The sequence below is a fragment of the Mastacembelus armatus genome, chromosome 20 (assembly GCF_900324485.2).
Source record: "Mastacembelus armatus chromosome 20, fMasArm1.2, whole genome shotgun sequence".
NCBI lineage: Eukaryota > Metazoa > Chordata > Actinopteri > Synbranchiformes > Mastacembelidae > Mastacembelus > Mastacembelus armatus.
Window position 1 is genome coordinate 6868067 of NC_046652.1, and position 122173 is coordinate 6990239.

A 122173-nucleotide genomic window follows, 5' to 3' on the forward strand; every position below is an offset into this window, starting at 1 on the left:
GAAAAGGTAAAACTTCTCAGTGTTTTAAATCAAACTTGATAATCATCTGATGACCCCTAAGATTTATCTTGTGACACACAACTGATACATGCAATTCTATTCCAAGCTGTCATATTGTGATGTGACCACACACACTGTGATTACATAAACCAATAAACTCTAAAACACAAACAAACCAATATTGTATGAGTAATAGGAGAAATTTTTGAAAAAAGGTCTTTTTCTCTTACAAAAACCACCAAGTGTTGTGTTCGTATTATACTGCGAGCTGAACTCTGCCTCGGTCAGGACTTCTCTTTCTCTGAGCAGTACAAGAAGGTCAAACACTCTGGTAGGATCAGCCAAAATGACCTTTTCACTCCTGGCTTTCCTCTGCCTCCTTCCCTCACCCCTTTCCACCCTGGCACTGTTGATGCTGGGTGGCACCCAAGAGCCACTCAGCTGGTGGGTAGGGTTGCAACAATCAGGCTCTCAGCTCATATGTTTCAGCTCTTTCCTTGGTTCTCTATAAAATTGTGCAAATATTTTTGTCCAGGTTTCTTAAATCTGGAACAACAATTTAAAGTGTATTTTTGGTTTTCATGACAGTTGTTGAGTAGTCTTGCAAACAGACTGGCCTTGCACTAGAGGGGGAGGGCTCCCAGCAAGCAGGCCTGAACGCAGATATTACAGTGTGGCAATAAATTAAAGAGCCTGTAAAGATGCTTGTGGGTGATGCTGACACGGGAAGAAGATAAAACCTTCTGATAACAACAGAAAACAGCAAGAGAACAGAGGTTTATCAATCTGCCTCGATGAAGTTACAGCATTGCTCTTCTGTCAGCAGGTAAGGTCATAATCTGCGATTACAGCCATGTAAAATATTTGTCTTTGAATTGAACCTGGCCACCATTACAAATATGGGTCTGTCCTGTATTCCTGATACGTCCCACTCTAATGCTCTGTGTGACTTATTTGTTTTTCTTCATCTTTCATCTTCAATGATCTCTGTAAATACTCACTACTGTTCATGTTCAGCACGGAAGAGCATGACATCTTAAAGACTATGGAGTCCGTTCTACCTCACTAGAAATCGATCATAGCTTTAAAGGCTCACTGGCTCCAGAAATTTTTCATCACGCTGAAGAATTTGATCCAGGGGATTGGGCTGTCTGGAAAAAAGTTCCCTGAGGTCTATGAGGGGAATGGATTGAGGTCATGGCACTAAAGCATCTCTTTGGGTATGAACGTGAGTCTTGAATAGAGATTAATCTTGGTCAGGACAAAACCTCTTAAAAGGAGGGCATGTAATTGTAATATGGAGCATGACAGACCATATCGTTATTAAATGGTTGTGTTAAAGGAAACTGGAGTGAGAGGTCAAACTTAATGTAAACTGCCTCACGTTGACATTTGAAATGTATACTTCATTGATGTTGGAGACAGATAAATGCTTAGCTTTGATGAGCTTATCTACCTCTATAAATAATGCCTTGGAAGTCAATTTCATTTATGGCTATAAAAAAAATAATTTCTAAAATGTCCTTTTAAACTTGAGGCAATAGTTCAAGAGTTTGGCTTGAACATCCCCTGAATGATCAGGTGTCAGCATCCCATAATTACTGTATGTGTCAGATGAGACAATCATTTTCCAAAGGCAAAAAAGTTGCATATTTTAGATACTGCCCACCCCTGGAAAATCTCTAGCAACTGTTTTAATTATGATGAGAGCAAATGTCAAATGATGTAGGTGGTGTTGGTATATGGACATATTGGTGACGGTGAACTGCTGACCATGAATGCACATAAACACATGCAGATGCTTTAATTCTCAACAATGATCCAATCACATAGACACAACAGTTGTTTGCATATACATGAACAGGGAACAATAAAGAAAATAGTGCGCTCTTATTCACGCTCTTCATCGTTCTTACTGCAAGATGGCCTGTCAAAGATAGAAGAGAGCTGCTATATACATACACAACAAATTCCACAGTGTTAAATAAACTGAGAGTGTTAATTAACACTAAAAAGTGTTTAGATGTTTCTACTGTTCACATTTTAGTGTTGATTTAACACTGGCAAACGTGCTGTGTATCTCCAGCCTTCCAGCCCCACTTCCTTTGGCATCATGCTACATTTGGCTAATTTGCCAATTTAGATAGTGCCAATTAGCAAAATGTTGTGTATGATATATATGATAGATAAACTGTTAATGATCTGTTAAACTGGGTAGAACACTTTGGTGACAAAGTTATTGTATTAGAAAGTTAAATGAAACCAAACTGTAACTGATAGTGGCCCATAGCTACTATTTTGTAGACAAAAAATTTAATACACTAATTGTCATTTGGCAATGTTTGAATAATATTTAAGGTCAATACATGATTATTGCAAGTACTGTAATGTAAGTGTAACTAAAATAATGTCAGTTCAGTTAAGATGCACACAGATAAAGCAGCTTCACGAGTAATTTATAATTACAATGAAGAAGCCAGGTATTTCCATGGTACTGTAAAAGTGCTCCACGAGAAAGGGGCGACAGGCAGTCTAACATTTATAACATCCAAACATGATTTCATAGACTTCAATATTCAGTAACTAACTGTGCTCTGTAATAGTTTAAATTGAGTTATTTTATTATGATTCAGTGTTATTGTTGTAATAGTGGATTAACAGCAGCAGTTGTTGGACATGGGTGCTGCATGGTATCAGTTGAAATCTAATGTGATGAGGTAAAATGAAGATTGATTAGAAAAACTGAAAAAAAAAACAAACATGGAATCATGGAAAAGTGGCACGTATCAGGTCAAAGGGCAAAAGGACAGGTTGTTAACACAACCTGTGACTTGGCTATGCCTGTGCCTGGACAAATGCCTATGACAGATGCGCAAAACATTGCTTCTAGCCAAAAAATTGTCCAGGACCACAAATTTTTCTGTTTTGTACAGATAAAACAAGCAACATATAGTAATATATAAATAAATAGCTAAGAAATGAGCTTTAAAGGTGCTTGTATGCAGATTTTGTTTTCCTGTTTGCAGACTGTGTGCTAAACTAAGATACCTAGCTTCTGGCTGTAGCTTCATATTGACGACACAAACGTGAGAGTGTTATTGTTCTTACTTAACTGTCAGCAAATGCAAATAAGTGCATTTATTTCAGTATTTCTTTAAAGTGACCCAAGAAAATCCAAGAAGTTACAAAAAAATTCCTCAATTTTGTTTTAAAATTCTTTCTGTTCCTTTTAATTTATTCAGTACTTTATTTTCTATCACTTGTGTGTCTGTTTCCTTGTCCTACTCTGTCTCTGTCTCCCCCTCACTCCCTTCGTAATTTTCATCTTCCCCCTGTTTGGAAACTCACCTCTCTGTGGTGACTCCCAGAGGTCTTAGTGTGACCGGGCTTTTCTGCTCCAGGTGGTCTCCCGCCAGCCACCTGTGTTGTCTTTGTGGCACTGTCATCTGTCTCCGGCCAGGCTTTGTGAGGTTGCCAGTGTGAGGACAGGTCTGGTGAGCACTGATGATGGAGATAGTACTTTCTGCTGCTGCTTCTCCAAGACTCTCACAGGACTCCACTGTTGCACGAGACAAGGAGAAATGTTTACACCCCCGACTAGTCCCAAAGAGAAATCTCTAATATTCATGGTGGATTGTGATTCTGTATATTATATTAGTTTCTGTTGTGGTGTTCTGTTAGAATGACTTCATAAGGATGTATTTTTTAAAAACTTAATGATCATTGATATTGTCTTGTGCTGTATTTTCCCATAATTTTTGTGTGGCATTGTCAATATTTTGGGTAATTCACAATATTGGGATAAAAATCCGCACTAATCTCAAACCGAAGCTTAGAGTCCATGATGATGAGTCTGATCTAAGACGTTAATTTCTGTTTGTCGTTTTGTTTAACGTTATTTAAGGTTGTTTAAAATTTCTTGGACTAAAACCCTGTTCATTATTCCTTATCTAATAAACATCAGTACACTAGATCTATTGAAATGCTCTGAGCTAACCACTTTTTTCTATGATCACATTCATCCATACACTATCAGTTAACAGGAGAGATGGTTCTCATTACCAAACTGTATCAAAATAATGCATTTTTCTTCATCTCCACCTAAGGGAAACATTATGCAGCTCTGGCACCGACTTGTTTCTCCACAGAACAACTTGGATTAAAGACACTTCTGATGTAAAAAAAAAAAAAAAAGCCACTGCAACTTTTAAAGTGAAATAATTTTCAGTTTCCATCCATCCATTTTCTATACCCGCTTTTTCCTGAACCAGGGTCACAGGGATCTGCTGGAGCCTATCCCAACTCTCTCTTGGGTGGAAGGCAGGGGTACACCCTGGACAGGTCACCAGTAATTTTCAGTTTGTTAATTATTTTAGTTTTATTAAGTATCAGAAAAATGTGATGTAATCACAAGTTTTGACAGGAACAGTTTCCTCCAGCTTAAGGTTACATCTCTAAAACTTTCTAACATTGTTTCAGTTACACTAAAAGCCACACACCATCAGGTCACTGATCAAATAATTAAACTGCAAACTTCATTATTGATCAAATCATCTATAGATTCCTAATTGATTCAAGCTTATGAATATTTAAGTAAACCTTTAATAGAGTTACTATTGGCTAAAATATTACACACAGAAGATGTTTTATGAGCCTACATTCAAATAGGCTCCAGAAAGCTGTTGAAGGTGGCACAGTCTAATTTCTTTGTCAAGCATAAAAAAAAACAAAAAACTGTGAAGTGTAAAAATATTCAAAGTAAACATTCAAAAAATAAACAAAATAAATGGATGTGTGGTGGAGGTCAGAGTTTAGGCATTTCTTTATTTACCATTTCACCATTGTATATGCTCAACATCCCAGCACACCCTTCCTCTCCTGCCCGTTACATACTCACGAGTTTTATTTAGTCCTCATCCGGACGAGAGAGTGTTGATAAATGACGGCGCTGCGCCCTGGGGCTCTCCTGTTTAAGGAGCGCACAGGCGATTTATGAGCTGGCTCTCGCAGGCTTCACTGTGATTAATTGACGCCGTTCTCCGCGGGCACAGCCGGAGCAGGGGCAGCCGGCCCTCCAATGTTTGGATAGGGAGATAACATCAAAGCTGCCTGCTGCTTGTGTTAAGAAAATACTGCATTCTGGGTCAGCGCAAATGAATCCGGGAGGAGTTTGAAACTGTTTCTAATGATATTCCCATCGATATATTATCACTGCGCAGAGTTTGAGTGTAGAGGTCACAAACGACATTTGCAAATGTCTTTGTTCCTTCACCCCCTGAGCTTCCTTGAGGCTATAGTTGACATTGATAATCTATCTGTTTATGGGAGGCTACATTAATGGATGGCAGGGATCACAAGGTGAGTGTATTGTCAGTGAGAGTTAACATTAATAACTGTCTTAGCCCTAAAACTATTCATTACTGAATAAGGTGTGTGCTTCTGTGTGTGTGTTTACCTTTTGTATGTGTTTTCCAGATCTAAATTCCCTACAGTGAAGATTTTTGGACTAGTATGAAGTTTCATTTATAATAATACTATCGGTAAAGGTTAAAGTTAAAGGTGTTAGCCTCAAAGATATTTACCTGCCCTGTTGGTCTCCCCCACACCTGCACCATTGATCACAGGTCACACTGGAGAGCTAGATGCTCCAGGGCGACTGCTCTTTTGATCTCAAAATTACCTGCTTACCACAAAGCCCCAAATCCTTCTAGTCTCATTTCAGATTTCTGCTTCAAAAAAAAAAAAAAAAAAACTACTCAGGAGTTGACACTCACTGTTTCCTATTTATATTCTTATACTGTATATTCTTACAGATTTTTTCTCATGAAATCCTAAAAACAGAAAAATGCGATGTGATTTATTAGAATGCACTGAATCCATCTGGTCTATTAAAGCACACAGCAAAATAACACAGTTCAACCTAAAGCTCCTTTTTCTTATCTCATTTACACATCAAAATAGTTTCCCTCGTTTCCCATTGTGAGAACACCATATTGCTAAAGCCAATTGGGAATCAATGGGAGAATTTCCGCTCTTTATTCTCTACATCGAAAGGATGCCAATTTAGCTGAATTCAGGCTGAGTTGAAAGGCGCACTGTTACCTGTCCGCTGGGGTAGAACCTCTGTGGTGGCTGCCCTTTCCCATGCTTCCACTACGGGACATCGACCACAGGCAGACAGAGGGGACACCTGTTCCCTCAGAGAGGTTGGCCAGCATCTGAAATCTTAGCATCATTCCTGCCTATTCAGAGCAGGCAGCACGATAAGGCCCCTGAACTGTGATGGGGCAGAGGAAACCTGAGGAGAGATCAGGAAAGGGGATGCCAATAGCCAGATGAATCTGGTGCAATTTGCCAAAACACAGTGCGGCTCTCCACAAGACGATTACCCACACTTGCAATAGAAAAGCCATTGTCTGGTACGAGTCTCCACTTAGCTGTGTATTCTTTATTGTAATGCAGAGATATAATGGTGTGTCTGTACTGTGGTAAAGGACAAAGTTTAGTGCTGAAAGAAGTAGTGAATTTAACTGTTTCTTGGTGTAAATCAGCACAGTTTTCATCTAGTAGGAAAAACACTGGCTTTCTTCTAAAAATACCTTTGACAGAAAATCACAAAATATATATACTCTGAATGTTTTTTTGTGTTTTTGGCTTCACTCTGCAAATGCTCATCAGCACAAAAGTTGATCTGGGACCCAAGAAGTCATGCATGTCTCACTGTGGAAAACAGTTGACGCCTGAAACATGAATATGATCCATGTCTAATGTTTTCTATCCTTCATGCTTACACTATAAACCAAGCCTGTTGCCAATGACTGACCTTCTTTTCACTTTAGCTTCTGAGTTTCTCCTGTAAAGACCAAGCAGCAATATTTCATGCATGTGAAAAGGTGACACAATAACAAACATGGAGCAGTTAGAATGTATCCAACAGGTTTATGCATCATCCCATCAATGAGACTCGTACTGAGTCCTACTGCCTTCTCCTCATACCATATATCAGCCTTCCCTGCTGAAAAGTCACCTTCTCAATACCGTCTTTGATGTCCTGAAAATCCTGGAACACAGTTTGTAATCACCATTGGACCTAGCTATAGTGCAACCACATGCAAGCTCCAGTTGACTGTGATCTATATGATTGTTTTAATCCTTCCAACTTTTTATGGTTCTCTGCTCACTTCCGCTTTAGTAACATCCTGTAAGTGCACCCTTGCTGATGTGTTTAAGTTGCATAAGTTACTGCATAAAAATGTCATGTACCTCAACACTCAACTATGCTGACAATTGAAAGGATGGCCACCAAGGGGCCATTACTGGGGCCTAGGTCAGTGTCTTTGTGGTGCCTTTAGAAGCCATGGGGATATAAGCAGCAGCTCAGGTTGAAGGAGACAACAGTTTGTGAGAAGCCCAGATGCAATATTCAATATTCCTTCCTCTGACTCACAGAGGACTTGTCTCACTATCAAACATATGTGCAATAGGAATACTTTATATACTGGTCAAATAGGCAAAGGAGGAAGACTGGGAGACAGTGTGATTTACACAAGAGCAGGGAAAAGATTAAAACAGGATGTCATTTCTTGATTGTGACTCTTTGGAATAACCAGAGGAGATTTTAAAAGAGGGTGTTTTTGTTTTTTTCCTGTGGTTCTGTCTGTCCCTGTGAGCAAAGATATTTGAACAATATAGAACTGGGCAATGAAAAATATGAGATCAAGTAAAACATTTTCTCGGGCTGTTGATGTAATGTCATCTAAAAATGAATAACACACCCTAACAAGAAAAACCTCTGGAAAATAGTCCTAAAAAAATCTTTATTGTTTGACTCAGTGCTTTATATTTATGGATATGGACTCAATCTGGACCAGTTGCTCAGTGTGAGTTTTGAAAAGCACAATAACATGTGAAAAGTCTGTCTGTGTTGTTCAAAGTCTTGGGTGACAGCTTAATGTGGCTTCCTAATTTATTCCCCCACCAATCTTTTTACTCGGGACTAGAGAAAAACCCCTCTTTTGTAGAGGCAATAGAAGAGGGCATGTTATGGGGACAGCCCCTTAAGCTGTCTTCACCTTTCTGCCTGACCTGCGCTTTCTTGAGATGTTTTCTAGCTGAGGCATCCTTCCTGCCAGAGAAGCAGGAGGATGATTTATGGCTCAACATGTTGAGAGGGAAATGTAAAGGCACCCACTGAGAATTATTGATCCTGAGAATCAGCAGCGAGAAGCAGTGGAAAGACATAGGAAGAGTGGAGTGAGAATGTAATAGAGACAGAGACAGCCAGTCAGACAGGAGACTGATATAGAAAAAGAGAGGACTGCATCGTGTGCACCAGAGGCCATTAGCCTCTTTCCTTTGCAGGAGAGACCCGGCAATGATGGGTGCTCTCCTGTAGAAAGAGGAGGAGTGAAGCAGAGGACGTGCTCTAATAGAATAACACCCCCCCTTTCAACCCAAGGGAGCTGTCTTTCAGAGATGCTATCAGTCTGAGCAGACGTCTCCATCATGCCTGCCACGCTATGACCGTGCAACTACAATACACAAACTTTAGGAAAAGCAACATCTATCATCTAACTAGACAAAATGCAAATGCAATCTGGTGGAGAGGACACAGTGTGGTGTAGTAAAATTAGCTTAAATATTAATCTTAAAGATTATAAAAAAGAGACAGTAGTAGAGGTGGTAATAGAGTTTTAGTTTACTTTATCAGTACAGCAAAGTGTTGAGGAAATATACCCTTGACAGATTATCAACAAAATGATATGCTGTATAATGATATATCTTTTACATTTTACTGAGGTACATAAGATCCATGCTTTTCCAATGTAGCACCCACTTTCAAGGGCTAAGAATCTTACCCTATTTTTTATTGGAAATGTATGAAGAACGGGTGTCTCTGGACACCTTAAGTGGATAACCATATGCTGTCACAGTAGACCAGACGCGCCTCATATTGAGAGCTTTGTTGACTTGGGAATTGTGTGGGAGGTGGAGAGTGTGGGTGGAGGGCCACCGGGGGCTTGTGAGAGTTTCAAGAAGTACAAATCAAGGATTTAACTACTCCAACCCTTTCTCCCACTCAAAATGTATAGGCCAGTGTTTGATTGCATTTGCGATTGTCTGTGCTGGGCTGTTGTCTGTATTTACATTACGCAAAACAAGAAAGCAATCACAAAGTACTGAACTGTGTGATAATGACAATTATTTTTGAATTGTGCATAAGAAGAAAATTCAGAAATATTGTGAGACAGACAGATCTAACAACAGATGGAGACAAAGACGGATATTGCACCACTACCATAGGTCTTTATTGGGCCCAAATTAAATCAAAGGCAGATGTTCATTCTCTTTGACCAAACCACATCAGCTGTCGCTCCCCTTGTTTCCTACAGCCTCCTCAATTATTTCTAAAAGAGACAAACCAAAACCAACAGTCAGTAAACATACAGACCCCTCAAATTCCATAAATGTCAAGCTATACAGACAACAAGCCAGCCAGCCTCTGTTTGTGTATCTGGGAAACCCCTCTGTGATTCTGACACAGCTAGCACGCTAGTTTGGGGGACGTGTTATTATGGTTTAACATGCCAGCAGTTCTCCCTCATCATGAAACAAACCCACCAGTCTGTCAAACAACTGTTGCCTTCGTAGGGAAACACGTTGTTATTTGCTCTGTTGAAGTCTTACTTGTGGTCAAATGTTGGTACCACAGAAAGAGTCAGTTTGTGAATCTGCAGTGCAAACTGCACAATTTACAAATGTCCCTTTGTGAGTCAAAGTGAACTGACAATACACAGCACTGACAGTCTGGGAGATTTTGCATAATTTTCTAATGCAGTGCTCAGAAATGTTTAACTTGTGTTTGCATTAATGGAAACTAAGGCAAGTGTGCACTGACATGGCTCATATATTTGGCAGCAGACTGAAGCTGTTACATTAGAGGCAAACATAAAATCATACAGCAAATACTTTCAAAAATGCATGTCTATTTACATTTTCATGGAAGATATGATTTGTTCTCTTCCATTATTCTGATTGTATGAAAACATTTTGAGTGAGCTGCATATTTAGCTCTTGCTTGCCCTAATGGTGCCCAATCAGTTCCACCAGGTCCATTCCATTGGGGTAGGCAGCCTCTACACTGATTACACTGAATTGTGGGTATTTCCTGCCTCTAAGTCTCGCATATGGATTGAGTAAGGCAGTGGCTGAGGGACTACTGTTTCTCTCCACTACATCTTCATTTCTTTCTCTCTCATTTTTTTAACGGAAAAGCAAAACACTTTTGTTTTTTCTGGCTCTGCTGTCAAAATACTGAGCTGGGCTTTGGCTCAGTGTCTGCTTGCATGAAGCCAAGGAAAATCCCATGAGACAAGTGTGGCTAAATGCAGTTTAATCCATATGATCACTATCCGTCTGTGGACACAACCACACCTATTGCTGACCTATTGCTATGAGGCAAAGCATGTTTTTATTCAGTGTGTGTTTCCTGCTTTAGGATATAGATATTTTCAGTGCATTCAAAAGTACTGGTGAAGGTGTATGTGTTATGATTAAGACAGTTACACCATATGGGCTGTGGCCTGTTTTTATGGCAGAAGTCATTTTTATGTTCATCATAAAACAGCAGGGTGGATGCTTTACAAATCCAATAAGTCTCTTTCTCCTAAAAAGAAAATTATAACATCATCATGAAATACAACCTTTTGGCCAAAAATGTCACAAATGTACTTGTGACAATGTGCACACAAAACAGCACAGGATGTAGGCACTCTTAGCTCAAACATATACCCAATATTGTATTGTTATATAAAATGTAAGGCCAGTCTGGCAGAAAATTGGTAGTATAGGAACGGAGTAAGATTAAAGAAGGCGGTTGCAGATGGCACATTTATGTGATCATTTTATATCCAGGAAAAGCCTATAATTTATTGCCTTTCAGGTATTCCTTATGACATTTTTAACTTTGATACATATTATTTCTTCCAAGCGATTTTTCTTTTAGCAGTGATAAAACATTTTAGTCGTGATGAGAATTTGGAAAGGTAACATAGAAGCATAGATTTTCTAGAGTACATTAACACCAGTGAGCGAGTGAAAAGGAAAGAAGTCTTGCAGTCAATGTCAGCTTTCTTCATGGCATATTAAAAGAATCCACACATACCGAGTTATTGTACAGAGCAGTTTTGGAGGCCTTCTCCCGACTACAAATTTCCCATACTTTATGTTATCCCACTGGACTGGGGCTGCATGCTATAAGAAGTGGAAGATTTCAGCATTTGATGCTGGTACTTGTATGTTTGTATTAAACATTTTTTGGAATGGGCAGCTCATTATTTTGTGCTCCACTTTCAAACACTGGCCAAACTTCCTCTCCAAAATAACCGCTGATAGAGGACAGATTGAATTTTTCATGGTTTTACATACCTGCAGGGATATTTGATTTGGCAGCCTACACCTCAAGGCCATATACTGTTGGAGCAATGAATCAAAGTATTTTGGTTGGTATTGTATTTGTATATTTGGATGTCTTGCAAGTTAAACACATGAATCCCCACAGATGGTAATTAATTACCAAAGAACACAAAAGAATTTATTGTGTAGCAATGTGTAGTTTATCAAGCTCTCATAACTGGATCTACATTGCTAATGTGCTTTTATATATACTATAATCATATTTGAATATTTACACTCAAATATGATTATAGTATATATCTCACAGCTTGTGAGAACAAGTTTGTTTAACCCTTTGGAGCCGAACATAGACCACTGTTCACATCATTCGCCAGCGGGCCCACAAGTATATAGTTGAAACAAATTCCAGTTTTTATTTTTAACACATAAACATATGTTAGTGTCTTAACCTGTTCATGATTGGAGTTCATTGATTAATGTAAACCACATGAAATGTTGCATAACCTGCTTTTTTTTAGGTGGGGGCAGAGGGGTGGGGGTGGCTTTTTCTGTGTCCTCAGCTGCTTGAAAATTATTTTAAAGTCTTGCTTCCCTCTCTGCCTTGCAATACTATCTTGTGGCTAACAAAAGAGATAGTATGACACCTACTAAATTACTGGCGCACAGCATATGATTGATTGACTTGTTGTTGGCCTGCTGGACCATTGGAATGCACCTTGTGTGAAAGGTGCCTCCAACAAGCGTACTCTGGTGCATACCTACTCAGGTTACTTCCATGGGTAGCACACAGGTTATTATAAATCTTAATGTGTGATAAACATGAGGACTAAGAAGGAAAAATGTAATATTTGAATAAAAACATTACATCCTCCCTTTTATGTAAAGAAAATATGTACTTTTGTCCAGGTGTGGGTTACCTCACTTTGCTTGTAATGTGATAGGAGACTAATACAAAACACCTGGCTCAAGATGAAATGCAGCATATAATGTAATAAAGTGCATTGTCTGATTGGTTATGGTAATACTTCATTTAGCCACAATAACCTAAAGCTCAGCCGACTCAAATTGAGTGAAATCACTTAAAACAGATGTGGTTCAAGTTAGTTCTATGAAAAATTTGTCTCACAGCAGAGGTACCCCCAAATCTGGTCCTCAAATGCAGAAGACTAGACTAGAGAAAGCAGTGGTGCATTGTTGTATTTTACTGCATGGCATAAATCAAAAATTATAGAGGTGCTGAGAATAAAAAGCATCTGACATTTTTAGCGTGACAGTTCTGCCATTCCTGTGTTTAAGTGGCAGTGGGAGCTTTGCGGTGCTAAGCCAAGATCTCCTCCTGTTAAGCACATATCCTGTAGGCTTTGTCCTGTGGCAGTGACCTGATCCAGCAGGAGGAAGCAACCAATCAGGAAGATATTAGATCAGCGCCGGGAAAAATTAATAAAATTTTCTCAAGTCTGCCTCACCTACTGTACTGAACCATGAGATTCATACACAAGGGTATAGGCGTGGACTTTATATGCTTTCATCAGAGTGACTCCATTAAACTCCCCACTCTCCAGGTTCAAATGATCTATGGGCATCATGATACGCTTGTGGAAGTTGTTGTGTTCCTTACTGCCAATGTCCAGACAAGGGTGGTCCGTGCAACCGGATCCTTTGACATCACAGAGAACATGAAAACATGAAACATAGTTATTGATCACAGAGTCCACACTAATCAAATCGCACCCTGGTTTGTTTGAAGTTAAAAATGGTTACAGTGGGTGTTTACCGTTGCACTTCAGGACCCTCCAGCCTCACCCCTCTTAAACATACACAGACAGAAGTGTTATTTGTATTGTTAAATTTACATTAAGTCCATTTTAATTGCATCAACCCACTAAATAGATCTTACAATAATGGGCCTGACAGAGAAAATTGCAATCATCTGTGAAGAGCCTGTGGCAGTATAATGGACAAACCTGATTAATTTAATCTTGTTGCACTCCATTATGGCTGCACTTTATCATTTCAACAGATGGAGCACCAAGAAATTAAAAAATGCTCTCAAGGATATGTGCCACTCTCCATCCACTCGCATCCCTTTATCTGAAGGTGTGTGGGCTGCTGTGTTGAAATGAAGGCTTGGACTGGAACCATCCGTATGAGTGCATTTTCAAACCCAAATGAGATTATGTGAACAGTCAATTGATGCAACAAATCATCAGAATTGTCTTGTGATGTATTGCTGAAGGCTGTTGAGGGCTGTCCATCCAATCATCTAGTCCAATGAGTTGATATTATCAAAGGAGTAGAATGACAATTGCTTTACTATATGAAGTCTATTCACATTAGCATGAATGTTGCTTTCATTCAGCTGTCATCTATATCTATTTTCACAAAGAAACTGTATCCCTGTGTGCTCCAAAGTGTTCTCTAATTGCATAACAAAGACATCTACATTTTTCCAGGTACACTTATAGAATAAATAACATTATAAAGTGGTTGTGGTGTTCAGACTCCGTTAGACTTTCTCCATGTACTCTGGATGGAAGTGAAGTTGGGCGTCAATTTATATGATATTTAAAGCAACAGTTAAACATTTTTGTGGTAGCTTGATAGAAATCAATATGTGATTCTGCACCTTAGTTCACATGTTTATAAATTACAACTTGAGAAATAAAACTAATTTTGTGCATCTGTTTAGTTTAACCCTCACATATACCATTTAGCATCATCTGTGGATATACAGGGAGCAATAGGTGGCGCTATAGTTCATACCCAGAGAGAGATGGAGAGATGTACTGTATGATAATCATGATCTGATTTTGCACAGCACAGGCTGTTTATATATATATATATTACATATATATATATATATATGTAATATATATAAATAAAAATGTATATCATTAACATGATCAAAGACTTATTAGTGGTATTTATGGGAACTATAAAAATCTATTGTAGAACAAATCACTGCTGTGTGTAAACTTACTGGTATTAGTTGCACTAAAGATATTCTAAGACTATAATGCTAAACACGTTTGAGGCACCACTACGTTTGAGACCAGAGGACAGCGCGCACAAGCAGATTTATCACGTCAATTCACTGTAACCTCCTGACTCCGCTTCCCGACACTTTGTAGCTTTTATGGCAGATAATAATTAACGTTACTACGACTTTTTCCGACTCACGTTTCGGGTCTTCCACCGCCACACTGGCCCAGCCACCGGCGAGAGAAGCGACTGACGGGTCAGAAGAAGTCAGACTGATGTGTATGGACAGGGAGACTTGTTGCATGTGGTGCTACTCAGTAAAAAGGTAAGCGGCTATGGGACGTCCGTGGTTGTGTTTCAGGTCTGAGGTCTCTGTGAGTGAGTTGTTTCTTCACAGTCAACACGTGTTGTTTCGCTTGCGAGGAGAATTTCAGACGTGCTGAGCCGTTTTCAGTCTGGGCGGGGACAGCAGAGGAGCACAGCTTACAGCTCAGTTCATCACAGCTCTGTGATATGTGGCTGTGCAACAGGCAGCTGGACGGACTCATTTATCTTTTTATACACATTTTATTTGTGGCCTAATGTAGTTCTGAAAGATTTTAATTGTATACAGCTTAATTCAGTGTCTTTAGACTTATCAAGGCATTTGCATTGTGCGGGACTTTAGTATATGCTACTTGTATCTTCCTTCTGCAGTAACATTTACAATATTGTGAGAATATCATGCTTTGACTCCCAGTAATAGATCAATGCAGGTAGTATAAGTTGCATGCAGAACATTTATCAAAATATAATTTGCCTAAAGGTAACAGCAGTAGTACCAAGGCTTTTGGCTCATTCATTCTGCCCCTGACTGCAGTCATTTTTCTGGCTAATTATTTACTTTTTTACTGCACACCACATTTGACAGTGATGGATAACAGTTTCTTTTATATATTTTCTCCTCAGTTAGTGTATGTTGGATTGAATCAAGCACATGGTATTCTTCCCTCAGACCAAAGGTTCTTGGAAAGATTGTGTTGCGCTCTCCTTTTTCCATTCCAATATGATACAGTTTGTCTTCGTTTTCTACTGACCTGGACTCATTTTCGTGATGTATGGTTGAAGCACATCATCCGGGCAGAAGTGTTACTTATGTCAAAGTTATGCCATCATGATTGCAGCCTAGGTTGCAGGAGCAGGAACTCTACTGGTCCAGGAGTACTGAACAAGCATCTCACTGTATTAGCCCTATGGTGTCTCTGATTGGATATTTTTCTTCGTCGCACAGAACAAACCTGTTAAAAAATCTGTAGTCTTTCAGTGTCTAAATGTGAATTCAAGAAGTTGCACCTAGTAATATGTCATGATGAGGTTACCACTGACTATTGGCTCACTTTTGACTAGAGGTCATGCTGGAAGTTCATGGCTTGATATTTGCACAAACCACGTGGTGCCAAAAATACAATGTTAGTAACGCACAACAGGGTCCACACATATTTGTGTAATGTCGGTCTCATCTGATCTACGTGTTTTTTAATCTCCCTAAAGTATTATTGCTCACAGTTAATAATTAATTTATAATTGTAATTTATATTGTTTATTATATTTTAGCTTTCAGTGTACACTCATGCATCATGCATGACTGAGGAACAGGATTAGTTGAAATGACTACTGATATTATAAAATTGTTTATTTTCAGTGGCAGCTAATCTATTGATGTCGTTGCTATATAAAATCTCAGAAAATAATCAAAAAATCACCTGTTTCCACTTCCAGATGATGCTTTCTCAAACTCTTTGGTGCCTCAGAGGTACATGCAAGGTATTTCTAGATATTTCTGATATTTTTACTGATGAAAGCCATTCAAAGAGGATCATGAAACTATTGTATGAACATGGCAGTAATGTTTCAAGTCAGTTAGAAGCCAAAATGTTGAACATTCCCTAGTTTCACGCTTATTTGCTTTTCTTTCTTTGGTGTTTGCATACCGATGTACGTGGTTTTCAATTAATGTTACCTCACTTGTGGCAATATTAGATGGTTTGTACTGTGATGTTCCCATTGGAGAGCCAAGGCATGATGCAGAGTTTATGCTGAAATAAGATAGTCAGTGGGAGGACTCATGTCTCCACTATAAATTCCATGTTCTGAAATGTCCCTCAACAGAAAAACACAAGTCTCTTTGATAATTTAACTACACAATGGGTTTAAGTGAAGGACAGTTTTAACTTTATTTCTGAGAAATTGTGTTTTTGTGTCACTTTTGGATGGCGTAATACATTGCATACTACAGTACACAACATGGCGCCATGGCAATGAACGCATAGATCAGACAGGTTTAAAATATTAACCCCTGTACTCGATCACTGAAATGTAAATTGTGTATTTACAAATTGAATTGCCATGACAACGTTTAATCTAAAGTCCCAGCTTCATATGTTATACAGTCAGCTATGAAAAGTGTAGATGGTCAGTGATTATGAAAGCTGAATCCCCCTCCCATTGATTCAGTCCTTTGAACTCATGAACTAACCACTTTCCCAGTGACAGCAACATGCTGGGCCTACTGTCCTTTTAGCAGGTACAGTTGGAGACACAGAAAATGCTTCACTGTTTTGTTAACAGTTTTAGCGATGACATTTTATTTCTTGCTTTCACTCTAATTTTGCACATTAACTTTAAAAGGGTAAAAGTGTTGAGTTTCACCAGTGAAACTCAACACTTTTAAAAATGTGGCTCACCAACTGTGTACTGCATAGCTACTTACAGTAAAAGTGTCTGTGTACTTTGTGTTACTAAAGCTACTGCTAAGGTATCTTGTACCTGACAAGCAGAGCCAAGAGATATTTGTCATATTTGTTATATTATTCTTTTAGGCTTTTTCTTTTTACACATATATACTATGCTGATTATAGACATCTAAGCAGAGCAATACCGGAGTAAAGATAATCATATGGACTTTACAGTTCTTCTGGATGGAAGGTCCTTCTACTGAATCCTTCTATTTGGGCAGAAAATATATCATGCTTCAGCTCTCCAGTGGTGATTTCAAAATAAAGTGTTGAATACTGCTTCAGGTCAGTTTATATTGGAGGCAGCAGACATTTGGAGAGGTAGCTCTGGGTGTCTTTTATTGCAGCTGATAGGTTAACTGAAAATCCTGTGCATCAGGACACAGATGTCAAAGAAAGAAAAGCTGCAAATCCTCACTGAAACTAGGGAATGTTTGGCAGTTGTACTAAAAATGACTTAAAACATTACTGTTATGACTACTACTGTAATACTCCTCTCATATTGTGATTGAATCATCATTTGACAAGGCCACAGTTTCACAGTCCCATCCTTGGATTGCCTTGGAGAAATATCCATTTAATGAAAGACAGGGAGTACAGTCAAAAGCCAAAGTTTAAATGACACATTTATTGTGATTTAAGGCCATTGCGTCTTAAACCTTTTTCTTTTTCTTACAGTGATCTCACATCCTCTAAATTATATGTTTTATGGACATTTTTATTTACTCTGTGGAATATCTTGTTTGGTTTTGACCCACTTTCTTTTTGGTGGTTATTGTATTTTCTAGTCATTGACCTGAGATCTAACAGCTGTGACCTAAAGATTGGAGTTCAGAATTCATTCACTTTTAAGTGTGGTAGCTTGGCAAGATTAATTCAGTGCATCATGTCTGTTGCAATGAATAGAAAATTTTCATTCACACGCTTTCTAGATTCCCTACTGTACTATACATGTGCTTCACGTTTTCTTAAAGACTTGACTTCAGAGGAAAGTTCTCCGGTCTGTTCTACTTACTTTTGAAGTTACATGCTCCTCCAATTACTGGGGCCATGCAGTCTCCCCTATGGTGTCCTTGGACAGCTCTCTGAGTGCCTGAAAATGTTGCAGACCATTAATTCTGGATTGTCTTCATCTGTTTGTATAACTTTCCTTCCTAAACCATTTTCTCCCCCGTTTTCTTATTTGTCTGTATTTTGCGGTTTATATATTTTTTTTATCATGTATAAATGTTTAAGTCTTCAAGTGATTTCAATTTTATATCATTTTTTTAATCCTAGAGACAGTTGTTAAACTTTTACATCAGCCTGTTTTATGGCATACAACCTTTCGGCTGTGTATGTTACAATGTCTGTACGTTTTACGGTTTGTGTGCTGTGTTGCCTGCTGAAACTCTTCACCTGCCAGCAGATAGGTTTCCAGATCTATTCCAAAATATATTTTATCCACTTACTGAACTTTCCAAAAAATATATATATAATCTTCAACACAGCTGCGTAGCAGTAAACAGAAAATTAATTTTGTGTTTAAAAAGAGCAATGTTTTCTTTAACCTTATGCATTTTTTAGGTTTTTTAGTTAGACTAATTTGCTGTCAGGCAGGAGGTTGTTTTTGCAACTCAGGCAGACTCCAGAAATTAATTTATCCAAATAACCAAATCCTCCTGGGCCATGAAGGTTAGGACACTGAAATGGCCCTGGTAGGCAAAGCCGTCTTTTGAAGTCTGGAATGTTTTGGCTGACTTAGAGCAGGCGACTGGAGTGGAGGGATCATTTTCACTGACCCATGGGATTTTTAACCATTTTCATATTCTGAGAACAAAACAAAGTGAGGAAAAATGCCTGAGTTCATTTGCATCGACTTCAGTATGAAAAAACAAAGGGGAAAATGATTTAGGGGAGTTGTAGTTTTTTGTGTTTGTTTGGTTGTTTTTTGCTGATTTGTGGAATATGCTTGTGATGACGACATACAATCCTTATCTGCTCATAAAATCTGAACTATTAGTAAACCCAGAGACTGACATGAAGTCATTATTAAGCCTTTCCAAACAAGACATTTAATAAAATTACTTTTATAAATTTCTTTTATAAATGTGCTAATTAGATGCTAATTAAATGGTCATTTGGACTGCATGCAAAGCAAATATAGGGCCCATTATAGTAATATAAACACTGCATGTACACTTTCATTGTATTAATGTCCTCATTAGCTACACACAATGTACATAATTTGTTACACCTACTATGTAAAATATCAGCACAATAGTTAAATGAATAAAAATGAATTTCCCTTTATATATTGGATCCTCTTAAGACTTTTAATCACAACAACTAAATTCTGTGCATTTTATTAAACAAGCCCAGTCAAATGAAAGTGCAGGACACCAGGCAGTCTTGAGTAACGGGGCACTTGAGTTTCCAGCATAATAAATAATTCACAGGATCTGTGTGATGAGTTGCTAAGGACAGAAATCCCTAATGACAGCTTTTTATAACCTATGACTCAGCTGGCCATTATGTTACTGACATCCCTACACAGACCACATCCCCTCATGCTCAGTGCTCACTCTTCTCTTACTCCATACTGCTTCACCTACCGCATTGACAAAAGGAAAGTGCTATATGCACTTAGTTAATGAAAGAAATTGAAATGTGAAGCATATTTGAAATATTGTGTATAAAATGATCATATTTTCAGTATTGTCAATTTCTGAAAATACAGTTAACTACCAGTTAAGAAATAAACTACTGTATCTTGTTTTGCAACTTTTTCAAATGTGATGTCTTAAAATACTTAACAGAAAAAGGACCCCACTTGTCCTTACATATTACCCTGTTGTTTCATACTACAAATGTTGTTTAACTGAATTCTTTTACAACGTGTCTTTATTCTTACATCTGAGGTAGCTTGTCAAATGTGAAAAATACTGAAAATAGCCCTGAAAACAGTATGTTTTTTTTTTCTCAGAAGAATGTGAAGAGTACTTTCTCAAAATGTGTGTTATAACAACCCTGTCTTAAGTTTAACTTCGGTTATTAATTTTACTTTTTTTCATTTCCTGTGTTAGATCCATGCAGGAGGGATTGAGCTAACCTTAACGCCTATTGCTTCTGCTGTGCATGTGTGAGGTAAGGGACTGAATAATTGAGTTTCTCCAGTCTGCTTTAGGCCTGTGACTGATCAAGTGTTACAGTGTTTGATTGGCATAATGGCACCATACCCCCCCAGGTAAGGTCAGTGCGAGCAACATCTGCGTCTATTATACGTTATGCAACTCCCAGTATGAAAGGCAAGGCCTCATATGGTATTAGTTGATATCATTATTGTTATCATTTCCAAACCCCAGCTCTCACTAAGAATAGGTAGTTAATTTTAGATGCAAAATAGATCCAATTACTCAGTGCTCTGCTTGTGGTTGTCCCCAGAGTTAGTGCAGGGAAATAAATCTGGTGGCCTTGATTAAGTACCTGACAATAGAGTTAGCACAGCACTAGTGGTTTATAGTAATACAGCGGACATGAGCAATTAGACCCACCGAGTAATTTACAGTACTGCTTGCAGGTGGTGACCTGGTACGAGCTGGGGACCACCTCAGTAACAAATTAGATCATATAGGCAAGCAGAGCAGCAGCTCTGTAGCACTTCCAAATAAAGCAAAGCAATCAAAGATTCAAAAAAGCTTGACGCATATTTCAAATTTGTTGTAGTTTTGTTTTGTGAAAGGAATAACATATGGCTCCGAGTTTTCATCTGTATTTTTCTGCAGAATGAATGATTAGTTTTATATGTTGTTGATCTTTTTACGTCATTGTGGCCCATTCTCCTCTCAGTGCTACCTATTAATTATGAAATACTGTAGGTCTTGCCCATTTCATTTTTACTACCTCTTCCTGCTGAACTAGGTGTGAAAGGCTGCTGTTCTTAAATAGATGTATAAAAAGTGGGGAAAGTTCCCTCAGCATTATGTCATCAGAGTCAAAAAGCCATGGCTGAAGAAATATAGCTTGTTTCACACATGATAGACACCTTAGCATTTGGAGCAAATGGAGTGGGTTATGTGGCTACTTCTCTTACTGTAGCAGGGCAAATAGTGGCTGCCTTGATATTAAATTCTTACAGTAGGAGTGTTAACATCCTTGTACGCAGCCAATGTATAGTATTTCACATTGTAGAGGGCATAAATTTGTCTAATATCCTGCAAATTTATTTTGTCAGTTTTCTTGGTACATGGAAGATTGGCACTGTAGTAATTGTTCTCATGCTAGACTGCCCTCTTGTTTTTGTCTTATACGCAGCTTGTGGGCTTTCTAAGGCCTATTTAATTGTACTGTACTATATGTAATTGAAGAAAAACAGTGCCCTCTTCTGTCTGCCTGTCCATCTTGTTGCCCACAGATTGAAACATTACTTTAGGTTTTGCTGTAGTTTACAGTGTGGAGACTGGCATTCTGTGTATGTGGCTTATCAGACAGGTCAGCCATTGAGTGTTAGAATGGCAGGACCCCTGGAATAACACTGACCGACTTAATCCTGACTGTCAGCACATTGGTCTTAGTGTGAGCTGATTTCATCAAGGCCACCACAGTATGGTGGTTGCCCTGCTCCCCATGACAGACCACTACTACTGGGCTGGTTTCCTCAGCAAGCCTGTTTCATTTAACAGCGACATGTCTTGTGAAGCCATTGCACTTTCTTTCTATGGAGCTCCTGATATGTGAGGCCCAGCCTCTTGGTTGTGTTTGTGGTAAGACAAGGAGCTGCATAATTAAAACTGTTTCAAATTGAAAAAAAAAAAGTAAATCTTTAAACAGAAATTGAATAACTTGATACCCTACTATTCTTAATGTTTTTTAAACATCTGTTGTTATGTTTATGCTTTTATGACCACTCAGTGCAAGCACACTGGCAGCCATTTCTATCTATTTTCATCCATGACAAGCACTCTACAAATAGGGAGAAAAGCTAATTGGCATAAACGCCAATGATGTAAGTTGCACCACTTCAGTAACAGCTGTGTGTGGTCCATCAGTGCTTGCACAGCTATTTTAGAGATGCAATTCAGAAGAAATACAGCATACTGTATATTTGTGCCACACCTGCAATGCAGCTTGGTCTTGAAGACAGATGGCATAAGCAGCAGCATTTAGGTTTTTTCCATCGTCAAAGAAAGGATTAGTTTTGTTGAGCTATTATTTGTCACAACTCACATGTGAGCGATTATTAATATATAAATCAATGCTGAAGTGATTGCATTTTTATTTTTGAAATATCATGTACTGTAGTACTCATTATCACATGTCATTCCTGTATTTTAATTTGTACTGATTTGTTAAATACAACAGGAAAGAAAATTCATAAAATAAGGAAATGTCCCAAAGATTATTTCCACATATGCAACTGTGTGCTTCTTGCTGCACTACCAGAGCAATATTTAGCATTTCTGCTACTGATGTTTAATTTCTTATTTGCCTTTAGGTGACATGAAACAACATCAGCCTAAATCTTCCATTTGCCAATCAGAGACAGGTTGAGTGACAGGCACAGAACAGCATATCCCTTATGTAAACCCTTCCTCTACCACCACGAAATTAGAGTGGCTGTTGCTACATGCAGCCGCCTCCTGCTTCTACACAAATGAGAAAGTAAGCACTCTGGTTCAGAAGTTCACATTTTGGATGCGTGCCGGAACTACTTAAAGCCAGGGATGTTTTTCAGAGGAACAGGTGGCCAGAGTGACATAATTCTGGCTCACTGTTAAGATCTTTAGAAATTAGGCCCTGTTGCACTGCCAGGGGGGTTATTGGTCTGTCAATATGTATAAGCATGAATTTATCTAGCTTGTTAATGTAAACCTATAAAAATGGAAAGAAAAAAATTAAATACTAGCACAAACACTCCATTATAGCAACTTATATACTTAGAAAATATGTCCACAACCAAACAAATCACATACATGTGCCCCCGTCATTGGCTTTTCTCAAGGCTTGGCTGAGAAAGCTATTTATTCTCATGCACTGTTAACTACTGGCACATATGCGTTCGAGTGGAATGCCATTCAGAATGTAGAAAATATATTTAGTTCTCACCAACAGACAGCAAATGGCACCAGTGGGTCTAGGCTCTTGGTGAGAACAGTTATTTCTGTCACAGTATGGACTTTCAATTACTGTAATCCACTGTTTGACTCCTTCAAGAACATCAGAACATAACTATTTAGACACATCTGATGTGACATGCACAGTACACGTCATAAACGAACACAACCTTGTTTTTGACATAAAAACTATTTTCTGTACGAGTGTCAAAAGAGGATTTTACCTCGGGAATATATTTAAAATGAAAACACTTCTCCTGCTATGTTTTCGTCTAATGCCCTTTGTCTATAGCCCAGTCGTTAACGTTACATTATATTGTTTAGTGAAGCAAGGAAACAGGAAATATGCACAGTATGTGACTGCATCTGTATTTATAATGCATTATTACATCTAAAAGTTACTAAGAATTAAATACTGTTTGGTAACTGTTTAACTGACAGATTTGAGTTATTATGAGTTTAAGCCCATTAATAGGTAGGTGGTTTTGGACAGTGGAAATACCCCACAGCTGCTGTCTGGCTGTTGCTATATCCTCTTGTCAGACCCTCTGAAAACACTCACTTCAATTGCAGCCAAATGGACATATGTCCAACAAACATAGTGGGCGCATAGTGAATCTACAGATGTTCTGCTTTTATTCACATTGAGATTCATATAAAACATTCTTGGCAACCTTGCAGTGCTTACCACGCAGTTATGGAATGATGCATTGTGTGGACAAAGCATTTCTTTCTAATCGGTTTAAATCATTGTTATTGACATTTAGGGTCGTATGTAACTCCCTGGTAACAATAATCATTCTGCATGGTTTTATTTGGAGAAACCATGTGAGGTCTGTGCTTATATTTAGTGGAGGTTTTATCTAAAGCTGGGCAGGTCTAATGGCTAAGCCATGTGATTCAAAAGGGATGAAGTGAGAACAATGCTGAGATAAGTGAATTACCTACCTGGTAGAAACACACAAGGGCTGTGTCCTGAAGCTAGGCAACTGGCAAGTCCTCTGTTTGTATTAGGAAACAGTGGAACGGCTCCGGCAAACACAACTTATCCGGTTTAATTGGTGCATAATTCCTGCAAAGTTGTCATATATGTGTGTTTTTCCTGCCCTATGCAAACAATGAAGGGCAGTGTGAATGGTCATTGAGTGGATAAGTGGAGGCTTTTCCAGAAGAGCTAATGTGTGCCAGGAATTGTGTAAACACTTCAAAACCTCTAGTTGATAAATTTTTATTCTTGAATCTATTTTATTGACAGAGGTAGACTATAGCATGTAGGGTATTTGCTTTAGTCTACTAAATTTTATTGTATAATGCCAGATTATTCTACTTTATTGTAAAATTGCCACTCGGCTCGTTGAATTGGCCAGCTTGATCAGTGTTATAGTGACACTTCACCAGCTATTAAAACAACTCATTATCAACTCGGCCAATTTAACAGCATCAAAACCAGGGACCTATCAATTTGATATTTGACCAGGCTATTTTATTTGAACATTGATGACCAGTCAAATTAATACAACCTTTTTATTTAGTAGTCACTCCTTTACAGTGTCCCCACTAACAGACCTTAATCATTATGATTGCAATACTAAACTGCTTGTGTAAGATTTATGCTATTTGTGCCTAATAGAGGAATAATAAAACTCCTACTCAATCCCAACATTTTTGATTTTTGTTGAAGACAGTGTGATGCCCAATCTTATTGTTTCTCAGGTTGCTATAAAGGAATTTGTCAATGATGTCAATATGGTGGCCCAAACTGTACCATTTAAAGACAGAGCACATCTTCTGTTATATATACAGAACCTTTGCCCTTTTGCTAATTTATCTTCACTCTCATTTGTCCATTCGCTTCCTCTTAATTTTTTGTTTGGCACTCTTTCACAAGAACTTACAAGAAGTGGATAAAACAGTGAAGAACCAGTTTCTCTGTTATATTATTGTTTTATCTTAACTTCTTTTAACTATCCAATGTCAAGGCTCCAAATCTAATTAATCTAATTGATCAGCATCAGCATATATATATATATATATATATATATATATATATATATATATATACCAGTGCATTTTGTGTATACAACACTTTTTTTTCTAAGTTATTGGTTGGGAAAAGTGAATTGGATGCAGCTGGACAGCACTAATCAAACCTCTGATATTATTCACAGTTTAAGTTGTCTTACCAGTTTCGGATGTTAAAAGCTTAAAATAAAAATTATTTTATGCATTTAATGCTTAGAATGACCAGTGTAACATATCACAGTTTTCATTCATAGCTATTCTGTTTGTAATGAATAACTTTCACTGACACACTATATTGCTGTATGTGGCACTGAATTTTTGAACTGATTCACTGAACATTTTGGAAATGAACGTGCTATTTTTAGATAAATTATTGACTTGGCTGAAAGCTATTGAGAACATATTTGAATTTCTAATTAAATACAAATATGGAAGAAACCAATGAAATTTTGCACATGTAGTATTTCTTTGTCATCACAGATATCAATGCCCTGAGCTTTGGAACAAAATCTATCTGGTTTAACTAAAATAATCAAAAATGGATCTTAGTCATATCTCTGATTTACTGCCATGAGTGAACAATACCTTTACCTTCTCTCAGTACTCAAACTTTTTAAATGTCCTGGAGGAGTTCTTGTTGGAGTCCCAAACCTACCGAGATCTCTAATCAAGGCTTTACCTTCCAGGCAAGCATATTTCTCCAAATGACAGTAATTTACATATGATGTATTTAGAGAAGAAGAGGGCAGACTAATTCTATTTAGAGATTTTCCTTTGTTTTAGGAGTCATTAGCAGCTAGCTCAAATCTAATTTTTACAATTTCATCAGGCCATCTTGGAAAGCCTCTGTGAGCTCATCAGAGAGGAGCATTTATTGCTAAGTGTTCTCTATTGCATTAGCACACAATAAAGTGGCCAGGGACTGCTACAGACGTTTATGTGGAATCCAGTTAACACTCCGCCAATTCGTTTTTTATTGGGACACAATCAATTTTTATTCATTTTAAAGCCAGAATGCTTTCTTTCATTGTGTGCCTGCCTCAGCTTATTACACCCTAAACTAATTACTCAGTTGTTTTCACAAAATGCTAATGTTTATGTTAAAGATTTCCTCTTTGAGACACAGGACTGACATGCATATACATAATGTGAGATTTTGTACATTTTAAAGTAAGTCTGTAACATATGTTTTTCATTACTGAACACTTCCCACTATGGTTTAAGCATAATAATTGCATTCATTTAATTTGTAGACATCTGGCAATAACACTGAAGTCTGAGTAGTAACACATAGTGTAGTGCATTGATTTTGAATTACAATGTAATTGTAAGATCTTGGTTTCAAACTATTATAGCCTTTTGAAATTTGAATTTTATACTCAGGAAATGTTTTTTTAATCTACTGTAGAAATAGAAAAAAAGTTTATTTCATCTTAAGGTAACTGTTGAAATCAAAATGAGTCTCATTTTGTATTATACACAAAGCTATGTAATAGTTCAGAACGTGGACAGACCATGGTGTTGCAACAACAAACTGAACAGAATATCTTTAATTCCAATATGAAATAAATAAATAGCTTTGGGAAAATAAAAATAAATAGCTTTTGAGTGTTTGTAACATTTTTTCTTATATCATTATATTTTACATATTATTGTAATATATAAAAACCTAAAGTAATTATTTCAGTGCTGTGTGAAAAGCCAAGAACTCAATCTGTGTGGCAGCAAGGTAGCTTAAGTTATTTCAGTGTGAGCTATAGATGTGTGCGGTGTGATAATTACAGAGTTTAAGTGCTCCAGGAGACAGACTCAGATCCCTTCTTCCTCTTTAGCCCTTCCTCACATTCACCGTGACAGTCTTTAATGGCTCTCATTTGACTCTGATATCATTTATTGTTTGGTATCAGATGAACACCTTGTACCCATCAGCATTTGCACTGAAGCACATTCGACCTGTATTGTAATGTAGGTAACAGGCATCGAGTCTCCCTTCAGCCTCTGACCTCTGGCCTGCTGCTGCTTTCCCATCAGTCAAATGCAAAAGCATATTCTGTCTGGTATTGCATTTCAATATGTCCAAACAAAGAATATCATAGGTGAAACTTAAAGGAAAGTTGGTGGTATTGCTTGGCTTTTGTGTGTGTGTGGGTTTTCTGGATGTGCGGGCAGATATTTCTCTATCATACTATTTTTCTATAGATAGTTTTTGGGGGAGTCCTGCAGTGGGCTCTGGGTTGCTTTCAACACAATGACGAGATGACAAGTTATCATTGATCTGTCCTTACTTAGTGGGATCCATTAAATAATGTATGGGCTCCTGTGCATTACAAGTGCACTCTTCTGTCCTCGACCCATTAGAGGAACAGGGCATGGGGCCCAAGTGGCTCCAGGCCCTCAGAGGTCCTTGAGCTTTCATTTAATTAAATTATCCTATAATGAAAACTCCCATAATGAGATTAATTTTAATTATTTATCAACAGCCGATTTGAGGGAGACTCTGCATTAATGATTCATGAAGGGGCTAAACATTTTTCAATTCATCACCTTTTCCTTTTGTTAAAGGTGCAATTTATTAAGTGATGTGCATCTGCTAGGAGATGGTGGTAAAGATATGGACAACCAGGACCAGAGGTCAGTCAGTAGGGCTGTTGAAATATTTCACTGTCATTGATAATGTGCACTACGTTGATAAATACATTTACCCACAGTGCCTATGTGGTAATATGCATTTAGTGCATAATTTACCTATTCATTTTTTGTGGAAAATGTATTCACACCGTTAAAAAGGACTTGTCACTTCTTTCCACTAATGTTTTTTGAAACTATTATCAGCTGGCATGGAACTGTGCTTCAGAAGGTACAAGAAATAGGTTTACATTTGAGAAATATAAGTTGATATTTTGATGAAAACAAACAACTTTTATGATTTAAAAGAGCATTTTTCACATTTTGTAATTTTTGTATAAACAGAGAGAAACATGTAGGGAGCAGCAGTGGCTCAGGGCAGAAGACAAGAATGTCATTGGGATGGTGAGCTAAGTGCATTTATCAGGCTTTCATCAATAGTTGATTAATAATTCAGGTAGAGTCTAGGGCTTCTTTAGGGCAGAGTTTCAGCTAGCTTGTAATTTTGTAAATTGCATAGTCATCATGCAATGGATGGGCCAGGCTTCTCTGAGAGTCAGCTGTGAATGTAGGCTGGCCTACAGTACTTTAGTAACAGGTACACAAAGAGTTTAACGAAGAGCTCTTACATGAAGGGCAACACATTTTGAGTCTAGGTCTCTGGACACAGTTGTAGCAAGAGCAGAGATATTACTTTATGCTTTAGCTGGGCTAGAGCTTAAACAATACTACCCAATAAAAAAAAAAATCAATACTGAGATACCGAGTTTTCTTTAAGCACCAGTTTTCACAAATTCCAACCAGATACATGTCTGGCTTAAAAAAAAAACAAACAAACAGGCATTGTGACCTGTTCAAGGTGCCTTGGCCCAGGTGCAGCATTAACAGAACAGTACACAGCCAATGAATAAGAAAACCCCTCAATTACCCCTAGCAGCACTCCTATAAGTCCCATTCAATAAAATGGGCCCTTCAGTTCCCCCGACCAGTCTTACCTGTTTTGCTTCACTGTTCTGCCGCATTGTTTCCTAGGCAACTGGAAGCTTTTGTGACCTATAAAAAGTTGCTACTCCTGTAACTGATCCGAGGATAGGCAGTAGTTTGTTTCCATGGTAGGGCCCTGAGCTATTTATAGGGCGATCTAGCTACTGGTAGACACAGACAGCATTACTAACAACTTTATACATTAATTTAGGAAGAAGGAAATTCTCTGGTGCTTTTCACAGGCTGAAAGTCAACTAGAGAGTTAACTGGGTGTTTTGAGAACAAAAACACCTGGGGCTTCAGAAACTGAGTCACAAAGTCGAGAGGAAGAAAGCTTCACACTCCTCTCCCCTGTTTTCCCACTGTCTGTTTTTCCCCCTCAATGCAGAAGGAGATTCTTGTAACAAAACATGTTTATTTTGGAGTCGACGGTGGTTTGATGTGTGTTTTTAGAAAAGACGTGCAGAGCTGCTGGTATTGATGAATCATATGTTCGTCATCAGAGGTCCCTGGCAGTTCACCATCTTCCTTCATTGTGTGTGTCTTTATCAAAAGGTTAATCAGGGAACCCTCCAGATTAAAGTGATAATTTACTCTGATTCACAGGATTGAAATGATATATTAATAATCAAAGGTGTCAAGTACAGAGTTCAAAAAGAGATCTCCCTAAAGGCAATTGGCAGCCGCAGCATATTTAACTCCAATTTCAAAATCTTTTTCAAACTTTTAGTTCTGTTCACTGTCTACACTGCACAGACAGTTCATTGTAATATAATTCCCCTGAACTGTGCTGTCTACAGTTATATACAGTATATATACTACATGTTGCTGCAGTGGGTTCATATTGTTCCTAAAACATTTTCGGTTCAGTGCAAGATCTGTATGGTGTACATTGCCAAAAAAAAAAAAAAACACACACACACTCATACTGAAAACATTTTTTAATTGTTGATACCTCAAAGAAGATACACTAGGGAGTCCACAAAGAAAATTTAAAGAGGCTGCAGAATAGATGGAATGGGATGGACTTTTAAAAGAGGTGATATATCAATAGGAATCCATTTAGTTTATGGACTTGATACATTAACTTAACTAACAATCAATGATTCCTGTCTTTAAAGCTTTTTAATGCACGTAAATCTGACTTGTCAATACATTTCCAGCTTCATGCTCACTATTAACAGCACTGTTGTGGTTACCCCTCTGTAATAGTTTTTTACTTCCCTCTTGAAATGCAACTTTTACTGCACAGTTTCATGATCACTGTTGGAAAGCAGTCATGCTATCTTTACAAGTACACTCCTACAGTAGAAGAAAAGTTGATAGGAAAAGCCTTTAGCAGTGGATACATTTGAAAGAACAGGCATACAACAAAATGAAGCGTCATTAAGTGTCCTTATTTAGATAAGATGTAGAATATGTTGCTCTCTTAAATTTTGCCTTTAATTGATTTTTTGTTGTTTGTTGAGCACCAAGCATGAGGTCATATACACTGAAGCAGAGAAATGCTCTATGAATACAGTGTTATGACAGGATCTTTTCTCAGTTCACTTGTAGGCAGTGTTAGGTAGATGAGATAGAACATATTTTCACACTAGTACAAAGGGAGAGTGTGCTGTGAGGAACGCATTGCAAATTCCATTTCCTCATGGAGGAAGTCACCTTTTAACTGGTCCACTGCTGTTCTGAACACATCAAGAGGAAGCAAACACGGAAAGTTGGCATAGCATTGGGTCTGCTTGGTTCTATTGATGTATTTCACAATGTTAGGTTTGTCCAAATGAGCTGCATTAGACATTTTGAGATTTCAAGTGGACCAGCATTACAACTGGATTGGTTTGGAACTAAAAAGTTGATATTTGGTTTCGATGAATTACTGTACATATTTGTTATTTCTTCTTGGTTTCCATACCATTTCTAGTCATCTCTTTACTGGGATGAAGCAGTTTTTGTTTTTTTCATATGTTAAGTAACCCGGACAGCTCTTCCTGTTCACTTGACACTGACAGTCCAATAGTAGTGCTCTTGTGAAAACAATAAGTGAAAGGCTGTCTCCCTTACTCTTGGTGACTGCACCGACAAGTACCAGACACATGCACGCTGGTCAGCATGAAGTACTTTAGGGTAAGCTATACCATATACATCAGTACTACTCTTGCATACTCTTAAACTGTTATTTTGGTTATATTGGAACATCTCGTCATGCTTCAGTTCCCTCTGAGACGGGACAAGTGGAGGTGCCTAATAGTCTGGCAAGATGGTACCAGTCCACCCTGTCCTCAAGTCTGTGAAAGTTTGTGCAGCTCAGCATGTTTTCTGCTGTTGTATCAAATGAGTGACAGGGGCAATGCCCATTTATCACTGCAAATACTTTGCACTTACTTCTTAGAGAACAGGTGTGGCTGTAGGTTAAATATAAGCTATTGTCAGGTCTATAATATTTCTGTTTTATTTATGTAGGATAGAAAGCTGATTGTTAATACCCCAAGGACAAATATTCTTTTTTGTGCCCTTGTATTGTCCTTTGGTAAACAGTGTGCCACATCTTAAATGTGGAAGTGTGCTCTCTCAGTGAGACAAACCATTGGCTTGCAGAGGACTGCCTCTTTTGATACTGTATTTAGTCTCTAAGCAGAATGGCACAAACCCAGTCTAAGTGGCTTTCATCTGGCCAATTCAAACAGACGTTTGACCCCAGACATTTGCCTAATGTGTTTTTGTTATGTGGACTCCTGACTTCACAAATGTCACAGTGACTGGACTAGTGGGGGTTTGGTGAGTGACTCAGGGGGTTGGGAGGTGGGGTGGGTTGAGGAACTGGGAGTCAGCCTGAGGGGGTGGGTTTGCAAGGCAGCAGTTATGTCTATAACCTCTGCATTTTGTGATCTAACCCAGTGGGACTTAGTGGTGTGGTGAACTTAAGTTTCCAGTGATGACCACCCCCGCTCCCCTTCTCATGGGCCAGACCTACTGCAAGCCTGCTGATCAGTGGCGCAGGCCCCAAAGCTCTGCTGACCTGGGCTCAACTGGGCAAGCAGCTGTGTAGGAGATGGGGAGTGCCACATTTCTGGCTGCTCAGGATGCACAAGTCTGAAGCCAGTGCCAGACAGTTGGGGCAGTCCTGACAAATGCTGCCATTACAGGGGCACTGAAAATTTATTACCTAACATATTGGTATTTTAGGGTGCAGCTGATTTAGATTTAGTGGTGTTGCTGGCCATCTTTAAACTCAATACCAGATTAATAACAGCTAAAAGAAATTATAATGTTGCACCATTCACTTGCTGCCCTTCTACTACCTATTTTATTTACCATCACTAAAATCTGCTCAGCGTGACAAATTAGAGTGTGGGTCTGATGCCACAGATGCTGCATTTATTATCAAAGTAAACTTCAAATTTGCAAATGTGAAATCAGGGCAAGGAATGCATGATGTAATTTATAATTGCATGAATGAATTGCAGCTGTTTTGTAAATCAGGTTGCTATATCTTCTTGATAAATCTTGCTAATTTTGAAATTGTGGGATAACCAAAAAGGGAAAAGTGTTCTCTCTAGTAGTGTTATACTATGTTAGCATTTGCAAAGTTAAAAATTCCTGCTTAAAAGACAAAGAAAGACAAAAATGTGACACATAAAACTTGCATTTAGGAGAAATGTCCATGAGAGCAGTTATATGTGTCTGTAACACAAGGCAGCTGAGACATATGAAAGCTTTATTGTTTTGATAAAATTGGTGGAGGCTGAGGACCATCCAGCATTCAACTAGATTACACACTTCTGAAGGCTGGCTCAATACAGGAAGACTGTGCAGAGAGAAACTGTTTCTGACATTTTTCCTGCTTTCCAAACGAAGTAAATTTAAAGTGTTGAAATCTTCAGCAGCACTATTTGATAACAGACAGTCTGAGATCATTTGTGACCATTTTTATGTCACAAACCCAAGCCAAATGAATATGTGCATTAAGTCCATATGGACATATATCTGATATAAACTGAAAAGTTTGCATATAGTACAATAATGATGATAGAGTCAAATGTGCATCTCTGTCCTGTACTACACCCAATCTTCTCGTGTTGTTAACTCCTTCACACTGACAATGCAAGGAGCAAGCAGATTACCGTAAACAGGGCAGAGGACGTGCAGCTGCAGCTGACACGACAGAGACATGTCATCCAGGCAGCAGTGTGGCTCACTGGTGTGTTTTTAATAGTTTCTGACAACAATGGAGGCACACAGCACAGGTTAATTATGTAAACCAAGTTCTGTATTCATAGACATTAATGTGAAGTAATGAATTAATCATTGTTGGTTTAAGGCTCTGTATGGGATTTGTGGAAAATAAAGAGAAAATAGAAAGTAACTGGCCATATCGTTTAACTTATTAAGGCTATAATTTACTCCTTGTTTGCTTTATCTATTAACAGGATATATATTCTAAGCATCCCTTGGTAATACCTCCAGCCATAGTGATGTCTCATTCTGAGTAATAGGTCTCTAATGTGTGCTTATTTGGTATTTTTTCTGCTGGAAGATTTTTAGAGTCCTCATAGACTTTCCTCAGGTGCACCACACTGGTCATAAAGAACAACTTGTCTCTCATGTTATATTGATGGATGAATGTGTCCACAGTGTTTTTACTTTCTATCTAGCGTGTGTTGTGATTTTTTTTTTTTAACTAAATAAATACAAATGAATTATTTTTAGATTTTTTTTAGAAAACATTTTGTAAGAGAATGTCTGAACTAAAGTGTACTTGCTTTATTTCAAATCATTTAAAAAAAAAAAAAAAAAACCTGGCTAATTCAAAACATGTTCTCCTTGTTTTGTTTGGACTGCAAGAGTAAGGTCACTGTTCGTTTAAGTTTGTGACATCCACTGAGGGTAACCATTTCCTTTGTTTCTCTCTCTGTATTTTCATGGTGAGGTATGCTGTGTTTACTTTTATCACTGCTGCTCAGTGAGGCAGGCGAACCTGATGTTTGTTTATAAAGAATTCCAGCTTCATTCAGAACTTTCATTCACCACTTGAAAGCACTTGACTTGCTACTAATTTACTTTGATGGACTTCAAAATTATCTGTCTGCACCGTCACAGTCTTTTTTGTGGTGGCTTTTTATCATCAAAGATTTTCTTTTGAGTGTAATGAAAGCCTGGTAGATAGATGGGTTAATGTTATATTGTACAAACTTGAATACTCTCTGCAGATAAAACATCCCAAACTTAAGGTAACATATTTTTGTGCCTAAAAATTATGTTGTTTCCTTTTTGTTTTTGTTTTGATTGATTTAGCTGTCATTACATCTACTCAGGTTGGTTTCAAGTTAGTATTTAGAGAGTTCACATGAAAACACATGCAATGAGAAAATTATCTACCAAGCCTATGTCACTCTGTAACGCATGCACACTGAATAACTGAATATCCAGTACCAAGCACTTTCAGAGCTCTGACAAATTGCCATGTGGCAAACTTTACGTCCCTCTTGTGTAGGAGCAAGGCTGAAGGGTGGGAGGTTTGTGTTGTTAAGAGCTTTTTTTATTTTCTTCTTAGTTAATAGGTGAACACTTCACCTGGTAATGCCTGTATAAATATATAAAAACTGTTATTTTATCCAAAGTTATCCCAAGTTCAGATTTCCCTTCTTGGCGGAAAGTTTTGAGTGTAATGCTCTGCTGAGACTTATGTCAAAAAAGGAACTTGATCCCCCCCCAATGTGTGACATTGTATAAACACTGTAGTAGCTCTACCCAAACAAATTTGAAAATATTGCAACTGTGTCATCAGGGTGTTAGCATTTTGTTTCATCTATACCATTTGATCCCTTGTCACACCATTTCTGCCCCTTTCACACTGTTTATATATACTTTGTCAAGATAAGTAAACCCACTTTACCATGATGCTGTCCTATGTGAGACAACAGGGAAAAAAATCACTACAAGATTGGATCTAAAACTTTCCAAGTACTAGGATCCCAGTTATATGTACATTAACGCCTCAGACCTTATCCAGAAAATGGAATCAGCCATTTGGAAGTGAGTCTATTCTCATGTGTGTGAGAAGCTGAGTGGATAACCTGTTGGCAGTGGTGGACAGTGCAGATCTCTCTTCACTCTAAATTGCAGGCAGCTATCCCTGTAACCCCACATGAAGACCATTGAGTCCCATCAAGATAATCCTTAATAAAGAACAGCTTCACATTTAATCTTAGCTCACTTCTCAAATTGCTTACTTGATATAGTTTTTGGCAAGTGGCATTTTGATGCTGATCTCGGTTGGGACAGTATCAGTGTATCTTTTGTTAAGCTTCCATTTGGCAGATGTAGAAGGTTTTACATTTTTATAGTTGCAGAAAAGATTATGTTTTAATTTATACATCTAAAGACTGGACTTCATTTACAAAATATATCTTAGTGCCTCTTACATTAATATTTAATAAACCGATCTGATACATACCAGAGGTTTTATCCTCTTCACAATTTAAATTCAAAGTTTAACCTGCCCTTTACAGAAGATTTTTTTTATATCCTTGCATTTAATACGATGGAACATGAAAATAATAAAATAATCATCCTCAGTAAAACCTCTAGGTTGAGTGGAGCCTTGATTCAAAACATACCAAACAGCTCTGCATGCAGGAGAGAACAAGGAAAATCTGAGTTTAGTCGTTGAGACATAAACAACTCTGGGTAATGATACTGTGCAATTTGAAAATAACTCACTTGCAAAATTACATCTTGAGCTAATTTTATACAGCTGCTTATTGAAATAGAGAGCGACAGAGTAAATGCAGTAACTCAATTGGCATGTGTACCCCTCCACTATTAGAAAAAGTTACCTGAGAGTCCCCAAGCATCTATTAGTCAATTGAGTTATCAAGAATCTGTTCTATGTGCAATATATTTCATGCTCTGATATTGAAACGTAAGCCCATGGATTTAACTGCGGGCATTTGGTTTGGAAAAGGGCGTTGTACTTACATTTTGGGCAAGTCCACATCAGTGTATTTAAATTGTGAGGACTTCTGTCAGCTCTTTACTGACTACTGCTGTACAGAGGTTGGATGGTGGTGACCTGCTTTCGGTATGGGTTCTGAAGTCTACAGCCTATCAAGCAGAAATTGACTAATTTATCATAGTCATCATGGGCTGTTGCTGATTGAAACAAAATGTCATGGCATATAGTAAAACATAGGCCTTACAGACGCACATGACAATTTCTTTAAGTCTTCTCCACACTAGTATGTAACAGAGACATACAAACAGTGCACACATAGGCCAAAGACTAACACAGCATACTATTCTTTTAGCCCTGAGTGTTCTGTTTCTCTCACCACCTCTTTACCATAATAAATGTATGATTTCCTCTTCCTTGGTAATCATTTGTCAGTATTACAGTTGGCATTTCACCAACAGGTTTATTATGTTAAAATTAAACTAATTTTAAATGATCCGTTGATCTCTTAACCATTCATTACACAGAACATATATTCTTGGGGGGGAAAAGGCAAAAACTAACGCAGAAGTTGTACAAGCCTCATCACCAGCTTGAATAAATCACCAGTTTGAGCTCATCAGTAGCAGCATGGCCTTGTGTGGCAGCTTTGCACAGTTAAAATAATAACACAGAGCAGACAGAAGGCAGTCATTACCTTGCACACAGACGTGGTGTCTATGTGTTGATGGAGGACTTCCACTAGACTGTTGTGGAGACGGACAGAGCTGGACCACTCGGCCACCGTTAAACCTATGGCTACCTATCACATAAGCTAGCGACATAAACCTATAGTCCCAGTATGTCCCTATATGACAGATATAAATCCAGCAGCAAGCTACGACTCACAAGAGAGAGCAAAAAAAAAAAAAAAAAAAAAGAAAGTGAATTTTGAGCATAACAAAAACAAGAGAGAAAGGGGAGGAAGAAATGTGTGGGCCCTCAGGGTGTTTGAGCAGAGCCTGGCGTTCTAGTGGACAGATCTAGTGGAGAGGTCTGCTCTTTCATTGTCTTACTCTCCACTAAACAATATGGAGAGGGCCCTGTTGCTTAAAGCTGTGAGTGAATGACATATGGGGAGCTGGTGTGAGGCTCAACTCCCCCGTGCCTCCTCCAGACCCAAAGTCTTCCTGTGAGAGAGCACCAAGCGCTCTTCTGCTTTTTCAAATGGCAGCAACCTCACTCTCCCTCCCTCATTCACTGCCTTTCTCTCTTCCTCCCTCCCTCCCTCTCCGCCACTCTCTCTCTTTTTTTCCCTCTTCCTCAGACACTCACTAGTCACTGCCTGAAGCTGTAATCGGACGACTCTCTTTCTCACTAGGACTGGGTCTCCTGAGATACAGAGCGGGCCTCCATGGGTTCCAACACCTAAAATGAAAAAGAAAAAAGTAATTTTATAGTTTACGTTTATTGTGCTGCAGATTCTACCAACACTTGAAGAACTGTTTCAGAAAGTTTTCTGTCCGTTCAGCTGGGCTCAGCAATCTGTCTGTAGAAGATCCTTTTTTTTTAAAAAAAGAAGATATAAGAAGGGATAAACACAGAGGAATTCAACCAGAACTGTAGTGAGTATAACTTCAATTCCTGCATTGCATTTGTTATGTTTTATATTACTTGTCTTAGTTTGTCTCGTTTTTGAGCATGTGTGTGTGTTTGTGTGTGTGTGGACCTATCACTTTTATTTCATGGATTTGAATCAGCATTTAAACTGTAATTCCCAATTAGAGTGTTTATATCAACAAAGCATCTGGATTAACACATTTATTTAGGGACTAATAATGACAATAATTTTTAGGGTTTGAAACAACACTTATAGTACTCCATTTTTTAAATGTAAGAATTATAAAACTGCAAAGCTGATTAAAATTATGAATATTAATAAAAGGAAAAAGGTTTTAATCTTCACTTGTCATTTGCAATTTATTGAAGATGATGGATAAATATCTAAAAAATGCTTTGATTGAATGTTTAGCTGTAATTTAATTGCAAGTAAATGCAAATCCTTTCCCCGATAAAGAAATCAATCTAAAAATGTGAAATCATGTTGTTTAATTTTAAATAATTCAAAACCATACATTATATAATTATAAAAACTAAATATGTTTTTATATGTTATGTGTACATAGGTTTTAAAATGTATTGTATTGTAAATTACATTTAAAAAAATCAAATGATTTAAAAATAATTTGCTACTGGCAATAATTTGTATTTTAAAAATAATGGCTTTAAAATCCTCACTAAAAATACGTTTAAATTGCAAGCCACAAAACACCATCTCCGTAAGCATGGACAGTAGTATCATCTGTGCAAATATTCAAATTTCCCTTTAAAAAATGGGATCCTCATGCGCTTGGCCCAGTTTACACTTTTGATCAGGCAAGGAAAACATACTGGTCTCTGCAGGAGTCTGTTTTTGACTGGCAGAACAAAAAAAAAAACAACACAATTAAAGCAGCTAATGCCATCTGCTGAGGCCAGGAATGCTGTGAGAAGACCTGACAGGCTCTCTGACCAAGACAACAGGCTTTGACTCCCAGCTGCATCTCCTTGTCACTAAAATTTCACATGTAGTGAAAATGACTGACTCACTTTAATCGCTAACCTCTCCGATTGAAGGATGTTTTGGTTTAATGTGGTGTGTATGATAACAGGCTTACATCAGAAGTCAGGGAATTGTTGTGTGTTGTGTATTTGTATTTGTACACACATATTTGTATATGAGTGTGCATGGGTGTGTGTAAAGGGCAACTCATCTCTCTGAAATTGTGCTTTTTTTCATCCTCTAATTCCTGTAATTTTCAAACACCTGCCCTTTTCGGTGTTTATAAAGGTGTGTTAGTAGATGAAAGAGATGAAGTAGAGAGGTTAGGATAGGCTAGTGAGACAGACTGCTGAGTGGCCTCTGCTCTGTGTAGACAAACATAACAGTGTGTGTGACCGCCTGCTGCAAATATTCACTCACACAATAACCTTATTTATCCAATTAACAGATAATGACTGGGCTGATGTGGGGCTGTTTACACTGTGTATTTGCTTTGTGCAGAGAGAGATCAGGGTCTCTCTCCTTGTCTGCAGAGCTGCATGCATGTGTAGTAGCAGTGTGTACAAGCAGGATTGGTCAGCGGTGACGGTGGCATTGTTTGCCCAAGGCCTGATGTCTTCCGTATGGATGTGTCTAGCCGGCCGAGTCCTTGTCCGCTTCTCTCAGAGAGAAGATGGAAATTGGTGAAAGACACAGAGGGCTAATTGATCCTGCCTCACTCTGTTATTATTTTGGAAGACGGAGAAGGGGAGGTAGAGCATGAGAGAAAGAAGGAAATAGAGGATCTTCTATTAAGTAGCCCATACAGGATGATGTGGGCAGAAGTTGTTTACTAAATAGTGTGGGGTGTAATTTTGTTGACATGCTACTATTTGGAAGTGGGATATGTGGTTAAAGAGCATTTCTGTTGATTGCCATTACAAGTCTTCAGTTACTAATTGTTTGTAAACAGAAATATTTTTAAACCGTGTGATATAAGGAAGTCACAGATTCTTACATCTAAAACCTAAATTACATTCTATTGAAATGTAGTGTAGTGTGCCTCTGCAAAGGATATAATATTTTTTAATCTTAAAAATGCAACTATTTTATTACCTTTGACAATTTTAGTAGAAACGAAGCAATTAATAACTTCCTTAAATGTGTAGATAATAGTTTTGTTACCATATTAGACCACTGCCTCAAATCGGGTAGAATAACAAGCCACAGCCATTGAAGAAATAATTAAGACTTGTCACTGCACTCTCTTTTTTTCTTTGCATTGTAAAGCCTCAGCCGTTCTGTGGGAGAATGGTAGGCAGGCTGTGATAAAATGTGCACCTTAAATCTTGTTTGATAGCCCCTCAGAGGTAAACTGGCCTTCTGGAAATAATTTTGAAGGTTGAAGAGCACAGTATTAACAGATTTAATGTAACCATTGGGTGAATTGCTGGACCACTGTGTCAGATTGAGCCAAATGAGAGACACAAATCGCACATCAAGGAAAAGCACATCTGTTAATAATTGTGCTTTTAATTACAAACAAGTAGAACATTTTAAATTGTGTGTGAAGCACAGTGTACTTGCGTTAATTGCTGTTACAAGTTTCATTTGTATGCTTCGCTGAAAAGGTGTTGAATATCACATTATACTAGATCAGTGCAAATAAATACAAAGTAAGAGTGTGAAAAATAAAAGCAGTGTTTCCTGTATTTCTAAATATTAGTAGTAGTAATTTGTATTAATAATATTTTAAGTCTTCTTTTTTCAGAAATGAGTTTTCAATAATGTGCTTTCATACTTTCATGTTCAGAATTACACCAGCATGTAAAATTATGTCTATTATTTTTATTGTTTAGCGCGTGTTGTATCTAAAATACTTGACTTTTGAGAATGAAGGCATCAGGCTATGTAATGTTGCATTTTTTTGGCAAACGTCATTTTTCTGGTCTCGTATAGAGACACAACTGAAGTGTAGCATTTTGTAAACTGTGGCTAATTCCACTCACATCTGTGTCCAATTGTTGTCTGCAACTACATTCTTTGTGAGTGGATTTATTTTTCCTGGGCCACCATGTGGATTCAGCTGACCATCTTAAGTAGGGATTAGTTGTTTTAAAGTTAGATTTTGATTAGAGAATTGTTTTTCAGAAGTTGTAACTCACAACACATGGATTGCAGTCAGTAAAATTCATGGGGCTATGGGCTTTGCTCTTATATAGCTATAAGAGTTGGTTCAGGCAGTGAAAAACGGAAATAAACTGTATTCACTCATTTTTATTTTTCTGTCATTTGCTGCTTTAAAATTTTACTCAACACTAATCATTAATATGTGAAAATACTTTTAAGCAAATATTTTAATTTAGCAGTTAATATATTCAAGGTAGATACAGGTATTCCTCACCTGTATGGTATCACAGGTATGTGTAAGAAACAAGAGGAAGCTCAGACAGCCTGCATGCTGAGATGATCTATGCTAAAAGCTTGGCTGTGGCTGTGTTTACCTTTGAAAATGTAGGTCTTGAAGAAGTAAAGCGAATCAAAAGGACCAGCAAACAACCGTGATTGAAGTGTGTTGTGGCATTTCTTTTTTCTTCTCTTGATGACACTTCCAGCGCTTCATCCAGCCAGGCTTTGTTCTTGTTAGCTTCAAAGACCTGACAGTTCAGGTTGAACTAAGTAGCACATCAAAGATAGCGCATGCAGCCCCTTTTTAAACAATAAATATTTAGCGTCACAGAAGAAAGGCTAGTTTTTGCTTTTAAATCCCTGCCTCCTCCTTGTCCATCCCCCCCCCCCCCCCATCCTCCACTTCACCTGGCTGGCTTCATCTGCTGGCAATGACTGAGACACTAACATGGTAATGGCTTCATTGGCCTGCACAAAAAACCCAGCCACTACACATAGACCATAGCACATCAACCTACCACAACACCCTCTCTCCACAACTTCCCCTAACTCTGTGATCATTGTTAATGTGCTGTGGCAAAATGTGTGTGTGTGTGTGTGTGTGTGTGTGTGTGTGTGTGTGTGTGTGTGTGTGTGTGTGTGTGTGTGTGTGTGTGTGTGTATGTGTTTTCATCTGGATGGATTTTTACCTCTGGGAACTTTCTGAACCAGAAAGTTTTGATATTTTTTACATCCTCTCTGCATAATTCAATATTGCAAAATGCCAGTAGGACACACTCCTGTTGTCCATAGCTTCTGAAGTGAGAATGAAAAATCACAATTATCTTTGGTAAAATGGCAAAAACAGTGGGTGAGTAGGAAAAAAATTGTAATGCTGGAATAGAATTCTTGAAGGTCTTGCTTTGGTGTGAAGAGTAAAACCTGTTGAATAAAAGAAAAAAACATAGGATTATACAGCTCAGATTACGCTGGCTCATGTAAACAACTATTAAAAATAACGTCAGGGTTTTTGAAAGAATGCTTAATATGATTTTTTCCTTTTTCTTTTTTCTGACCACTCAAATACCTTTGACCTTTGTTAGACTCTGGAAACCCATGGTGGGCTGAAGTCAGGTCTAATATAGTGTTATAGCCATGCAAGTATATGGCCCTGCTTGATGTTTGGAGAGAGATGAGCAGAGCGGGAGTGAACAGCAAAATGTTACTGTCAGCTAAAGGAGAGTAATAGGGGCATTCGTAGCATCATAGGAAACATATGTGGCTCCATATGGTCTCCATGTTCTTGTTTCCAGTCTCCGTCATTGTGTGAGATGCACCACTGATCAGGGGGCCTCTAAAGTGCCCTGTGTGTGTGAGTGTGTATTTATGTGTGCATTTGCACCACTGATCTGGAGGCCTCTGAAGTGCCCTGTGCATGAGTGTGTGCACATGCAGACATATAGACATGAGTTATGTGTCTCTGTGTGCTAAAGAAAAAGACATTAGCCTAAGTTTTTTTGTTGCCATAAAAAAACAAAAGATTTATATAATGTCTGTTGAAGTGTGCATATTGTTCTAAATCTGCCTTTCTGTCTATTGTGAATAGACTAAAGTCAGGACTGAGTGTATTTCTGTGCTGTGCCATGGCCCCAGGCTGGGGCAGGCCCGCGGGAAGCAGCTCTGACGGTCATTAGGACCTGTCAGTATGCTGGGAGGGGGAATGCTGATAAATTTCAGATAGTGTCAATTGCAGATGAAAGATCTGCTGAAGATGCTAGGGGTGTCACGCTTGACTTGCCTTAGCTCAACAAGTCCCATCTTCTTCCAGCAGCAGCCTACCTCAAGCAGGAAAGGGGGCAGGCTCTCCCACCCTCAGCTGCCCCTCAACCCCAGCTATCTACAACCCCTCACCCCTCTGCCTACCTTCACCCCCCTACCCCCCACTACCACCACCATTCCCTCCACCCCTTCCTGCTTACCTTGGCTAAGCCGCTTTGCATGTTGATTGGGGGAGGGCTAATCCAGTTTGCAGCTGTCGTAGACCAATGATGAATCACCTTTCCGTCATTTGGCTGTTCTCCCCTTGCTCAGGGAGGAGGGAGAACCTGGAGGAGGAAACAACAGTGAAGCAGGGCTGCGGCTTGGAGAGAGACAATGTGTGCCTCTGTTCCCCTGCTAGCCCTGTCTTCCCATTCTGCTCCAGAATAACAATAATGTTTTCACAGACAAGCCTTTTTGTGTCATGGATGGCTCTGGACTGTGACATTGAGCTGCAATAACAAGGACTGACATTGTTTCTGCTGGTGTAGGTGGAGGAAGACTAAAGAAAGGGAGTGTGGTTTGAGAGGACTCAAAGCCATCTAGGTGCAGGTAAGAGCACAGCTGAGACAGTGCCAGCAGCATCAGAGACAAGTAGCTCTCTGCATAGTATCAGGGATTGCCTTAGATTCTTGGCTAAACAGCTGTCAACTTCCCTCAGTCTACTGTGTTGTCTGATTGGTGATGGTGAAGGCTTCTAAGCCAACAGCTAAGGAGAAAAATATTTGGGCAAAGGAGAAGAAAGTAGTTAGAGTGATTGTACAGAAGAAATAAGGATGGGTAATTTTGAACATTAAGTGCTTTCTTTTTGCATCTTTGCATTGTATACTTGCAGGAACAGTTTTTTTCTTTTCAGGGATGAGTAAATTAATATATGGTAAAAGTATAATGCAACTTTATTATTGGAGTATGTTTAACAAAGACTGAAATGGCCTTTTATATTGTTTGTATGGTTTTATTATTGTTATTCTTATTACTGTTTTGTTATTACTTGTATCGTAGCCTTTGTGTTGGTAATATAACGCTTAAAACATACATTTTTTATTAATAATTACTTGAACTGCAAGAAATGTTTACATTTGCCAAACAATGCAAAGTATCATAATATCATAATATTACAATTTCATTTTATATACAGTAAAAGCATATCGTAATTTAATCTTTATATCTCATAACTCTGGTTTCTTCATGCTATCTGATAGCAAACAGTTACTTGAGCATTTATCTTTGTGGCCTTGTGTAAAATGGCAATGTTTAGCGATAGCAGAGATATCAGGACCTTGGGACATAAATGGAAATGGCAGAATAATGTACAAAGCATTTTGTTCTAATTTCATTAACTCACTGTTGCAATAGGAACTGTGGCAAAGACAAATGGGCTCTAGAGTTTGTGGCGATACTTTTCAAGGCAGTTGTGCCTTCTTTCTACTTCATTGTCTAAACTCAATCAAATCCTTAGTGCGCGCAAATGATAGAAGATAGAATAATGTTTTCAGTTGTGTGGTCTTCTTTATAAACACAGAAACAATTACGGACCCTGCCAGAGCAAACACATGCCTCATGAGCTCCTCATTTGCCCATCACTTAGGGATTGGTTCTTATAATCTAGCAGAGTGCTGCACTTTTAACAGGCACATTAACCATTGCCTGTAACCAACAAACATCTGTTAACAGTCTCTGATACCACACACAACAGTATACACTTAAGGCAATTTTTGCTTCAAGATACCACAGAGCAAATTGACAGTAAACAGTTGACTTGTAGTGAGATTGTTGTAATAAGAGAAATTGTCAAAATGTTTACTATTCATTTCATAGTTTGGATCCCACACTGTTTGTCTTTAGTAATATCCAAGTGTTTTCCCATTTTGCTTGGTTTATGATTTTATTTATTTATTTATTTTGTATTTTCATATTATTTGGTGTCAGATAGAAATGGAATGCAAAATAGGCATTAGTAAAATTGCAAAAGACTACATATGCCCTGCTCAGCGACTCATCTGTATCTTTTTAGATTATTTTAACTTTGTAGTATTATCACCATTTGACTTATTGAATCCACACTACTGTGTAATGCACATTGTGCACACAGCATTGTGTATCAGAGCTGCTTCCCTGAAACCAGAGTTATATGTGTAATTTGATTTTGTGTGTGTGTGTGTGTGTGTGTGTGTGTGTGCACATGCCTGTGTGTGTGTGTGTGCACATGCCTGTGTGTGTGTTTTGTCAGGTCTATGGAAATGCAGGATCTAGCAAGTCCTCACAGCCGAGTAAGTGGAAGCAGTGAATCTCCTAATGGTCCCAACCTCGACAACTCACACATCAATAACAATTCTATGACACCCAATGGCACTGAAGGTATGTGTACATGCTGTGCTCTTCAATTGTTTTAAATCTTGCATTGTCCTAAATTAAAAAAAAAAGGCAGAGAGACAGTGACATACGTGTGTTAGTGTATGTGTGTACGTGCGTTAGTGTGACATACGATGTGTAATTGACTTTTTAAACTGAAAGTACTTTAATTTACGATTTATGCATTAGTTTGTTGTATTTACAATAAAGACATTCTAGCAATAAAGTTAATGCAAGTGTTGTTTTATTGAAGTGTTTAGTTGATTGGATATATTACCAATGATTTGTTGGCATATTATAGTATTAGACAGCCAGTCAAACAATAAAGAGAATGGAGATTGTTTTGGCCATACAAATCAGTTGTCTGATCTACTATACCATTTCTAGCCTGAACAATTCAGTGCATTTCATGCTTGTTTTCCATCAACTATTAGCTGTTTATTTAAGTAGGCATGTAATTATTCAAAGCCACAGCATGAAAATGACAGAGTTTTGCATAAAGTTTTTACTGTACGTAGTTATTTACTCAGGTGACTCACCTGTGTATTAAATCTGAGCCTTTGTTTAGTGAAGCAGTCGTGCTTATGTCTCAAAACAAGAAGTTATTAAAAATATCCCCTGCTGTCACATAATCTTCAGGTTAGTCTGTGCTTTGATTTTAGGGTTTATTTTTTGTGTATTCATACCGCAGGACCTACAGACATGGTTCAATCTGTCATGTGTCCCTTTGCCATTCTTTCTTTCCCATAGGTGATAACATCACAATGCTAACCACTGCAGACTGGTTGTTAGGTTCTAACTCACAGTCCGCTGCAGGTTTGTCAACTGTTGGTGGCACAATGAAAGGACAATACTTGGTGTTTTCTCCAGCTTAACTGAAAGCAAGGATAAAAGCATTCTCTATAGTTTACCTTTTGTACCATACACCGCCTTTAAAGTGTACTATTAAAAATTACTTATCAGCTGCAAAATTATAAAGTTGCCTCAACTATTGTACCTTTCATTCATTGGTATTTGCTGCCATTGTTGTGATATTCTGTTTCAAGCATGGTTTGACACCAACTGGAATTGAGTCCACTGTTGGGCTCCAATGAATGTTCATCAATGTTCAGACTGTGAACTTACATACCGTGCATTTTGTTTTCATTTGGACGTTCCATGCTGTTTCCTGAATACAGTGGTTATTGTGTGCTCTGTGATCTCAGTGTGCTAGGTAATGCATGCAACTTGCCAGTATTTATTTTCATTATTGTGTTGTTAAAAGAATTGCCCTTCATCAACAAATGTTTCTGCACTGAATGAGCATAGCAGAAACATGTAAAACATGACAGTAAATGGCTTCTTCAACTATGAGTGATTATACTGAGCATGATTCCCTTGCCCACATTGTCAGTTTGTTTTGCTAAAAAGAAAAACTAATTCTCCAGTCCATCAGAAGTAACACGGATGATTTAAAAGAGTCCTGATCTGTCCTATAGCTGTCAAATCTACTTATAGAGAGCTGGATCAGTGTAATGGAGTCAAGGTCACATATTGTTCACTAAATTTTTAAAAAGATTTTATACACCGTACATTTCTTTGGCATTTCAATTGTACAACCACACATAGCTATTTTTAGTCACACACACACACATCCAATCCAGTAATGATTTTTTTTAATGTCTGCTACATTTAAGTGCTCATAGGACTTTAAGTTACTCTGTGATCCCTGTTAATGTGCTGTGGCAAAATGTGTTTTTTTCATTTTAATTTTTAATTTAAATAATAACATAAGACTAGTATAATTTTTTAAAGTAGAATTGTCAGTTAAAGTTTAATTAACATTGGTTTAGAAATTATATATATATATATATATATATATATATATATATATGTGTGTGTGTGTAGAGAGAGAGAGATCGATTAGGTGCATTTGGTAATAATATTGTTTCTCTCTTTGCAGTTAAAACCGAGCCAATGAGCAGCAGTGAAATCGCCACTACGGTAGCAGACAACTCTCTAGACAGCTTCTCAGGATCAGGTGAGTGGGGAGAATTGTTTTGCATGCGTTTGTGTGTCCACTTGAGCAATGCAGTGTTCCTGTGGCCCCTGTGCTCCACGGCTGTTACCCTATTGCCTTGTCTGAGCCACAGTTTTTATGGCATCTTCTCAGCACAGGAACAACACCTGCATAAGCACATAAATACACAGACAGGGTTATTGCTAAATAAAGGAATAAAATAAATAAAAAGCAAAGATAAATAAAAAAGATCTGAGTGTAATGAGCTTTAAAGGAATAGTAAAAGAAGTAATCACCAACGTGATCATTTTTAGCTTTCTTCCCCAAACTCAGTGTGGTATCTATGTCAACTTACAGTAGTACTTTATGTTGTGTAAAAATGTATTAACACTATATCCAACTAAACATGGTATTATCTTGCTGCTAATTTTCCTGTATTTCCTTAGCTGCTTAACCAAGCGCTTGATACTTTTACACGAGAAGCACACAAATCACTGGTATGATTCTCTGACAATATTAATGAAATTTAGTAATCTTATACCTCATATCCTCCATGGGGAAACCCAGAGCTCCATTCAGAAGAGCAGGTTTTGTCCAATGGCAGGTGCTGCTGATGTGGGAAAAGTGTTCAATATTAATAACGTGTGTGAGGGTTACAGCATACAGTTACAGTTAGCAGTCCGCCATAACTAAATCCCTTATTTTATACGTCACAACCAATCAGACAGATGTCTCTTGCTGTAGTTAAATGCGAGAACTGTTATTGTTGCCTGTCTTTTATGTTTTGTTTTCTAACTAACAATGAATTTGATAAAATGTAATGTCTTGCAACATGTTCTAACATACACCATGTTTTGAATTATTGCTGTGTTAGAAATAAATGTATACATTTTGATGTAATTAAATTATAATCAGTAATAATAATACATTTAAAATACAAGAAGTATGTACATTTACATTTTTCACGAGTTTACTTCAATTGATTTGTGGCTGAATTCTTCACAAGTCAGCATCTGTGGAACCACAGTCATACTCTTAATGAAGAAATGGTTATGCAGTGGCACTCATTAGCTCAAATCAGTGCTGTCACTTTCAATGTGGCTGTGTCTTGAATGGCTCAAGGCAACTGGAGCCACAGACTGAGACTGATTCGGACCTTCATGCTCTGTGTATTTGCACCAGCAGTTGTCATAGCAGCCCAGAAGTATCTCAGAGATATGCGGGTCAGCAGAAAAACCCGATATTCTTACCTGATTATTTCACTTCATTATTGCTCTCCAGTTTTCAACCTCAAATAAGGTTACCGAAATAAATAGAGTAATGCGATGTAATTACTGTTTCCTTGGAATCCAGAAGTTCTGTTGGCAAAAGATAATATTTACCTTATTTCTTAATGTTTAAATATGTGCTTCCCTCTTTTCTTTTTAACTCTCCTCAGCTCTTGGAACCAGTGGCTTCAGCCCAAGACAAACTCACCAGTTCTCTCCACAGATTTACCCGTCCAAGTAAGGCTTCTTTTATTTTTCTTTAAAAAATAAGCAGCGTCCAACTTCATTTGGATCTTTAATTAGATCCTTCTGCTAGATCGGGGCTTCTCCACTGACTTTGGTCGCCTCGATGACCGCTGCTTGCGCATTTAGAAATCTGTTGTAATTATTATCTTGCAAAAATGTCATTTATTGTTCTTCAACTATGTATATGAGCTGTATGATGTTATCTGTCTTATAGCCCGGCTCAGTGTTTAAAATGAAGTAGCACAATCACAAGGAATTTGTCAGTTAGCAAAGTTTGTGTTATGGTTTCAGGGGTAAAACATGGTCCTCTTTCTTCCTGTCTTCTTAGTTTTGTCTTTTGTTTCTTTTCTCAAATAGCAGAACATATCCGCACATTCTTCCTACCCCTTCATCCCAAAATATGGCTGCATATGGGCAGACGCAGTACACCACAGGAATGCAGCAAGCCGCAGCTTATGCTAGCTACCCCCAGCCTGGCCAGCCGTATGGCATCCCAGCTTATGGTAAGATTTCTGTAACACAAATCATAACCTCCTCTTGTCTTGCTGTGAATACTGTCAGTGTTCTCTACATTTTATGTACACAAAAAGTGTCCTGCTAAGTACTTCTTTCCTCTTTCCTGATGGTCAGGACCAAGAGCTTGCTCATGACAAACCATGTTCCCACAATTCCTTCAGTAGAGCAAGAGCAAGAGAGATGCCGAGTTGTTGTTTAGTGCCTGCACAAACTGCTCTGTTGCAATAAAACTGAATTTGCTTGTCCAGCTGTTCGGATAGATCTGAAAGATTTGTTATATAAATCTGAAAACAAAAACTGGTTTCCTCTTGCATTGCAAGAAAAGGTATAGATTACATGTCCAAAGACTTCAGTGTGTTTTGACCCCTAAAGACTCTCCAATAACTGCAGGAATTTAAACAGTTTATTTGAGTGAAGTCTTGAAACCTACCGTTTCACAGAAACTGCATAGTGTTGAGTCCGTATAAGCAACGGCCAGTGTAACTCACAACCACCAGGAAAATGTTTTATTACCTACAACGATAATAACAACAACAATATTAATATTAGAATAGTCTCTGAGTCTCAAAGATGATTTGATCGTACAAACAACAACAGCCAATGAATACTACAAATAGTAAATATCTTCAGTCATTTAAAAAATAAACTTTCTATTTTAAATCTGTGTGCTGACTGTTGTCTCTGCATCAAACCGATCTGGTGTCACTAACTGATTTAGGTCCATTGTGGGCAGGCATAAAGACAGAGGGGGGGTTGAGCCAGTCCCAGTCTCCAGGACAGACGGGCTTCCTAAGCTACAGCTCGGGCTTCACGACACCACAGACAGGACAGGCCCCTTACAGCTATCAAATGCAGGGTAAGGACATTTTTCTGAATCCTTCATCTTTTTTTTTTTTTTTTTTTTTGTGCATTCTCAGTCATTCTGGGTGTCCCTCTGCTTAAAAATAAGGTTTATTGTGCACTTAAAGAAAACAGAGGTATGTCCTTGATTTAATAGTATGCAGAGTCAGACTGATTCGTAACTTGGCCCTCGTCCACACCCTACAACGTTTGTATCCCAGCTGTCATTATGTGCAGCAATGGAAGCTACCTCCCTCTCCTCTCCTCATAAAACAATCAACGTGAATGGAAAAATGGCAAGGAAGCACCAGCCATGTAGCTCTTCACTCCACAGCCTTTGTTTTTCCCTGTGATCATATTTGTATCTGTTTAATAGCTGTGATCATAGAGATTTACAGCCTTGAAACTGATAAAGATTTGTTGTTGCACCATCTCTTTTGCTTTTTCTTTCCAATCATTCAGCCTGTTTAAATCCAGATCAGCCCTCCTGCCATGTAGTGTTTCTGTTAGTCTCTCTTTGTGTTGGTTCAAAAGAGTATGTTCGCTGGCAGCACCTGCACCAGGCAAACACTAGAACTAGAGTAGTCTTCTGGGTTTTCTCCTGTAATATTTAATGTGTGACATTAGAAACATCTCCACATGTTGTTGAAAAGCCTCCACAGCATCTCACAATAAATAACGCCAGCTCAGCAGCAGATGTGGCGTGGGGAAGCCTCTTTTCCACGCCTCTTAACCAAATACAGTCGGCCACAGCCAGACTTTTTCAGCGTGCAGCTGAGCGCTTGAAAAAGGAGTGGCCGGGAGAGAGAAAAAAGGAGCAAGAGATGGAGCATGTGCGGCAGAATGCATAAGCTGCTATCCGGGCCTTAGTGGTTTAACTCATGATGACAGTATTATGTGCCCATTCATCTTCTAAGTATTATGCTGTTACTCTGTCTTTCACTCTGCTCTCTCTGTCTTTTCACTTTCTCTCCGTCAGTCTCTCTCTCCTGCTAGCTCTGGCTATCAGATGCCCCACATAGCATTAAGTGCGTTAGTAATTGACAGCCATGTTACATGACAGATTGACCACTATTCCAGCCCTGGGTTCTCTAACTTTGGCTCTGGCCCTCTGCCACACCATCATCATTACTCTTTCTGGCCTATTGATCTGCCTGGGTGAGATGTCTCAAGCCTGGATGTCCCAAACAAAACCCTTTTTTTTAATATTTGACACTCTCCCTCTCTGTCAGTGTCCCTGCCACCAGCCTATGACCAGTTGTCAGCCATTGGAGGATGCTCAAGTTCATGTTTTTGCTCCTTGTTTTCATATCCAGTGCCCTAAAGCTATCTATAGGTGCTAAGGTCATCATAAAAGGGACAAAGAATTTTTGTGCATCACAATTTTGCAGTGCCTTGTGGTGGTTTATGTCTCATGGATTTTTGGAAAAAGTCAAAAATGTCAGAGGTGTGCAAAGAGACAGACGTATTGTTTGATTGTGGAACTGAACAGATGCTAATTAGGTGAATAATTGGATTCCGACATTCTGTCCCAGTGGCAGCGCAAGCTAGAGAAGCTGAAGCCTCAGCTGCCTTTATAAAAGGAAAGTCCCATCTGGACTTGATAGCCTATTCCCAAGTGGGGCATACAAACTTCTGCTACAAATATTGTGCACTGATGATAGACATAGCCCATGGCAAGGGGACTGATCAAGCAAAGCAAATGGACTTCCAATTGTGGAGCCAGAAGGCAGAAGGGAAGGAGGAGAGGAGGGAGGGATGATGTCTGGTCTTGAGTGAGTGAACTAACTGGAGCAGGACAGAGGGAGGGAGAGAAAACATGCCCCCCGGGGAACCACAAGAGCCCCCTCTTTCTCCCCCTCCTATAACCAGCACCACCAATCCCAACAGCATGGGCTCATTCTCACTGGTCTAGCAGGGGTCCCTCTGGCTTTTATGTGGCTCCTTGTTCTCCACTGAGCTGCCCTCAAACCCTGCCAGTGAGAGCTTTTATGACTGTTTGAACTGTGCATTAGACTAATTTGTTGTCCTTTGCAGCACTACTCCTCCTTCTCTCTGTCTTATTGTTCTACTGGACTTTAACTTGATGTTGAACTATCTGCAGAGAACACAAAAGTTTTAAAATTAGCCCTGCAGGCCTTGAAATATCAAATAAAACAAAAAGAGCTCTCTGGAAAATAATTAGTAGAGGCCAGAATGAAAATCGTGTTAAAAATATTGCATGTTTAATTGCTGGATGATCAGAATGAGAATCTGCACAGATCATTGGTGGGTCCTGGTAATCTTGGCCACTTCGGAGGTATTTGTTTCTTTTTGTGCTGGTTATTTAACGAACTGACAAGGCTAAACAAGAAACTACATCTCGTCTTTTCCATGTTTTCTTCCATATGGTATACTTTGTGGCCCCCACCTCTATGATCCTTCCCCCTGTTCTGAAAGCTGCTTCACGTTTGTCACGGTGTGGGAGGGCCCTCCTGATGGGGCCAATGACCAGAGAATGAAAGGAGCTCACTCTGTTTGTCTCTGAGAACAAAGGTGTAATTACACCCCATTTAGGAACAGTACATTTTTCTCTGAATTTGTTTTACTGAAGCAACAGGATATTTTTTGGCTACAGGAGGTTGTGCAATGGTAACATTTGTAATGTTTCCTGTTCCTTGTGGATATATGGAATAGGAATTTGTCTTTGTATGGATGGAAACGGGAATAAAGCACAGGGGTTTTATTTGTAGAGGTTATAAGAACTGCAATGACAGATTTTTTAAAAATGCAGTATTAGTGAGGAAACCTTTAAAACATAAGACTTTATATTGCACTTTGAGAAAGTCAGAAACTCCCCATAACATTTCCCATTGTTATTGATATTTATTATTGAAATTTTCTACATATGATTATACATTTTATTATCATGCAGAATAATCTGCATGTACTAAGCGTTAAGCACTACGAAGCTAGTCCTTGCTATAGTGATTTGAACTTTGGTGGATGTCATATTTACACTTTGCATTGAGAGTATGCCTATGTATCAAATCAAGCAGTCACAGCTCTCTCTCCACTCTTATCTGAATAACCATAACCTTTAACTTTGACTACTTTGTGATTAACCATTATAAAAATGGTTGTGACTATAGGCTTGAGAATTTTCACTCAAAAAACCAATCCTGATCCAGGATATTTTGCCTAATTAAAAGGTTCTAGTGAAACTACTTTGTTGCCAGATACCAATTGTGATCGCTAGAATGAACAAAGGCAAGGCAACTTTATTTGTATAGCACATTTTCATATGCAAGTTAATTCAAAGTGTTTTACATAATGAAAAAAGAGAAGATGAGTATAAAAACATGAAATGCAAATTAAATACAAACAATATAATATATAAAAGGTAAAACAAAAAAATATAAATGCACAGACAACCTTTGTAATGTCATATACAGTTTTATGCACTAAAAACAATGTAAAGAATTGGTAAAAGTGACTCATTAATTAATGGCATGGAAAAAAGATCAGCGTTTAATGTCGACAGGTGGCGAAAATATAAGTTCTAATGGGATCTGGTTCCAGCAGTAGGCAATATAATGGCTAAAAGCCAGTTTACCATTTTTCGTTTGACCTCTGGGCACCACCAACTGACTGCCTGAAGATCTAAGACACCTACCAGGCTTGCATTCAGCAAAAAAATCCCTGATATGTTTTTGGGCCCTGGCCATTGAGAGACTTATACAATATGTAGCTCCATAAATACAAATAATTATATCATTTTAGCTTCGATAGTCATGGCCCATGGCTGCATTTAACTCTATGACAGTCTGTGAGCCCCTTTGGCTGCTGACGAGAGAAGTTGTGCCCCCAGAGGCTGTTGCTATTCCTCTCCTCTATAACTCATGCCATGTATAATTAAGTCATTAGATACTATCAACCCCTTTAAATTATTTAAGTACCCAGGAGGACCATTCTTTGAGCAGTTGAAAAGAGGAATTTACATATTAATTCAGACTGGATGTCAGTACCTACCCCCCCATTGGACTAAGGACAACTTCAACCGTACTACTCTAATATTCTCTCTCTCATGAGCCACTAAACTGCCCATGCATTCACCATTTCTACCACAACAACCAAACCTCCTCAAACTGTATGGACAGCTGTGAAACCAGGGTCTGTCCTTACCCTTCTCTGCCACCATCCCCCATCATTCATCAGGCCTGATCCAATCACTGATAAAGATGCAACAAGAGAAGCCTTTCTCTGACCTTCTGATGTTCACCGCCTCAAATAGCTGTTTCACAAAACACTAATCTTTTTTTCTTCCCTCTAACAAAGTGCCATTTCATTTCTGTCACTGCACTTCTTTGCAGTGCCACAGATACAATAGAACAAATTTCATGTCTTTTGATATAATTTGGTGAATACTTAACTCAGTGTTTTATTATTTTTCCTTAAAGGTGGTACTTTTACAACAACATCAGGGTTGTATGCAGGAAACAACTCCCTGACAAATTCGACCGGCTTCAACAGCACACAACAGGTAGCTGGGTTCTTCTTCCTTTCATTTTGTTTTTGCGATCTGATATCAGTATGCAGCTATAAGTTTAAATTGCAGACTTCTTCCCAACCTGGAAATCTTTATGAAACGTGCATACTCAATATGTTACATTTCATCCGTGACACATTCAAACATAAATCACTCAGGATGTCAAAAGCTTTGTACGCAGGATTATCTACTGTACCTCCTCCACCACATACTGTATGTATTATGCCATAGAGTAAAGGGAGAAGAAAAAAACAAGACAGATCGTTGTCCAGATGTAGGACAGAACAGACATGTGTTTGCATTTATGTTTTGGAATCTGCACTGTAAAGTAGCAAGACTGGTGCAGGGCATATCTCACATTACTCTGCCAGGCTTTCTACTTCTCCTCCTCAACTGCGCTACCTTTTTTCTCTGTTGATCAAAATCTTCCCTTGCACACCGCTAGGTTTCCAATCTTTTCTTCTTCTATGTTTTTTTCATTTCATGCCTTATTTTTAGCCAGATATAACCTAACTTTTTCCCATTTTCCTACTCTGTCTGTCTTTCTCTACAGGACTACTCTAGTTATCCGGCCTTTGGCCAGGGCCAGTATGCTCAGTATTACAACAGCTCACCCTACACTTCACCCTATATGACAAGTAACAACAGCAGCCCCAGCACGCCCTCCACCACCACTACCTACACCCTCCAGGAGCCACCCACTGGCATCACCAGCCAGGCCCTCACAGACAACTCTGCAGGTAGGAATCAAACCACAGGTGGCCCAGTTTCTTTTGTAACCTGAATATCTATAGAGTCTGATCCTCGTAAGAGCCATGCTTCTTTTGAAACCAGGGGGCCAACTGAGCTTCCTCTTTTTCATGTGACTTGTAGTTGCTCTTGATAAGAGAATATGAACTCTAACTCAAATGCTTAACTAAGAACTTATTTCAGTCATATTTAGTTTACTGCAGTGTGGCTAGCAAGAAAAACATTCAGAATGGAAACAGATGAAGAATTTCCCGTAACGTCAAGTGACATTAATGCATCTTCTGGCAATCGAACACTGATTTTATCTTTATAAGTCACTCAGAAATGTATGATTGCATTTGAAATTGTCATCAATAGACATAAAAGACATCATGTTTTAACTAAACATAATTTCATACATACTCATCCAATTTAGATTGGATCACATACTTGCTTTTTCTGTTGCTTATTAAATTGGTATGGAGCACAGTAGCTTTTAGTATGTGTTCTGCAGCTGATTTATGACGTTTCTTACCTGCAGGCCTGAAAAAATAGTTTCCCAGGAAGCTGTTTGTCCTACATCAAGACAAATAGTAACTCAAATATGTTTGATAAATAGTAGCTCATCTTTGATACTCTCTTTTTATACTCTCCTTCCTTCTTTCCTTCATTTCAGCAGAGTACAGTACCATCCACAGTCCATCAACCCCCATTAAAGATTCAGATTCAGATCGATTGCGCCGGGCCTCAGATGGAAAGTCACGTGGCCGGGGAAGGAGGAACACCAACCCATCACCGCCGCCTGACTCCGACCTTGAGGTAGGGTGAGCCTGCTACCTTGGCGACAGACAGCCTCGCCCTGTCTGAGGCACATGGACACTAATTCACTTACTATATGGCTGCCACACCAGCTTTAACACTTGATGGGCATTAATTCTTAAAGATTTGATTTCTTAACTATACATTATTGATGCATAGTGGAATATGTGACATGACCTAATACATATCATATATAAAGTCCTCATGTATACCTTGTAAATAAACAATAAGGCATTTATTAATTAAATGATGTGAATAACGTATAATAGTCATCAAAGGATAACGAGCCATACAACATTTCCAGATTAACCATATGTCAAAATAAACTCTTGGTAATTCAGAAGAGTCTTCATTAATATTATATGAATAAAAACTGGTTAATGTAGGTTAATAGCACCCATTACCGCACTGACATCATGGCATGTTAACATATCTAGTTAATTACTTTGTCACTATTGATTACTCTAATGTAAATGTCGAGGGTTGGGAAGTCTGTGGTGGGGTGATGCAAGGAGTGTTGAGGTGACCAATCCAAGCAAATGGATCCTGGTCCCTGTGGCACGCAAATACATGCTCCTGGCCTATTGACCAGGAGGATCACCTTGCAAACGTACAGAGTGCACCATTGATTTTGCCTCTTCTCTCTGTTTGTCTTTATTTCTTTCTTCCCCCTCCACCCTGATCTCTCCAGCGAGTTTTCATCTGGGACCTGGATGAAACAATCATCGTTTTCCATTCCTTGCTTACGGGTTCTTATGCCAACAGATATGGACGGGTGAGTGACATCAGACTGTGGCAGTAGCAGTGCACTTTATCAGCAAAAGGCATAAATATTAAAAAACAAACAGTGATCAGGGCTGAGGGATGGGGTTGTGGTCATTGAGTGGATGACAGATTTCACTGTGCCCGTGCCTTAAATCCATAGTAAGAAGATGGAGCAGAACTCAATGTACAGATAATTGTTTCTTTTTAAATAGGTTCAATGAGGCTTGGCAAGTATTTGACTGCTCTTCGCAGCTGTTGGAGCTATGCATGGCTGGTTGGGGGCTCGGGTGTAGGGGCTCACAACAGTTGCACTCTGGCTGTCTTAAGTGTTCTTTTCTCCTTCAGAAATGCCACATTGTTAGTTTAATTAAGTGCCTCTCAATCCATCCTTTTCGAGCAGGGATCTCCCTGGAGACCCTGGCAGGAGAGTACACCAAATGTAATTTAGTCAAAACTCAAACTAGAGCCCAGAGATTCACTTGAACCTGCCCTAATTAAGGTTCAAATAATATATTGTATATATAAATCTTCACAAATATATATTATTATACTGGGAGGTAATTTTCTATTCCTTGTCACTGTGTATGCTCATAAGAAGAAAAGTTTACTTTTCCATCCTTTGCTGTTTGTTGTTTCATGTGAATTGCTTCTCTAAATTTAAACATTTAAAACAAACAATTTGGGAAATAAGGGGCAATCCTAATCCCATGGCTTTTTTGTGCTTCATGTGCTCTATATCATTTTTAAGATGCATCATTGTCATTGATTTAGATATAGTACAAAAAACATAGTTATTGTAGAATATTCAGGATTTGTATGTGATAAATTATCTTTGTCTGCATGGAGCACTTCTAATCACCGGTTGTTTTGGTTGTGGAGGTGTTTTGAAGTAAAAATGACATATTGCTCCTCATATGTCAGAGGGCTTAGTTTCTGCAGCCCATGCTCTGTGCCTTTGTTCTGGTGTGAGGGGGTGTTTGATGGGGACAGCAGCCCTCTTTTACCCGCTTTCAGCTGCCCCATGACCCTCCACTGTTTATTTACTTTATTCTCAGCCCTGCATGCTGGGTAAAGAAAGAGAGCTAAGGCTTAGGGAGCTTGGTGATGAGGGAGTCTCCAACCACATACACAAATATGAACACACACACACATGAATACACCGGCTCTCCCGTGGGCTCCTCAGAAACAGGAAACACTTGATGATTCCATAAGGGCCCGTTCCATCACAGTTCATATAAGATATGAGAGCTGCTAGGAGCCGCTCACTCACTTTTATCTTTCTTCACTGTTTTTCTCCACCTCTGTCCATTTCTGTCCTTTTTTTACCAATTTTATTCTTCTTCTTCTATTTTTCTTCTCTGCTCTTACCTGCTGACACTATCACAGCAACCACAGATCATGAGATCTAGAGCTTATCAGAAACACAGATCTAAAAACTACTTCATTAAGAGAGTGACAAACTTCCCCTACCTCCAACCATTCACCACATGAACCATCCCCTTCTCATTCATGTCATCCAAGCCTTAGTGGCATGAACAAAAAAGTCTTCCTTCCTAGCTGCTCTGAGCTAACTATAAATAGATGTATATCTGAGTGAGCACACATCCACACTTTCCCTCACTCACTGTGACCTCCCACCTCTCTCTCTGACTGTTTTTTTCATACACACATACACACACTGCTGTTCTTATCAGCTCTTTTAATTGGCATCAAGGCAGCTTACCCCCATAAAGCTGATGGCTGAGGCCAGCTGTGCTGCTATTGGGCTGGCCAGAATGAGAGCTTAAAGTGGGTGGGGATGTGTGTGTTATTGGTAAGGGGCTCAGAGGGAAGGAAAGGGCTCCCTGTGGATGGCACTGACATCTTGGGACAGGTGTTGCTGAAGCAATGACAGCAGCAGCACTTTGGCCTTCTGGCCTGCTTGTGTTCTTAACCCCCTCACTGACTGATTGTTTAGATTTAATTGGAAGGGATTCACTTGCACCAGAGAAGACTGACTTTTCCCACCAAACTAGACCACAAGGCTAAATCACTATACTAAAACTGCACTAGTTTTTGGAGCTGTAAGTCTGTTGATGTGGGAAGCAAATTATTTTTAATTAATTTTGACTGAAAGATTGATTTAATGTGGGACTTCGAAGAAGAAGGAGAAAACCTCTAGATGTGGGAATTGAGCTCTACTTGTGTGGTTTGTCCTCTGTCATTTTAGTGAACCCATAAGCATTGTTGGTTGTGACAGCTAATCAGTAGAAAGCTCAGGTGTGTCTTCAGTTGGTTTACCTCCATAATCCCTGCCTGTAGTCCTGCCTGTAGAAAATCCTTCTGCACAGCCTGCCATTGTCTCTCTTTATCTGTTGCTTGCTGAAGACAGTTTGCTGATTAGAAACTAAATCTACAATGAGTCCTATTTTTGCAAAAACAAAAATGGAAGTACTTCTCACAAGTAAGATAATTAATGATAGTATGTTTTGTATGTTGACTCTAAAATTGCCCATAGGAGTGAGTGAGTGTGAGTGTGTGTGGTTGTTTGTCTTTGTGTGTCTCTATGTGGCCCTGTGATGGACTGGTGACCTGTCCAGGGTGGACCCCTGCCTTTCACCCAAAGAGAGCTGGGATAGGCTCCAGCAGATCCCTGTGACCCTGGTTAAGGAATAAGCGGGTATAGATGATGGATGGATGGATGGATGGATGGATGGATGGATGGATGGATGGATGGATGGATGGATGGATGGATGGATGGATGGATGGATGGATGTTTTGTATGTTGTTTTATGCCTGAATCAAACCTTCATAATGGTATGGGAAAGTGAATTTTCTAAAACTAAAAGTACATGTTTGAAGTATATTGATAAATAATAAAACAGATTTTTAGGTAAAAATGACCATCAACCATCAACAGCAGAGACTGTATATAAAGATGAATAACATGATGGATCCATAGACAAGTTGATTGCCCCCTAGTGACTGGTTGCAATATAGGTCATAAAATCTGTTTATAGTCATAAATTCCATAAACTCCATAAACACCTCCATTTTAGCATGTGAGCGAAAACAAAAATTACAAGTACAAATCACATTAAAGTTTCCCAGGAGCTCATTCCCACCATTTTAGGCAGATAGTGATTTATGTACATGGCAATTTTTCTGATGATTTGGGATGATTTGATGAGTTTCAGTAAAAAGGTGTCATTTAGATGATTGGCAGCTTTGACAGCCTGATACTGTGGTTCCACCTCTGATCGAAACTGCAAAAAATCTGGTTGGAAATGAGGCACAAAAGCAAGGTGTCACTGCCAGTATTTGCAATATTTTGGCTTTACATGCAGTCATGCAGTAAAGTTTACCCCACATAGTATCTTTCGGACTGTGCAACAACATCATCGGTACAGCAGATCACTGACAGGAAATCATGATTTAAAAGAATCTTGGACATTATTCCTAATGCAGAGAACTACCAGTACTTGTCTTAGATATAAGTCATTTTTAATAAGTTAATATATTATTAATAATATAATGTCAGTGATCGAAGAAACTTCAGGGAGAACTCTGCTGTATCACCCAGGGAGAAATCAGATGATGCATGTGCACAAATATGGGAAAAATGGGCTATTTACGATGAGACTGTGACCCTAAATCTTCTAAATTGACCACCCTTCCAGAGAGGAGACACACTTTTACGGCATTCACTCATGTCTGTGGCATTTCTGATGACTATTCTGGTCCTTTTCAGATGGTCGTAAACAGAGGCAGAAACTTAAAAGCCTGTCTAATGTCTTCTCTGGGAATAGCTTTCTGTATTACTTGACTAACTTACATGAAACATTATTATTTACTGTGTTACTTTAACTCATTCAAAGTGGAAAAAATATATTTCTGTAATACTCCAAAGGAATATCTTTGTTTGATTTAATCATTTTTGTCTATTTTGCAGGACCCACCGACATCTGTATCATTAGGTCTGCGGATGGAAGAAATGATCTTCAACTTGGCTGACACACACTTGTTCTTTAACGACTTAGAGGTGCCTATCTTTGTGTATTTTTCATTCTTCTTTAAAATTCGCTCAGTTTGCTGTGTACCTATTCTGAACAAATGCCTTCAGTTCGTCTCAATGATTTTGTGAATACAGTCTAACGGATGCATATGAATAATTAAGATTTCAGTAAATGCAGCAAATTTTTCATGGAGCCTGTTTCTTAGTTATCGCTCTCAAAGTGGTGAAATAATACCTGGGACCGCAAGGGAATTCTTTGAATTTTACACGTGCTGTCAGTTTGTTGTTGGGTCAGCAGTCTTGCCCTCATCACCACCTCCTTCTCATTTCCATAGTGGTTGGTGGAATTTGTCAGGCCCTAGTGCTTCTGTAGCTGCTCTGTCTATGTGCCATGCTGTGTGCTTGGCACCCAGACTACAGACCCTTACATCACAGCATGAAATCCCCTGCTGTCTGCCCTCCCACGCCTCTTTACCCCCCTGATTCATGTACAGCTAGTGTAAAATCAACCACTGAGGCTCAGGAATGGAGGAATCATGGATAGGGAAGTGTGTGTTTCTGAGTGTCTGCTTCACTTTGGAGAGACACAAAGCAAAGACCGCAGGATCAGGGATTTCAACATTGAAGACATAATGTACAGAAAAGCTTGTTTTTACATATGCAAACCTGAACAGACATGAAACACATCCACTACCTTCTGTCCAGATGTTAAACTCAGCTAACTATGGGTGCTCACCATATGTTAGCAATTAGAAAAGCAGTTTATCTCTGTTTTTTCCTTCGCCACTTGTTCTATCCACTTCTTTTTCTACAAAGGTATTGAGTTTTTATTTCCTTGATTTTTGTCCCATCCTTATCTTCAGTGTCTTTTTCCTGGCAAATCTGATCCCACTGACCCACTGGTTTTCCTCAGTGTCCTGCTTTATGCTGACCTCACAGTGGAGGAAATGTTTTGTTTAATACTTAAGTGTGAAGAGATCTGTGGCCAGTCTGCCAAGTCTCATTACTCACCACCATGTTTGGCTGTGTTACATGAAGCAACTCCAAACCCAAACAGGAGAGAAAGACATAGAAAGAGAATGTTCATACTCACCCAGACAGAAGAGTGACTGAGATTTGAAATGCAGTCATCATGATCAAAGTTAATTGGCTGGAATTGGCTGGTTAAATATTTCCTTATGGCCTGGCCATGGAGAATCTATTCTCACTGCACTTCATTTAATAGATGTGCCCCAATCATTTGAAAAGATGCCAGTTTGTGTCAATGCTTAAATGTGGTTTTGCTCAACATCTGTCCTGTGTTTTGATTTCTTTTTAAGTGTGATGGAACTGTTCACAGATGAACTGGCAGCTCTGGCTGCTTATAACGTTATTTAAAAATGCAACACATACATTTCTTCTGCTCTAGATCAGTATCCAAATTATTCAATTTTGCTTTGACACCTTAAAGCTTCAGTTTTTTTCTACAACTAGAGTAATATGACTAAAATAACTGTTATTGTTGTGCAGTAAGTGTGATTTTTAGAATGCCCTTATTGCAGATTCTGTAATGATTGTCATAAACAATACTAGAGGAGGAGTGACATTTTCTTGAAGACATATCGATCTCTCCTCTTAAAATGAGCTTGGCCAGTCTGAGTGTTAAGTGCCAGTTCTCAGCAATGCCTAACCAATTTTGTGTTTTCTTCTCTGCTGATTTATAGCCCTCCATCTCAGATACAGCTAAATAGAGTCCAACTATAAATACCACAGCCAGCAGCAGTTTTGTATTTAAGCATGTGTAGAAATGCATATGGTCCATCTAATTTAGTCTAAGCCATAAAGGGAGACCCCAGAGGCTGTGCAGAAACACAGGTGCAGAGTTAGTGGCCTAACGGTGTGTGTGAGTGGCCCATCAAGGACTTAACACTGTCATCCCGCCAGCCTGTACACAAGAACATTAAATATGGACTCTGTTCCCTTTCATGTTAGTGCATATCATTACCATGTTGCATATATTAAAATATCAGTTTTTAAGACACATTAATACATTTTAAACATGATTACAGCACTGTAAATTATATTATATATTATACATATAATATTATATTTTACTTAGCCTGCCAAAGCCACAGGAAACACTCTAATCTTGTTTATTATGTCCACTGCAGTGTGTGTGTGTGAGTGTGTGTGTCTGTGTTTGTGTGCGTCTGTGCGCGCGCGCATGTGTGAATGAAGGCTGGATGCGCTGATAGGGCTGGTGAGTGACGATTCAGAGGAAAGTCATAAAAAGAAAGAGGGCATGCCGAAGGGGTCAACAGGGATCAGTTTCACCGTTGGGTCTCTCTCTCTCTTTCTCTTTCTCTCCCTCTCTTTCTGTCTCCTCTAACCTTTTTCTGGATCAGTGCTCTCTTTTTTTCACTCACTGTTACATAGTATTGAAAGTGGGTCCCAGAAATACTGCACCTCCCCAAAAGACTTTGCCTCCAAAACACCCACAAATCACTCTATCAATCATCCTGCACAAATCATTTGTGCCCAATGTCCTTTAAAGGATGACTGTAGTATTGCAACAGTACAATCTGTTTTTATAATCAAAAATGCTCTCACTAAAAGAAGTATTAAGAAAGTAATTCAAGCAATATGATCTCTATTGATGTGATCTTTCTGATATTAATTTTTGTTATAGATATAGTTGTATTTTATTAGCTACAGAGATGAACATCAGTATTGTATTTTCAAATCTAATGTAAACTTAATACCAAAGTCAATCTTTGTGTAATTGGTTAATTAACAGCAACATTATAATCATTTGTAAATACCATTACTTTCATTACAATGTTAGCAATTATTATTTTATTACTATTACTAATTATTTTTTTCAAAATAGACTGTCTCAAAGAGAACAAGAATGTTTTTGATTGTTTTAACAGGGAGAGTATTTTCTTCATATGTCTTATTCTGAAATGTAGCAAATTTGCTTCACTTGGTTGCCATTTTAAAATCAGTGCTGTTGTGTGCGGTTGAATGTAGAGTTAATTGATGGTCTAAAGTGATGTGTGTAATGAAACCCTCTGAGGCTTAGCTCACTGGGAAGACTGACAGCTCTGCTGTGACTCAGGGTGTGAGTTTACTGTAGGTGTGCTGCTGCAGGCCAAACACTAACGCCAAGCAATATGTGGGAACCAGGGGCCTCTTTCTTGCTAGCCAAGCCCCCTATGTTTCTTTCTCAGTGGGGCACAGGGGCTGCCGTCTCCCTCCTCCCTGGATGAGAAAACAACCCTCCCTGTCTGGCGGATAAAGGGCAAGGGGGCAAACCACTCACAGGGAGATGGGGGGAGAGGTCTCTGAAGGTGGGAACTTTTTAAATTAGTCCACCGATGCCTCCATGCTGTGTGCAACACTCTGGCACACTCGTGTCCATATATTCTAAGCATGTTGTGCTGCAAAGATTTAACACACATACTGCAAACACTTATGGAATTGCCCACAAACTCTCATACACACATACATGTGGAGCAAGTCTGTGACACTGTGAGCTGACAGCCTTTTATAGCTCCCAGCCTGCAGACGCAGGGTTGAACCTTCTCTGTCACTCTCACCCAGGGGCTGCCTGTTAATGAGAGATGCTGTGAAACACACCCTTACCCTTTCCAAGTGTCTCAAATGGTCCTCCAGAGCCTCTTAATGTGTAGCCATTCTGTTGGTTTTATGTCCCACAGTAGAGAGTCAGACCCTGTACTTGCTATTCTATGTGATTGGTAGCTTTACAATGTTTTTCTTGATAGCCCCCCATCCCCCCTTCTCCCTCCTCCCCCAATAAGGAGGGGTAGATCTTAACTGTGCTGTTTGTATTTAATCATGAAATTCAGTTTGTTTGGTTGATTGTTTACCAATCAACACTGTCGTTCTGTGACACAAATATTTTTACTTAGAATTCAAACTACCATCAAAATACAGAAAATATTTTCTGTATAAAGAAGATGTGATGTGATATTTCATCATTTGCAGTTATGTTGAGCTCCTCAATAGAACTCTATCAAGTCTCGAGGCTGGGCCACTGATTTATTTTGGAAGGACTACAGAGAGAAAGTGGAGGTTTCAAAGCCACTCTGTCAGTCTTCACTCCACAGAGGAAGAGAACAGAAACTTGCACAAACTGTACAAACAACAGTCCGCTTGGACTGGATGGATTTTTTTTTTTTTTTTTTTTTTTTTTGTAGAGGGAAAATGCTGAAATGACAGAGATTTGATATCGCATTTAATGTTGCTTTCCTTGAGGTGTGGTTTGGACTTGCATTGCCAAAAAATAGGAAATAATGAGAAGCAGCTCATCCATCACACATAACTAATTTGTACATTTCACTGCCTACCTGTGGAATATTTCCTTCTATTCCAAATTTTCCAGTTATTTCAACGCACTTTACAGACCGTTAAAATTCAGTCTTTGTCTGTACTAAGCATACAGTACTTGTGCCCCCTCTGAATCGTGTGAATTTTTGTAAAACCAGCATGAATTTCTCTATACATGTGCTTTGTTCGGTGCCACTGTTTGAATTCCGTGACTGTTCAAGCACAGATTGTGGATGGGAATGAAGTGGGTTCGAAGAACTCTTCCTTTGTTACCCACATCCTGTGTTTGACCCCAGGTAATCACAGCCCCCCTCCCTTCTGCAGCCCCTTCCTTTCCACCTAGACAGGGGTGCCTGTGGTGGGAACAGAGAGGAAGGTTGCTGGGGGTTGCAGGAAGGATGACAGCCTCTGCTAGTGGAATGGAGAACCTGTGAACCATAGACAAGTCATTTTCACATGGCATTAGCTCGTAGGGTTATGATGATGGCCCTTATTGCTTACAACAAGGTGTTGACCACCCACCCTCACCCCACCAGCTCACCTGAGAGAGAAGATAAGAGCAACCTGTATCCAAAAAGTGGGAACTGCCTGTATGGCATTGATGTAGGCTTCTCTGGGAAAACACAGGTCTAAACATTAGTTTAGATAGCATGGTTCTTTCTTTGAGCCATCCTACCTGTGTCTCCTGTCTCTCTCTGTTGCAGTCACCACTCTGAGGTCTTTCCAAGGCTACAGGAAAACTCGGGCATCACTGATTGCTTAATGACAGATGCCAAGGAAACAAAGAGGGCTCTGATAACATCCTTGCTGGTGAAATGCTGTGAGCAGACTAGTGGAAAGACAGAGAGACAGAGAAAGGAAGAGAGTGGAATATAAAGACTCATCCTGATGCAGAAGCTTCATGCCTTCATTTGTTGTTTGGTGTATTTATCATTTCTGTACCGATAAAGACTGGGAGCTGAATTAATTTAAATTTAAAAAGAAATGTTAACAGAACGATGTTGTGTTTTACATAGGGGGTAAGTGTGATGAAAGGTCTTCACTCCTGAGTACAGTAGGAACATCTGTTGTGAGTTAGTGGTGATTGTAGGTTTTAGAGTGACTGCTATTTGCTTGGTGAGGGCAGAACAGTGTTGTTCATTGGAAAAGAGATGTTCAAAGGGTTCAAAGAAATTCTCAGCCAGTTCTCATTGTGCCAACGTCTTGAAGGCCTGCCATTCTATTGTTGGTGGAACACAAACTAAATACAGTTTATTTTTAATGTCTTTTAAACCTTGAGTTTGAGTCATTGACAGATACTTTGAGTGGTTATGAATTATTTTTAGCCCTCCATGCCTATAAAGTAACACAGTTGCACTTATTAATCTGAAAAATTGTATTTATCCTTTTTACGAGACACACATTATATTGTTTGCATTCTCTGTATTCAGTATGCATTTTTTCAATAATTTTTATTTACTTGACATTTTATAATCCAATCATCCAAAATTATTTGCATGTAATTTAAAGTATTTTTTCTGTCTGTCACGTAAAACGTAAAATTTATTTTCCTGTAGTATTTCTTTCCACAATATTCATTTCGACTACAACTGTACTTAGCGAACTTAAACTTACACCATCCACAACTCTGTGTCGTTTACAACGCCATCAGGAGTGGCTTCTAATGAGTGTGTGTAAGAGTTACTGTGTGACATTGTTCATAGCGTCTATTAGCCTTCACAGGGACTCAGTACAGAGGTTTATGTAGCCCCAGCTGGGAACAGTAATTGTTGGAGTCTGCACATTTTTTGAACAACCCTTTTTATTCACAGTGCACACACAGAAGAACTCCTATCTGGAGGTCTTGAGCCCTGCGTAGTTATTTATTAAGCATTGCTATATATATGCAATTAAAATAGAAACAATGAAACAAAGGAGATAAGGGTATTCAACCTCGAAATCCCAACCCTCTCCTTCTTTATTGGCCTTTTGAATTTTTAACACTATGTTTGTCAAGGTTTAATGTGTTTATTAGCTTTGAGGATCTGGACCAGACTATGCAAAATAATTTGTAATCAGGCAAAGAGAGATATTTATGTTTCAGCTCATGTTGGAGCTTTGGCTTTGTCGCCCAAAGCCGACCCATAATTAACATGCTGACTCCTATTGTTCTCATAAATCTGTTTTGATCTTTGCTGGCTATGAAAAAAAATACTTTACATAGGAACTATTGTTAGGATCAGGAGATGGGTTGCCATTTGTCAGTGATACACAAATGGATGGAACTGAATGGTCCTGTGCCAATGTGAAAGAGGTGGCAAGAGCTTTAGCAATCAGCTGATTGTACCTGACTCAACAGTAGGTGAATATCCTACATATTTGCACCAAAATTGGAGGTCTTGGAGGTAAATTATGCACATAAATTATCCAGAAGATTTTGGCAGTGAATCCTCAACCTGGGACAAATTGCTGCTTTCTTCATCTATTAAAGATCTGCTGGTGAGCGTCTGGAAACAGATTAGGCAAACAGACCTAAGAGCCCCCGCCTGCACTCTCATCTCCGATTGGCAGTCCTCTGGAACGTGGAGCTCAGAGCTTCATGTGAGGTCACTTTGGACTGTTTCCCCCAGCCTTTACCCTCTGCTCTCCTCTATATCCACTTCTTTACCCTTCCACCCCCTTATCAGGGTGCCAGAGTCCTGGAGAGGAGGGGAGCGGGGTTACGAGGTCAAAGTCTTTTCCTCTTTGGATCTTGGGGCTTGCTGGAGAGGCTTGGTGAGAGAATGGCTGCATTAGAGCAGGGGTTGGGGGTCAAGATTTTAATTTTGTTAAAGAACAGCTGGTTTGAGTTTCTCTTCACGTCGCTTTCCCCTCCCTCTTCCCACAAATCCAGGGAGATGAAAAATTTGTTCAGAGGGGAACCAGTAAAATAAAAAAGGTTTACAGTCCAAAGCCCTTGCCCTTACCCTGCTCTAGTATTAGAGAGGAATGCAATAACGTCAGCATTTGGCCTCAGTTAGATTGACTTAAAACAAGGAAGTCCTTTCTGTTTTTAGGTGTCTTACCAGACTAATGAAACTTAATTAAAAAACTTAAAAAACCATCATGGATTTTTCATACTTGAGACCAAAGTGCCTCAAGTTTCAATTTCAATGAGAAATTGTTATTTATCACATTATTTTAACAGGTAATTCAAAACCTGTAGTTTCGTAAAGACATTTTCTAAACTGTTTCCTAGAGATATGAAATGCCTTCTGTTATATATTCTAGATTAGCACTGACTGAAACAAAGGTTGATATCACGTTCGTGTCAAAGCCTTTTGCTCTTAACAAGGCTATTGCTCAACCTCCTCTTGGTTAAACCTCTTAGCAATCCCAAACTATAGCAAAGAGAAGCTTTCCAGTCTCTGCTCTGTGCCATGTGAAATGTGTTGATCTGAATGCCAAGGCAGGACTCTCTTCTGTTTTGAGCTTGCTGGGGGGTGGAGAGGAGGGAGGACAGGGGAGGCACTAGAGCACTCCTATAAATGGAAAACTAATAACAGATTTTAAGTGTGCTTTCTCCTGCGCTCCTTTGCCGGCTGGCTGGTTGGCTGGCCCTGGGGCTGTGTTGGTGTGTGGCGCAGCAGCAATCAGAGGTCATAATTTCATTGGCGGTTAGCATCAGGTTCAATTTTTCTAGTAGGTTACATTTACCAGAAAGTCTGGATTGTGTTACTGTGTACTGGCAGAATCAGTGTAGAGCTGCAGAATCCCTGTACCTTTCCAAGAGGAGCCAGGCATCCCCAAAGGGGAAGAAGCTCATACACATATGTTTAGTGATGCTCGTACACGCACATGCCAAGACTCTTTATATACACATTCAGCTAGTTAAAATATAACTAGCTGTACTGGCTAGTGGCATTAGATTGTGCTTGTTTGTTCAGCACTGGTGAGGGTATGGGGGAAGAAAAATTTGGAGATCTTATTCAAAAGGAAATAAAGAGAAAGTAAAGTCTAAGGGCCTCAATACAGAGTTTTCCAGGCAAAGCCCAAATTCCTATGTAGACATGCTTTAACTAATCCAGTGCGTTAATGTCACATCTTTCAAAACTGATGTTTTGTTTATTTCAGGAATGTGACCAGGTACATATTGATGATGTGTCCTCTGATGACAATGGTCAGGATCTAAGGTACAACATTTAGACACTTTCTTTTATAATTTTATTCCTGAGTTAAGATAAAATGTGTTAGATGTTAAGATACCATCAGTGGTGAAGCAGCTTGTGCTTGCAAATTCTTTCTTTGACTTAATTTCAGTACATATAACTTCAGCGCTGATGGTTTCCACGCGGCAGCGACCAGTGCCAACCTATGTCTGGCCACAGGCGTGCGGGGAGGCGTGGACTGGATGAGAAAACTGGCCTTCCGCTACAGACGAGTAAAAGAAATCTACACTACCTACAAAAATAATGTCGGAGGTAATCCCTCAGCATTGGTGTATATAGATTTTTCAAGTAGAAATTAGTCTGCAGATGTACATGCCTTTATTCTGTGGGCGTATGTGTGAGAGTGTGCATGTGTTCATGTGTGTGTTCTAAAAGAACACATGCCACACCACTTGGTCAGGGTAAATTTTGAAAATTTCAGTGGTATTCAGAGAGCTGATCCAACCCAAATAATGTTACCCTGCATTTTAGGTCTGCTGGGCCCAGCCAAAAGGGAAGCCTGGTTGCAATTGCGCGCAGAAATTGAAGCCCTGACGGACTCCTGGTTAACACTGGCACTGAAAGCACTAACATTAATTCACTCAAGGTAGGAGTCCAGTGAGGAAAACTGTACCAAGTCTTATGGTATTCATATAAAAACATCATGTGTGTAAATAGGCTAACTTTATACTACCAAGTTGTTATAGAAAACAACAATGCTATAAATTCGTCTTTCTGACAGGCTTTATGTACTGATTTTGAAAGATAAGTGTCTTAAGAGATCTTAACTTGGAAAAGGAGCTGACACATAATTCTTCATAACAGGACATGTTTTAAACAAATGTTAACTTTATTTACAGCACACTGTGTTTTGCTTTGTCCTGGCTCTTGTTCCTTTTCACCCCTCCTCACTACTGCAGGTCAAACTGTGTGAATATCCTGGTGACCACCACGCAGCTCATCCCTGCCTTGGCTAAGGTCTTGCTCTATGGCTTGGGAATAGTATTCCCAATCGAGAATATTTATAGTGCGACCAAAATAGGTAAATATTTTCAAATACGTGAGTAGAATCCTCTTCGTTTTTTTTGTAATGTTTAATCTAACACTTTGGGATATGCACGTGTATTATTTCAGCAATGTAAGTGTAAACAGTTAAGACAGACATGCTACCTAAGTGACAGGGTTGAGGCGTGGACTGGGTGGGAGGGTTAATGTTCTTTTATGAAGGAATCAGCCTAATCAGCCTGGGATTACTTTCCTGGAGCTGGGCCCCACAGGGCCTCTCCTGCTCAGTCTCTGCATATGAAACCACTTCTGCACATTTATGTCATTCCAGAGCAACAGGACCCCCCTTCTTCTCCCATCTCCCTCCTTTTCCTCCTTCCCCTTTTTCACTGTTTCAAATACAAAATAAACATCAAGCTTCACTCCCGTGCCATTTTCAGGCCCATCAACAGAGATTTGGAGCAGAGTGTAGATCAGGGTTCCTTGGAGCGTTAAGCGCACTGGTCCTCCTAGCATGCAAGAGTGATTTAGCTTATTTAAGTCCATTTGTCCCAGGTTTGAGGAGGAGTGAGTTAATGCTTTGCAGATTTTCTTTATCTGTAGGCTGATCTTATCACATCTCTTTTCTTAGCTCAACGTTTTTACACTCTGCCAGGTTTTGTTCACGTGGTGTTTTTAAAGAGGCTGTTGTCACCCTGCGTCTCTGAACCAACTTGATGTTGTTCAGTGTCAGTCTTTGCAAGTGTGTGTATGTCTGTGTATTTGTTTGCATTTGTGCAATGCTCCACTAACATCTTGCTGTCAACTCCTCTACAGGGAAGGAGAGCTGCTTTGAGAGAGTAATTCAAAGGTTTGGGAGGAAAGTTGTTTACATTGTTGTTGGAGATGGTGTGGAAGAGGAGCAAGGCTCAAAGAAGGTAAGATTTCTTGAAGATATGATGGATACAGCATACTCTATACACACTATATTATCTCATAAAAAACATTTATTAGAAATAGATGTTTGGAGTTACATTTCTCAAGGTCAAGAGTTCATTATAAATGCTTATAGAGCACAAAACATACCTGCCATACCTTTCCTAAGACAGTAATCATCACTCCCAACTCTCCTCCTCAGCAGTCTTATTTTACATTTATTCGTTTATCCTCTTATACAGGATACAAGAACAAGCAAGAAAGTCTGTACTGTGTAATCAGCACTCTTCCTCTGCCCTCTCAGGTTTACAGAGCAAGGGAGAGGAGAGATGGCATAATTATATATTCCTGCTTGGTGCCCTGAACAGCATGAATGCTGTATGTGTAATGCTAGAATAGCCCTTTCAGGCACGTTGAAGGCACATGGTAAAGAGAGCATGCATAAAAGAGACTTAAATTATTGTTGATGAAATTAGAATTTCTACTGCAATTACAAGCCTGTTAGCCTGGAAAGGCTCATAGCCAAGATATCTCATACTTTTTCAAGAAACGTGACAGTATCTGTTCAGATGAATTTGACATCTAGCTTGACCTTTTTATGTTACCTGTTGACTCTTGCTTAACAATTTGTGTATTTGGCATTTTTGCCAAGTTTGGATGTAAACCAAATGCCACATGCAAGCCACAGACTGCAAACATATTCATTAGCGAATTAATCAGCGGCCCAGGAGCATATTTCACTGACAGTTACGGCAAGCCACAGTGTCAGGGTGAAGACATGGAGTTCCCCTTTGAAAAGCCTCCAGCTTCTTTTACACCTGTTTCTCACTAAACAATGACTAGAAACAAGGACAGCTGAAGAGTGATTAGGCAGTGATTAGGAAGAAGTGGCAACCTTTACCCTGGATAAGTGTGTAAAGAAATAGCTCTATATTATGAAATGGAAACACAGCCTGGGAATATGGTCTTGAAGGATGATTGTGGAAAAAGATGCAAATATTTTTACTCAGTCCTGAGTTGTTGAAGTGTGACATTGATGGAAGGAAAAGGCATTTTTTCCACATCTGAGCGGTTTGTCCCACAACATGCGATGAGGTAAAAGGTTTCTGTGTCAACATCACAGAGGATGTGAAATAACACAACAATTTTAACCGTCAGGAGGCACAGATCAGATGTGACACTGTGTGGAACTACAAAAGCAAATGTCTAAAAGTTGTCTCAGCCCTCAATTCTTCACCTAAAAAAAACACAATCCTGAAACAATTCTGCCATCAGTTATTACCATCGCCTGGGAGAAAAGGCAGAGATAACATCTCCGGCTTTTAAACTTAAAAGCAAAGAGAATTTACAAAACAAAAAGCAAAGAGCTTTTTAAGGGTCAATGCAGGCTCTCCTTAGCGGAACATATGCCTGGGAGAGGCCATACCCTTGATAAAAGAAGGGTAATGGGCTCCACACAGCTGAGGACTCTACCTGACAAGCTCTTTTCATTCACTGCAACTCAGGTTTCTCATACATCCACTGCTTGGGAGGAGTAACTCATTTGCACTGCCCTAAAGACACACCATGAGGCAGGTGTAATGTTTCGTGAAATGGCAAACTGAGGAGAATTGGACCTAAATGCAGAGACTCAGGCAGGCAGACATATAAAGTTTAACAGTTAATTGTAACTCACAGGAACAAGGCTTACTTAGACAAAACCAAGCAGGAGAAATTCAGAGAGAGAGTCCAAATGCATTTCAGAAACTCAGTCAATCCCAGCTGAGCAAGCCATCCAGAGGGTTAAAGATAAACAACAAACAGCCTGGAACCAAGAGTTCAAAACAAACATGGGAGAGAGCCAGCTAAACAGAAAAGAGACAGAGACCAAATCTTAGTGGAGACTGAAACAGGTAAGTAAATCAAAACACAGGAAACAAAAGGTAAACTGGGAACACTTAGAACAGAAGATGGTTGGAACACTTTATCGTTGGGGAGCACATCAGATGATCTGATAAAGGACTGGCAGAAAACACACTGCGACTGAGGAACTAACAATGAAGTGGACAGAGGTGAGAAAAGTTGTGTGAGTGGGAACAGATGACAAAGAAAGGAGTACAGGGACATATAAAAGTTAAATGAGGGAATGACCAATTATGTAAGAGTCTGAAAAAGTAAGCAAGGCCAAGAATACTTGTGTCACAGTTCCCTGCCTGAAAGGGTGAATCCCAGACATCCCTCTACAATACGCAGCAGAAAGATCAGACTGAGCCAGGCAGGTGGTGGGGTTGTGGAGGCAGGACAGGGTGGGTGTATGGAGTCCAAAGGCTGGAGAACAAACAAGCAGCCATTCTCAAAAAGACTGACTGCAGGCATGATCTGACTGGATGATCAGGAAACCTGAGTGGACAGCCAAGAAGCTGGAGAGACGAGAAAGAGGCATGCTCAAGACCATGCCCACAAGATGAGACAGGAAGAAGAGGCCACTCAGGAGAGTATTTCAGGTGGATGGCAAGCTTAAGGAATACAATGGTCTGGAGAGCAAACAAGACACAGACAGCAAAGGCATAATCATTTTTAGGAGGATGAGCTGGAGACCAATGGCATAAGTCAGGAGGCACAGATCAGATGTGGCACTGTGTGGAGGCCAATGGCACAGTCATGTACAGGTTGATCTCTATGCTGGAACCACTGTGGTGCTCAAAATGGAGGCCAGCAACAAACACAGACCCCCTCCAGAGGGCGTACAGGATGCAGGGGCTCAAAGCAAAGTGGGGGATAGACAGATGTAAGCAAAGCATGGCTAGTAGACTGCCAACAAGATTGTAATCAGGCTGGACTTCAGCCAAGGTGGCTGACTGAAGCAGGATGGGCACCGACTGAGGAAACAGACCTTGGAGCAAGCTGGGAAACACAGACTGACTGTGGAGCTTGGCAGTGTTGGTGTCAAGAGAATAACTCTCCAGATGGAGAATCATTGGCATCAGTGGCAGGGGTCAACCCTGGAACTAATTCTAATGCTGGAGAGGTATTGACCAGGCAAGCTGATTGAGAAACAAACTCTAGAGCAGGGGAGTTGTCAACATGGAAGGCAAACTCAGAAACTGGCAGGATGTCAGTGGCAATGTCTGACCCACACACTAACAAGGTGTTGATGGGCCATCCAAGGAGCAATCTCAGGAGCCAACAAGGTGGTGACGGCCAAGGAGGAACAGATGATGCACCAAGGACGATCATCTCAGGGAAAGGGAATGTCTGCATGGTTGGCCTATTTAAGGATTTATTAATGGATTTAGTCCCATTAAGGCACTAAGCTCATGGATGCAGGATGACTGGGGCTTGGGGGCACTGCTGGGCTGTAGCTCAGGAATGCTTGCACAGACCAATTTTTGGGAGCAAAGTTTCTTTCCTCCCAGCAAAGGCAAGATTGGTGCCTACAACAGGGGACTGCTGAGTGACAGCCAACTTCAAGTTTTAGTCATAGGTTGGTGGCTGACTGGCTCAGATACTGAGCAGTTAGCAGCTAGCAGTTCTGTGACTGATAGTGAAGTTGGCATGTGTTTAGCAGACAAGGGTCTAGCTGGAGGTGAGGCTTGCTAAAGGCAAGGAGGCCTGATGCTAGTCATAGGAAGGGCAAGCTGGAGAGCAGACTGTGATATATGCTGATGGACTGACTGGGATAATGGCAATAGACTAGTTGATTTAAGGAAAGGCAGCAACTGAGCCACCTGAAGGACAGGCTGGTGGATAACTGGTCTATTACTAACAGCAAGAGAAGTAGCCTGGAAGGCTGTAGCCAAGAGGGAGCAAGGATGGCTGTTAGCAGGCTTGATGCCACACAAGGAGCCAACTTGGGAATGGAGGCAAGTGGATGGCTGGCTGGCCTGCCAGTAGCCATTAACCATGGTCTTTCACTCTGGGTCTTTGAGCTTGTTTTAATCATGGTTTGCAAAGTGAGGAGTCTTACTAACAATTGCAGCCTCTATCTGCTGGGTTCATGTTGGCCAAATTGTACCATACTATTTCCAACAAGACAACAGCAAACTGAAGAGTATTAGACTCTTACAGGTACACAGGGAAAGTTTGACAGTTTATTCACAAAAACAAAGCTTATTAGAGTCCAGGCAGACAAAACTAAGCTGGGGAAAATCAAAATTAAATACAGTCCAGAAACCTAAAGTCATTCCAAGCTGGAATGACATCCAAATGGGAAAAGATAAGAGGCAAAAACCCAGAAAACCAAGCAGAGTCCAAAGCGATGATATAATCCAGATATCAGAAATGATCAGAGAAAACAGGCAAAAAGCAACATCCAGGGTCTGAGCAGAGGCTAAAGCAGGTAAGTAAACCTAAATATGAGAAAACACAAGGAAACTAGGAACACTTGGAATGTAAAACAACTGCAAAGTTTAGGGTATGGAGAGCACACAAGACAATCTAGCAAAGGGTTAATGGAAAACTGACAGAAGAACTAACAATGAAGTGGAAACAGGTGAGCAGTGTCATGTGACTAGCAACAGAGTGCAAGAGAAGATGTTGATACATATTTAGGTGCCAGATGAGGGAGTGACAGTTTATAAGGGAGTCCAAATAAGTAATTAAAGCCAGGAAAACACAGGGCAGAGACAGGTCTGAGATTGTGCCAGCAGGAGGTTCATTCAAAAGACACTGTGGGGAGCTCATTTCTGTTAAGTTTCAAAAACAACTACTGGCTTAATCTACTGATGTAGTCTTATGTTGACGCCACAGAGAAGCTAGTTAGAGATTCACATGTGCTGTTTATCTTCATATGCACACATACCATTATACAATGTGTGTGGATGGATGGATGTGTTAATGATATGAGGTGGATGGATCCTGGTGGATGGAACAGGGCTGCAAGCAGTGATTATCAGTTAATTTATCCATTACAATGTCAGGCATCATTAAAGTTCTCTTTGATAACATCCCTTTGTTTGTTTTGTTTGTTCAATCAACAATCAAACAATGGAAAAATATTGCATGTATAATTACATAAAACAGAGAAAAGCAACAATTCCAAACATTTGTGAAACAGGAGCCTAAGAATTTTGTTTTTTTTCTCTGATAAATAACTGAAAAGATTAATTAAAACTTTGGAGATTGCTTTATTTTTGTAACTTCAGTAATCAATTAACTGTTTCAGCCCCAAAATATGTAGAATTTAGACATTTTGCAGTGCTAAATAAAACTTTACATAATATGATGCTTTTATCCCTCCCTCAGCACAACATGCCCTTCTGGAGGATCTCCAGCCATTCAGACCTCATGGCCCTCCACCACGCTCTAGACCTGGAGTACTTGTAGCACTACACCACCCTCATACACCCTGCTCCACCTCAGCACATCCTGCAACCTTTCACTTTTGCCCTCCAGCCCCATCCCATCCTTGCCGCAGACCCTACTGCTCAGAAAAAAAGTCCCCCTGTGATGCCTGGTATGTCTTCCACTACGCAGGAAGAAAAGAAGAATGGAAAAAAAGAGTCTGAGCACCCAGTTAATGTGCTAACATACAGTCACACTTCGTCTTAACCTTAAACTTTTTTTTCTGGAAGTGAAGAAGAGAGGTGAATTTACAGCGCTGCAGCAGCTTGCCCTGGTTACTGTGAATTGGCTGCTTTCTTAAGCTGTCAAAGTGTTTTACGGCCCCTGTCTGTGCCGGGACGCTGTCAGGGTTCACACCTGTGAGGAGAGCTACTGATGGCCTTGCCTGCCTCATATCATCTCGCCACAGAACTCAATACAGTGATCTACAGGCCCCTGACTACTGGTGGTGACATTTCTCCATCCCTCTAGTTCTGCCCCACTCTTCTTCCTCCCCTTTATTTCTGTTCCCTTTGTCTTTTAATCTCCCTTCCGTCATGGGACAGAGAGACTGCGACTGCTCCTCTGTTAACCATCAACCTGGGAATCCTGTTCTTCTTATTTATGAATGGAGACTTTGTGGGTGGCACCGTGCCACTTAGATGGTACCTCGATGACAATAGACTCGTGCCTTTTACAAAGTACTATTGATTTCCACCACAGCAGGAGGAAGGCATTTATGGAAGAAACAAACAAGGGTTTTTCTAATAATTTAAGGAAATTACAAAAAAACTTTATTTACAATGCTGAGACAATCGTGTACAGAGGAAATTCTTTTTGTGTGTTTAAGTTTATAATCACTGTACTATTCCTTCCTGTATTCATTTAGGTACAGTACAAGGTGGCAATGCTTTTATTGAAGTAAAAAAAAAGGCATCCCATCGCACATAAGCTTGTGCGACACCTGAAAGCGTTGATGTGTTCAAGTTTTGTTCAGTAAATAAATATGTAGATAATGGGATTTTGTGATAAATCGTTTTGTCAAGACCAAATGCATGAATGTCAAGTGTCAATGACCTTTCATTTGATTCTATGATGTTTCTCGTCCTTACAGGAAACTTCAGTCGCATCTTTATACATCATAACAGGTCTCCTCGACTGCAAGTCCCTTTTAGACTCATATTTCAAAGGGAAAGAGGTATTTGTTTTTTAGATATTCAGCATGGTAGGTAGCTAACAACTTGTGTCCTTATGGCATTTCACCAGTTTGCAGCCGTGACCCTCCATTTGGAAGCAAACTTAATTCTCATAAGGATGTGGGATATGGCATATGGCAATTTCCTGCCTCTTGAGAGCCATTTGACAACAAATTTGAATAAATCTGAGATTTAAAAAAGCAGGCTTCAATAGGTTTTATCTTTTATACATGCGCTATAACACCTCTTGTACAGCACGCATAATTTTGTATGATGTAGTGTTTTTATTTCGACTAAAAATACATTCTATGACCCACTTTGAAGTAGCTGAAATTCATAAAGCCCTTTTCATAGTGCTTCTACATCTGTGGATGGGGAAACCATAATTAACATTGAGAGAAAAGCCACTAACTATGAGGGGTTTGTGTACATACAGGACATGTGCTATCGACTGTGAATTTCTTAAACAGAAACCAGCTTGTTGTGTTTCTAATTTTCCCTCCTTTGCACATGATCACTGTTGGCCTTTACATTTCAATTGGGATTCCTCTCTCTTCTAACATAACCCCTTTTCCCATCTTCTCAAAACAGTTTCTCCCCTATGCTCCGGGGTATCTACATATTGCTGCTAGACCAAGGTAATGGTAGGTAATAGAGAAAATGTTTTATAGATTCATACAGCACGCTTTTTTATTATGCTGCAATCATTAATGCAAACTGGAAATACTTTACAATACATGGGCCTCATTGTGAAATGCAAAAGATTGTTGTGTCAGCAAGATATGTGTACAGATGTTGTTGACATTATTATTTGATTGTGTTTAAATTAATAAAACTGATTTGTGAACTGTTATATGTTGTGGTCTTATTTCACACTAAAATATTAGTATTAAAGTCTGATTAAGCTTTTTTAATGCCATTTTGTACCTATTTTTATTGCACATTAAATGAATAATAGCACTCTCTGCCACTAGTGTCTGTTGACAGACACTGATGTCACACGTCTCAGCCACAAATTTTTGCAGGAAGCAAATCAAAATAGCAAATGTGAGTGTAAACCAAACAATTTCACACATCCATCTGCTAATTAAGTCCTTCAAATCCCCCTCAGTACCTGCAAAATAATATCTTTTACATCAAAGCTATATCTGAATTACAGGAACATTTTTATATCTTTGAAAATAACTATGAGCTATGAGTGACTAGGTCTCTGAGGACTTCAAAAATATATGTGTGAAACATTCTGTAGTCCTCTAAAGCCAAGCCAGTGATCAGCCCAGTATTTGGAAAAATGCTTTCCTGCATAATTTACATATCAGACCACTCCAAGATGTAGACAGGGAAATGTACCACTGACAGGGAAAAAAAGTGCTTGGCCTCCAAAACCACATTGAAATAAGCATGTGTGGAATTTTATTTATAGATGTTTAATATCCAAATCAATTATGTTTTCAGATGAAATGAAAGTGATGGCCAGGGTGAGGCTTGTGTGACTATCAGGCTGGGCAAAGGAAGTTAGAGTTCTGTCACTGGAATGCACTGGCACAATGACCCCTAATGCGCTTTTTCCACTTCCGAACAGCTGAAAGACAAAGTATTTTCTGAGCTACTGACTGGCTGGCTTTCTAGGAGAGTAGTGCAGCACAGAATAGAGGTCTGTTCTCTTTGATAACTTTTCCCGATGCTTAGAGACCTGGCAGAAAATATAAGCCACAACCAGACCAGACATTCTGTAAAAGAAAAAGTGGGTGTTGTGGTGTGTCGGCCAGCCACTCTGGCTGCTCCTAGAAAACAGAAGGGAAAAAAATAAGAGCTAGATTGTATCTGTTTGGGTTGTCTCATTTACCTGACTCACAATCCTCTACGAGAACCACTTACCGAACATGTCATGTGGTTGTTTTGTTAAGATATAGGTGTTCCTGTGCTTTAATCAGGCTGTACAGTAACCATGTATTTCCCAAGAGGCCTGATCTTCACTGAACTCCCTTCTACCGCCTGTGGAAATAAAGGGGCCATTACCTAGCAGGACTTCAGTTGGGCATTCCTCTCCACGACGTCCCAGAAAAGTGCCCGCCCTCCATAAAACTCTAGAGCAATAATAAACAATGCCATTGGTGATTTATGACCTTGCCCAGACAGTGATTTCATGCAGATTTCCATAGAAGGGGCCTCTGATGGTGAATCAAAGTTGAACTATTGTATTACTTGCATATCAAACTCCTCACAAAAACCTGATCTGCCACATCTCTTTTACAAGCAGCAGGACTATTAATAGGTCTGTGTTCCCTTCTTAGTGGCTAGTGTATCTTAAATTAGGGGAATTTGTCTCTGTAGTGAGCAGATGTCCAACGAGACAATGTCAGAGAGGGTGAGGACAATTAGTCTCGATCTGTATCCGAGTTTTGAGGAGTTCCTACACAATCCAAGAACCAGAATGGACATTTCATTGTTTTGTTATTTTTCAGTCTGTATTCCTTTATTCCTGGTTTGGGTGAAGCTGTTTGACTTAAGGCAGGATAGACAACAAAATGTCAATGACTTTGGCTCCTTCTCTAGTGATTTTAAGATAAAGAAAGAGTTCAAAGGTAAGTTAGTTCTGGCAGACATCAAGAGTGATAAGCCTGTTGTCGTGCTATGGCAGGCAGTGGTGCTAAGGGCCCTATATTTACTGTTTGTTTATTTCTCAGTTACTGGGATTTGATGGGCACAGTGCAGCAGGGACAGCTGGTAATCAGGAAGCTGCAATGCCAGGGATCCCAGCCAGTAGTGTCAACTCCAAGGGGCTGGGGGTCCACAACTATACATGTCCCACACAGCTGAGGCATTCCCCAGTGAGTGTAGACTGTCACAACGCTTTTAATGCATGTTAAAACAGAGTCTGAGTCTGAGTGGTCTAAAAAAGATGTGGTAGTGGGTGTTAATGGGGTGGCAGTGTGGGTTGTGCCTTGTAGAGGTCAGTGATGGTTTACCACACACACATTCAAGCACACAATTTGCAATGTATTAGGATTTTCTGGATTCCAGACTTGCACATTATATGTGTCTTATTTCAGGGGCATCGTTCTTTGAAGGATGTGGTCTACAAAGACACAACCTTTGCAGCTGTCATACAGAAGATTTCCTGTTCGCATCACTGTTTCTGCTCCTACTGTTGAGTAAAGGTGGAGCGTTCCTGTCGCCTAGCAATTTTGGGATATGCTGCGCCATGAAGGATACAACAAATGAAGCCTTAGACACACACAGTTGTTGGCTGAGTTTGAAGGAGCCTTTGAAATGGGACAGCCTTCTTGTGACATTGTGATGCAATTAGCCTTCAAAGGTTGTGGCCCCTAAACAACTTATAGCAGTGCAAAGCATTACTTGTTCAACAAAAGAACATGCTCATTATAATCTCTCACCACAGCTCAACACCACTGCAGGGTTCTACTATTTGATACTGAGAGTGGCATTGCCAAGGGCCAAATCCAGAACACTGCACCTCCACCTGCATCTCTGGTCAAACACACACACAGGTCTTCATATTTACTGGACCCACCACATCAGTCCATTTAAAGGCGACTCAGAGATTTATATGGCAGGCTAAGCCCACTCTCTGACCATGAAAGTGTGTTTGTAAATGTGCCCATGCATTACTTTCTTAGCTAACTCAGAGCTGTGAGCTACCAGGTCCCTAAGGACTTATTTGGCTGCCGTGGCCCCTTCGAGTCTCCCTCTGTGTCAGTGTGTTTGTTCAGAAATGTGTATCTATATAAGGACCACCCTCGGTGGTGTTAATTGGGCCAACTCTTCCCAGTCAGTTCTCTGACCCAGACAAATTTCCCTCCAGCCTGGACGAAGGAACCTCAGTCAGTTTAATAAGCTTGATGCCATACGGTCAATAAAACAGCATGCTTGCTTTTTTCCTCTATAAGTCATAGGAAATGTTTTCTTTCTCCTCTCATATTTTTTCTAATTAGGAATGAAACAAAGGGAAATCTTGTTTCTTAGGTTGTATGTTCCTTCTAGTTATGAAACTCTGCCTGGTTTCTGTTTGATATCCTAAAATGCTACAGTAAATTATTATTACATTATAGTCACACTCATACTGGCAAAAGACAAAGCAGTCAATAAGGGAGGAGTGTGCACTCACTGAGCAAGTACACCTGTGCAACTGCATGCAATCCAATAAATCAACCCTGCTATAACACAGACTTCTTCATAAGGTTCAGAATTTCTGGATAAATGAAATTTCTGTATATGGGTATTAGGAACACATCTGAATATGACATAGACCAGTAGAACATCAACTTTAGGACCTCAATAATTAACAGACTCAGAGTCTCTGATCCTGAAACATTTGTAAAAACTTGAGCAATAGACACAGTGTGTTGACACTGCAATAATTAGCAGAGAGTTTCCACCTGTTGGCATAAAGCATCCAAGTTGACAATGCCTCAGAATCATATACGTCCTGGACACAGTGTGATCACAGGAATACAATAGCAAATCTGGGCACTCTGTCGAGAAACTGATGGATCACCAGAAACCATATCCTCCCTCGCCAGTATGGAGCCACTGTGTGGTTGCATCTGTCTGTCTTATTAAGTGTCAGCTTGTGTGATGAAACAGAGGCAAAAGTATATTACAGGGTGCTCGACCGGGGGTGTGGCAGGGCAACTTGCCCCAGTGGACTGATTGGTTCTGACTGGGAGAACCACAGCAGGCAATGTTTTGATGTTTCTCACTTTGCCTTCTGCTCTGTCATATTTTGCCCAAAGCATCTGAACCTCCTCTGGGTTCAGTCACCACTCACATGGAGAGGGTTTAGGTGGGAAATAATGTGCAAATACACACCAAGCCTGGGTCCACCTGAGCCTCCTTCAGGGACTGATGTACTGACATTTATGTCTCCAGAGGTTGTGAGACAGATTTTTATGCCATACATCTGTGAAGCAAGTGATGCAATGAAAGAAGCCTCAGGGGGATACCTGCCATTGCTGCCATCAGTATCCCAGCACCTGGAGGAATAGGCTGTATGTTAGCCTCATGACTTCCTGAAAGCAAGACATAAGGCTAAGAATGTGAACACACTGGATCAACACAAGGAACATGACTCACTATCTCAGAACTAGGGAAATTTACATGGCCCCAGTTGGGTCACATGGGTCAAAGACATAGACTGTTGCAGATTGCGTGCTCCCAGGTTGGTACCATATAGGCATGAAAGAATCTGTATGCCACTGACATGTAACTGTGCATAAAAAATGCTGCCACAGTGCATCACCTGGAGCTTGTATGCTTGTCCTTTTAAGGCAAAATGAAGAAACTGCTTGTGGTGAAGTGAAAATAAGCAGCATTCAAGTTGATACTCGTAAACCTGATTACACAGCCTGGAGAACATCTGCAATGTGACACAGGTAAAAATGAAAAACTTCTAGGAGCTGGTTCAGCTGCCCATGAATATGGTGCATAACCAGATATTAGATATCCTTTCTGCTGATCAACAAGAACAAAATAGACACAAAATCGTATTTATCTTCGTTGATTTACATTGATAAAAACAGAGATATTTCACAAATTGGACAACCAAAAACAAACTTCTCTGTTGCTTATGCAAAAGGAACAATCATACTGTAAATGGTAAAGAGACATATGAGAGTTACTTTATGACACATTTTTCCTTCTCTTTTTTATATCCTCTATTAATCCCACACTCATTCCCTGGTGCCCATACTGCCCCCAAGGAATATTACTGTTTTGTTTGTTAGCCGAAATAGTTTCTTCACTCTGCCTCTGTCTGAGCAGGAGACACAGAAGGGGCAGAGCTCGGCAAAAGGCCACTGGGGCAGGATAAAATATTCTATATCCTGGGTGACTCTGCTCTTCTGGGGGATTACAAAGGGTTTAACTGGCGGATGAGGGAGAGCAAAGTGGTAAGTGACATTTCTGGTCTGGGAATACAGCAATCAGCAGCATGGAGCTTAGCCAAGTCTCCCAGCCTGGCCAGAAAATGCTAAAAAGGCTAGGGAGAGTGTAAACAAGAGAGTGGCTAGCAGTGCAGGAGGGGAAGGGAGGTATGGAGGGGGAGGCGTCCAGTGGGACAGATCTGTTAACCATCAGTGGCTGTGTTTCATCCTGCCGCCCCTCTCCAAACTCTTCAAGGGAGGCTTTGTGTACCTGCTCCACAGACAGGAGCTGGGAATTTGGTGAACAGGAAACCAAGGCTTTCCCCCCCTTCCTTCCGTCCCCACACCTCACCCATTCCACTTCCCTTGTGCCCCCAGCTGGCCCCCAACACACACCCATGTCATTCACCCCCTGCTATGCCCTCTCTTCTACACCACCCTCTGCTCACCCTGTGCCCTCTGATTGCTCATACCTCTACCCTGAATAGGCATGTTGTGCCATTTGGAACACACACACACACACACACACACACACACACACACACACAACAGCGCTGCTGGCAGGTATAGTTGATAAGGGGATGCTGACTTGTCCTGCTGGCCTTCTCCCTATATCAAAGGTTGTGCAGTTGTATGATCTCACTTTCAAATCAAAGGGAATGCTTTCAAGTACACCTCATGCAACAGCAGTCATCACTGAACTCAGGTATGAAAGCTTTCCCTGCATAAACTAAAGACCTGCATCCCATAGCCTGAAAAATGAGGTGGGGGTTTCAAACCTCAATCTATAATTCATGATTCTTCTTTGGAAACATCAGCCCAGAGAACAAACGCACTGACAGAGCTCACTGTGTTAATTGCTTCATTTAGTTCATGAGCAGGACTGTTCAGGCACACAGGCTATGCCAGGTCACATCAGCGCTTAACGTACAGGAAGGATATTATTCCTGACAAAAAGCTGCTCGGCCTGGTGCTGTTACATTGCAAATGTTAGGTTAGAGTGAGACAGGAGAATAATGCATGTCAGTGACTGTCTAACCATCATTTACTAACTGTAGCTCAGTCACACTTTGGATTTCTCCATATAATATCAGTCAGTGTACATGGAGCTGTAGGAAGAGTGATAGCTCTACAACATGTTTAAAGAGTTTCTATCTTATTCGTCTTTCATTCATGTTTGTCTTCTCTGAGGTAAAGAGCAAATTTCAGCACATCTGGCTAACTAGATAATACATAAAACTGTGTGTTACTTCTACAGCCAAGGAGGCTATCAATAGCTGTTTAGTGTCTGTTCCACTAGTGTCTGTAACTGGAAGTTCAACATCTCGTTCATCAGTCTTTGTAAAAAAAGTAAATAATATTGCTTAGGATTCCTTTCTATTACTCAAGACAAATTAGCACCAGTACAAAATCTGATATAAAAAATGGAAACGATGTGATGTTAAAGTTAAACAACAATCACTTTGTGAATGGAGAAAAAAAATATAGCTCCTCTGAAAGAAAAGTAGCAGCGCCTACTTATATAATAACTTGGCATCATCCATTTCCATAAAATTCACCAGTACTTTATTCTGAAGGAATTTTTCAGCTTTGCAGATATAAAAGTCTAGTTTTAAATTTCTGCAAAGTTCAGTTCTTCCTGTAATGTCTTTCAACTGGACTCACCTCTTCTGTCAAGCCATGATGTTTAGTCCAGAAACATCTAGTGCTTATGAGAGACTGTATTCTTTCATGGCTGTTAAAAAGACAAACATTTAATAACAACAATATTACATTTTTTCTCTTTAAAAATAACTACTGTACTTGCTCAGCTAAGAGCCTCAGAAAATACAAATTTTTACTCTTTTCTAAGGCTGTATTTTTAGTTATTAATGTATTACTTATGTCTGGAACAGAAGACAGACTGTGTGGTTTAAATTTTTCTCTATAGCTAATAATTTGTTGGTCTTGGGAAGTTTATACTCAAAAAATGCATTACCTCAGAAAACAATACAGGTTGGTTGATTGGAAACAGATTCTTAGAATAGTCTTTTTAGTATATAATCCTTAACCCAGGGTTAAGAGGGTTCATATTATAAAATGAGTTGGCTGCAATCATAAAAAGTTTTTAGCCAATGTGCTAATTTACCATTAATTCGCTAAACTGTTTGAAGAATTACTATTACATCCATGCGGTAAACTCGCCATATTTACTGTATCATTTAAAACTGCAGAAATCAAAGTGTTGTGGTAGCAACAAGGGCCAGGTGCCATGAAACAAATCCATATATGTTAAAACAATCTTCCATATATAACGTGCTGCCTTAAAAATCACTCCTGAGCTATGTCAACACTCCACTGACACACTCTCATAAAAATGGAATATTATTAGCTTTAGAAACAGCACGCCTTGCTGGGTTACCAATGTCGTGATTAACCAAAGCTGAAGATACCCTGGTGTCTGTTTATTAATACACAATGCAATGAAGAGAAATACTCGTCCCTGGCACAGAGCTGACACAGATCATAAAGGCTTCTTTGTAAATGCTGACTTGACTCCCAGTATGCTAAATTAAAAAAATGGATGTAACGTAATACAGAATGGCAGGGCGATAAGATCTGGAGTCAGACTGTGTCCCTGCAGGCCCTTCTTCTCACTACACCACAAGGGAAGGCAGCACAGTGACAAGAGGTGTTCAGGAAGCAGTGAACACCCTATAGATCTACAGATAATATTTTTTGGCAAATAAATTCATTCCTGAACCTTAAATTACATTTTCACCTTTCAGAAACCGCCTGATCTTGAAGCCTGAGGCAGTGTTTGTCTGAGACGCAGGGAGAGGAAAAAGACCAAGTGCAAGGTGTTGGCTGATGGTAGTCTGAAGCAGTAAGTTATGTCTGTCTGTGTGTGTGGATGTGTCTGTAGGCACATGTTTTCAGTTTTGCACACAGCTATATGTATTGCATAAATGTTTTGAATATGATTAAGGAATGTTTCAAAGATTTCAAATGTCTGTGTTTTATGTAATGCAGGTAAACTTGTTGTCGGTGTTGGTGTCGAGAGAGAGTCTCTGGGCAGCACTATGACAACAGTCTGATCCTCTCTCTCTAATTGTCTGTGACCTCGTAACTGGAGACGGTCTCTCAAGGCAGGAGGAGGGTCTTTCACACGGCAATCACTTTTGGATTTGTCCTCTCTGCTACTCCTGAATAGCACAGCCTGAAAAGGTGTGTGTGTCTGTGTGTAAGTGCTTACATGCAGGTGTGACTGCCTCTTAAAATTCAAATCCTTGCTGATTGGCAGCAAGGTAAAATATATGTGTGGTTTTCAGGTGAGCTTTTGAAGTTTAATAATACACCATTATGTACATTTATTTCTATATATTTTTCTGCAATTGGACACTTAAAAGGCTTTTCCTACTTTTAGCAGCTGTGTGTACAAAAGGATCAAGCCCCTTTTTTTTTTACTTTACTTTTTGAAATAATTTCATAACAAAATGTCCTTAAAAACATGTGAATTCCTACAACTCATAAACAATGAGGCTTCCCTCTCATCACTCCAGTCCTGAAGTCATATATGCCAGATAGTAAAAGTAACCGACTCCTGTGTCTTTTTCTCCATCTGTCTGCAGAGGCCAGGCTCTTCTGATGTCTCTGTTGTGTTCCACCATAAAGGGGCCTCAGTAATGGCCCCTGTCACACACAGAGGTATTAAGGCCTAAAGCCTCTCTCTCTCCGACGCCACTGGCAGCTGGGCCAGGGGAATAATTTGATTTGGTATTTTATGCTGGAAAAGAGCCTTTCTTCCCAAGCCACATTTGCGCTTGGCTTCTCCTCAGCTCCGCAGCCCCCTGAAAGACTTACATGACATTAACACATTTCAGAGAGCATTATGGCTTGAAAAGAGATTTGTCTAGACAAAGACTTGGTTTATTTGTAGGTAAAGCTTCATTTCCTGCCCCCCCCCCCCCCCCCACCCCACCAACCTCTCGCCACCACCCCCTTCCCGCAACCCCTCCTCCCTGTGTGACTCCTGCCAGGCGCACAATGGTTGGCGCCCTGACAGGTAAGAGGATTTCAATTAGTTTACCTCGAAATGGGCCCTGCAAAACGTGATTAATGAAAGCAATTAGTCTCTGTCATGTCTTCAGCGCACTCCTGCTAAATCACCGGACTGCTCTTCCCTGACACTAAGAGCAAATTACATCACCCAGATCCTCTCTCTTTCTGCCTTTTTATGAGCTCCTCATGTCTCAATGAAGAGAGCAACGGAAATGATAAAACCGAGAGGAATAAAACCCAGCTGATACACATGTGAGTGTTTTTATATCCTTTGAGAATGTTTCCCATAAAAAACCCACAGCTTTAAAGACCTGTAATAAAAATATTACTCATCTTTTACATAAACACTTTTCAAACACACAGGTTAAATATTAACAGTTATGTTAAACTCCAATATTCAATATACATATATATATATATATATATATATGAGAAATGTGTGCGTCACAGACTGACTTAATAATATTCAGCCACTGAGCAGCATGTGTGTTTGTTAACCAGCAGTAAATTAATCAGGGGCCTGGGCTTTGCTCCCCCTGATTACAGCATGGATGATCTACAGCATCATTCATTTGTTTACACAAATGTACTTTCCCCTCCACAGCATCAAACAATAAATAGTGAGATTTATGAAGCCATGTTTGAAACTTTTAGGTTTCAAAGTGAGCATGTGTTATAGCTTCTTTCATATAACCATAGACACTCTCAACCTGAAAAAAGATGAAATCAAATAAAAGGGAATTTACTGAGCCATAGATAATGTTTTGCTAGCTGCAGGCTGGGTGGACCTCAGCCAACAGTAATCACTGCCCACTAGGAGGGAAACAGCCCCACCTGCTCCAAAACCTGCTCCAAAACCATCACATGCAGGCTTCTTCTTCTCACAGCGTTTGCTCATGTTATGTGTTCATGCCACCATCCCTCTGCCCACCCAGCCTGTCTCATGCACTTTCTCTCAGTACTTTCTGACTGGTCAGCCTCAAGCCTTCTGAGTAGAAGGTGTAAATCTAAAAAAAGTTTAAATTAGTGAAAAAGATGCTGTGGTTTCTTAACATAGCTAGATGCTGTTTTTTTTTTTTTAACTTACAGCTTACAGTTCATTTTAACTTACAGCTGATGGGCTAGTCATTATTTACTGTACTGTGCAGCTTGAAGCAAAATAAAGTACATTGGCCAAGCTCATTCTAATGAACATGTCAACGTGATTTCACTGATGTTCTTGTAAAAGTTTACTTGGACCTAATAACACACTAAATCCCATGTTGGACTGGCTGTGGCCCTAAGAAAGGTGTGCTTGGGATGATAGGGCTTGCATATTTTGATGTGATCCTATTTCTTCATTTCCTGCATTGGCTGGGAACCAGAGAGCAGCATGCTAGACCAGACGTTATCCTTTTCTCTCTTCCTCTACCATTCTCTCTCTTCGTCTTTCATTCTGTCTGTCAGATAGAGGATAGCCATTTGACAGGCTTGTTCCTATTGGAAATGAGATGATTGGGGGTCTTTGGCACCCACCCCGATCTGTGTGCTCTGATCTTTAACACAAAGAGGCCATCTTGCAACACATTCCTGACAATGCCTTTATGTGTGGGAGTGTTTGTCCATATTGCATGTTTGCATGTCTATGTGTAGCAGTTGAGTCATGTGCCAGGGCTTGTGAGTGGCTGGTTTCAATGAAGGCTATCTTGTCAAGCTGTCATGCAGTATCCGTGTTCCCACCTCTGTGCACACCCTTTTCCCAAATCTTACTCAGTCTATGTGTCCGTCTCTTTCTTATTCTTCTTCTGTTTTTCCTGTTGTCTAGGGTTTTCCTGTCACAAAGCCAAAATCTAATTGCTCAAACACTGTCAGTCTCCAACACTTTGATATATTTCCCGGCTTCAAAAGAGCATGACAACAATAGGCTTGTGACTGCAGGGCACAGAGCAGGAGCCAAGGCTATATTAGTTATCACAGCTATGGCTTGCTGGCATGGCTTAAAGACTTCTATTGTAGGAGGACAATGTTTCAGTAGGAATAAGCCTTGTTAGTGGTTTCTCAGACAGCTTGTTTGATGCCTCGGGATATTTTTTTTTGTTTGCAACTCACTTTTCAATACTTTCAGGTAAATATCAGGGTGTGTGTGGTGTCAAATCTCAAAACGGTGGCGTGTCTGTTCTATGTTATTAGTAATATTGAGGTTTCTGTAATTGACACTGTTTAACGTGTGGAATTTTTACTCACTGTTACACACCTAACCACCAGACCCAGCCGGTGTGTAAGGTTTTAGGATGATTAAGCCTGTAACAGACAGACAGGATCAAATAATTAGTTATACATGTAACCTTGGCAAAGCTTTAATAAAACTGCAAGATAGTATCTGATACATAGGCAACAAATCCCTGGTCCAGATAAGCTTTAAAAATGTATCTAAATTTTGGCTTAAAAAAAAATCACACTTTTATTTTCAGTATTAAAGTTTAATTTTAACTAATACAATGCATTGTTGCTTATATCAATACACTGAGAGGTTGCCTTGCCATGTTATCTGGTACGTCCAGATAATTTTCTCCACAACCACAACTAAGCTATCTTCATATAGTTCACCTAATTTTAATGGTTTGTTGTATTAGTTTTCATCCATAAATGAAAAGCAGCTTCACTGTAATTCTCTCCAACACAGATGGAAATTAAAAGAGTAAAACTCAAAATATTCTTACTCTGATTTTTTAAAATTTTGAGTGGAAAAAGTATTTTGAAATTTGATTTTAATATTATTCAACTTGAAAATTTGACCTAATTTTGAATCAGACATATCAAACTATATTGTACAACCTAAAGACACCCCTGTTGTTATTCAATTACCTGAAATGTAATTCTGTCGAGGGAACAAGGAATTGAGAACAATACACACTAGATTGCATTACACTTTCTTGTGTTTTACTCCACATAACATTAGTTCACTTTTCACACAACAGTGATCCAATTTCTGTGTTTCTCTGTAACAAGTATTGTTTAGTGTGGAGGTTGCCAGCAGCAGGTTAGCACCTACTCAGCCCTGCTAACAAGATATGCATTCACCTCCGTTGGGGATTTGCTCTGCATGTTCTATTTTTGGATGCTGAGTAAAATGACACTTTCCCCTCAAACCCCTCTGTCTGAAAGAAAAAAAAAGGAAACAGACCATTTTCAAATGTAACATGTTGGTCAGATGAGGACAAGAAGAGTCAGATTTAACACCAGTCATGCTTGTCATGTTTGTTTAACAACAGTATTCCTGCATCCATCAGGAAAGTCCATCCTGTGACGATTCCGACAAAAAGGTCTGATCTGAAACATATTTGTGTGTTTCAGATTATAAACATACAAATACGTTTCAGTTTACTTCTCCACAAACTATCTATGGCGTAAGAAGTAAATAATGACTATCCTGCCTCTGTACAAACTATTTTTTGGCAACCACTGTCCAGGCCCATGTAGATTTCTGAAGTTTCTGCTTTTTGCCTTGTCTTCAGGGTGACAACCGGGCTCCAGGAAGTCACTGCATTCAGCAATAATAATTTTAGTCCCCATAAAACTACAGGTTTTGCAGATTTGTATGGATTAAACAAACAAAATATCATGTGTGAATTACTGATTAACTAAACATGGGTGCCAATGCTAGTTTCATGCTTAATGTATAGATTTGAGAGTGTCAGGCCAAAACAACCAAAGACTGAAATTGTATATTTAATTTTCCTTTAGATGTAAAATACATCTGACTAACTTCATCCCTTCTCCACCCATCCATGTAATTAGAAAAGTGACTGCAAACACCTTTACCAGGTAGAACAATGTGTGAAAATGGTTGTGGGCTCCGGCCCTGACAGGAGCCTTTGTTTTGACTGAGTCTCTTTTCAACTCTGTTGGATTTCCTTTAATATCCCAGTGCTCCCATCACACAAGGAGTGTATAAAGAGAGAGCAGTCTAACAAGCAGCCTTCTCGTCTGAAACCAGACTTTCACTCACCCTTGCAGAAAATGGCACTTTCCACTGGGACAAGTGAGGTTTGGCCTGGGCTTCAGACGAAGATCACAGTGAACCCGCTGGCAATAGCAAGCAGTCAGTCCCCAACTCCTCTTCCCCCAGCAGCTGCAAACACTAGGAGTGGCTATGATTGCTGGCCCGGACAGCTCAGACTAGCTGCTTTTCACCTATTCACCAGCAGCTCAGGCGTCCAAAAGAAACATGAAATGAATAGCAAATGAGCTGTCATGTCAAAACACACTACATTACAATTAGAAATATTTCATCAAACTATATCTTCAATTTCAAGCTATATGAATTAGTTTATAGCAACAAACAATGTAGGATGATATGCATCGTGTGTATTCATCAGGTATCAGATATCAAATATTTATGTTTGTGATACATGTTAAATCAGTGCACAAATCAGTACACATACATACACATCATTAGATCTCTTCTTTCCTTAAATAACAACTCTCCACTTACCAGTCCATCTTACCTGTACTTGGCATGTTGGGAAAGAAAAAGTGTGTGTATGTGTTTTATTAAACAACAATTCACATATAACAATATGACAATATTTGTCTTTCTGTTTTTTCCTTCCTTCTTGTGCATGAATCATTTCTGCCTCTCATCAAACACACAGATTTTAAGCGAGCTAAAACAATACAGAAAAACATATGTGAAATTTAGTATGCTGGGCATTTTCCTTTGGTAAGCAATCAGCGTCTGGTGTATGCCTTATGGAATCAGACATTGCTTAAGAGCAGATTTGCTCCCAAATGCAAAATGATCCTTTCATCATGTCAGTGAAAATGCAAAGGAAACAGAAAGAGAAATGAAAAACACCCTACTTATCCCTATTTGTATCTCACAACACTGAAGTCTGTCCCAATTCCCTAGAATTGACAAAAGTACAGTATGTGGTCGATGAACTGTTTGATACACAAACTAATCATTCATTTGTGATCAAATACTGGACTAAAACGGGAAGAAATTCATTCTAATTCCAGACATTTCTTATTTCATCTTGTATGTTTTTGCAGTACCTGCAGGAGATTTTATCCTTTACACAAAAAAACAATGTCCCTTAACAAAGCTGGAATCACTGGCATCACCTGGCAATTCTTGTTCTTTCTCATGCCTCCGTAGAATGAGACCCTCTAAAATGCAGCTGTTGTACTAGAAAAGTGTAGAAATTGATGCATGTTTTGTGATTTTTACAAAATGTTTTATAGTCTAAAAAATGAATTGTTGTCACACTAAAAGCATCTGCTTATCCCTTAATTGTGTCTTTTTTAAGGTTCGATGTAACCTTTACAATGACTGTGCCATTTCCTCTCATCCTCTTCCTCCAATGACAGTGAGTGGATTTATGTGTATGTGGTTGCCCAGAAGCCCCTCTACTGTACCCTTCCTGCAGAGCCTGTCACACAGGATGATGTATTCCCCTCCACCCCCTCTCCTTGCCAAGCTTTATGATGGAAACTGATACAAACACTGTGATAGGGTTTCGGGATAAATTATTCACGCTTCCAATGTGCTCTGCTGCTGTTTCAATGCTAAGAGGACATCCACTTTACAAATGGTCCTTTTTTTAGAACTCATCCTTTTAATTGATCCATGGCAAAGACAATACAAGTGTGATTGAGAGAGCGGAGGATTGCAAAGTAAAAGTTCAGCATAACACTTTGGCTGGGCAGATGGGAGTTGATGGGTGCTGGCGGCTTGTGCTGTGGGGGCATTAGGTGCCTTGAGATTTACTGCCTGGTAAATGAAATGGCTGTCCATTGGTTGCAGGGGCAGCGCAACAGCATAGCACTGGCCTAATGTCTCTACCATCTGGTATGATAGGTCTTTAATTGAAAAGAATTTCTGGAGTGAAGGGGAAGAGCTGGACCAAGTCTCTCAGTCCCCCAAGACAGAGAAGTAATGAAAAGAAAATAACTTCACTCCTCTTTAGTGCCTATGGAAGCCATAAAGAATAACAGGACATGATGATATAACAGACATACTACCATACTGAGTGGATGAATAACTTTCATATTACAGCCTACCATCTGCTAAGACGGTTTTGGAGCTAGGAAGCCAATTGGATTAAATGTTATGGCCACTTTGCTCACCACGGCTTTTAGGACTACCTTCAGGTGGCTGTTCATGAAGCATTTCTTTGTGAGATTTATTTAGACATGAAAGATGTGTTTTTACTTTTGTGTCAGACGCACCCACTCCATACTCCCACTTTGAGAGCAGGATTTTTCTTAAAACAAACAGGAGGGAGGGAGGGAATGGCAGACATCCTGGAGGCCATAGAGGATAACTGATGAGTCTAGCAGGACTGAAGGCAGAATAACAACACTCACCTTTAATGTGGCTTTAACCGTAGGGATTTACCCAATCCCAGACACGGCCAGTCTGTGAGTTTTTCTGTGTTTGTAAGAATAATAAAGAATTATTTCATGCATTACACAAATCATGAATCTGATTGTCTGATGTGTTTGGATTGGTGTCAGTCGTAGAGAAGACTATGGATGAAGTGTATGTCACAGTTTTGGTATGTGGCACACAGACGTCCCTTCACTTGACAGTAATACCTTCTGTGATGAGCACACTGCCAGCATGCATGTCTCCTAACCCGGCCAGATGAGCTGTGCTGGCTACCTATGTGACAACCCTCCCAAACTTCCAGACTATTCAACTATGTGAGAAAATATATCATTTACACCCACTTTAAAAAAGAACACTACCAAAATGTGCTGTATGAACCAATTCAATGCTTTCTTCAGTTGACAAATGTGTATACTGAATGAGGTCATTGCCTAAATCATTTTAAGTACCCAAAGGAATCACCCACACCCAAGGTAAACAGATATAGATACTAAAGGTAAACAATGAAGGATGTTTAAAGTCAATGGCAGATACTGTACTACAGCAAATGAAATAAAAACAAGATTTAATGATAATTTTCAACATCTATTTTTCCAAGTCTTTGTCAACATTGGACGTGTTGAAATTAGGCAGACAGGCTCTCTTTGAGCACACGTCCAATGACTCTTGTGTGTTTTGGCATTTGTTGCTTTTTATAGGCATCACAGCAGTGTCCAATTGTGACACAATCACACACACACATATAATTTTGATTTTAGACCAGCATTCCCAACTTCATCAAGAACACTTGTTTCATCACATGTTGCTCAGAAGATGCATACAATAGACTCGAATACATTTTCTCCTCTGGCCTCAATTTTGAGTTAATAATAAGAACACTAAACACTAAAACTGCAAATATGAAGAAGACCCTCCTGTCACAAAGTCACATCATAGAACAAATCAGACAATATGCAGGAATAGGCTGGGTAATGTGTGTGTGTGTGTGTGTGTGTAGGCAGGCATGGGTCACAGCTTGTTCACAGACATGGACTCATTAGATCAGATGACAGCACTTCATAATATTGACACATCCGCAGCATGAGGTGTGCTGTTCAAGAGGTCACTGCACTGATGATACACCGTACACACCTGACGTGTCACAGTCTAATTCTGACTCAGTAAACTAACTCCATCATGAGACAAAATGGGAGAAAGCCAAAGCTTACAGACATATAAAGTAACTAATATAACTCAAACTGATAACACACACATACACACTCTACCTGTGCCTACGTGCTTCACAGTTACATTATATAGTTGAAAAACTATTTTTAGATTTTGCATTAGTTGCATATGTGCATGCTTTATGTATATACTGCATTTGTTTGTCAATGGATAAACCAAATTTAATTACCTACTTATTAAATTCAGTAGTGATGGCCCTTAATAACAAAGAGAGACTGTTAGCACATATCAGTGTCATATTTTGTCTTTGCAAGTATTTGAAATCACTGAATCAACCATATTTGCACTTTCAGAGAAGGAGCGATTACCTCAGAGTAACTTGTCACTGTTTGGATGGCAAATGGGGCAATTATGATACAGATGGCCTACAGATGATTCAACTTCATGAAGTCTCCCCAATTATTGGTGTGAGGTAAAGGAGTCTCAGCCAAAGCCAGTAAGAGCAGCTGCCTCCTTGCTCTTAAACAAATACACGAGTCAGACATCAATAGGAAGTGTCTCTGTTTTGAGCATGTCTGACCTTTAGTCGCTGTCCCAGTCTGTGCCCACCAACACTAGACCTACACGTCTCAGGCATTTAGTAGTAATTACTAACACCCAAGTAGCTCGTCCACATGAATTACATCGTAAACCTGGTGTGACCCTCCTTTGCCACCAGTGACTAAACTGCAAAGTGTGATGGACAGATGGATTTCTTGAGAGAATGGCAATTAAAACTGTACTATGAGACTTTAAATAGTGGAAGACTGATGGTGGGAAAGGAGGAGGAAAAAGAAGGAGAAGGGTTGATTGCATGTGTGTGAGTATGAAAAAGAAATGACAGTATACAGTATGTTAATATAGTCTGTGTCATGCCACGCCACAGGGCCTGTTGGCAGGGCCAAAAGCTGGCATTACAAAATGTGACAGAAGATCCGGAGAGCAGGGAGTCGGGAAAGTCCCGGTACAATAATGGTGATGGCAGGGGCTAAAGCCCAGATTTAATCACAGTCATCACCCACCTGCCAATAGAAAATTACACAGTGGATATCAATGGCAGCCTTCCTATAACTTTGAGCCCCCAGCAGAGTTTCCAGGCAGAACCCAGCTGTCGGTCACTGGCCTTTAATGATGGAGCTCACACACAATATAATGCAATGCTATGCAATGAGGACTAAATAGTCAGGGCAGAAAGTTGAAAGAACCTGGCTTCAGACATCTACCAAGTACACCTTCCAGATACAACAACTCTGAAATTAAAATAAAAACCTGAATTGAATTCTTGCAACACTGATTTCACTTTGGTGCTAAGCTTTCCAAACCATAATTCACTTTATAGTTGGCCTAGAGATATATCTCTGAAGTGGGAAGAGAGGGAAAAAAGATGAAGTTCAGTTATTTTTCAGTGGTGAATTTATTTTCTTATAAGTCTAAAGATTTTATCTGCAATAGAAAAATGTTACAAAAATAATGATAAATATCCAGGACGTTCTAAATTCAAGTCCAAAGTCCAAACCCTCTTCAATTATTGAAAAAGGCAAAAACATATATTGAAATCTAGACTACTACGTTTTCACCATTATGTAATCTTGAAAAATATCTGTCTGCTTCATCAGGGTTCACTGTCTCTGCAAATGTGAATATTTTTCCCTGTGTTGTCAGAAATCAAATCAAGCACAAGTTAGATTGTATGAAGACATTGTCAGTCTAGAGCAGAGCAGACTCTCTGATTTTAACCAGACCTTTCTTAATGTCTCAGCCAGGCCTTGGTTTCAGTCATACGTAATCATGTACATACACACAAATTTACACACACGTTCATACACACATCTCATCAAGGTAGCATGCACTGCTTGGTCTTGACAGGTAACGGTCCTGTGGTTTAGATACCAATCAGTGTCTAAAAATGTTTATATTTCAACTGCGCTGCTTGTTTTGACTCTCAGGTGCCCCCATGCAGATAGCTCTACCGTAATTAAGATCTATAAAAACGAGAGCAATTTTAAATGCAGCGCGCACACATGAACAGACATTCACGCTGCCTTTCTGTTAGGATTTGTCTTTGTTTTTTCTGTTAGATGGAGTTTGTGAAGTATGCTTGAGTTTTTCTTCAAAAATAACTGAAGTCGAGTTTTAATAATTATAATTTTAACTTAAATTTCTGTTTGTTTGAAGTAGTCCTTGCCATAGTTTTATTTCAAAAACTGCATCATTGTCTATTTAGCAGCATTGTTCATCAGATTAGATCAATAAACAAATGACTCAGCCTGAATCATTCACATACACTCGATTATAGTCTTTCTTTTATGTTGGTTTGGTTGGACTGCATGTGTTTATGTGTGTGTGTGCCTGTTTATGCTTCTGTGTGTTGGATCCTGACAGCTATCAGTTCTGACACAAAGTGGTTGTTTTATAAAGGCTTTGCCCCGTTTCATGTTGTAATAGCTTGCCTGTGATGATGGAGAGGATCTCTGCTCAATGCTGCTCTCAACCATGACTCCTGCAATATTTACATGTTTATGCTCACAATTTCCATCTGTTGTTTCTAGAACAATCAGCAGCAGAGGCCTGGAGAGAAGAACAGGGAATGGCTGTAAGTCGCGCTCAACTTGGATTTCATGATTGGGAGGCTGGGCCTGATTATGCTCAACTTTGCAAAAAGGGGGAGTTATAGTTGTTTTTTTTTTTGTTTTTTTTCTTCAAGGCCTTCTCAAGGTTTCTGACGGAAAGCTTGAAAAAGCTAGGGCTCTGGGGATCTGTACAGCCCTCTGAGAGAAGCTTCCCCAGGATGAGATCAGTCACTGTGAGTCTGTAACCCCCCTCACCCCAATCCAACTGGCCAGGGCCAAACTCACTAATGGATTTCAGATACATTACAAAATCAGTTGCAGAGTTCAAATGTGGTCAAAAACATTTTAATGTGGCCAATCATGATAGAAATTGGTATGTTTATCTGTCATGAAGGTATAATAACCACTTAAAAAAGAGTGGAAAAAAATCAGTCATGGTTAATAATAGATCTGAGTTTGCTTAAAGATATACATATCATTTTTCAACTTTGACATGCAAAGTCAGAGGAGAAAATTAAATTGTAAGACTTTCAAAAAGCAACCAACTTTTTTGAGAAGTGTTGCTTCCATCAATTTCAAAATAACCTTCTTTTTTTCTTAAAATGGTAGTTTCTCAGTTTAAACATTTGATGTGTTCTATTGTGAATAAAATATAATATATATAATAAAAAATAATAAAATAAAATATAATAGTTTGAGATTTGTAAATCAGTGCATTCTGTTTTTATGTAGATTTTACAGTGTCCCTTCACTTTTTTGGAATTGGGGTTGAAAATAAAATGGTTAGAGTACATTTTAATTATTACTATTATTATTATTAATTCCATAATTTCCAAACTCAAAAAAAAAATTAGAAAGTAATTAGATCACATCAAGGTATCAGCGACACAGTTATGTGTTACAAAATGGAATTCTAAGTAATCATTTAGAAGTCAAAAGAAAACTATTACTACTAAGAAGTAAAGTTAAACCCCCTAAGGACACGTTGGGGCTTTAAAAGAAAGGGTGATACTGATGACTGTGTGGATAGAGGGAGAAAGAAAGCAAAGAAACACAAGCAGGATGAAAGCATGTGTTGGTCCCTAGTGATGTGGCTGCAGACGTAGCGGGTCCTAACATCAGCCTGGCCCAGCATCAGGTTTCCCCATGCCGGAAGTGGCACGTTTCCCCTGGCGACAAGCTCTTCCTGCAAAATAAAGAAATCATTAGAAAGATGACAGCTGGACCAGCCAACAGAAAGCCCAATGGGCTTGGACTCAGAGAACTGCCACCCATCATTAGCTACCTACCTTTGGCTTCACCATCAGCTCCTTCATGAAGTAAACAATTCTGCTGCACTGTGACCCTTTGCAAGACCACTGTCCTCTGTGTCAAACTGTATCACTTTTTAAACATTTTCTTTATCTGTTGCTGATCTTAATGTGTTTATCTGACACTTGGCCTTTTGGCCATGCACACATCCTTTGACTTTTTATAGTCCCTGAGGGTGTTGGCAGAAGGTGAAGCCAGGCCAGCACGCTGAAAAATATACAAGAGAACACCAAATCATGCGGAGTGTATCTGGAGATGATGGGTCCCATCTATGGCTATGACCCCCGGCAATCATGGCGTGTGGCAGTAACACTGAGGCCTCTGCAGCATGGCCTTCTGGGAGGGCACCATGTCACATTCCAGCCTGAAGTCTTCCCCAAGCATTTCCCCCACAAGCTGTCATTTACTTCTGTCTGCCAAACAAATGTAGTCCGAGAGCCAGAGGACTTAAGGCTGCATTAAGAGAGCTCTCCAGAAAACATCAGTACTTGACCTCAGCCGAAATGATTACATTGTAAGGAAGATATTTTGAAGCGGATCCCAAAAGATAGATAGTCTCCTCATGTGTTTAAAAGCCTTCAAGTAATAAACAAACGTTTCCATTGGAGAAAACGATGCTGTTCTTACATTAAGATGACAAATAAGAATCATCTTTACTTCTTTACTGTACTTTATTTTGTTCTGGTCCTTAATTAATGCTATTGTAATGAGAAAACAATTATTAAAAATGAATTATTTATTATTATTTAATTATTAGTGACTGGAACTGGTTATGGTTGAGAGTTAGTCTAAAGGAAATATATGTATGTCAATGTAAAGAGGCCATAAGGAAGAAAAATAAATGTGTGTGTGTGTGTGTGCATATTTGAGTGGGGGTTGATGCTCAAAACATGAGACAGCTTCACAGACACCTCCAGGTGCCATGACTCTGTTGCCATGACAATTAGGAGTGACATAGGTTAACACCTGCTAGTGCTCATTCATGGAGATTAATGTGGCTGTTCAAGCAAGACACACACAGGGAGGCACACACACTCAGGCGTACTCACATTAGACGCCTGTCCCCTTCTAGTGGGGACTGATAAAAGACAGGCTTCATCTCTCACAAGCAGGACTGACTGGGCAGCTCAGCATCAAGTCCACCACAACCATTTCCACATGTTGCTGCATGTTGCATTTACACATACAGCCTGGCTAGGAAGTAGGATGCAGCTTCTCTGGACTCACCTGGTTTCCGTAGAGTCCCTGTTTTAGGCAAGGAAAAAATTCAAAGAAGCAGGTAAATCACCATGGCAAATCCTACATGAAGCAGGATGAGTATGTTGTTAAACTGCTTTGAGACAGTTGACACATTGCGGCTAATTTCCATTGCCAATGTCTGAGCCAGAGGCCAGTGTGGTCATGGCTTAGGCTTGTTTACACACAGAAATGAGGCTGACAGTAGAGACGATGGGAAGATTGCCAGGATCTGCATTGGAGAGGATCCTCATTCTGATGGATGTCCTGCCTGTATTTGTTGAAATTTTTATATGTTCCTGTCAAATACTTGGCAATATTGATATGGCTATAAAAGCATATTTTTTCACTGTCATACTGATGGTATGTCACCATGTATATAGTTTTGTTTTTTCTTGCCTAGGTTTTGATGTGCTTATATGATTTCTGCCTCAACTCCAGTAAAATGGGAGTGAATGGATTTTTGCTTGTAGTACTACAGAGGTAAGACAATGTATTTGGGAAATTTTGTTCCAGAAACAGCTCAGACAGAAATAACTCTTTCCTGAAACAGGAAATTTGTATCTGTGGATAGAACTCCCTGCCAATAGTTTTATATGGACCATTTTCTCTGCAAGTGGTTAGGAACCAGGAAAGACATTTTTTCTGCCTATCAGTCCCAGTCAGTCCACCATTTGTGTCCATACTTACAGTAAATAATCTCAACAGATATTGGCTGTATTGCTATAAAATGTGTACCACATATCCATGGCCCCAGTGGAAGAATCCTACCAACTTTGGTGATGCCTGACTTTTAGCACTAGTTGATGATGATGCTGATGTTAACATTCCAATCAGCCTCAGCAACGTAGGGCTAATTAGTAAATGTCAGTATGCTAACATGGTGAAGATGAGGTGCATCTAAAATCGCCTGCTATTATGTAGTAGGCATGCCCATATTCTTAGTATGATCAAATATCTACACAAGTAGTATCCAGATAGTCTGCCCTCTGATGTATAGAAGCTTTTCCATGTTTGCACCAAGTCTAGTCCTAGATTCCACTATTGCGGTTACATATGTAGCCACATGGTGGGTGTGACAACTAAAACATTTTTTAGTATGCAAAGTACGTCAGCACCAGTTAGTTGTGGACTTGTTTCCTTTTGAGGACCATGCACAACATTCAGGATGGCAGCAGAAATCTTGAAAACTGAATCTTAATCTTAAAATCTGCACAAATAAATCAGAAACAATCTTTGTTGCCGGAATAAATTAGAAAATCTATTTTTAGTGCTCTGAGTGAATTGACACGTAAATTTCCAGTGCACATTTGTTTTTTGAACATGGTAATGTAATATTGGACCTTTCTTGTCCTGCATTCAAAAGTTCCCTTCATTGAAACACTTTTGCACTATTGACTCTGGAAGTGGTTTTCACTGGACTGTGCAGAGTAGAAACAGCTCCTAGATGTCATGCTGCATGTATCCCAGAGCAGTGACTGCAAAATCCATTTTGGACACTAAGCCCTTAATGATGAAGGGATGCTGAGGTAAGGCAGGTGTCCTGACTTCCATCCTAAACTCTGATTGTTTTTGGATAACTCTAACTCCTCTAGACTTGGGTGTCCATCTGGGCCAAGTCACTCACATGGTACTATTTATTTGGCCTGTTATAGACTCAGGGATAATCTGACTTCACCGTGTTTTTTTCTCTTCTATTTCCCTTGATCCTGAAGAGCAATTGATATGTCCTATTAGAGGGTATTGACTATGTAGTTTGTGCTCACATAAAAGCAATGGTCTGTTTACAGAATTTCTAAATGATTGGGATTTGGAAAGCATTGTCATCACGGTCAAGACTGGGGAAAGGATATGAAGCACTTAATAACAATGAAGAAAAGGATCCATGTGCATGCGTCACTGGCAGGGCAGAATGCTGGAGAGAATGAATGCCAAGTTCATACTGACACCAGTAAACTGCTAACTGGCATGTTTCTGTGTCGCATTTATTTTTTTCACTGGGTAATTTAAGAGAATAGTTTTTCATGATGACTTGAGGTCCATAATTAAATACTGTATAGTCCATCATCCATATGATTTTTATTTTATTCTGACACAGCTGCATGGTTTCTGAACTGAATAGAACTGAACAGCTACTGCAATAGTTATAAAATAAAGCTTTTTCCTGTTAACATGGACACTAATACTTCAGTTTTCATAAGGGTGCTCAAACAGTCAAACACTGTAGAAACAATAGTCATAATACTGTTCCCATATAGTGTAAACCAACTATGGTATTTACTAATACATGCAACATGGAGGATTTCAATCTGTTCATGATTATCAACAATACGTCACTCAGCATTAAATCTGAAAAGAGCTGTTGTCACGCTATGGGCTGCCACCAAAATGGCACACAACAACAACAATGCGGCCTTCAGTCTTTTGTGGAATAGCCCTGTGGGCCACATGCACATATTTCAAATGTCCTGTAAATATTTTTTGCAATTAATCGGCCTATGTCATTTTACACATTTCACATGACGAGCAAGGAGGAAAGACAACAAAGCTAGGAGGAGTAAAAACAGCCTGGAGGTTTTGGGATGCATTATTTAAAGTCTCAATACAAAGGGGAGAGGTGAGAGGAACTGAGACTGGAAATCACCCTGAAGGGCAAGGGTGGAGGCACGCTAAGAAACAAAGTTCAGGTGACATCCTAGTGTCGGTGTCACCCATTTAGAGGACAACATAGTCATATCAGTGGCAAAAATGCTGCAGGCTGGAAGGCTCTGTGAGTGCTGGCCTGATCCTGGAAGGGAGGAAAAGGGTTTTCAACACAGACCTTAAGCAGACAATGTGTGTCTTATATAACGGCCCACTTATTATACAAGTTAAATGATGTCTTCTATCACCTGGTGATGGATGTGTTTTTCCTTTGCGCTTGTCCATTAAAATAACATATGGCTGAAACATCTCAAGTATTTTTATCTCTGTTCTGAGGTCTGTGCAAAGAACATAATTTACATATTATGAAGAAACTCTCTGTTACATGGTTTCACAAGCAAATCTACTTGTTGACCAAATCGACACAAAGCTACATTTTATGGCAAAAGCAATGAATTAAACTACATCATTGCTGAAAAAGCTGAGATGCTAGTCCAAGCCACCAAACTGGACGCTATCCCCTCTGATTTCTGTAAGCTGCTTAAGTGTATAACCAACAGGGATTGCGTTTCTAAGCTGCCACAGTAAGATCGCAGGATATCTAACTAGAGTCAAAAGACATCACAGCTACTCTGCAGCAGCTACTGTACCTGGATTCAGATATGCGTCAGAAAATGAGTTCAGATTACAGTGTAAAACTCCACTTTCGGTCTCCCTCAGGTGTGAGTTTTTTCTGTTTTTAGCTCCAGGCTGGGCCCCTTTCCAATCACTGTGGTGGTTGAGCATTTTCCTATGACAAAGTAGGGTCTAGAGAAATGGATCCGTTTAGCAGTAACATTCCTTAATGGAAACAACCTAATTACAGCCACAAATAATCACAAGCCTTCACTAGGGATTAAAGATATAATAGCAGAAAAAAGACAGGTATACTTTTTCCAAATGATGAGAAAGCAAAACATCTGCAGTTCTTAGCAGGTTAGAAAGGTCTGGGCAAGGGCTCAGAGAGGGAGAGAGAAAAATGCTTTGTCATTTTAGATTTTATAGCATCATTTTGAGCTACAGGGCCACAGGTTTGAATTTCAAAGCCCTCTAGTTCCAGAGAGAAAACAAATACAAATATTTGTTTTGTGGTTTATTGTGTTTTATTGTGGAAACAAGATGACAGGCAAATTGAATGCAGAAACAAGCAAGATGCAGCTGCTGAAGTCAATGAAAAGGATTTGTTCGTCTGACAATTGTGAATAGCTTATGACTTAATCTTCCCTTGTGATTTTGATTACTGCCCAGTTTAGTATTTAAGCTTAGAACTTATCATTTTATCCAGATACAGATAGCAAGGGATCTGCTTGACTGAGCTTGTTCTTTCAACTATGGTATAATTTTCATGTTTTACTACTGGAGATAATCTAAAATATAGACAGAACAAATGTCTTTACAAGCTAGGGTATAAAACTGAGACCGACCTATCTAAAAGGCCAATATAATCGCCCCTGTAGATAATTTCAAATGAGACCTTAATAGAAAACCAAATCTGAATATCCAGAGTTATTAATAGTGTTCCTGGCTGATGGAAAGCCACAGTAAGTGGCAGGTATAGTGACATGAGGACACTGGGGAATGCTGATTGTGAGTGAAGGCCTGTGATCATCACTCATCACCAGTCGTTACACCCCTGTCGCCAGGCTTGGTTAGCCCTACTGGCTGCTAAAATTGAATCTTAAGTTGTGCCCTAATTTGGACTGAGGAACAGGTGATGTGTTTGGCCCAGTGTGTTCCTTTGCCTCCACACTGCCACCCTGGGGCTTTTAGCCTGCTCAGCCTGTTGTGTTGTAGAAATATACACATGCTATACAGCCACATAATCAAAAGAAAATCAGGTAAAAGCTCAACAGATCACTAATACTCACTGAAAGACCAGCCAAAGAATTGCAGAAATAAATGTCAAATTATGAAGCGATGATTATGTGGTAGGACTAAGTGGGTGTGGTCTTGTGCATCATTTGTTGATGTTGTTTTCCACCTGTGATTGGCGAGACTTACTGCCTATTTGAAATCGGGGGCTATCCTTCAATTCCATAGGCTGTAATCTTTCAAAAAAGGTGTCAATTATGCAAACTGGCCAATGGGCTCTAGAGTTGTCCTTCTGCACAACGCCCAGCGAGTGCCACGTAAAAAGGAAGCCATACTGCGAACTTACTCAGAGCACACAGTAGTACAACTGGAGGCCATTGTTCTGCATTTCTGCAATAAATTCATATATATATTTTAGGCGGAAATGTAACACATTTTTTTGGTGTTCCATCTTTATTTGCTCTTACCCAGTAGAATCTATATTTAAATTTTCACATCGCCAGTAATTATCAAAGTTTAGCCATTACCTTGATACCAATATTATCCATGTAGACCATGTAGATCCAGAGAAAAACTTTATTTATTTTGGATATATCATTTTCAAGCAGCAGTCTGAAAAAATGGCCTAGGGTTTAACAGGCTGGAATGACGGCACAGTTTTCCAAGAAAAGAAAAGAGGCAAAGAAGGCATCTTGTCTAAAAGACAGAGCAATACCCTGATTAGCATAACCTCAGTGCTGCTGAATTCTGGCATGAATAGTGTTTAACATGAGAAAAAGACACATTTTCCATGAGCAGCTCAGTTAAAGACATTGGTCTGTGCTTTTTTTTTGCTACAGTAAATCAATGTTGGACAGAAAGTGGTATCCAGCCTAGGACTGTTTAATTTGCTGTCAGCTTGTGTAGTACAGTGCAGTTTGTCTTGCTTTGTTGGCTTTTGTTGACAAATGCTTGACTGACTTGGAAATGTTCATTGAAATTAGGCAAATACTTTGTTCCTTTTACTCTGACAGTTCCTTATACCCTGACTCAGTAAAAAGCTGAAAATATCTTTGGTAAACAAGACTTAATTTAACCAATTAATTCCTTAAATAATTTTTTGTCTGGTTTCTATCAACAACACAAAGAATCTGTGTCAATGTGAGCAGCAGCAGCAGCACACCTGGACTCCCCTGTGCTCTGCACCTGCCTATCTGCTTTCAGAGTTCACTGCTCCCAACGCACCATTTACATGCAGGTCAGATCCTATTCAAATTTCTCCATCTAAACAGAGGAGATTTTCAAAACAGACACCCTCAACTGACTTGTCATTATGTGTCAGTTTGTTTAAGGTCTCCACAGACTCAGAAATGAGAATAATCAAATTATTGCTGCAGACAACAATCTTGTTTATAGTACCAAGATAGGCATGAGAATATAGTAGAATTTAAAATTTCTTTTTAATTAATTCACAAAACAATTTATTTCTGGCTCATCCTAATTCTGTCTCTGCCAACTTCTATCTCTGCATACATATTTTTTCTGTTACCCAAGCAGGGCTTAGACTGAAAGAATGACAAACCAGTGTTTGTCTTAAAACTTTCCGACAGTACAATCTGATAATTATTTCTGCCATGTAGATGATTAGGGGGAGAGGAACAGATATGAAAAGGTAAATTCTGTCCAATCAAGGATGCATCAAATTGCATTACCACAAAGACCACGCGAGAGAAGAGCATGACTCACATGAGATGGGGAAGAGGAAGAGAGCATGCAGCCAAATGTTCCACATCCTTGGTCTCAGGGGTACAGCATGGTTCATGGATCGAATATTAGTGTAGTGTTGTGTAATTATGAGATTTAATTCATACAGTTAGCCAGGTAAAAGTTCTGAAACATGCCAAGAAATTACATCCTACAGGAATATACCCTGACGCTGTAACTTCATTTAAAGAAATCATGTGTTTATATTAACCTTGATGAAGACAAACTAGTACAGTGGCTGCTGTTTCCTGTGAAAGTGATCACATCTTTATGACTTCCATCACGGGTCTTTACAGATCTGTTTCCCAGAGGTATTTGATGGGGAGAGCCAAAGAGGGAGGAAGTGTGGGTCTGTAGCCCCTGTGTTAACAATGGCTCTCCTCAGACCCCCAGCCCAGGTCCAGCCAGTCATGAAACACCATGGAGATGTTATTGACCTCAAGGTTAACTCTCCTCAGGTAAGCCTGGGAGATAATGGACAAAGAGCAGTTCTTTTACAGGTGGAGTGACACAGCATATCTGTGCAGTGCAGCTCCTCTCGTATTGACAGATTTTCTAATTCACTGCAGATTCCCATAAAACTGGGTGGCCAAGAGCCAGCTTTGCCCAACAGAGGGCCCATTCATGCTGGGTGGGATGGGGGTTGGCCAAATTAACCTGGATTAATTTAAAAGAGCAAAAGGTCCTTACATCCGAATAAAATGAAGATCAATAAATTAAATGTCTGGGTCAGGATGTCAAGTTGCAGCGATGATCGACTGACATACAGAAAGCTACATTCTTTGGCTGCAAGTTGAAGAAAAAAAAATTCAAGAGATCCTTAATTACTTTTTTCCAAGGATGAGGAGTGCCTCCATGCGTCTCTCTTTACATGCTAGAGTTGTGCTCGTATAAACACACTCACGTCAGAAAAACATGCTCATTACTTCACTAATTTGGCCTTGGGATTAGTTACTGCAACAGAAAAGTCATCAAAGGAACTACACTGAGATTTTTAAACTTGTTCGCTCTCCATAGTAAGAATAATTCTTTAATTGTGTTATTTATATTTGTCATTATTTTCCAGTCATTTCTCCATTTATAGATTGTTCTCTAGATTGTTGTCTTTTTCTGTGTTTTTATGCCTGTGAAATTTACCCTGGTGTTTTTTTTTTTAATCATATCTTATCTTATTATCTTATCAGTAACAACATTAACATTCATTTGTTAATTGGAGATAAAGTTGCTACCTCGAAAAAAAAGCATGTCAGAAAGAAAAAAAGTTGATGAAGACTTCTATGTAGAGCAGCTAAACCTGAACCTAAACCTGAACCACATCATGTCATTCACTACACAATCAATTATCCAGTAAGGGAGCCTTGTAAGGAGGCCATCTCATCATGCAGCCATTAATATCTAAACAGTGTCTGCCAGGAGATGACATATCGGACAATGGAAAGAGAGCCAAAGAAATGACCAAGTGGCCCATGCCCAAGCTGTTAGCAGATTAAAGTGACTTAAAGACGCAAGAAGCCAAATTCTCCATGACAAAAGGTAAGATAGGTGATACAGAGATTTTGTTAAGGTCATCAGAAGGATAGTCTGCATTTTAGGACCCAGGAAACAGACATATTGTACAGTAACAAACACTGTTTAATTAAATGTATTTGTTTATGTGTTTACACATGTTTTGTTATAGTGTATACTAAGCAAAACAGTAATATATGACAGAATTATTGGGTTGTTTTTTTCATTTTCAGTTTATTTATTTTTATATGCAAATGCAATTATGCCAAATTTTAATAGTTCAAATATTATGCAGAAACACATGCATGAAAATTGTCTACATGTCTGTAATTTTCTAAGTGACACTAACAGGGAATTAAAAAAATAAATAAAAAATTATATATATATATAACTATTGTATATATATACAATAGTTTTCCAAAAGAAATATTAAACCTGTTGCTGAGGTAGGTTTCACAAATATGCCGACAGGATACTTCCTCAGATTAGCAGGGCTGTTTACACAGTCCCCTGGTAATCTGGGTCACAAGGGACATACCTGTACTGTGTCAGAAACTGAGCTAAAGTTACACAGTGGTACCAACCAGGCACAACAGCCTACACCAGAATATGATCCAGAAAGTCCAGTGGGACTGGCCTGGCTCCAGTGGGGTTGGCACTAGGTACAACTGGCCTTGTCTCCCACACAAGAAGCGTGTTTGTGTGGTGCACTTGGGTATTTTGGCTGCCACCTCTACATCCTATATTCGTGTTCTTTTTTTTGTAATCAACTGTCTACAAATTCATAAGCAACATTGTTGGTACACACAAGCATACACAATGTAGACACACAAAGAGGAAGCTTGGATTAAAAAAAATAAAGGCCATACTTTATGGTCCTCGACAATAACAGCACACAGGCAAATACTAGTGTTATTGTGCATTCAGGGGAGAGTAATCTTAATGGAGCCTAAAGCCGACGGACGGATAATAGGAGAGAGTTGCCGTGTTTGAACCGTGTGCATTATAATCAGATATGCACACACTCACAAATACAAACACACAGCTGTGTGTACTGTACATCCAACCTCATGTATACACTGTATGTGTGCATATTCTCTGATCAGTGCATTTCTACCAGGTGCACCTCGCTGTTTATCCTTCAGCTGTTCTTCTCCATGAACAGATGTTAGAGGATGAAAGGCAATGATGCTCAACAAGAGACTAACATATTTCTTTACTTAAACAATCATAACACCTTAATACTGCCTGTGCTGCATGTGTACCGTGTTCTATTTACTTGCAGTACAGCAGAGTGGGTCTAGTAAATTGGACTGGTTCTGTTCCACATCAATCGGTTCTCCCGTCCACCCCTAACTCTGAGGTAGGCAGCAGTGTGCCACACAAAGATTTCCTTTTGAATGTGCACACGACAGCTTAGCAGTCAAACATTTACTTAAAAGTGTTTAGCAAACAAAGGTTTTACAAGGTGGTGTTTAAGATCATGTGTGGTTCTATCACACTGCAGCAGTTAAACAGTAGTGCAAGAAGAAATGGGAGATACACAATGTTACTAATGATAATGATGCCCGCCTACCCTACTTCCCACCATCTTCTTAATGGGAGAGGAACAAGGGGATGTGTTCAACAAGCTAGAGAGACAGAAGGATGATAGTGGAATAAATCACTTGTGGAAAGGTGAAATGTGGCCAGCACGAGTCGACCTAATCCATGCCAGACATGTGTAGAACACCAGAGGAGCAGGTGCAAACAATTGAAGCAGCTGTCAGTGAGCTGCCGTGATCTCTTTTGATATCTTAATTGTTAGTCAATCCAAGAGCAATTTTGGCAACATTGCTGTCGGCCCCAGGACTTGCCCCACTCAGCTCCCATCTGTCAGGGGCTCACGGAGCTCTGGTTCTGCTCTCCCTCCCTGACTGAGGGCCCATGTCTCTGGGATGTGTGTGTTCAGCCCATCTAGCATCTCTGAGGGAAATCTGGCCTGATTGCTGCTATTTCCGCTCACTTTGGCGGTTAGGGTCGAGGTGCAGGCTAATGCTGATAATTGCCATGTTTCAAAACTACTGGAATTCATCGGGTCTCCCACCCAAATATGTCCAGCTCTTTCCCGACCCCCTTGTAGGTTCAGTGTTCCTAAACATTGTGATTAGCATAAGAGTAGAGTGTGTGTCAGTATAGATTCAAGTCCAGAAGAGTTGAGATTCTCCAGATACTCCTCTTCTGGAATTGCTAGGACAGGGGTGATCAGGCGCTACAAGGCCCGAACTCCACAAATGTGAGATGAAGAAAACAGAAAGTAAACAGCAACGAACACAAACCACAGAGTGAACTAATGCAACTCTCAGCCAAAGGTAGCAAGAGTAATTGTACTGATTTGACTCAAAAGCCATATTAAAGTCGAGTAGTTCTTTTAAAAAAAAATACTGAAAACGTATTTGCATTTCACAGACACACATACAGCCACCCACGGACAGAGTCATTATAAAGAGATACCTCACCATGCAGTGATACTGACCTGCCTCTATCTGTTTAACATGAAGTAAGGCCTGACTCTAGGCCAAGCCTGACCATTGCAATGATTTATGTGGCCCCAGTAAACTGGGACTGTTTGAGGGCCCAGTGAGGAATGAAAGTGCTAACGGTGGGTGTTGGGGACAGTGGGTGCTGAGGGGAGAGTTATGAGTTTTATCAGCTGAGCAGCCAGCTTTGGTTTCTGACACTGTTTTCATCCAAGCAGTAGGAGAGAGCAGGAGCAGTAAAAGACGTGGGCGGGGGGGGGGGCAAAAGGACAGAAGTGGGGAGTCTGTGGAGCCCGCAGGCTTGAACTCCACAGCTGAACCAGTGACCCCAACCATTCATCAGTGCAGGGGTGTGACAAGGCAGGGACATGGATATGTGGCAGGAGGGGGCAGAAGTGAAGACTAGGGCTGGTGATGGGGAAAGGAACTGAGGGGCTATAATGGGTTTTGGTGACGTGGGAGGGGCCAGTCACTGGGGAGGGGGGGGGGGAGGGAGCAAGGTCCAGTGTACTGTAGAAGGATGGAGTCAGTTAATGAGACAGATGAATATTGCAAAAATGCAATAAAGAAATATTAAGGTGAAATCAAATCCACTTGAGAAATCCTAGTTGTTTTGAATTTCCTAATGAAGCTATGTAGGATTTTCTTAGCAAATGAAGGCTCCAAAAGTTAAACATTCGAGAAGAAAAAACAAAACAAAAAAAAAATTGGATTCACTCAGAAATTCTTGATAGGTTATTATTTCTCTCCACCTTGAATGCATTTAGACTGAGCAGATCCAATCATTTTAACATTTTAGATAAGGATGAGCTCAGAGTTAGGACGAGGAGAATGTTAGGACATTCAATAAATGTTATTTTCAGCAGATTGCAACATTTTATTCCTTATAATTGCAACACACATTGATTATATATTTAAATTGGTAAATGCTACCTTGGTAAATAATAATATCAGTTTCATGTTAAAAAAATGGATAAATTGAAGTTTATGGACACTTTGCCGAGCAGAGTATTTGTTCTGCTTTTGTGCTTTACTGTTGTATAATACAAATGAGAAATACACATTTTCACAAAAGACTCATATTACCTAAAGTTTTCTGAATGCGTATTACCACATATGATCCAAAAGCAAAGATTCAAATTGACACAAAATAACTGGTACTAAAAACTATATGTTTTCAATAGACAGCAGCTACAGCAGCTCCCACGTATTATACTGTTTTCAACTTTGTGAGATTTAGGCAGAGCTTAAACCAGACTGAATCCTCCCCCATATATGTTCATACTCGCGTTTCAGCTGTTGCTCAAGACTCACTGTCACTTGGCTCCACTCACATAATGCGTGGCCAATGGGCAGACTGCGTCTCAGCATCCATCCTCAGAGGGGCATTGGCCCTCAGCCAGACAAGCCTGAGCTGGGGCCCCTGTCACACTGAAAGACTAGAGCAACACTAATGGTTAACTCTGAATCGAGCCATGAGGAAGAGTCTGAGGCAGATAGGGGAGTACTGTTTTAATGGGATCCAGTTTGGAACTCCATAAAACATATTCCAGTTTCATTAGTGGCCAAGGATGGAGCTTTATGTCAGCAGCATTAGCAGTTACAGAGGTGACTGTGTTCGCCTGCTTGACACTGTATAAAAGAAGGTTACGTCAGAGAGGATGAGGATACAAAGGGAGGAGAAGGTAGAAGGAAAAGGAGATAAAGAAAGATAGAAATTGTGGCGCTCCATGTTAGGTTATGGCACTGCAGCATGGACAAATCCATGAGCAAGCGAAACCACTGTTTTAAATAGCAGGTATCTGGTGTCAGCGTGCCCTGAAAGAGGCCCTCTTCATCAATATGTTCCTTTGCCCTTGTCTGGTCCTGATATCTTTATCTTGTCAGGACTTCTCCTGTATGTTCCAGTTCAATGGTTTCTGCCTGCACTCACCCTGTCCTGTGCAGATGGACCACTGCTGGTCGGTCCTTGAGGCCGGATGGTGGAGGGGGAGCAAGAGCAGGGGGGTTAAGGTGCAATAGGGGTAGGCTAAAGGCAGTCTTATGTCAACCTGTAGTCTACAGGGGCCTCATTACGCAGTCGCCAATGGAGAAGCTTTTAGAGGGTAATTAGACCATTACAGACAGCCCAGGGAATAAATGAGCACTCCCTATGTGCTCTGAATAAATGAGATGTGGACTTTTTTTTTCAATTAGTAATGGATGTGGGAATGTTCCCTGTTTATGCCAAAAAGAGTTAAATATTTCACAAACCTTAAATGCTGAATTTTAAAAAACTGTTACTTTGAAACATTAAATTTAAAACAATAAAATGACTGAAATGCCCATAAATAAACTTTTTGTATGTTGCAAAAATAAACACAATCATATTTACAATCTTGTTTACTTTTTCCTATCAAAAATCCACTGTTGAAATTGACTTTGTATGGGTGGAAAGAGGATGCTTTCACTGTTCTTTCCTGTAATTTCCAGCTTACCCTGAGATGAAAATGGGACCATGAATGTGGGAAATGACAGATGTGGCTCGGGAGGGCCATTGAAGAGGTCATATGTCATCACAGGGTCGCACACGCCCTGTGATGAGAGGCCGAGTGGGGGTTTGCCTTCCCACAGTACCTGGGGAGACGAGGCCTGGGAATGCTGCTAAACTAGACTTGACTGACTCCACTCACCTGTCAGTCTGATCATACGCACAGTCTGGATTTATGTTGAACAGGCTGCCTGGCTCTATTGATCTACATGGTCTGTCTGTCATCTGTGTGTCTGTAGTACTACAGTCTCTAAAAAAAATTCTTTAGCAATGTGATATATTTCTATAAAAAACACATTTCATTTTTCCTGAATGTTTTTTTTTTTTATATTGTCTACACTTTCCACTTCATGTCTGCCCCTATTAAGCAGATAGAAACCTCTTGTACTGTGAGTTTGTCAGATATTAGACCAATAAATCATCACCATCATCAATGCCATGTTCCTCCGTCTGGTATGTCCTGCCAGTGTAAGAGTTTCTGACAGGTCGGCGCCTGAACTGCATTTCATCCTCTCTCTCCCCTTCTCCTTCAGGCTCTTGCGGCAACTGTGTGTGTGTGTGTGTGTGAATCTGTAAAAGAAAGGAAGAGAGAAAGGAATTCAGGACCAAATGTGTGTGATTTTCACAGCCGTTGGTTACCTGCTCACATATGATACACCTCCAGCACTCTTGGGCAGATGGCTATTACTTTCCAGTTGTGAAAATCAAGCTTACACAAACACAGGCAAGACTGAGATGTGATGGACCTAGTGTAGCATCCCTCTGATAGATAGTACTGGTGTGTGTGTGTGTCTGAGTGTGCAGCGTGATGAGGGCTGATTCTCTGGCGTCTGTCATGCGCAACCTACCGTGTGGAAAACATTAAGTAGGAGCACTAGGCCGTCACTTCCTGGCAAGGCATGTGAGTGAAACAGAGAGCTTTATCACTTTCCAGGACAGGTAGGAACATTATTGAAAGCTGGGAAATATCTGTGACTGACTTGACTCAAGAGAGGAAAGCCATTTTTAGCCATTTTACATTTGTGTAATTTTAAATTTTCCTGTAAATATAATTTTTTGACACTGTTTTTTTAAAAATGGAAAAGGTGACATTTATTAATGTACATCAGTAAGACATATCAGCATGCATGTATTTAAATTTTCCACTGTTCTTAAAAAATAAATTACATTTTTTAAAAATCTGTATAGGCCAGCTTTGACTTGTAGACATCCATCTACCAACTGTAATTTTCCGGTTACATTAATTGTGGGCACTTCTTTTTAAGTATGAAACCTGAAGCTCTCACTGTCCTGAAACACAATAGTCCTTTTAGTGTTGAGGTTCTCCCTGTCCTGCTGCCTGTCTCTTGGAATCTGCCGTCATGTGATTTACCCCCCATACCCCTGAAATTAGGCCTATTGATCTCTTACTGTTCCGAGTGAGACATTTGCTGTTGCCCGTGCTGCTCCACACCAGAGAGTTGCACACAGATCACTTTTTTCTCTAGAGTCAATCAATAGATTATATTGTGATAAATTATTCAACTACTTTGACGGGCTGAGGGTGTAAAATTTATACAACCACAATAATAATAATAATAATAATAGTAAATGTTATATTACTAAATGTTTCCTTGATTTTTAGGTTTATAATTTCATTGAAATGTTATAACAGACTATCAGATTGTTAGATAAAGTAATTAAAAAGACTGGTCTATTTTAGTACAAATTAAATTGTAATTAATTGTAATTGTGTGAATTTGCATTTTTTCAGTTTTACTCTGAAATTATTTGTCACCTATAGTGGCATGCAGCAACAAATACAGGCCTAAGGCTTTTCTCAATTTTTTTATAGTCTGTTACAACAGAAAAATCAAATGGTTATTCTGTTGTAGTAATTAGGAGTAACTATGTTGATAATGGAGTTGGCTCTGCAGACATGAGGCCGTACAGTATAAATCATGGTGATAGCCTACTGTTTTCACAGTTAGCGTGATAACTGTGACATTAGTGAAAGAGTAATATTGGCCTAATTCTGCGGTACATTTTTGTTAAACTTTTAATTTTCATTATTTATACCTACATTTAATATTAACACCTATATATCAAACCTATAATAGTTAAGAAAACCTCTCCGTCAAAGCCGCAGCTTGAACCCGTGCATGCTCTAAAACCTACTTATTAAAAATGTAATTAAGCAAAGGAGAGTTTAACTGAGACCTACTGAAGCGTGGTGCAGAGTGGTGATGAGGACAGAGATGATGAGACCGGATCAGGTGGCTCTCCAGTCGCTGGCCTCTGCTCAGACAGGGGTTGCCTTTGACTGGAAAAGCCGGTAGGCCGTAGCTTAACTACTATAGATGCACCAGAATCCATGTATCTATACCGCCACCTACTGGGAAGATACCGGCCTATATGAAATGACATATTGTTGCTCGGGAATATGCTGAGAATTGTCCGCAACCTGCTTATAAATATAAAGAAAACGGATTCCAAATTACATAATGGAAGTTTAAATAATAAAGAATTATAAATAAATAATCATGGAAAATCTTATTCTTTTGTGAAAGGAATTATGTTACAAATTATATGTAATTATATGTCTTATATCATTTTGTGAGTCCTATTGATCATTATTTGTGAAAGACAGGCTTGAATTTCATTTTTTTAAACAATTCCCATTATTTTTGCCTACCTCTCATATGCTTATAGGTCTGTTGTGGTTGCATAAAATAATTTAAAATGTTACAGTATTAAAACACTGTCCTCCTGCTGTATATTAATTTTTCTGATAAGGGGATATAATGGAAAATAATATAATAATAGTTTCATAACTTTCTTAATAGGCATATTTGGTTCAAATGTTCAGAAAACAAATGTACATTAACAGTTTGTTTATGAAGCAGCAGGAATAAAAATACTGCAGATATCATAGTGCAATAATTGTTTACCTTGTCATAATAAATCTGAAGGTCCAATTAAGGTGTGGGAGACAGTATTCTTAGTAGAGAACCTTTATTTTTGCATCTTTGCTCTACACAACAGTCCCAGTGCACACGTGAACAATCCCAAACAGAGCTTTACGATGCTGCTGAAGCTGCATGTGCAGTTTTGTGTCTGTAGGGTGAAATCCCACATGTGCCTGCCAGAAAGTGTTCTCATGGTATATATGGTCTATATGGCTGGGACAGAACCCTTGGGTGTCATAAATTCTGCTTTTGCTTCACATGGTTTATAAAATGATCACTAATAAACATAAGTCAAAGTTAGAGCCCCTATCACAGAATAATTTGTTAATATTGGGACACATGGGATTCTCTGAGTTCCCTATTGCTTTTTTAAGAGCAACACACTTCATTCATTCTTGCTTCTTTGCTCTTTATGTTCCATGAATTTCATAAAAAACTCAAATGAGTTTTGTCTAATTCTAGTAGTTTTCTGATGAAAAAAAACAAACATTCATATCATTTCTAGTTTACTGCTCACCTTTCACCCAGCATCACCTCTGACCACTCATCTATCTCAAACTTTCATAAATTTTCCGCAGATCTCTCCAACAACATAAACTCTCAAATATCGTTGGTGCAAATTATAGTATTGCAGTACCTCTGGAAAGGGCAGAATGCAAAAGAAACTGCCTCTAATTGTGATGCTTTGACCATCTTCCCCCGACTGTTATTTAGCTTGGCTGCTGCCTAGCGTGCTGTGGTTTCAATCCAAATAGTCAGTTGGAGAGAGAGAACACTTATTATTCCTGATGCCTGCTACAGTGCACATGCTAATAAGGGAAGACCACTGGGATGTTTTTTACAAAACAAGGAAGACTATGATGTCATCAGCATGCTTTATCTGAGTTGGAATCTGAGGAGGGTGTAGTTTCCTCTGGTAGAGGCTCTGGGGCCCAGGAGTGAACCTGTGGCTTTGCCAGGGAGCCTGTTTAAGGAGATTACTCGGGCACAGCACCTTTGTTGCATTATGGGCTAGAGTGAAGGGCCGTGCACTATGACAATTTCAACAAGATACCACACTGACCAGGTTTTTGACAGGCACCATAATTGATCTGACCCTGGCCTGTATTTCTTTTTATCTAGGGTGGAGGTAGATTATGAATTTCTGGCCTTGTGAATATGTAAAAATTGTTGACAGTTTGACTCCTCAAGTAAAAATGTCTCTGACAGCACACACCTGTGAGGATGTAAGACAAGAATTGGTTAATGATGTGAGTGCTGTATAACAATTCATTTTTAATCAATCATGAAACGTTTAATCTCAGACAATGACAGAGTTAATGCAACATTATATCAGTTACACATTAAGTGTTCATGTCAGGCTCATAACATCAGATAAAACTGAGGACTATCTCATACAGTACATTTGTAGTGGTCTTGTACAGTACATGTTATCAGATCCAGAGAACTGAACAAATTAGCATTACAAAGTGAGAAAGACACATTTTGAAAAAAAGCGGAATAGCTTCCTAGAAGCTATTGCTAAGCCACAATTAAATTAAGCCATGGCATTTCTTTATGGTCTGGTAAAGAGATTTTAGAGAGGAGGGGGAAAAAAATGCAACTTTCTTGTAATGTCTGTAAAAACAGCATGCAGTGAGCTAGAGAGCTAGAGCTAAAACCCTGCTTTTAATTTCAATATATTAAATTGATTATATTGATGGCAATGCAATTGTTAGGAATATATTTGATTTCTATAAGCTATGGAGTAAATAACTACACTAAAGACTAAACAGGAAAAAAGCAAGATTTTAATCTAGTTAGACAAGGAATCTGAAAGAGTCAATTTTGTTTGTAGATACTGTCTACATTTTATGTATTTTGCAGGCGATTTTGTAAAATGTAAAAAATGATTAGCCTAAAATAACATGAGGAGTGAGGTGACAGACTTAGAGACTGATCCCAGTATTTGGGGACTTTCCACTGCATATTCCACCCACACAAGGCCTGATTTTATTGCCCCGATAAAATGTCGTCCAGAGTAATCATGACAGGCAGTTGCCCCTTTTCATGCCCACACTACAATGGCACTTTAAGAGACCAGAGAGAAAATCACACATCCCATTTCTCACACCAGCCTGTCCCTCTTACTTTGACCCAAAATGCATTTTATGGACATTTCCCCCCGTTTGCTGCAGATGGGTTAAATATTACATCAAAGCGTCTTTAATGTTTCACAGTACCTCTCACATTTCTCTTAAGTATCGAGTTCAAAACTACTGCAGGCTGCATTTTTACAGTAGATTTAATGGATCAATGTCCATAATCACATTAGCACTGGCTTAACATATAACAAATTTTACCGTACCAGCATCAAAGACCTGACCTCTTGTCATAATCAAGCATGGCATCTTTCCTCCACTCAAGCTCTATGGACCTTCTCATATTGAGAGAAACAGAAAATTGTCAAGGGGGTGATAAGCTGCAGTGTACGCAGCACTGAACGTAGCTGTATGAGAGAAAAGTATTTGTTCCCCATAGTGACACAGTCACAGATGTTTTCTACACCTCCTCACTGTTTTACCGGATCATGCTGATAATCTTGTCTTTCTTCAGTTCAAAAACTGATTAGGAAATCTATGGGGAAACAAAACATATTCCCTGAAAATTTTCAAATCGCTAGAATTTTTATTCTTAAAGACACGGAAAGGTGATTTCACTGAGAAGTATTTTTTTGTAAAAGAAAAAGAAAGCATGATCGATGATGTCTGAGTAAAAAAATAACACCACAGTCTTCACTCAGCACTTCCTGTACAAGCCCAACAAGCCATCAATGAATAGTACAGATTAGCAAAAAATTCAAACAGACAAACTGCAGACAAACTAGAATTGATGGCTTCCACTGAGCCACTCAGGGAACAGGCCATGACGTAAAAGGAAAAACATGTCGGGTTCCCCTGGCCAGGTTAATCAAGACAAGCTTCCCCCACAAAAATACAAGCGTGAGTGTTCGATTGCAGCCCAGTACCCCTTGTGTGTGTGTATGTGTGTGAACCTATTGCTCATTCATAATATGCAATTTTATTTTATGGCTGATTGTATTTGCAAGAAATAGGCTGAATGCATGAGGTCTTTGCCCATATTCCTCCCCCCAGCATAGCATAAATAAACAGGAACACTCCATAATCCATCATCCTGTGTGCTGTGGGAGAGTGCCCAACACAAACATGGCTTCTGTTTTCTATCTGTGTGTATGTCTGCGCGACTGAGACCGTGTGTGAGGGCTAGGATGGGTAGCACTATTATGTTAGTGCTCACTGATTGTCCATGACTGTGAAACATAAACCGGCTGCACCAAATGAGGATTATACAAATGAGCTTCCTCTTTGCTCAGTGTTTCTGAATCTCATTGCTTGAACAAGATGTAGAATAGAGTATAGTTTGTTTCACTGGTGCCAGAGTCCGTTTCAGTTGACTCTCAACAGAAATGGTGAAGGGTAATAATATGTTAAGATGGCATGTTAGTGAAGCTTTTATGCTAGTTAAGTCATGAAAAAGAGTAAATTAATATGCCCAAAAAAGTTTATCTATGCTAAAATATAATTATGTTTAGAAATTCCATGTTGAATTTGTGTCATGGCTGGAAAAAGAGAATGCAGAAGACCATTAACTATTACACTTTTCTTCCTCAGCAAGAATTGTTAAACCTAAAATAACACCAAACATCACCTCCCCAAAGAATCTGCTCTAACGACTGCCTTACAGGACGGTAGTTATTTCTGGCAGCTACCACGTTAGACTGTGCTCAGTCAACCTTTAAAGGTGCAATGTGTAAAATGTGAAAGATCTAGCAACATCTGGTGGTCAAATTGCAAAATGCATCCTTCTCAACACCCCTCGTCCCAGAGGGACTTATTCTAAGACTAAGAAAATGCAACTGTTGGCATTTTAAGGTAATTACATAATGATGACAACATAATTATGAATACTATATTCCATTCCTGCAGATCACACTATATATATATATATATCACACATTGAACTTGTTAGGATGCAAAAAAGTTTAGGAACTTTTCACATCTGAGAGCCTGAGTTAATGCTACATCTATGCTGCACTGGGTGGTCCAGGGTTATCATACAACTTATTCCAAATTCCACCTCAATAAAACTAAAATAATAATGTTTACCTAAAAGGTATTTACTGAATTCTTATAATAATCTGACATTCTATCATCAAAATCTAACCAATACTAGCTCCACTATGTGGGCTGAGATCAAAATTAACTCCAGAGAATAAAAATATACCCCACTTAAAGCTAATTCTCTACAGAATATCCCTAGTTACTGTTGGGTAACTGGTACCTTGTGTCAGATTTATGGTAACAACAGACCTCATCTAGAGTATTTTCTGCTTAAGCCTACATTGATTTCTCTGTCTCACTTCCTGTGATACTACACCAACAGCTATCCTGGAGCAGAAATCCAAATAGTAACAATGGTAGAACTATTGTACCCAGTATAGTACAATATCCCCATTCATTACATGAGGACTTTATTTACAGAACCCTCTAGGTAATGCAATGCCACACTCTGATCACACACACCAGCCCACTGCATGTAATTATCCTCAGCCTGCTCTCCAATCTGTCACTGCCCAAACTAATTTGTATTTGTGCATGTACAGTGATTAAAGAAATGTCTGTGCCACTGCAAAACGAGGGATTTTATCACTCCCCTCCATTCCTTGTCCACATTGAGGGAATTCTCCAATGACTGAGGGGAAGCTGCCATGTCAGAAAGGCAGATGGATCGTCAAAATTACCAATGCATTTGAGGCACTGGTGCAGCAGTCAAGTCATAATAATTAAAGACATACAGCATCTCTAAGCTTCATTAATCATAGTTTATATAGACTTTGAAGCCCTAATGAAAAACAGCCTGTCTCTCTGGGTTTACTGTGTACAAATTGTGGAGATGGTGTACACAGGGAATTCCTCTTCCTGGCCGGCTGTAACACAATGTGGTGATAGAAAACAAAAAGATAAGACAGTCAGATGGTTATGGAGAAGTCAGTGGTCAAGGTTGCTTATGTAAATGCAAACCCTATTCAATCACGTAACAGTGAGCTGCTGATAGTTATGTGAGTTTACGTGGTTTGGTGTTTGCACGTTTGTTCTCTCGTATGTTTGTGAGAATATAATAGTGCTTTTATCTGTGGCCTCTTGTGTGCCAGAGATTCATCTTGCTCAGTGTGATACCATCTTTGACTTAGTTTTAGTTTCTCAGATTCTCACCATGCTCTCACCATGCCACCAGCCTTTGCAGAGGTGTGCTGCAGTGAGATCAGAGTGAGAGATTACGGAGTATAAAACTCTCAATACCAAAAGAGGAAATTACAGAGAGGTAGTCAACACCAGATGTCTTCCTATGGTTGTTTTCTCTGAGCGAGGGGAAGGTAATACTTTACTTAGCACATTTCATTACACTGGCTGGTGACTTGTCCCTGGCAATGATATCAGTGGCGAGTCACTGCCAGAACTGTGTGTAGTTCATTAAGGCAAAGGAAGACATAGACGCAGAGACTTCTTAAGACTCCAGCCCAAGACACATGCATGTTCTCCCAATAAAAGTCCCTTTGGCAGGTTTACATCACATTTGTCCACTTTAGTCAAGGAAAAATACAGTAGAAAGGGGGGGATCCAAAGACAAAACACGCAGTCAGCAAATTTTCGAGATATGCCCATCTCATCACATTAATATTCTATGTTCATCTATGTGCATAGATGAACATAGAAGAAAACACATTTCATCGGTCAGAATCAAAGACTTTACGTCTTTCCACTAAAGCTCCACAGTAAAACTGAATTTTGTGCGGTAAACTACCTGGCAGTGATTCATTTCCTCTCCAATACAAGTTGCTCACTTAAATTTGCCATTTTATGGAGTGTCTCTGACAGAGCACAACTGACAGATGAAAGTTTAAGTGGCCTCTTAGAATAAACAAGTCACAAAGCTCTGAGTTTGACTAAATTAAAAGAAGGGGCTGTGAGGCTGTGCTTATTTGAGAGCCAACAAGCATTATGCTTTCTGGACCCTGTGGTTTGCCAGCATTCCTCCCAGGTGAGCTCACACCCACCAACACACACACACACACGCGCGCACACAGTGTCCTACGCACTCCTACTTTACTCATACAACATTTTTGCTTGCAGTCAAAACATAATTAGCACTGATTTGTTTTTTCTC

General features: G+C 39.5%; 1 protein-coding gene and 1 long non-coding RNA gene across 21 annotated transcripts; one reads left to right on the forward strand and one right to left on the reverse strand.

Moving 5' to 3' along the window:
- Positions 1–9286: 9286 nt before the first annotated feature.
- Positions 9287–15668, reverse strand: LOC113121494 (uncharacterized). The gene is made up of 5 exons (XR_003294738.1): positions 15474–15668; positions 14596–14852; positions 13190–13222; positions 12882–13072; positions 9287–9407 (listed from the first exon to the last, which is right to left on the reverse strand). It is a non-coding gene; the product is annotated as an uncharacterized LOC113121494 (long non-coding RNA).
- Positions 14593–78245, forward strand: eya1 (EYA transcriptional coactivator and phosphatase 1). Of its 20 annotated transcripts, none has more exons than XM_026292030.1 (21): positions 14593–14722; positions 20237–20297; positions 37153–37450; positions 43104–43164; positions 44843–44970; positions 45715–45780; positions 46907–46984; positions 48402–48468; positions 48835–48980; positions 49712–49849; positions 54273–54355; positions 54915–55101; positions 55767–55909; positions 56601–56684; positions 60606–60695; positions 69093–69151; positions 69279–69439; positions 69659–69773; positions 70087–70208; positions 70988–71088; positions 76310–78245. In XM_026292030.1, the coding sequence occupies exons 5-21, from the start codon at positions 44847–44849 to the stop codon at positions 76388–76390; spliced, it is 1845 nt and encodes a 614-aa protein (XP_026147815.1). In that variant the 5' UTR covers positions 14593–14722; positions 20237–20297; positions 37153–37450; positions 43104–43164; positions 44843–44846; the 3' UTR covers positions 76391–78245. The 20 variants fall into 20 exon arrangements, with proteins under 20 accessions (XP_026147815.1, XP_026147816.1, XP_026147813.1 ...); XM_026292031.1 differs by lacking the exon at positions 43104–43164 and having other exon boundaries at positions 37153–37273; positions 37357–37450; XM_026292028.1 differs by lacking the exon at positions 43104–43164.
- Positions 78246–122173: the final 43928 nt, after the last annotated feature.

Bases quoted from the DNA above. Each gene is read 5' to 3' on its own strand.
- eya1 (XM_026292023.1), top strand. From the start codon at position 14,673: ATGTGTATGGACAGGGAGACTTGTTGCATGTGGTGCTACTCAGTAAAA. The intron at 48,469-48,834 runs GTAAGGCTTCTT...TTTCTCAAATAG, and splicing joins CCACAGATTTACCCGTCCAA to CAGAACATATCCGCACATTC. The intron at 54,356-54,914 runs GTAGCTGGGTTC...CTTTCTCTACAG, and splicing joins GCTTCAACAGCACACAACAG to GACTACTCTAGTTATCCGGC.